General features: G+C 37.8%; 14 protein-coding genes across 42 annotated transcripts in view; 2 read left to right on the top strand and 12 right to left on the bottom strand.

Moving 5' to 3' along the window:
• LOC144633319 (uncharacterized) overlaps nucleotides 1-8589 on the top strand; it is a 12188-nt gene extending 3599 nt beyond the window's left edge. For 2 of the 6 annotated variants that reach the window (XM_078492197.1, XM_078492195.1), the window contains exons 2-5: nucleotides 5093-5145; nucleotides 5690-6023; nucleotides 6165-6267; nucleotides 7522-8589. In XM_078492197.1, coding sequence (XP_078348323.1) covers nucleotides 5119-5145; nucleotides 5690-6023; nucleotides 6165-6259 — 456 coding nt within the window. In that variant the 5' untranslated portion in view covers nucleotides 5093-5118 and the 3' untranslated portion in view covers nucleotides 6260-6267; nucleotides 7522-8589. Of the gene's footprint in view, nucleotides 1-16; nucleotides 64-4159; nucleotides 5146-5689; nucleotides 6024-6164; nucleotides 6268-7521 lie in introns of those variants that run through there. The other 4 variants (XM_078492199.1, XM_078492200.1, XM_078492201.1 and 1 more) reach the window with 4 other exon arrangements.
• LOC144633333 (small cysteine-rich protein 1-like) overlaps nucleotides 1-11453 on the bottom strand; it is a 20789-nt gene extending 9336 nt beyond the window's left edge. Inside the window, exons 1-2 of the mRNA XM_078492224.1 lie at nucleotides 11417-11453; nucleotides 10793-10925 (exon numbers count right to left, since the gene is read on the bottom strand). Of these exons, the coding sequence (XP_078348350.1) occupies nucleotides 10793-10910 (118 nt within the window). The 5' untranslated portion in view covers nucleotides 10911-10925; nucleotides 11417-11453. The remainder of the gene's footprint in view (nucleotides 1-10792; nucleotides 10926-11416) is intronic.
• A 6379-nt stretch (nucleotides 11454-17832) lies between these two features.
• Nucleotides 17833-20784, bottom strand: LOC144633323 (small cysteine-rich protein 5-like). The gene is made up of 5 exons (XM_078492208.1): nucleotides 20673-20784; nucleotides 20210-20289; nucleotides 19639-19785; nucleotides 18590-18719; nucleotides 17833-18040 (listed from the first exon to the last, which is right to left on the bottom strand). Exons 2-5 carry the CDS (start codon nucleotides 20280-20282, stop codon nucleotides 18031-18033), a joined length of 360 nt encoding a protein of 119 aa, XP_078348334.1. The 5' UTR covers nucleotides 20283-20289; nucleotides 20673-20784; the 3' UTR covers nucleotides 17833-18030.
• Nucleotides 20785-22649: 1865 nt separating this feature from the next.
• On the bottom strand, nucleotides 22650-24355 carry LOC144633337 (small cysteine-rich protein 2-like). 3 transcript variants are annotated; one of them, XM_078492227.1, is made up of 5 exons: nucleotides 24252-24355; nucleotides 23853-23920; nucleotides 23677-23760; nucleotides 23312-23441; nucleotides 22650-22852 (listed from the first exon to the last, which is right to left on the bottom strand). In XM_078492227.1, the coding sequence occupies exons 3-5, from the start codon at nucleotides 23747-23749 to the stop codon at nucleotides 22840-22842; spliced, it is 216 nt and encodes a 71-aa protein (XP_078348353.1). In that variant the 5' UTR covers nucleotides 23750-23760; nucleotides 23853-23920; nucleotides 24252-24355; the 3' UTR covers nucleotides 22650-22839. The 3 variants fall into 3 exon arrangements, with proteins under 3 accessions (XP_078348353.1, XP_078348352.1, XP_078348354.1); XM_078492226.1 differs by having other exon boundaries at nucleotides 23882-23920; XM_078492228.1 differs by having other exon boundaries at nucleotides 23312-23438; nucleotides 23882-23920.
• A 10783-nt stretch (nucleotides 24356-35138) lies between these two features.
• On the bottom strand, nucleotides 35139-36765 carry LOC144634088 (uncharacterized). Its single transcript, XM_078493040.1, has one exon. It carries the CDS (start codon nucleotides 36614-36616, stop codon nucleotides 35579-35581), a length of 1038 nt encoding a protein of 345 aa, XP_078349166.1. The 5' UTR covers nucleotides 36617-36765; the 3' UTR covers nucleotides 35139-35578.
• Nucleotides 36766-36893: 128 nt separating this feature from the next.
• On the bottom strand, nucleotides 36894-39719 carry LOC144634089 (uncharacterized). The gene has a single exon (XM_078493041.1). The coding sequence runs from the start codon at nucleotides 39578-39580 to the stop codon at nucleotides 38543-38545; it is 1038 nt and encodes a 345-aa protein (XP_078349167.1). The 5' UTR covers nucleotides 39581-39719; the 3' UTR covers nucleotides 36894-38542.
• Nucleotides 39720-41661: 1942 nt separating this feature from the next.
• LOC144633340 (small cysteine-rich protein 1-like) lies at nucleotides 41662-43464 on the bottom strand. Of its 2 annotated transcripts, none has more exons than XR_013567035.1 (3): nucleotides 43082-43455; nucleotides 42623-42755; nucleotides 41662-42025 (listed from the first exon to the last, which is right to left on the bottom strand). XR_013567035.1 is itself a non-coding variant. In XM_078492231.1 (3 exons), the coding sequence occupies exons 2-3, from the start codon at nucleotides 42738-42740 to the stop codon at nucleotides 42320-42322; spliced, it is 165 nt and encodes a 54-aa protein (XP_078348357.1). In that variant the 5' UTR covers nucleotides 42741-42755; nucleotides 43082-43464; the 3' UTR covers nucleotides 42064-42319. The 2 variants fall into 2 exon arrangements, 1 of the variants encoding a protein (XP_078348357.1); XM_078492231.1 differs by lacking the exon at nucleotides 41662-42025 and adding an exon at nucleotides 42064-42366 and having other exon boundaries at nucleotides 43082-43464.
• A 5488-nt stretch (nucleotides 43465-48952) lies between these two features.
• LOC144633321 (uncharacterized) lies at nucleotides 48953-68520 on the bottom strand. 6 transcript variants are annotated; one of them, XM_078492205.1, is made up of 4 exons: nucleotides 68433-68520; nucleotides 67809-67941; nucleotides 50435-50553; nucleotides 48953-49854 (listed from the first exon to the last, which is right to left on the bottom strand). In XM_078492205.1, exons 2-4 carry the CDS (start codon nucleotides 67924-67926, stop codon nucleotides 49726-49728), a joined length of 366 nt encoding a protein of 121 aa, XP_078348331.1. In that variant the 5' UTR covers nucleotides 67927-67941; nucleotides 68433-68520; the 3' UTR covers nucleotides 48953-49725. The 6 variants fall into 6 exon arrangements, 4 of the variants coding, with proteins under 4 accessions (XP_078348331.1, XP_078348330.1, XP_078348332.1 ...); XM_078492204.1 differs by lacking the exon at nucleotides 68433-68520 and adding an exon at nucleotides 68301-68359; XM_078492206.1 differs by lacking the exons at nucleotides 67809-67941; nucleotides 68433-68520 and adding exons at nucleotides 50883-51005; nucleotides 52933-53005 and having other exon boundaries at nucleotides 48954-49854.
• Nucleotides 56037-64804, top strand: LOC144633317 (uncharacterized). 4 transcript variants are annotated; one of them, XM_078492192.1, is made up of 5 exons: nucleotides 56037-56074; nucleotides 62146-62198; nucleotides 62744-63077; nucleotides 63219-63321; nucleotides 64546-64804. In XM_078492192.1, the coding sequence occupies exons 2-4, from the start codon at nucleotides 62172-62174 to the stop codon at nucleotides 63311-63313; spliced, it is 456 nt and encodes a 151-aa protein (XP_078348318.1). In that variant the 5' UTR covers nucleotides 56037-56074; nucleotides 62146-62171; the 3' UTR covers nucleotides 63314-63321; nucleotides 64546-64804. The 4 variants fall into 4 exon arrangements, with proteins under 4 accessions (XP_078348318.1, XP_078348317.1, XP_078348320.1 ...); XM_078492191.1 differs by lacking the exon at nucleotides 56037-56074 and adding an exon at nucleotides 56744-56781; XM_078492194.1 differs by lacking the exon at nucleotides 56037-56074 and adding an exon at nucleotides 56746-56781 and having other exon boundaries at nucleotides 62158-62198.
• Nucleotides 68521-73912: 5392 nt separating the features above from the next.
• On the bottom strand, nucleotides 73913-76942 carry LOC144633314 (uncharacterized). The gene is made up of 5 exons (XM_078492187.1): nucleotides 76710-76942; nucleotides 76247-76326; nucleotides 75677-75823; nucleotides 74670-74800; nucleotides 73913-74120 (listed from the first exon to the last, which is right to left on the bottom strand). Exons 1-5 carry the CDS (start codon nucleotides 76838-76840, stop codon nucleotides 74088-74090), a joined length of 522 nt encoding a protein of 173 aa, XP_078348313.1. The 5' UTR covers nucleotides 76841-76942; the 3' UTR covers nucleotides 73913-74087.
• Nucleotides 76943-77056: 114 nt separating this feature from the next.
• Nucleotides 77057-86298, bottom strand: LOC144633380 (uncharacterized). Its single transcript, XM_078492259.1, has 11 exons — nucleotides 86155-86298; nucleotides 85689-85765; nucleotides 85238-85384; nucleotides 84469-84598; nucleotides 83788-83811; nucleotides 81815-81867; nucleotides 79931-79969; nucleotides 79726-79809; nucleotides 79360-79490; nucleotides 78807-78898; nucleotides 77057-77090 (listed from the first exon to the last, which is right to left on the bottom strand). The coding sequence occupies exons 2-11, from the start codon at nucleotides 85756-85758 to the stop codon at nucleotides 77057-77059; spliced, it is 804 nt and encodes a 267-aa protein (XP_078348385.1). The 5' UTR covers nucleotides 85759-85765; nucleotides 86155-86298.
• A 102-nt stretch (nucleotides 86299-86400) lies between these two features.
• Nucleotides 86401-107558, bottom strand: LOC144633328 (small cysteine-rich protein 5-like). 12 transcript variants are annotated; one of them, XM_078492215.1, is made up of 6 exons: nucleotides 104954-107558; nucleotides 97951-98053; nucleotides 90795-90880; nucleotides 90060-90178; nucleotides 87185-87276; nucleotides 86401-86509 (listed from the first exon to the last, which is right to left on the bottom strand). In XM_078492215.1, the coding sequence occupies exons 3-6, from the start codon at nucleotides 90810-90812 to the stop codon at nucleotides 86427-86429; spliced, it is 312 nt and encodes a 103-aa protein (XP_078348341.1). In that variant the 5' UTR covers nucleotides 90813-90880; nucleotides 97951-98053; nucleotides 104954-107558; the 3' UTR covers nucleotides 86401-86426. The 12 variants fall into 12 exon arrangements, 5 of the variants coding, with proteins under 5 accessions (XP_078348341.1, XP_078348342.1, XP_078348345.1 ...); XR_013567027.1 differs by lacking the exons at nucleotides 86401-86509; nucleotides 87185-87276; nucleotides 90060-90178 and adding exons at nucleotides 89552-90002; nucleotides 98772-98985; nucleotides 100086-100165 and having other exon boundaries at nucleotides 107175-107558; XM_078492216.1 differs by lacking the exon at nucleotides 97951-98053 and having other exon boundaries at nucleotides 107175-107558.
• A 1412-nt stretch (nucleotides 107559-108970) lies between these two features.
• On the bottom strand, nucleotides 108971-122356 carry LOC144633326 (small cysteine-rich protein 5-like). Its single transcript, XM_078492213.1, has 6 exons — nucleotides 122352-122356; nucleotides 111318-111375; nucleotides 110888-110967; nucleotides 110486-110623; nucleotides 109558-109684; nucleotides 108971-109133 (listed from the first exon to the last, which is right to left on the bottom strand). Exons 3-6 carry the CDS (start codon nucleotides 110958-110960, stop codon nucleotides 109124-109126), a joined length of 348 nt encoding a protein of 115 aa, XP_078348339.1. The 5' UTR covers nucleotides 110961-110967; nucleotides 111318-111375; nucleotides 122352-122356; the 3' UTR covers nucleotides 108971-109123.
• Nucleotides 115845-136922, bottom strand: LOC144633324 (small cysteine-rich protein 2-like). 2 transcript variants are annotated; one of them, XM_078492211.1, is made up of 4 exons: nucleotides 136862-136922; nucleotides 124090-124181; nucleotides 121827-121962; nucleotides 115845-116207 (listed from the first exon to the last, which is right to left on the bottom strand). In XM_078492211.1, the coding sequence occupies exons 2-4, from the start codon at nucleotides 124172-124174 to the stop codon at nucleotides 116069-116071; spliced, it is 360 nt and encodes a 119-aa protein (XP_078348337.1). In that variant the 5' UTR covers nucleotides 124175-124181; nucleotides 136862-136922; the 3' UTR covers nucleotides 115845-116068. The 2 variants fall into 2 exon arrangements, with proteins under 2 accessions (XP_078348337.1, XP_078348335.1); XM_078492209.1 differs by lacking the exon at nucleotides 136862-136922 and adding an exon at nucleotides 135522-135636.
• Nucleotides 136923-141357: the final 4435 nt, after the last annotated feature.

The raw sequence follows: 141357 nt of genomic DNA, 5'->3' as shown, positions 1-141357 counted from the left end.
TTCATATCAACGCACACCTCCTTTCACCAGACATAAGCAAAGAAGTCGACCATCTCATTAAAGGTTAGCACAAAATATTATTACATAAATTATGTTTGATACCCTCTTTTAGGTTAACACGGTGCTTAACAACCTCCAATACATTTTATTTTCACAATAATCGTTTTGTAAAACTTACGTAAATATCATTTGGTTAGGTGTAACTTTACGTTGAATTCTAGTAACATTTGACCAAAACCAGTTCATCATCTAGGTAAAAAATCTCGAAAGCAAATCTCTGCTTTACGGTTGACAAAATAAAGTTACGGAGAAACGTAAGAAAGCGAAAGCAGTTGAGTTGGTCAAGCTAGGCTGTTTCACTGGTACGAAATTCCTGATCACCTTGAATATTGATCACCTCGATATTTTTTAACAAGAAAGATAATGTCATCAAAACCTTGTCTAAACAACAAATATATTAGCGTGTTTGCATAAAATCGGAAATATTTTGCTCGTTTTACCAAGTTGTAGTTGTCCAATGAAATCTTGTCGCTTATCATTTACGCAATAAGTAAGACTAATGGATTTTTCGAATATTCCTCCATTAAACGGGTTAATTTAAGAGCCAATCCACACCTTACACAATCTTCCAAGTTGCTAACGCTTATTAAGATTAGAATTCTAAATTGGAGCTTAATGCTGTCCAAACAAAAGACATTTTTTTCATCTCAGTGCACAACACCAATCTGGAGACATTCGCAGAGACCGCAGATGACGGTGACTATCTTTTTAAGATTAGCGCAAAATCATATGCAGTCATATAAACTTTGTTCGATACCCTCTTTTAGATTAACTCGGCATTTGACAGTCTCCACTACAAATTATTTTTTACAATAATCATTTAATAAAATTTCTCTGAATATCGTTTTGAGCCGTGTAACTTTACGTTAAATTATAATGACACTGGAGCATAACGCATCTGGTACACAAAATCACCGAACTAAATAATTGCGTGCTCACCATGGGTCTACGGTCGACATTACGGAGAAACTTTGAGATAAGAAAGCGAAAACAGTTGAGTTGGCCAAGCACGGCAGTTTCACTGACACGAGATTCCTGATCACCGTGAATATTGATCACCTAGTTTTTCTTTAACAAGAAGATAATATCCTAATCTTGTCTTATCAAAGAATATGTCGGTAATGTGCTTTGCATAAAATCGCAAAAATTATGCCTGTTTTAACCAAACTGTTGGTTGGTAGTTGCCCTGGTTGAGTTGACCAAATTGTAGTTTTTCGATGAAATCTTTTCTCGCTTATTGTTACCGCGCTAACGGTACCAGCAAAACTCATTGATGAATTTAAGTGCCAAATCTAAACTAATGGAGTTTTCGAGTTTTCTTCCATTAAGGTGGCTCCATAGGGTTTTGAGATATTACGGCGCGCGCACAAGTGATGTACCCATCAAGAGATCATTTTCGCGTTATTTTTTAAACTAGTTACATAAAAGCTGCCGAAATATTAAAAACAAGGACTAAAATAAGTTGTGCATTATTCTTTTTTAAAATAACGGCCTTTGTTTTTGAGCTACATCTTCATTCTCCCAACGGATTGAATCTGATGAGAAGTAATATTTAAAAACAGTAGGGGTTGTCCAGGTCGTTTTTGAGTTTTTGATTATTTTGTGTTTTTTTGACTAGGCAAAAAAACTGGCTTACAAATTTTTTTAAAAAAACGGTAAAAAGGGCAGTTAAAAAGGTATAACATCTATGCCAAATTTTAAGGAATTTCACCGAAGGAAACTCTAGTAAATACCAGGTGAAATTTTCTATTTTCGCCCGAATAACAATTACGTCATCAGAATAGAAATTGTCCAAGATCGCTATTTGAGCATGCGCGAACTTTCGAACCATACGAGTTGATGTGTAAAGACGAGCGTTCCCCGTTTTTGTCGGTTTTTGTGCGAATATCTGTTAACCCAAAGGTTAGTTAGAGACATGGCTTAATCCTTTATGTAGCAGAATCTCTGAAATTCTACTCGAAGTATCTCACAATCGCGGAGACTATTCTTTATTTTCTCTTTTGCTTTCGATCGTAAGAACTTTACAAAAGCGGCCAGAAGCACCGCGGACATTGGAAACACCTTTTTAAGGTGTTGTAAACTCTTTTATCTGCTCAACACAGGAAAGCACGGGTGTTGCTTCATTGGCAGGAAGCAAGTCTCGCGTTTTCTCGCCGAAAATTTCACGCTCGCGTGAAGCCGCCATGTTTGTTTTGATTTGCCGGCATTTCAAGCTCGCCCTTTCGTACCCATTCTTCGCGCGGTCAAGAAACCCTATGGAGCCACCTTAAGCTGTTTAATCTCAAGAGCATTTTTTGAAAGAGCCTATCTACTCCTAACAAAAACTTACCCAATTACCAACGCGTAATAAGGTTAGAATTCCAAATTAAGGTCTTTGTCTGCGAAAGCAAAATACATTTTAGATATCAGTGCACAACACAAATCAAGAGACGTTAGCAGAGAAGTCGACCATTTTATTAAGGCCCCGTCCACACTTATCCGGATAAATTTGAAAACGGAGTTTTTGCCACGAAAACGGGTAAGATGTTTTCGTTTTCAAAATGTTCACCGGCAACACTTACCCGGATAAATGTAAAAAAGGGAGGCAATATCGGCCCTACCTACTAGACTTGGTGGTTTTGCCTGTTAATGACAAAATGTTTTTAAAATAATTTTACAGACATTTTATATGGTTTTTCTGTCTTTTATTTAAAAGAAAGTTAGTAAAATGTTAGTAAATTTTAGCAACAAGGATTACACGTAAAGACTAAAAATTTACAGACTTCAAAAAATCTCACACAAATGTTTGTAAATCTAAATTTACAAAGATTTTACCGTGTATTTTCTCATAATATGTCTGTAAATGATAAGTTCTTAAGATAAGTAAGAAAATATATGTAAATTTACCAAATGAATTGGATCAAACAGAACGTCATAAAATCTCTGTAAAATTTTCACATCCTCAAGTCTCCAAACCAGTACTGAATGCAGAGCAAAAAAAGAGAGAGAGGGTGATAAAGAGGGAAAACATCACTAAGACCCAACTACTGCCGTTGGACCATATAATTGAAAGTCCGTTTAGTTCACGTCCTTGAAGCTATAGCTTGGATTGCAAGAACTAAGAACGTAGTGCTGATTTACCTGTAAGTGGGATGTCCCCCCCAAAAAAGATTGATTTTAAGAGTTATCCAGGGTGGTAGTGAAACTCTTACAGTGCACGTGTTCTTTAGAAAGCTTTAAACTAAGCCGGTTAATCAACATGTACTCTGACATTTGAAACACCTACCCAAATCGCGAAAGAAATTTTATGAACTACACACAATATAAAATGACACTGATGAGGCTTCCAAAAAACTCTGTAAAATGACACATACGGTGCTTCATAAAATGTCTATAAAATGTCCATAAATTGGCACTAACGGGCCTTCATAAATGTCCATAAAATCTCCATAAATTGGCCCGGGACTTCATAAAATCTCTATAAATTGACACAAACGGGGCTTCATAAAAATTCCATAAAATGTTTATAAATAAGCACAAACGGGGCTTCGTAGAAAAGGCATGGTTGTTTGCCGCGAGGATCAAATACAGAGTAGTGAAGCTTTAGTTCGAAGAAGAGTATTTCATTCACTTATTTATAACAACTTTATTGCAATAAAAGGAGGAAAAAAATAATAGTAATATTGCAAACGGATGTCGGCAGGGAGGAACCCAATCATCATATAAAGCCGACCCCCTAAAGAAAAAAACAAAAATAATAGTAACATATATTATAATATAAAATATTTATAAGAAACTCTAAGATAAAATCTATATACATCTATACAATGGGTTAAGAAATTAAAACTCTATTCCATGTTTTCTGGGGCTGTCAAACAGCATGTGTGAAATACAAACCTCTCACAGATGAACATGTTATAGAGCATTTTATTTGGAACAACTGTAGTCTAAGGGTATACCACGCAAGCTTTTAGCTTTTTGCCCCAGCAAGACGTAAACTACTGATCCGTCAGAGATTGCAATGCTGGAATTAAATGATTATTTTTATTTACAGGGTATTGCATTTTTATCCATCTTTGTCGCTATTGTATATGGTTTTATTACGTTCATTTAAGGTGTAGTAATGTAAGATTCTGAAGTATAAATATTTAAGTGGACGAGTCACAGGTTAGCCTAAACCAAAACTAGCCAACGGGTAAACTAGCCTTATATATAGTTAAAGGAAACCAGATAATATATAGTTAATGGAAACCCTAAGGGTGTGTCATGCATGCCAAGCTTTTAGCTTTTATAGTTTGAGGGTTTCATCTGCCAAGACATGGCAATGTTGGAGTTCAATAAATACTATCGTGTAAGGTTAGTCATTTCCATCCATTCCCGACGTTGATCTCGTATTGTCACATTCTAAAACGACTCCGAGGTAAAACAATGTTAAGATGTTGTACCATATTTTAAGATTTTTAGATCACATCACAATTAGTTTCTTTGGAAGGTCCAAAGGCAATCGAAAACTATGGTAATTAAGGAAAAAAATATATAGCTGCAAATCAAATTTTTGAACTTTTGACATTAGGGATAGCAACATGACGTGTGTCCGACTGACTGTTTTCTAAATGATTGCAACGGATATTTAACTGCGGAATAATAAGCCAGAGAACTGGTCAACTTTATTTGAGCCAGTTGCAACATTTGTGGAAAACATCAAATGGCACTTTTTGATTGCTTGCTTTTACATGTACACCCACCGGTACAGACTGGACCAGAAACCGTTTAACCTAATTCTTGAACTGTCAATCGTTTATGGCGGCCTTGATCGCGAGCGACTACCTTTTTCGTCCAAGACATAACCAGCCTAAGAACATGAAGAATTACCGGCTTTATGGACACTAAATTACAGTGCCATTGCTGAACAATTAAGTCAAACATTCGAAACCAAAAAAGAAATTAAAGAAACTATAAGACAATCTCATGTTGAAGTGTTAAAAAACGAGCCTTAACAGTGTGATTTTTTTTCATCTTCGCTTATATATGACGATAATCGCTTTATTCTCAGTATTTTCCACAGATTAAAGCGGTACAATGGCTCTGAAGGTTTCTTTGATCCTGGTAAGAAATACTTTTATTAGTACTAGTATTCGACAAATAGCCTATGGGCTTTGTTTGTTATTTGTCTAATTCATATAAAAATTCCTTTTTTTATAAAAAATGTGCTGATTTCTTATTTTAAATATGATAACTCTATTTTTCTCGCAGCTCCTTATGGCGGTCTTCAGTTATATGCAAACTCTGAAAATCAAAATCCAACTAATGATTGCCCCCTTTTTTGCTGCCGTCAATCATAATTATGGCGACAGCTAACGAACCATGAAAAACGGAAACAAACAAAATGGATCCAAATCCACCAATCACAACTGACAAACGTGAGCTTTTGACCAGGTTGAAGTGAACTTTTGTTTCCCGAGAGGTCCGCTGAGATGAGTAACGGCAGCGAAAAGCGTTAACCGTTGGTTGAGGATTGAAATTCAGAGTTCGCGTATCACTGAAATCCGCAATAACTACTGATTCCTCTCTCCTCATGCGATTTATTAAGTTCTCTTGACATGTTTTAATTTCTGATTCTTGAAATAATTCACCTTTGTTTACCTTTCAGGCTGTGTATTTTCTTTGTGGTTTTCTCGCCGTTATTCAACCAGCGTACAGCATCAGGTGCTACCGCAAGATAACTAAAAACAACGAGGTCATTAATAATGATGGGCAGGTCGATTGTAGAGGCGAAGGAGACGATGGATGCGGGACTATGACCTTCACATACACCGAACAAAGCTCCTCCTTCAACATTATGATTAAGAACTGCACGAGGTCGGCACTCGATTGCGACCAGAATGCGGTTTGTGAGCGGGCCAGAGCGTCTCTTGCAAAAGATGGCGCCACTATGTCGGATTGTTCGTTGAGTTGCTGTAACAGCGATTACTGTAATGCACCAGGTAAATATATAAAAAAAGTTGGAAACTGCCAATAGAAAACATTTGAAACCTTTTTTAAGATTCTTCCTCTTCTTTCCAGTCTTGTTTTATAACTGCAGAGAGGAAATTTCTCTTTCGTAATTTTCTTTTATCTATGTACAGCTACCACAAAAGATGAACCGGTGAAAAAGCATGGGATCAGAGGAGGTAACGACATCGAGGAGAAGCTGGTAAAACTGATTTCCAGTCGCTTCTAATATCACATGTGAGTAAAAAAAAAATCAAGTTTGCATCTGACAGCTTGAATCAAACTATTACTTTATTCATCAACTTGTAAATTCATTTACTCATTTTCCTTCTTCCATCTTTTACTCAAACATCTAGCCATGGCCACAACACACAACAATCAATTTAACAATTAACCGAGCAACTTAGCATTACATCCACCCATCCGTAAATCCATCGATCCTTACATGCATCCATTCATCCGTCCTTCCATTACATTAAACGGAAATTCGATCAATTGAAATAACATCAAATTGCAATTTTTAACCCTATCCAGACCGGGGGGGGGGGGGGGCGGAAAGTGCCCGCGCTGACTTTGAATGCTAGTAACTTTTTCAATATGCAACCAAACGCTGCCAAACTTTCTGACTTTATCTAAAATTTATCTGGGAATAATTTGGTATATAGGATCGGTTGCTGTGTCAGGAACTTGACGTCACCGTAGCAACGACATTTTGACAGGCATGTTTTCCCAAATTTAAAATTTTCGTGTTTCTATTAATGAAAAATAACTTTAATGCCATTATTTTCACCTTTTTACGGGTCAGTTAAGCACACTTTTATTGATTTTGAGTACTTTCCAGTAATTTTGGGCGGTTTTCTGACGTTTTGAAAAAATTTCAAAATCCAAGATGGCGGATCCAAGATGGCGGCTGTTTTGGCATTATGGTGTCATTGTCACGCGATGTGACGTCATCATCCCACGTGACGTATACCAAAAGTTAGATTTTTGGACATACTATATATCCTGTAAGTTTCATTGTGATTGCTTAAATATTCTGGAAGTTACGGAGGGGGGGGGGGGCGGAATCTCCCCCCCCCCCGGTCTGAAAAGATCCAAAAAAGCCCGGTCTGAATAGGGTTAAACAAAGTTGCCGTGGTTAAAATAAGTTTTTTATGTATGTATATATGTATTGATTGATTAATTGATTGAATGATTACTTTAGTTATCCATCCATCCAACCGTCAATCTCTCCAAACATTCAGTTAACCAACCAACTAACTATTGATCAGTAAATTAATCAATCGATCCATCATTCCAGCGATGGATCGATTGCAGAATCAGTTTTTGGATCAAGCGGTCATTTGGTCAATCAGTCAAGCGATCAATTAATGAAACGGGCCATAAGCAATTAATAAAGATATTTAATTTATTCTACAAAATATATGTTTTTAAGCCAGTAAATGGTGCCAGATGAGAAGTTAACGCTTTTGTTTTAAATTGCCTCATCAGATGCGGAATTAATTTATCTGGACAGATAAAATAAAAGAAGGGAAGACAAAATACCAAGTAGATTTAAGGAGGCGATAAACAAAAAGAAAGCATACTACACTCTAGCCTGAATTTCAAACATCCCTCTGTGCTCGCCTACTTGCCAGAAGGGACGTCTGAACACATCTGGCTCTAATGCCGTCCGGTGACGTCACTACACTTTGGTTTTAATTCATGCGGAAAAGCTTCTGTCAAAGCCATGAAATTGTGAAAGAAAAATAGCTTCAATAAAGGATTACAGGGTATAAAATTGTTTTAATAGTAAACTATTGAAAACTTGAGACAAATGAATGAGATTTTAATCGACTGCAGGCTATATTCTTTTACGGAACCGATTTAATCTGAACTGATTTGCTTTATCTAGCGATCAAAATATAATATGTTACGCAGCGGACAAATACAAAACACACTCGTGAGTACTTAAATGAATCAATTTAGACCGTTACAGAGGCATCAAGAAACGGAATTCAATACAAAAATATCCTACTTGACCGTTGGCACTAAGTTCAGAAATCACTGGCTCATCGAGGCTGCAGGACATAAGCGTCGAGCGGATTAATTGTTGACAAAACAAGAATACGTATAAATTTGGCAAAACACTGCATGTCGAAGCGACGAATGCCGCCAACTTAAAACCTACCGATTTCCATTACTATTCTTCGTCCGTAGGTAAACTAATAAACTCAAGGTAAATGTCTTATAAATTCATTTCTGGGAAGGTGAACTCTTTCCCAACGTTTTCAAATTACAATCCTCGCGCGGTAAAATTCAGTCATAATGTCACATAATTATGCAAATTATGTAAATAATTTTTAAAACAACCAATCAAAATCACTACCCGATTTTCGGGTAGTGACGTCACCGGACGGCATTAGAGCCAGATGTGTTCAGACGTCCCTTCTGGCAAGTAGGCGAGCACAGAGGGATGTCTGAAATACAGGCTAACCACATTCTCAATATGGGGAAAATGTACTCAGTAAAGAATATATCGTTGCTTGAATTTAAAGTAAAATAAAATGAAAATGTCCAGTAGCGCTATGTGCTGTGTGGTTATTATTTCTTTCTTTCTTCCATTCCTTTTCTGTTGTTGTTCGCGTTGCTGTTTGTTTGATTTCTCTCTGCACGTTTCCTTTTTCCCATCTAATGCCTATGTAGAAGTCGCGTAATGTGCATTTCCCGCGCCCTTATTGGCTACCAACCTTTCTTTGTTTTCCATTCTCTTTGATTGTTTTCATGTTTTCGTGGAATAAAGTTACATAAATTCCCAAGTATGATGTAAGTATGTTTTTCTCCTCATTGTGTACTGCAGTGCAGGAAATTAACAGAGGATAATACATGGTTGCAATTTTGGGCTTTCTTTTTGGAACTTCCCCTCCGCGATTTTTTCGAGCGGAGCGGAACGGATGTACACAGGCTAATATAAAGAAGTCAGTTCCCATAATTTCTCTTCCACCCCGCTGTGTGGACTCTAAAGACACTTACTTGTGGCTACAAATTCTTGAGAGTAAAGGAACCTTTAGCAATGTATCACGTGTACTTCACGAAACTCGTTAACTTTTTTTGTTTACCGTTATTTGTTTGCTATCATTCGCTTCAAACCCTATTTCTTTTTTATCGGACTTCCTTTCGCTAGAAACAGACGGAATTTCTTGTGTTGTTTCGAAAAATTAATTTCATAGCGAAAATTTACGACGAAAAGCATCATCAAGTAGCATCGGATAAGTTTTTTCGCTTGCGGGAACACAACGGGCGATCCCGAGCGGTCAAGATGGCTCCATCTTGACCGCTCGGGTAGCCAATCAGAGCACGAGATTCGCTTCATCTTGACCGCTCATGAAGCTAGATACTTTTTTAAGTTTTGAGTATCATGATTTCGGCTGGCAAAACCAAAATGGGCAAAATGGTGATTGGATGCGTAAGACAGCAAACGGATCTATTCTAATTTGCCTGTGACGACGACGCCAGAATTTTATCAGGCTGTGATCAGGCTGTTATCAGGCTGCTTTATCGCCAATTTTTGCTTGTTTCACATTGCTTTTGCTCCAAAAGTTGGATTTCAATGGAAAAAAGCACAATTTGAAGGGAATTATCCTTTTCAATTAACAGCCTCAAATACATTTTTTCACTATAATCGTTTAAGTGTATATGATAGATTTTTTTATTTGCCTGATAAAATCTACGTGGTATGCTGATGCGAACATCGAAAATAGAAAAGCCGAAGGAAACAGCGTGTGAAAATAAAGCCATCATATATCATATCAGCAAATATGCAGGTAAGTAAAATGAAAAGGTGGTTTTTAATCTTGACGTATTAGGCTCAAAACGAATTTAGAAGTAGTGCACGTGTTGTTGTGATTTTCGCGATTTTAAATCTATGCCGTCGCAGCTTTAAAATTCCATGCTCGGTTTGTTTGGTTATTGAGTGTATCACTGAGCGCATTCTTGTTTGACGTCACGGCGCACAGTGGGGAGCTGGGTCTAGATCGGTCATGACGTCAAAAGCAGAATAGACCCAGCTCCCCAATGTGCGCGGTTTTGGACCCAACCGGAAGTGAAATTTCACGATTTTAGAGCGCGAAAACGCGGTGAAAAAAAGAGATTTCGAATTTCTTTTTTCGATGTTCCCATCAGCATTCCACGTACATTCGATCAGGCAAATAAAAAAAAACTGTGTCATATACACTTTATAATTAAATAAAACGTCTCTGAATATCATTTTGAGTCCTGTAACTTTACGTTGAGTTATAGTAACATTGTAGCATGACCAGTCCGTCTTCTAGATATGGTACTTAAAATCTCAAAATCAACTCTTTGCGTCTCACTATGGCTCTACGTTTACAATCGTAGAAATTTTGTTCGTTTTACCAAGTTGTTGTTCTTCAATAAAGTCTCTTGTCACTTATCATTAAAGGGACTGTGTCACGGCCGAGTTAAGTCCATTTTATTAAGTTTTGCCAAATACTCGCTATGAAATTCAATGTTTGCAAATAAATTACTCCTATGGATCTAAAGGCCAAAACCATTGCTTCATTGCAACCAAATGAGTCTCCCGCTGATGAAATGTACAACAATTATTTTGTCGGTAGATTCTGTTTTCACTCGGACGAGTGACTCCGGGCGCGCCTCCAGTGAATCTTTAGGGTTGTCTCAAAGATCTTCCACACTTACTAAAATCATTTTGTCTCTTTCTTCTCCAACCGCTTAACTCCCCTTTACAACATGTAATTCTTACCTAGGCAATTTTTGCCGCGGTAGTCATTTATTGGGTTACCGAATCCATCCATCACAGCAGCTTGCGCCGTTACCCCAAGAGCAATCAGCAACAAGCACATACTAAATTTGACATCCATGGTTGTTCTTCGGTTCTACAACGGTAGAATGACATTGTTAAACTTTTTCTAATACTGTCTGGCCATAAATAGTGTGACCACAAATTACCAACTGTATCATACATTGCTTTATGTTTTTCAATATTTGGACATGTAATACGACTTCTTCAAACAGGTTTATACATCTTGCCAAATATGTTTTCTTAAGCAACCTCGATACAGAAATTGTAATTTTTAATGGCTTGGAGGATTAGATACCACTAATACAAAGAAGCATTTTAAAAGATGTAGAACCTCTCTTTTAACCAACCGCAGTACATTTGTTTCAACTGAGATTAAAAGCAAAAGGGAAGGCTCAGACAAAAGTGATGACTATAAAGAGAAAGAGAACGAACCTCAATAAGTTCCTTTTAAGGCTCGCTTGAAGACAGCGAAAGTAACTTGCAGCTCGGCGTTTTCTACAGACTAAAGAAAAACCTGTTGATAGCGGACTTTTATAGCTCACCACAAGGCTATGCAAGACCTACCTGTGATAAACTTATGACTACCGCACAAAGCTTTCGATTTGTCTACTCGTCTCTGATGATGAGCTTGTGACTTGACTGCACAGACTTGTTTTATTATAAGGAAAACGCTGAACAACTCGAGACTGTTGCCACAGGCGTGGAGGCTGAAATAACCAAACCGTAATAGGCCTTATTCGTATTCTCGGTATTGGACTGGAACTAGCTTGCAATGGAAGCTAATGCGGGTAATCTTTTCAAATGCAAATGACATGAAGCTGTTTTTAATGATATTCCCCCGCATGAGCCTCCATTGCAAGCTAGTTCCAGTCCATTATCGAGAATACGAATATGGCCTATTCCCCGAATTGTGCGGTAATCTATTAGAGTACCTTAACAATTGTTTTAGAAGTTCCAAAGTCCTCGACTAGAAGTGAAAAATTTCACAGAAGATTCCAAAGTAAATTTTATAATAATTGTTCACAATAACTTCAACCTCTTCGCTATCTTGTACACTTAATCTTAGTAATGCCAACTTCGTTTGTGATTAGTATATTGCTTTGAAAATTTCCCTGTTAATTCTATTAGCGCGTAGACCTTTCTGGTTATTCTTCTACCTAATCTTTTCTCATACTATTCGGCCACGCCAAGATAAGTTTCTTGCTCACATGACAAATCTATGGTACTCCACACCTCTTCGAAGAAAAGAAGTACCATGAATGTTGTTCACTGTTACATCTGCCTTGCTTCGTTCCCTGCAGAATCTCATGCAAATTTTTATAATTAAATCACCTAAGTCAATTTCCAAATATTTTGCATAAACTAACCCAAATTTCCTTGTCTCGTGAACACGTCATGGAAAGGGAAAAATCCCATTCAAGGGTGATTGAACTTTAATCGCGTGGCATCTTTCTCTTTGTTGTCATTTAAAGCTTAGCGAAAAAACAAAGCTTTTGATTTTTCTATTCATATCTGATGATTTGCTCGTGACGTGACTAAACAGTCTTCAGTTTTGTGAGAAGGACTGTTGATAAAGGCGTGGAAAATAGAATGACTCAAACCGTGATTTCCCGAATTGCCTTTTTAAATCCAAACTTCGCTTATTTCCTTTATATAGGAAAACATTTCTTTACCAGGAAAGTTCGGAAGTAGTTTAACAACTAAATGTATTGTTCACAATAACTTCAACCTCTTCGTTCTTTCATACATAATTTTTTTTGCACTGTTTATGTTTCTGACGACAACATCTTTTGCGATAGTGCTAAACAAAAATTAGTACACCATTCTGATTCATTTCTTTCAATCTTTTCTCAAAATATTTTGCGAAGGCGAGATTTGTTTCACAGATGTCACAGATCTGTGATATCCCTCACACCTCTTCGCAGAAAAGAGGAACTACTCAACCGTGGATGTCGTTCACTGTTGCAACACGCAGGTGATGTCTTGCTTAATATTCTCTGCAGTATTTCACGCAAATGTATATAACTAAATCGCCTGAGACAATTTCTCAATTTTCTGCATTTGATATGTTTTTGTCCTCTTCCGGGTATAGATTTATAAAAGGAAACTGACTCGTGGAGTGGAATACGTCATAGAAAGGGAAAAATCCCTGATTAAAGGTCACCGTTCAGTGTTGTTTCCAATAGAACACACGTTTGTTTTCTAAGAAATAATTAGCTTCAATTTTAATTTTAAATTAAAGCGAAACTCCTCCACGTTGAGACATCGACTGAAATTTCACGAAAAATGCCACTTCAACTGGATGGTTTTAAAAAAGCAGTTCGATATATGCTTATGACATATTTTATGACAGGGCAAATATTGGTTCCGAACTGTTGCACCTGAAGTACTGAGCTCACACGATCAGAGTGCGAAGCGCAAAACCGGAAACGAGAAGCGAACGACTTCAAGAAAGTCTAGTTTATACCACAGGCTTACCATCTTATGTTTGTGAGGACACGGCATGCCCATATGAATATTTAAATTTCTTCACTAATTGCTATTGTATATATTTAAGCTTTCTAAAATCGGCTTTTACGACTCGTATTTGTAATAAAATAAAGTAGAAAAATTTTCGAATTGTTTAGGTTTGTTCTTATGCCGTTTTCTTGGCGATTTGTAGCGCGCGAGAGCTGTTTTGGGAGTTTAAATTTTTGACTCGTGTACTGAATACAAATATTTACACAAGGCGTGCAACTTGGACATCGAATAATCCGGTACCGCCTCTGGAATGTAGCCGAAAAATCAAATTTCCTCGAATCGCTTTCATCGGAGATCCCGGTCCTCGAAAGAACAGTCTTTGAACTATAGTCTGGCCTAATTTAAGTGCGATCGGTGCGCCCCGTTGATCTTTTGAACTAGCTGGAATATCAAATTAGGTCGTAAATTTGCCGATTTACAATGATCTGTACCACCTACTTGGACAATTTATGCAATATTTGCTGAAATTGGTCAAAATTACTACCTATGCTCTCCCCAGAAAGCAGAACGTGTTTCACTGCAAACGTCGTCTGGGGTACCCCAAAGAAATACTGCTCAGAAATCACGACGGCGAAGCAGAAGACAACGTGAACTGGAAATGTAATTTGCACCTCGACTTCTTGTTTTTTAATTATATATATAAAAAAATTACACTCAAACTCGATAGTTTACTCAACAAAATTCACGTTATAGCGAGTACACATAAATTTTTCAGTTCGAACTGTCTTCGGCTTCGCCGTCGTGATTTCCGAGCAGTATTTCTTTGGGGTACCCCAGACGACGTTTGCAGTGAAACACGTTGTCTTTCAAGGAGAGGGGATATGTAATAATTTTGACCAATTTCAGCGAAAATTGCATAAATTGTTCAAGTAGGTGGTACAGATCATTGTAAATCGGCAAATTTACGTCCTAATTTGATATTCCAGCTAGTTCAAAAGAGCAACGGGGCGCACCGATCGCACTCAAATTAGGCCAGACTATAGTTCAAAGACTGTTCTTTCGAGGACCGGGATCTCCGATGAAAGCGAGTCGAGGAAATTTGATTTTTCGGCTACATTCCAGAGGTGGTACCGGATTCTTCGATGTCCAAGTTGCACGCCTTGTGTAAATATTTGTATTCAGTACACGAGTCAAAAACTTAAACTCCCAAAACGGCTCTCGCGCGCTACAAATCGCCAAGAAAACGGCATAAAAACAAACCGAAACAATTCGAAAATGTTTCTACTTTATTTTATTACAAATACGAGTCGTAAAAGCCGATTTTAGAAAGCTTAAATATTTACAATAGCAATTAGTGAAGAAATTTGAATATTCAAATGGACATGCCGTGTCCTCACAAACATAGGATGGTAAGCCTGTGTTTATACGAAAATAAATCAATTAGTTTTAAGGCGAGGAGGCAGAAGTATTCTTGGTTTTCTCGTGACGTCATCAAAATTCTAAAATCCACAATCGCAAGGCCCCTGAGTTTTTATTCTTCACTGGCTATTAGAAGTCCCTAATACATATCCTGTTGAAGGTTTTTAGCTCGATAGCATCCGCCGTCTTTAAGATAGAGCATTTTGAATTTCGGAGTTTCACGCCACACGACATCAAGATGGTCGCCAGAAGGCTGTCACGTATGCTTGAAAAAAATGCCTCATCCTGTTATTTTTAACAATCTGGACAGTTGAGGTTTTGCGAAAAGTGTTCATCTGAATGTTTACTTGTTCATGATGGTGATCTGACCGCTTTTTGTAGCAGAAGCGAATGCCAGTTGTTTTTGTTGATTTCCGGCTGACATGTAGGAGCCCAAGCAGTTGGGCTCCAACATGGCGTCTCCATACTGTGCTCGGTAAATTTGTGTGAAATACTTTGATGGATAACTCGAGTACGGAATACCGCACAGACCAGAGACTTGGACAAGTAGTTTATATAGTAGTTTTCTACAACCTGTATATTCTTGATTTTTTTGACTCAATAGTTTTGGATTTATTTTTTCGCGGCGTGACAGTGAAAACCACCTATACAAGATATTGTCAGTCTTTTAGAAGGACAGCGACCAAATTTAAGCAGACTTTACCCGCTGGGATAGACAGATACTATTGAGATAGAAGTATTGGAAGTTGGCCTGATCAGAACCAAATTTCCGCAAGCTTTTACAGTCCACTTAACCGAGGGTCTCAATGGGGTGGTGGCTTTTACGGTTAACGGTAAAAATTTTGGCTGTTTTAAGGCTAACGGTTTATTTTATTCCATTACGGTTAACAGAAGTTAAAAATTAAATTCCATGGTTTTTAAAAGTTAAAAATTAATTTCCATTATTGAAAAACATATTTTTGGTCTTAGGACCATTCTGGGACGATGAAGTGACCTAGTCTGTTTTATTTAAAATTACTGACCGATTTTTTACGGTTAACATATTTTACGGCTAACGGTTAAAACTTTCCAATTTTACGCCTAACGGCTAAATTTTTGGCCGTTTTACAGCTAACAGTTAACCCCATTGAGGCCCTCTTACCCTACTGCAATGATGTTTTGTCCCTTGCATCCTTCAGGCTCCAGGCAAATTAATCAGTGCAGATGCACAACGAATTGTATACCATGTATTCATCATTGCGATCTGAAATTCGTCTACTAGAAGGCTCCAACTCTATTACGATTAGGCCTTGTGGATGGTGTTTTGGAAATAATTTTTGGCGCAAAAGCTTTGCTTAAATTATTGTAAAAGCGCGTTTTCTTGCCTGTTTGGTAATATTTTTATCTGACCACAATAGTTTAATTGCATCCGATCTTTCTGGAAAGAGAGACATGCTCAGTAAAACATGAACCATGCTTTAAAAATAACAGCTGTGATCACGCAACGTTACTTAAAAAGTTTCCAATTCTACTATGTTTTCGATCTTAGGCCTTGCGGATAATGTTTCCTTATTTTTGGCGCAAAAGCTCTAAAAGCTCTAATTCTTGCAAAAGTGCATTGTCTTACCTGGTCTGCAACGAACTGTCTATCAGAACATGCAAATGATGCAATGTGTTATGATGGCAGAGTAACGGTTACTTAAGATAGTTAAAGTTTAAAAATAATGATGACACACTTTCATCACCTCTTAATGCAACTTTCGAAAAGCAATAAAATCATTTATTGCTTGTTTCATATAGAACATTCCCCAGGGGGTGGGGGGGGGGGTGGGGGTACTCCGGCTTGTAAATGACGGGGATGATCAAATGGAGGCAAAACTCAGGACCCAAAAAAATCCCTAAGTCTTCCGACATTACCCGACATTACCCAAAAATAACCCCCCAAAAAATCCCTTGTCAAATTACCCCTAAATTGCCAGGAGGGGGGGGGGGGGGGCAATAATATAACGCAAAGAACACCATACAAAACTTGAACGCTTGTGTTTGTTTAGTCATCTTACCATAAATACGCCAAGCTTAAGGCCGCGCCAAGGCACTTTAGTTCGTTTTTAATACCCCAAAAAAATCCCCTATTTAAATCAAGTCACCCAAAAAATACTTGCCAAATTTTCCAACCCAAAAAAATCCCGGATTCGAGAATTTCAAACCCAAAAAAATCCTTGGATCATCCCCGTCATTTACAAGCCGGAGTACCCCCCTGGGGAACTTTCCTTGTTCTGAGATAGCATTGTCACACCACAGCATTGCCGTGACAAAAGCAGCATCAACTACAACAACAGTACATGTAATTCCACGAACTTCCTAGAAAAGGCGCCAATCGAGGAGAAGTAGTTTATTTTGACCTCTGAGATTGAGACATGAATAGAATGTTTCACATACACCAGACCCCACGGGAATCGTACCACATTGTATTGGATTGAACCAGTTTCCAAAAGGGTAGGCGTTATTTGGCTTTGCCCGCAATATTTTGCCGTATGACCTTGTTAAATTAAAGTCCCGGGGGATGGGAATAGGAGAATGGCTTTTATGTGCACTGTAAATTTCAGTGATTACCGTTTGTTCCCAGACAGCGTTTTCACGTCGCATGTGTCGAACACTGTTGTTCTCGAAATGATCCTCTACCTTTTCCAGAAATCGACCACATGCCAAACAGAACTACTGTCTTTTTTTATTGATCCTCGTTTATTTGTTTTAATGGCAGTCCTATGAATCTGGCTGTAGATCAAGACAATATTTGTCAGTTGATGAATTCGTACATCAACTGCAACAGCTGTTTATAATTAATCGTGCAAAACATTCAGTGATGTCATAAAGAAGAAGCGGTCGAAAAGAAAGCCTGAGAGATAACTTTGCCCAGTGGAAGAATAAACCTGCTAAACGAAGGGCACTTTCTTTTTTCTTCCCGTAGAAAAGCTTTCGAGAAGTCCCCTCCCCAACTGTCCACAGCAATTTTCACCAAACGATGCGTTAACGTCAAGATACCTCCATAAAAATATTTGAAAAGGATTGATATTTCTTTTCGTGTTACAGATAAAAAAATACTCATGAGACAACAACCGAGGCTCTGCTGAAGTAGCTTTAATTCTACTGCTTCCATTGCGACTATATAGCCGTACAAGAAGTAATTAATTTGCTTTCAATTAACCGCTATATCCTTCTTCATTATGCCCTCGAAGCATCCTAAACTATGTCTTCAAATTATGTATTTTTCTTCGCTTTGTTCTGATGCAGCAGTGTTCAGTAACCATCGCTAACTGGCTTCATTGATTCCTATAAAATAAAATTAAAAATCATTTTGTATTTATGACTGATCAAATTTCCTACAAATTAACTATTCCTATCCAGCTATACTACAAAACACTGACAAACTGCCCCCGCAGCAACAAAGTAACTGCCTGTTTTGGGTTAATTGCAAACGCACTAGTTCAGTTCCAATTTTATTATTATTGGTTTTGTTGTTGTTGTTTCCTTCACGCAGCTTTCAGTTTTTGCTATAGGGGACTCTACTAGCTATGAATTTACGAACACAAGAAATACGTTCAGACTACTTAGAGACAAAATGACAAAGGGTTCTTGATGAAAAACGTTCAATTCATCTGTTCTAAAAATGCCCTTCAGTCTATCATGAACTATGTGATTTAAGAAAATGGTGACCTCAGACAGACTTACTTGTGTAAGAGGCTAATCAGAAGGACCAGAAGTGTTTCATAGCTGCTCAATTTCAAACAACGAACTGAATAAATTGATCTGCTCTCTACGACACAAATCACTTTTTATAAAGACATGTAGCTTCTAGCATATTGACAGCTAAATTCTTACCGGCAGCAGCATTTGTTTGTCGCAAGAGGACAGTAGTACTTATTTCGGCAGTCAATTGGAATGTCTGGTGGGCAGCCATCTCCAACGAACGTGCATACTCCATGTGGATAGTCACATCGTTCAGTGGGTTCTGTAAAGAGAAATTTGTTTGAAACATAAATAAAGAGAAAGGAGGAGAAGCATAAGTGTCGAAGTTGCGTTTGAAATTTCTAAGCCTAAAAGAAAAAAAAAACGGGATCTGAACCCATGACTACTTGCCATTTTCTTTGTTGTTGGTATTGCCGTATAACTTACAATTAACTATACTTACATTACACTACAGAGTTACATTTTTCTTAAAGTTAAAATACACAAAACTAATACAGTGTATAAAGTTACTATTCATGTATAACAACATACAGTTGAGTAATAAATTGCCTTCGATTAATTAAATAGCTGCTTCAAACGTGAGCTTAAGTAGCGATTTAGTAAAACACTTTACAATAAAAATTTGCCGTAAGAGTCATTTGCTAAAAACATTATAATTTTCCCGGGGGGCCCCCCCCCCGCAAACGCCTACTATTAAACTCCGTTTAGAAAATTTAAAAAGACGACAACGTTTCTACTTTGACTTAACGTCATTCTCAAGCAAAAAAAAATATGTGATAAAATGTATAAATACTAAAACTAGAAAATGGAGATTAATTAATACAAGTTTTGTAAGAGTTTAGCACGTATGGAGCCGCCTGCGTATTCAAATTTGGTCGCAGTTTCTTTATAAATAGCATCTCGTAAATGAAGCAGTCAAATGAGACAGTCAAATTTTCAAATTTTGTTTTTAGCGAATGTCTTATCGCAAATTTTTATTGGGAAATGGGTTCGAAAATTATTAATTAGAGAGGAGATAGCCTAACAAAGTCTTCCATTTGTCATAATGAGCGTGGATTTTGTTATTTTCTTTAGCAACTAAACATTCAGGATCAAAAACTGCTTTCTGAGATTTTGTAAAACTGATTGCTAGGAAGAGAGTTGGTAAGTTTACATCTACATTTTTGCTACAGGTTGCTTACCTGGAGGCGGCGGCGCCCCTCGGCAACAGCATTTGTTTGTCGCAAGTGGGCAGTTGTAGTCTCTGTGGCAGTCATGCGGTATATCTGGTGGGCATGTATCGTTATAATAGACGCACACTCCAGTTGGCCAGTCGCATCTTGGGAGATCTGTAAATCAAAGTAAATTTGAAGAGGAATTGTTCAACAATGAAACGAGCATAGGACAAAGAAAAAAAAGAAAAAAATTGAGTCCCTGACGGGAATCGAACCCATGGCCCCCAGATACCGATATTAACTGTAAATAAAGTGAGGTAACGAACACAATCGCCACAATCGTTTTTTGCGTTCGAAATTGCAAAGAAGTCTTGATTTCAGTAAAGGGGCCCAACGAAATTTGAACCAATGACACTGACTTACAAGGAAACATAAATATTGATATCTAACCAATTTGCAATGTACGTGAACTGACTTAATCATCCAATTGAAAGGTTTGAAAAAAACACAAAAAAACTCTAATGCTCCTGATAGTTGATACTGAATCGTTCCACTTTTAAAGTAACATAAATTTGTTCTTAATGATTCACTTCCTTACCTTCGTCTCCCTGAGCAAACGCAGTAATCCCCAATGCAACAAGCAGCAAGCAGATATAAATCTTCACACACATGATTGAACTGCAACACAAAAATGTATGAATGGTATAACTAAAATTGAAATTGAAATTGAGAGAGAAAATATGCATAGTTATGATGTGTGCGGTCAGTTGGAACTTTCATGGAGCAATGATCGACTACGGTACCTAATCTCCAACAGGAGTAAATCAGCCAGTATAAAAGTGAATTTGTAGATAAAATAGAGCGACAAGACCTGCGAGATAATCCTATACTAGTATCAATTAAGAAAAATATTACCATCAAGAAAACAATTATTTCCTCCCACTTAATTAAAACTTCTACTTAATAAGCTTGACTTAACAAGAATCGACAAAAGATCATGATGCACTGTTGCAAAATTTTCAAGCTTCATGTTCAGGTTAACCAATGCAACATACACTTACATGCGAAACTTGAAGCAGCGAAGGTTTGAAGAAGAACAGGGTCCGATGCTCGACGATTTCCAACTGAGGGGAAGAACTCCAAAAGGCCTTTTATAATCAACAGTGGGCTGTGCATATTTGCACGCGCCAAACTCGTGACTGTTATTTTTAGCTTGTGACCTACTAACGAGCACAGACTTGTTCTGTGTGAACAATAGTTTTGGTCAGGTCGTGACAACACGGGGAATCCTCGTAATTTCAGGCTTCGACGAAAAGAACTTCAAAAATAACTTGTTTCCGGAATTAGTTGGAATTAACTACAACCTATCTCCGAATGAGCACGTTTTTCGATCTAAGAAGCAGTTAACGCTCCTTCAGACCCTTTTCTGGAAAAAAATAAGATTTTTAATTTTTCATGTCACGGTCTTCTGCAACTCTGTACGTTTGTCGAATAATTATTCATCCAATGACATCTCGCAGAACTTATGTCAGAAAATGCGACATTCTTTCTTCAGTACTTTCTGCCACATTTTAAAAAGCCATTAAATTACTTCATCGCAGTTCCACATAGATATATAGAGTCAAATGTTCCGGTTATCTGGGATTTGTGTAACTTCCGTTTGTTCCCAGGTATCATTGTCACACTACTTCACACTAACAGTGATGCTTAGAAAAACAAAGCCTGGACGCTTTCTTAGAAGGGACATACAGGTCAAGTATAGTCATGTATTGGTCTCTAAGACTGGGACAAGCACAGTAACAGATCGAATGGAGTTTTATTATTCCTTGCTACATTTTCTTCCAACAAACAATTGAACAATTGAACTAGAAAGCTCAAATGGGACAGCTGTAGACAGTGCTGTTCGGTACAGGTGCCAGAGCCCATTTAAAAATATGCACACATAAAAACTCATTAGTTTTGTTAAACTTCGCCTAAGAGGATGACCAAATACTAACACCAGACTGGACATGGGGATTGTAGATAGATTGCATGTTTTCTAATGAGGAGAAGTAAATCGATTACAATTAGAAAGATAGCGTATATGACCTCATTCGCCTTGTCTAATTCGAATCATTTTCGTTGCTTCCCGGACAGCGCTGTCACGTCACTTAGTAAACTGTAACTTACAGTGGTTTCTAGGAAAACACGCGATCTTTCAACGAAAGACCGTGCAGAAGGTTTGGTTTCCAATTATTTAAGATAAAACGCAGCTTTATTTTGTAAATCACTTACAAAAAGAAGTTGAATATAACTTCAAAATATTGTTCATATTCTCATGTCACGGTGTTCTGCAACTCTGCACGTTTGACGAAATAATTAACCCCGCATTAGAAAAAAATAAAATTATTTATCCGATGACATCTCGCAGAACTCATGTCGGAAATGCGACATTCCTTTCATCAGTTCTTTTTGTCACTTTCAAAAATCCGTAAAAGTACTTTGCCGCAGTTCCAGATAATATAGAGTAAAATGTTCCGGTTATCTGAGCTTATCTGGGATTTGAGTAACTTCCGTTTGTTCCCAGTTATCATTGTCACACTACTTCACACTAACAGTGATGCCTAGAAAAACAAAGCTTGGACGATTTCTGAGAAAGGGCATACAGGTCATGTATAATCATGTATTTGTCTCTAAGATTGGGACAAGCAAACTGTATACAATTTATAACACAACCATTATGGAATGGAGTGTTTTATCCCTAGGTACAATTTCTCCCAATCTTACAATTTACTAGAAAGTTCAAATGGGACAAAGGCTTGCCAAATGGAAGAGTAAACTGTAGGGTACCTCGATTCGTTTTCTGAGAAAGCTCTTATCGAAAGATGTCGACAATACGGCCTTTTCACTGGAAAGCACTTTTTCGTCACGATGTCTTTTGACAAAATAGGGAGAAATAAATGTCAGTGTCATAAATGGAAAAGTCTGAGGTTATTCCTATCGAGGACGTTCCATTTGATGTGTTGACAGAGCAATAATGACTTGTGCCGAGTAACAACTGAAGCTTTGCTGAAATTGATTTTATTCCACTGCATTTCGTGGTACAAGTATATAGGTAAATGAGATTTAATTAACAAATGAATTTTTTTTTTTTTTTTTCAAAATAATACTTGACAGATTGACTCAACGAAAACAAATTCATCGTTAACAATTTTATTTTGGTCGCTTCAGTCGCCTCACCAATTCGCTTCATGGCGGTGTCCTACAAAATAAAGAACATATTGTCATTATTACCCAAAGTATATCATTGCCAAAATGGCAGCAAATTACGATTCGGGTTCACTTTGATAAGAGGAAGTCAATATGCTACAAGTATAGTTACAAGGTCTTACAACGGATAAAGATACAATTTCCTTCAAGACATAGACATTTTTATAGCTCATAAACTGCAGTCAATAACCGACCAATAAAGTCAATAGACAACCAATTTCCTTCTTGCATGGTACTGCTAGTAACATTCAATTTCACACATCGTTGAATTAATTATTTACAATAGGCAAAAAGTGTGTCAGACTGGAGATAAATTATGTGCAGACTGCATTAACAAGGTGTAGAAATGTGATTAGCGAAGTCCTTTGGCTTATATCATTTTCCTTACAGTTAGAACCAACTGACTTGATTGTTCTATCTACTAATAACACATATCGTACAACGTCCATACCGGCAGCAGCATACGTTTGCCCAAGGTGAACAGTAATACTTATATCGGCAGTCATACGGGATATCTGGTGGACATCCATCATCAAGACCTACGCACACACCAATTGGCCAGTCGCGATGTGGAAGTTCTGCTAAAGTTTTAAAATAAAATGGAGTAAAGACATGACTGCGTTCCAGTTGCATTTGCAACTGCTTAGCCTAAATAAAACCAGAATTTGAACCCGACTTGAAATAATTATAATGGCCACTTGCCATTTGTCATGTACAATCACAACTCAGATCTGGTCGCAATCATGCATGTATGGGACTAAAACCTTAGCTGAATGAACGCATTTAATCAGGTGCTCTTATGGTCCACTTTCTTACCTGGGTTCTCCTTGGCATATGCAGTAATCCCCAAAATGATCAGCAACAAGCACACATAAAACTTTACACCCATGCTTTTATTTACTGCAGTGAAAAATAATTAGTATAGTTTGTTCGTAACTAAAAGAGCAAAGAACATTTATTTAGACCAAAGGGGTAGATCTGATTGCCCGTACTATGGAGACGTCCGTATTGTATAACTCACATGAAGATTGTATGGTTTCTCTGTGACGAAGTGAGGTGTCTGCAAAAAAGTAGGGACACAATTTATATAATAAGAAACATAAAAGTAAAAATGGTCTAAAAAATATCTTAACTAATTCATACTTGTACACCGTGAAGCTGTTAACGTGGATGTGCTAGTAAGATTTGCCTCATCGAACAGCTCGAACAGCAGTATGCTCGAGAGTGCAGTCATTTCTCCCCGACTTAACCGAAGGTATGAAGCACGGTAAAAGGCAAAGCAAGAACAACTTAATATTTCTTCTTGAATTCTCTGATTTTACCAGAAATGATTCAAGTCCACGATTCATAATGAAACATTTCAAAGCTTCACTTTCAACTAGGCCACCTACTTCACTTCCTTGTGAAATTTGGCAGAGCAAAGGCTTGAAGATGAACAGGCTTTTGACGGAAATTGTCTAATGCTTGACTATTTCCAACTGAAAGAAAGAACAACAAAGAGCGTCTTTATTTTTTTGTTATTATTTATGATGGGCTGGCGTGTTCACTCTTGTCAAACTCGTGACTATTATGGCTAACTAGCACAGACTTGTTCTGTGCGAATAATAGTTGGTCAGTTCGCGGAAACAAAGAAAAAATACGCGTTGTGTCAGGCTTAAACGCACTTCTTGATCTTAACATTAATAAAAGTTCTTTCTAATTCTCTCCTGAAAAAAAGTTTGGTAATTTTTCTTTTTCGTCAACCTCTGCATGACTGTCGATTTAAATGTCAAATTAAATAACGTTGCCATACGATGTACGCCGTCTTCAAATCACTGAAATTCCAAATGAAAAAAGCTATTTAATAGGTTTAGCCAAGCCTGAAAGCGGAGCTCTAAAATTATTCATTTCTTGAGCGCAGTACTGACTTGTAAATAACGACAACAACTTGAAGATCTCGAATTATCGCGTATTGCAAGCAAGAAAATACTGGTAGTGAATGGTTATTTTCTAATTTAACTGTATATGTTTTCTTACACTTTACTCTATTCTACCCACTTTCTTATAATGTAAAGGGATCAGCTCAACAAGTGTTATTGGCAGTGAAATGAATGAATAACTTTATTAACGTGTTGAGAATGTTTAGCTGAGAGGAAAAGTCCCCTTGAAATGAGGTAGCTAGCATCACTTCTACCCTTTTTAAAAATTATCTCCGTTTATGTGCATTCTCTTTTAAGTTACTATTAAGATATTTTTAGAATAATTCATAATGAATTTATCCTTGCTATTTTGTATGTTCTTGTACTTGTCTTTTGTGCAGTCGAGCTCATGGCTCGACTGCACACGACCTCTTCTGTTTTAATATGGCATGACTATGCCTGACTCGTGACCATTGCTGGACAGAACTTAGAAAAGCAGATTTCACTTTTGATATTTCGGAATCCAGAGCGACGTTTAAGACAGTTTCAAAGATCGGAATTCGCGATGCAATATACCAGTCAAAAACCTACGATTCCAAGCGTAATTTGTCACCTATGATATTAAAATGTAATCAAACGGTATACCTCGTGAAATTAGGAAATAATTTCACTTGCATTTTGACAAAAGGCGCGTGAAATTATTTCCTAATTTCACTCGTCACCATTAGATTACCAATACTTATTTTGTATTTATTTCTAAAAAAAATGTATTCCTGGGAAGGAGGAACATTTGTCGTGTGTCGAGATCTTCTACTTCTTCTTAGTACAAGTTGGATATCTCGGAAACACCGATTTGTTATGACGGTCTGAAAACATCAGACATCAGAGGTCATATGAGTTTATTGCAGACGAATACGTTACCTCGAAAGAGTTTAGTATATAAGAGAGAGCATCTTTTATTGTTTAACTCGTGCGAAGTTGCTGTCGCAAAAAACGCAAAAGCGTAGACTAGAATAACTTAGCTGGGTAATCTAGTAAATAAATAAACCACCCAGTGGCGATGCATTCTTTTTAGACACGTATAGCAATGCCAAGTTTTCATTTCTGACAATCGAAAATTTACAAGAACTTGTGCTAAAAACACATTTATGGCACAAAAGCTCTATTGAGGTTATCGTTCAATTGCTTTTACTTACCTGTTTTGTAGCACGTCTATCTGAGCTAAGGAGGAAATTATTTCACCAGGGTAAATATCAGCTCGGCGCCATCTTGCAAAAGTCATGTCAGAAATGTAACACACTTTCCTCAGTTATTTCTGCGATTTTTTTAAGCAATTAAATTACTAATCACCACAGTTCTATATAATATAGAGTCACATTTTCCGGGTTATCTGTGATATGAGTAGCTTCCGTTTGTTCCCAGCTGGTGTTGTGACGATACCACTCTCTAACTACTCACTAAAAGCATTTTTTTCGAAAAACCATTAAGCCATCAAATCAGGACACTTTCTTGAAAATAGCCTGCAGGCCGTGCATATAGTCATTTATACCATACCATAGAAAATACAGCCAATCAGAATACAGGAAAGCCGTTGTATATTCGACGGTATTCAACCCAACCTTCCCATCGTGCGCTGCGATTGTATTCTCGACGAAATTTAGTAAGCGTCTTTTCTATGGCATGGAATAAAATAGTTATGCAACACTTTCTCGTGGTATACTATGGAATATACCACTTGTCACTTGTATTTTCTCGGTATACACACTCGCCTAAAGGCTCGTGTGTTTTAGTATACCACTCGAAAGCGTTGCATAACTAGTATTTATATTGGCCTCTAAGATTGGGACAAGCAGAGTTACAGATCTAACCAGCATACAATGTATCCCTCATTATAGTATATTTAGATTTAAACTCGATTCTTAACCTCTGACCATTTTCTCGTAAAACATTCATTCTAGATCTGTAGAGGGCTCAAGTGGAACGGTTGTATATAGTGGTTTTTGATACAGGGTGTTAAAGCCGAATGTTTGGCAACAAGAGCTACGAGAGAGCTGGACGTCATCGACTTTCGAGGTCACATTTGATTCTTTGATTCTTTCAACAATTTAAAATAATACATTACAATGTTTTTTTCTCGGTTTCACTACTCAACATTCCTTTGTTTCGATACACTCAGAATTGACAACCAGTCTTGCAATATCGTTACACGTCTCCCAAGGAACTAAATCGCCATTTACAAACACTAGATTCCAAAATGGGGATTGTGAATAGATCGCGGGTTTCCAAATAAGGAGGAGTAAATCGAACAGATAACCTACGTGTCAGCTCTCAAGTTCATTTGCCTTTTTTCTTGATTCGAATTATTTCCGTCGATTGGGAAGCGCTGCCATACAGCGGATCCTGATCGGTCTCTGGGAAAACACGCGACCTTTTCTGAAAGACCATGCAGAAGATTTTGTTTCTTATTATTTAAGCTTAATTATGTATGTCATTTACAAAACTGAAGTTGACTGATCTTCGAAATGAAATTGACCTATCGACAAAATTCCCAATCAGTCAGTCACTCATTATCCTTTTAGAAATATTCACGGCTGATTGGCATTTATTCATTTAACCCTATTCAGACCGGGCCCCCCCCCCCCCCCCCCCCCCCTATGTAACTTCCAGAATATTTAAGCAATCACCATGAAACTTATAGGATGTATTGTACGTCCGAAACTCTTTCTTTTGGTATACGTCACGTGGGATAGTGACGTCACATCACGTGACAATTACATCATGATGTCAAAACAGCCGCCATCTTGGATCCGCCATTTTGGATTTCACAATTACATCATGATGTCAAAACAGCCGCCATCTTGGATCCGCCATTTTGGATTTCAAAATTTTTCCAAAATGCCAGAAAACCACTGAAAATCACTGCAAAGTACTCAAAAGGAATAAAAATGTGCATCAAACCCGCAAAAATGTAAAAATAATCCCATTTAAGTTGATATTTATTAACAGAAACACGCACAATTACAAATTTGGGAAAACATGCCTGTCAAAATGCCGTTGCCATGGTGACGTAAAGTTCCTGACACATCATCCAACCCTACCAAATTGTTGCCAGATAAATTTTAGGAAAACTCAGAAAGTTTGGCAGCATTTGGTAAAATCTTAAAAAAGTTATAAAAGTTCAAAGTCAGCGCGGGCCTCAAACCCCCCCCCCCCCCCCGGTCTGAATAGGGTTAACACCAGTCTCTAGATGAAGAAAAAAATCCTTGGTTGATAATTTGTTTCATCCGTTAAACTAGCTGGCAATGTGCTGATATTAGTTGATAGCATTCTCTTAAATATACTCTAACGCAGAAGTTCTTTTGGCTCGTCACACAATATTTTCTCCATTCCCCATAAAACAGCAAAAATGAAATTGAAGTGAGCTCCAAAATGTTGCTCACTTAGCCACCAAATTTGTCACTAAGGTTTTGTTGACAGGCCCCTAGGTTAATAACATGTTTATAGACCACTAATAAAATCTTCGTTTATCTCTTGCTTCTTCAGGGAAACAAAATCATCGTCAGTTAAGTTCCAAAGTAGTTTCGTCCCTTTATCAGTCTGAGGCAGCAGTGTTAGCTGTTCCATCACAACTCGTTTCGTGGTGGATTCCTGCAAAATAAAGAACGTATTGCATGATTGTAACCCAGAGTACCTTATTCTTACTAATTTTCACGAGCACTTATTTTCGCGTTTTCAAAACAATCGCAATAGGCGCGAAAAAAAAACATTGCGCGAAATTTAAACACGCGAAAACTGATTCCATATTGGCTTATATCAAAACAATAATCTTCGCGTATTTTTATTCACGGCTTCAATGTCTTTTGAATGTCATGTCCGAATTAACGTGGTAAAAGGGGTACACGGGTCACATGGAAAATTATTAACAAAACACGACACTCTACCGTCCTGGGCCGGGTTGTTCGAAAGCCGATTAACACTAACCTATGATTAAGAGTTGATCGAGGATTCAATTTCTTTTGTATAAAAGTGTTTTTATTGCTTATGTTTTGTGGAGTTTGAGACTATTCGACGCCAAAACTGAAAGGCAGGAAATATAAACATAAAAACCTTAATGAATGTGGAAACACTGAAATCAAAATTCACGGTAATCCTGGATTAGCTTAATCACGCTTTGAACAACCTGGCCCTGTTGCCGACATATGGAATAATGCCATACATTTCTGACATTGTTTTGACAAAAAAGTCCAAAAATGTTATTTATAATAAGGTTTGTAGGATATAAAAGGCAATCGGGTCTTTTGTCAGTTTTCTGTAAAACCCACTTAGCTTCAAATGCCAGTTGTCAGTTAAATTAAAGACGATTTGTCAGTTGTCATTCAAAATTTCGGCCATTTGTCATCAGTTGTCTGTTTACCCTATCCAGACTCTCATAAAAGAGGTCACTCTAATTCGTCCTTTCTTTTTTCAAAACAAAATGGCTTAATTCTGCCATCTAACAGATCTAACAACACGAAACTTAGTACGACTTGTCAATACATTCTTAGCTAAATTCTTACCTGCCTCAGCACTTGTTTGTGTCAAGGGGACAGTAGTAATTGCATGATTGTAACCCAGAGTACCTTATTCTTACTAATTTCGCGAGTACTTATTTTCGCGTTTTCAAAATAATCGCAATACGCGCATAAACAAAAGAACATTGTGCTAAATTTCAACACGCAAAGATTGAAACATAAATAGAATGTTTCACATACACCAGACCCCACGGAAATCGTACCACATTGTATTGGATTGTATCAAAGTTTCCAAAATGATAGGCGTTATTTGACTTTGCTCGCAATATTTTGCCGTATGACCTTGTTAAATTAAAGTCAAGGGGATGGGAATTGGGGAATGGCTTTTATGTGCACTGTAAATTTCAGTGATTTCCGTTTGTTCCCGGACATCGTTTTCACGTCGCATGTGTCGAACGGAAATCCAGAAATCGACCAAATGTCCGAACTGAACTATTGTTTGTTTTTTTACTGATCCTCGTTTATTTGTTTTAATGGCAGTCCTATAAATCTGGCTTTAGATCAAGACAATATTTTTCAGTTAATGAATTCGTACATCAACTGCAACAGCTGTTTATAATTAATCGTGCAAAGCGTTCAGTGATGTCATAAAGAAGAAGCGGTCGAAAAAAAAGCCTAAGAAATTACTTTGCCCAGTTGAAGAAAAAGCCTGCTAAACCAAGGGCACTTTCTTTTTCCCTCCCGGTAGAAAAGCTTTCGAGAAATCCCCTCCCCAACTGTCCACAGCAATTTTCACCAAACGATGCGTTCACGTCAAGATACCTCCATAAAAATATTTGAAAATAATTGATATTTCTTTTCGTGTTACAGATAAAAAAATACTCATGAGGCTCTGCTGAAGTAGCTTTAATTCTACTGCTTCCATTGCGCTTAATTAACCACTATATCCTTCTTTATTATGCCCTCGAAGCATCCCAAACTGTCTTCAAATTATGTATTTTTCTTCGCTTTGTTCTGATGCAGCAGGTGTTCAGTAACAATCGCTAACCGGCTTCATTGATTCCTATAAAATAAAATTAAAAATCATTTTGTAATTATGTCTGATTAAATTTCCTGCAAATTAACTATACCTATCCAGCTAATTACTAAACACTGACAAACTGTCCCCATGGCAACAAAGTAACTGCCTGTTTTGGGTTAATTGCAAACGCACTAGTTCAGTTCCAATTTATTATTATTGGTTTTGTTGTTGTTGTTTCCTTCACGCAGCTTTCAGTTTTTCAATTAGAAACTTATAAATAGTGGTCCAGTTTTGTTATAAATTACTATGCCAGTGTACTGAAGCTATAAACAAGTGATCTCTACATCAAAAGTGGACGATTATTTGAGGCAGGTTATATTTTTTAAAATTATTAAAGGTATTAATTATTCGAAGAGGTCAATAATTGGAAGAAATACAACGATATTTTTTTCTCATATATTTTTTACTAGATTTTAGGGTTGCGCCTCGCATGGGATACTTTTCTCGTTCGCGCAACCTCATTTGATCCTTTTTTATACTACTTTTTACCTCCAATGCACTTATAGTCGACTTCCAGATACTTGTATATTCCAACGCATGGATCTCCAAATACTGAGTTGCTTGAAAACAGATTGCAGCTGGCCTGGTTGTCGCAGATGGCCTTCACAATGGAAAGGGAATTCCCAGCATCACAATTTGTAGTGAGAATCCTCGGATCTGGACACGTGTGATTGTCATGTCTGCCGTAGGATGCGTACTTCACGCTGATCACCTCTCCCTCTGGGCAGCTTATGGTGTCTTTGTCGTGCTCACAAATGGTAACGGAGGATGCGTTATCTAAATTAAAGATAAAGCACGCTATTTATGCGCTATTTCAGATCCCAAACATTCACTGTAATTTGTAACGATTAACCTCCGCTTGAGTCAACTGATCGTGAGAAATGCTCCATCAAATACTAAATTTCGCATTTTTTCATCCCAAACTTTGATCTACTGTAAGCCAGATAAATAAAGTTCACTTACCTTTCATCTTTTGTGTGATATTTTGTGTTTTTATGGCGTTTTGAGGCTATTAATTCTTTGATAGACGTCACCACCCCCGCACTCCCTTATTAGGGCTTAGCGAGGACGTGCGGCCCGATAGGATATGGTTTTCAGTCTTTTCTGTCTTGAAGGGGGTATATATTTCACCCCTTTTTGTCTTAAACGGGATATCTTTTTTTGCATGCACCAATGTCAAACAGGATAGGCTTATCTGTCTGCAGAGGTGAAACAAGCCGAATTCTCACAAATTGATACTTAGCTTTATTCACGATCACATCAAAGCCAGTGAGGTACTTGTTTATGTCTTAGACGGGCTATCAAAAATTGGCATTCTGTCTTAAAAAGGTAGGGAAATCAGAGGTTCGTGTCTTAAACAGGGTCAGGGTTTAGGAGGCCGGCCGCCCCTCCCTACCCGAAATTATGTCGAGCACCCCTGTAGCCCCTTATGTCGAGTACCCCTGTAGTCCCCTGTAGGGGGGGGGGGGGCTACAGGTTGCTTACCTCGGCAACAGCATTTGTTTCTCACACGTGGGCAGTAGTAGTCTCTGTGGCAGTCATACGGGATATCTGGTGGGCATGTATCGTTATAATAGACGCACGCTCCAGTTGGCCAGTCGCATCTTGGGAGATCTGTAAATTAAAGTAAATTTGAAGAGGAATTGTTCAACAATGAAACGAGCATAGGACAAAGAGTCCTGACGGGAATCGAACTCATGGCCCCCCAGATACCGATGTTAACTGTAAATAAAGTGAGGTAACGGACACAAGCGCCACAATCGCTTTTGCGTTTGAAGAAATTGCAAAGAAGTCTTGATTTCAGTAAAGGGGCTCATCGGAATTTGAACCGATGACACTGAGTGGTTATTTTAATATAATTTTTTTAACGGAATTAGAGCTGACCAACTTGCATTGTATCTGACTTAATCATCCAGCTGAATGCCTTGAAATAAAATCTAATGCTCCTGATAGCTGATAATCGTTTCTCTTCTTAAAGAACTCCCAGGTTCACTTCCTTACCTTCGTCTCCATGAACAAACGCAGTGATCCCCAATGCAACAAGCAACAAGCAAAGATGAAGCTTCACACACATGATTGCAGAGCTGCAACACAAAAATACAAGGAAATGGCATAATTGAAATTGAAAGAGAGAAAATATCCATAGCCATAGTGTGTGCGGTCAGTTGGAACTTTCCTGGGACAACAATCGACTTTGGTACCTAATCTTTAACAGGAGTAAATCAGCAAATGAAAGTGAATTTGTGGATAAATTAGAGCGACTGGACCTGCGAGATAATCCTAGTTTCAATTAAGAAAAATAGTGCCATTAAGAAAACAGTCATTTCCTGAGCGAATGGCAAATAAGGCAAAGTTCGATTAACATTTCTACTTAATTAGCTTGACTTTACAAAAATCGCCAAAAGATTATGATGCGCTGTGGCAAAATTTTCAAGCTTCACATTCAAATTAACCAACATACTTCACCTACTTTCGTCGTTACCGTGTGATGGCTTCAATTTAGCGTTAGTTTTCAAGTTTGAGCCAATCCGGTTTGAAATTCTATATAGTTTATCTCATTGTTCCAATTTCCTTGCTTGTTTGGATTAAAACCTGCGTGGTTTCCATGAGGTTTGATGTGCTTGTCATCGATATCACCTTTACAAGGGGGTGGTCAATTTCTTAGAAAACCCGCTTTCTCGGAAAACGCGCATTTTGCAACAAATCAACGAAACGCACAATTTGCCCTACATTTGGTGTTTTTATTTGAAAACAAGGAACTACCTTTTTAATCAAAAATGTAATCATGCATATTGAACGATTATCTTTGAAGTGGGGAGGTGATCACGTGAAGATACTGAAACTGCATGTATGAGTTTTGCTAACTAACCGCTATAAGCAAGCGAGTCGACGGGCTGGGGAGATTAAGTTGTTTACTTTGCCTCGATGGCCTTAAATTTGTTACTGAATAATTAACACTACGCAGGGCCTAAACTAATCCTTCGTTCGACTGAAAAGTTTGGTCAGAACTCTTAAAACCTCTCCTATGACGATAAGAAAGCATCTGTTCTTCGAGCCGACGGGGGATTAAGTTGTTTGCTTTGCGTCGATGGCCCTAAATTTTGAATAATTTACACTACGCAGGGCCTAAACTAATCTTTCGTTCGACTGGAAAGTTTGGTCCGAACTCTTAAAACCTCTCCTGTGACGACATGAAAGTCTCTACTTCGAAAAGCAGTAAAAAACTGACATAGCAGTACAGTAGTAATTAAGTTAAAATGGGTCAGTTCTATTGAAGATTGATCAACTGCAACTTAATTTTATCTATAATCATATACCTGACAAACTGTATGTATTCAGTTATATAGTAGACCCGCACAAACGTAGTCCCTACGAGTCTCTCCGCAGAAAACTGATGCAAGACTTACAAATTAATGTAGAAAGGATACGTAATATATTAACTTTATATTATCGTTTAAATTTTGTGATGGATCATGCTCACACCATTGTTGATTAATAAATATCACTGGACCTAGAATTTTCCTTCTCTCAACTGGAAAAGTTTACCCTAAATTAACGTTACCTGCGCGAGTAGGGGTTTAAACGATTCACTTGCGTGTAGAAGGATAAAAAAAAAAATAGAAACAGATCCAATAAGAACATTAGCAAAACTTGGTAAAATTTTGCCCGCTAACACGTAGCCGCCTTAGTCACCCATTAGCATATCTTAATCCAAGCAAGTCTTCTAGAATACTGTGTGTGTCTTCGATCTGTAGTCTTTCAGTAGTGCCACAGATAATCTCTTGTCTTCTGTCTATATCCCATTAAACTCACAAGTAACATACCTCTTTAACCCTCCGCATCAGTCAATGTTGCATATTTCCCTGCACTTCGATTCGCACCAGCCAGCTACAACCATGAAGTTAATCGCATTTTCGCCCCACTTACTTAGTCATCGTTTCCATATAACGATACCAAGCCAAGAATAAAAAATACGCAACCGTTGTTTTTGAAGTTATTGCACGAACATTTTAAGTTAGCGGCTTAGCTGTATATTTCAATAGTGGCCATATTAATGACAGGCAGTGACCTACATTGTTATGCAACGTGAGTTCAATTTCTCGGAAACTCGCTGCCTCTTCGTTGAAATTAATGCGCGATAAATATATTATATTTTTGGTATACAATCCTAGAACTACATCCTGGAATTCGCCAGGACTCGCCGGGTAATTCCAGCAGTCATTTATCATGCAAATAAAACTATTACTTTAGGCCGGGTATGGATAAGTTTTCTTGTGAACACAATTTGATGATTAGAATATTAAGGTCGCCACCTTAATTTCGGTGTCACACTTGGTGAGGCAAATGAAATGGTCAACTTTGTACTGTATAGAAGAAAGTGTTCTTAATACCAATCTATAAACGCGATCTTTTGGTGAATTAATATTAAGAGGGTGAAAGCTGTACGCGTTCTAATATGTTAAGCCAGTGGCATGGATGTACTGATGCAAAACGATGCAAACCGAAGATCCAAGAAGCGAGTCATTACCCGCGTATTCACCAAGTTCGCTTCGTCAGACTATAACTGCTATAAATAAAACCTCTCAGGGAATACGCATTTTTCGATGGCAAATCTACAATTCGTCGTTTTGTCGATGCCAAAATGTTGGGAACTTTCTATTTCACTGTGCTAGCATTCACCGAACGGGCAACTTGTGGAAATCATGAGGTGAAGCACTTTTGGCGTCCAGAGAATGACTATTAAACATAATATCTAACAATGCTTAGCTGTTCAAGACACAACAAGGCTTTTATTCGCCTTTTACATAGTAATTTTATTTCAATGTGTAGATATATATATATAATCTCTGTCTTCAATAGTTCGAAATAGTGTTTTTAACTTGTAGTTGGCAGATAAGCTCTGGCAACGCTTCCCCGACAAAGTTGTAAGGGAAACAGTTCTTCAACTATTGTACCACATTTAAGCGGTCTCAGTTATGTCCAAATGGTTTCTAATTTCTCGACTACTATATTCAAAATTTGTCGTAGTGATGCGTCCGTTCACAAAACATTTTATGTCCACTGTGTATTGATCAACACAAACCAGTGTCATTTCTGACCTGACTTATTCACATCGACAATTGGAGTACAACTCTAGTTCTACGCTACTACTAATTCTATTGCACAATTTGATCCTTAAAAAAACTTTTCCAGCATTAAAAGGTTATTCTCTAGTACATACAGAAAGGTTACTCCATCGTTTGTACCTGTTTCCACATAGATATCAACTCGTGGACACGTTTCAAAGACAGATAGCCCTTGAGGTTACCTTTGGAATCCATGATCTCTGCCGCTCTGTTGAGCATCTCCTCCGTTAACGGACTGGGATGAGCATCCAGATTTCTGCTATCCTGAAGTGACTTCATCGCATCTTCATAGTATTCATCCCAAGTCAACTTTTCTCTAATCTCGTCCCACTTTTTCCTTGATCTGTCTTTGTCTTCTTTTGGTTGAGGAAGTTTTTCCAAATCGCGCCGAATGTTCTTCATCTTGTAGTTTCTGCTTGCCATGAACGAATTTGGAAATATCACCTTGTACAACTTGTTTTGGAGTTGGCTGCAGAGTTCTCCCAAAGACAGCGAGGCATGCAACTCGCGATCGGCTATCTGCAAATGCCGCGGTAACGGAGGAGTAAGCATTTGTCGTCCTGCCCTTGGAATGGCGGCAGATGGCGGCGATATCTCTTTGTGTTGTGACTCACGTATCTCCTTTATTTCTTTCTTCAGGACTAGGTTTCTGCTCTCCATCTTACCCGTGGCTTTGTCGAAATTTTCTTGCAATTCCATGTTTTTCTCGTCCTGGGCCATCTTTGCTTCGGTCAGCTCTCTGATATCCTTCTCCATACGACAAACTTTGACTTTAACGGACTTCAGCTCGTCTTCTAAATCCTTCTTGTCGCTTTCGAGTCGACCGATTCTCGCTTTGAGAGCTTTGATCTCGTCGTTTCTCGACTTCAGTTCCACTTTTAGTTCTTGGTTTTGCTCCTCAAGTATTTCCACGGTTTTGGTTAATTCTCTGATTTCTTTATTCCTATCATCAATCTGCTTTTTAAGGGACTCGATGTCTTCAGTGTGCTGACTAACTACTGCTTCGTTCATTCTTGCGCGGTCTTGATACACTTCTCTTCTCAACGTGACATTCATCCCCAATAAAGCTGCCGCTGCCATTGGATCGACTGAGAGATCTTCACCGAACTGCCTTAATTGTTCTTCGTGGTCGGTAATCATGGCTGTAGCGAGGAAGTTTCCGGGATATTTTTGCTAAAACTACTTCTAAAAACCTACGTTTCTGTCCCTGTGTGATGAAACTGAACATCGGCGTGACGGCAAGCAGGTATTTCCCGACAATATGACGCGGCTGTTTCTTCAACCAATCACTGATCTTACAGCTAGCCCATGTGGCAGATTACTTTACATTGAAAATATAAATAGCCAAAATCCTTAGATTTATGTTTGCTTTCATTTTGAAACTAAAAAAAAGAACATTGCGAAACCAAAATATGCTACATGTTCCTCCTAACATTTTTAATGTTATTTTCTTTTTGTTTCAAATGAACTAAAAACATATGTTTTTTTCACAATTTACTCGCGCGGAGACATTCTGCCTTACAAGTGGTGACCAGAGGCTTTACTTAGTTACTCATGCGCAAATAAGAAGCGGATGTTTACAGAATCGATTTCTAGGAAATTTGTGCCCTTCTGTTTATATTCGTGGTGTTGTTTTTTATAGTTTATATTCCATCCAACAAGTGAACTAACGGGCTATATTGAATTTCTGCAAACTGTATACCCTTACAGTTTGCAATAAAACGTCGAAATAAAATGTTCACGCGAACTTATGGTGGACTACCTATAAGAAACATGACTCCAGCTCATCATTTCGCGCGCCTGACTAAGCATATCGCTCAACAAAACGTTTCTATACTATGCACATATTTGCGTCCTCCAATCACAGTCGTAACTACCACGTGATGTTTTTAACCCAAAAGTTACCACACACAGGTGTTATCAAATAAATATTCAAGTTTCTCGGAAATGGGTGACTGATTTTCTTCTCAGAAAACTAAACTGAGAAACATCATTTTCATTTTAAATATCAAATAAAAGCTTGGCGATTAGTAATGGTGCAGGGAGATGCTTATAAGAAATATCCCTAGTAAAAATCCAAAAATCTGTTTAAAAGAAAAGAGTCCTCTCAAATGCTTCTACACTGCACACAGATATTCGTCTATTAATGGCTTCATCTTTTTATCCTGTCCCGTCATACTCCCAGGACGTTTTCAAATTGAACAGGCTAAGACGCTTGTGAACCTCCGATTATTCGAAGAGAACACTCCAAAAGTTGAAAGGAGATGTTAATAAGTTGAAAATGCTCGTCTGTTAATAGAAAATAGATGGGAATGAAAACATCTTGGTGTTTTACCAGGCGAACCTTGCTTATGTTAAATCGCAGGATTTAGGCGTTAAAGATAGCCCTACAAAATAAACTGCTAAACCTTCTTATTAACTCTAAACTAAGCAAAAGCAAATTAATCGCCGGTATAAGTAGACAAGACCAGATTTTATTTTCGGTGCACTAGGTTGTAGGAAAACGTTCTTTATCACAGCGGACAAAGCTTGAAATGACGCCTTGACTCCACCGTTAAACACATGTAACTACATATCAGGAATTATCATGGTTGACTAAGACCTATGCTTCGATCGCGCTAATCATTCGCTTCTCCCTCCCATGTTATCGTTTATGGTTGAAAGTAAATACGTCTGTAATCGTCAATTTGCAATCCCTAGCAAAACAGAAAAACGAACGAGTTCTTCCAGTGATGATATCCAAGCGAAACCGTGTATTCGAGAAAATTCGACGTATGTGAAACGACTCGCGTTGAAATTTTAGTAGCTTCAGTTTGCCGAGATGATTAAGTGAAAAAACGTACATTTACTACGACTTAAAGAAGAAAAGCGTCTTTATACATCCTTGGGTATTGACTATACTCCACACGACCCACTATCTATTCTTTGCTCTTCGTAGGTGAAGCGAGGGCTAGGCAGAAAGCTTTAAACTAGTCTATTAAATACAAATAAGTAATAAAGTTTGCAAGTTTATCGTCATCTTTTCGCATCCCAGAAGGCCGCAATTTTAAGAAAAGATAGTAAGCGTTACGATAGATCAGTTTCCCACATATGCATCAGCTCGTTTAGAAGCTGCGAAGTAAACCAGCCGGCCTCACCGCTCGACTTATTAGCCTGATCTGTTATGCTTATGGCCAGTTGAAGGGATTCCTTTGATATTTCGGGATGGGCTTCGGCGTTTCTGGTTTCCCGAAGAAGATTTATTGCCTCTTCGTGATTTTCACTCCAGTGAAACTTCTCTTGGATCTTTACCCACTTCTTTTGAGCCTCTTCAGTATTTGAAAGCTTCTTATTCAAGTGACGGTGAATAGTTTCCACCTTGTAATTTATATTTTCCACAAATGAGTTTGGAAACACAGACTTGTACATCTTGATTTGCAGTTGGCGACACATTTCGCCCAGATGAAGCAATGCTTCCAGGCTTGTTTGGGGTATTTGTGGTAGAGGAGGCTTTATTGGCAAACCTTTGGCACCAAGCATCAGAGGAAGAAGCCCTTTATGTTGTGATTCTTTGAGGTCCTTCAGTTCCTTCTTCAGATCGTCGTTCTCCTTTTGTTTCTTTTCGAGATCTTCTTTCACCGCCTCTATATTTCTCACAACTCGCTCCAGATCTTGTTTAAGTTTTAAATATGTTTGGTCCTGGGTTGATTTTGCTTTTCCCAGCTTCTCGACTTCCCTTGTGAGTAGTCCAAGATCAGTCTCAACGGAACCCAACTTTCTCTGCAACTCTCGTTTGTCCTCTTCTAGTTCATCGATTCTCGATCTCAGTGTTTCGATCTCAACATCTTTTGACTTCAGCGCGCTATTAAGTTCATCGTTTTTCTCACGAAGTTCCTTCAAAGATTTCTGTAAGGCGACAATTTCGCCATCTTTCTTTTTTAACTCCTTATTAAGAGACTCGATTTTCTCGCCATGTTCAAGGACTGCAAGAGATTCGGCTATCCTTCCTTGATCAAGAATATTTGGACCTCCTTCTCGAACAATTGTTAACTCGGTTGCGGCGAATGGGAGCCCACGCTCCTGCACCATCTTTTTCAATTGATCCTCGGTTATACCAGTGCTCATTGTGCTTAAACTGCAACTGTATTGCGGTAGTTGGCGATAATATTGGATGTGGTAGAGCGGTACTGACAGCTTCTATCTGCTTTTATCTGACTTAACGTGGCGCGTTTCTTTTCCGCTTAACAAATGTAGTCCTGCGCATGTGCATAGAACAATGTAATTTCTGAGAAAACACGCTGAGGGGGGTCAAACAGGAAATAATATTCATTTCTCATAAAAAAAAAAAAAAACAACAATTTTATTTCTTTGTTATTTTGTCTCCAACATATACATATCTTAATAAGGATACTTCTAAAAAAATAAATAAGAGGACGAGGTCACAAAAAAACCAACACTTCTAAATTCTAATTCGATCGGGAATACACGGCCCCACAAGATAATAGCTTTAATCCTTACCGTGTCTAAATAAAGGTAATTTATTTTATATTTTTTTACTGGAAATTAAACACCTGTTTCCAAAAGGACGAAAAATATGCAAAATCTGATGACTTAAGAAACTTTCTTGGAATCAATAAATTATTGAAATACAATATCAGGAACGAAATGAACAAAATAAACTACTTCTTAAGCCTACGTTTCTGTCCCAGTCTGATAAAACTGAACATGAGCGTGACGGTAAGCAGGTATTTCCCGACAATATGACGCGGCTGTTCCTTCGACCAATCGATGATTTCGACCAAATCACGAATTTAAAGTGCATTTCAGTAAAATAAGTCAAAGAAAAAATTGAACTTTCATTTCGCGCGCTTGACTACGCCGATCGCCGGCTTAACAAGGCGTTTCTATGGCATCACGCAGTGACATCGACCAATCACATTCGTCACTACCATGTGGTTTTTTTTTTAATCCAAAACACTGCACGCAGTCAAGATTCTCGGAAACGGGTAAATTAATGTATCTGCAATCATTTCTCCGAAAGCTAGAAGGCTATTTTTATAATATGGAATATCAACTTGTCGATAATTCATGGTGTAGGATTTCGCTTGTAAGAAATCTTTCTACTGAAAGCCAAAATAAATGTATGTTAATTAGTGAAAAGGCGACGGACGTGCACCATTAATTAACCGTAACGAAGACCAATTCTTCGACAGCTTTTTATGCAACCTCATGAATCCCGCAGCACAACGCCTAGGTTAAGACGCTCGTGAGCTGAAAAAAAAAAAACATTCTAACTCTTGAAATATTTCAGGCTTTCCAAGTGATAATATCGCCAACCTTTAACTCTCATGTGATGAGGGTAATGGGAACATGTAAAATATAAAAAATACAGCAATAGTATTTCAGAAATAATTTCCAAATGTTTCGTCATATTTGCTTCTTTCCAAATGTGTTTATATCGACTCGATGATTTTTTAAAATAACGTCATGAGATTAATTTAACGCACGTTCTGTTGTCCATCATTCCTATGCCTGTTTATTCGGCTTTTAACCCATGCCATTTTTTTTTTCGGGCAACTAGGTCTCCGCCCACCCCCCCCCCCCCCTCCCCAGGTCCGAAGGTGCCCGTACGCCTATGCATGACATGTCCTACTGACTACCTCTATTTATATATTGACTCTATAATCAGATAATCACATCCAAAAAGAAAAAGTATCATACGTTATTTAAGTATGTGAAAATCAAATGGCCAAGCTAGCACGACTTCTCCCCTCTCGTCCCGTTACTTATGTCCGTTGACATCCTCTATTTACTTCCGGCTGTGGCGGCGTGGTTGAGCGGTTATAGCTACAGCGCTAGACTCGAAATCCGGAGGCCACGGGTTCTAATTCAGTTCTAACTACTACTTGGTGATGTTCTGGGTATCCCAGAAATCAAAGCCCCTGCTACGCTTGCAAAAATAGCTAACTATAATACCAGGGGCCTGCAATTTTCCAAAAGACGATTAAGGTTAAAAGTCAGCCGAGGTTTTATTCATCTTCTACAAAAGTGTTTATTTTTTTACTGATGATATTTTGAGGAGTTTGACTGCGATATTTTATTTTGTCAAAACCAGTACCGAAGGACAAAATATATTGATAATAAACCTAAATGAAAAGCTGCAAAATCAAAATTAAAATACGCGCTGATCCTGGATATCGATAAGGTTAATCACAAATTCGACCGTCAGTTTATGGTAATATTAAACTTGTCTTTCTCGTGTTAAAAATTGTCTCCTTATTTGAAATTTGCTTTTCGTTCGTCTCTCTCGCGCCTCTTTCGTCTCGTGGCCCTCTTTTGTCAGCATAGAGTATAGATAGTTAAGGGAAAAGACTCAAAATAACAACTAAGGTTTTATTGTAATAGCTTTTAAATTTCAGTACGTTTAGTGCACGTAGCAAAAAATATCATTTAGATTATTAAGAGTCTATCAACACTGAAGGGTACAAAATGATTGACAATAATTTCTTCGATGCTGTATCCCAACGCCTTTATAGTGTTAAGCGGACCATCAGAAGTTGCCTTCAATACCTAGGAAAATGCAGAAAATATAAAATTAATATTTTACAATTATTATTCAAGGCACATATTGGGACTATATATATACAAGGTTATAAAGGGCCATATGCATAAAACAGATACGATGTGTCATTTACATTATCAGTCTCAGGAACGATACTACTGTGCTGCTGCTGTTGACATTTAACACAAAAATGCAAACCTTAGGTTTACTACAAGTTAAATTCTTACCGGCAACAGCATCTGTTGGTCGCGAGTGGGCAGTAATAGTTTCCACAGGGGTTCATTCCTGGTGGACAGTTGTCTTTAATATACGTAAGTGCACACACCATGCGGCCAGTCACATCTCACCTCTGCAAGAGTTGTTCATTTGTTAGAAAATCGTTACCTCCAGGGCAGTTTAAAAAAGGATCACGACTTTTTTCCTACTTTTCTGAGTTACAAACGAGTGTCACAAAAAGCATGCCTTACAGTGCAAACGGCAAATACAAAATTCTATATTTTTAAAACACCCAATAGATTCGTAATTACGTTTAAATAATGTACAATAATTTCCTCTGTCTTTCTCTTGGCAACCGCTTAGCCCCCTTAACAACAAGTACTACTTACCTGGGCAATTTTTGCCGCGGTAGTCATTTATTGGGTTACCGAATCCATCCATAACAGCAGCTTGCGCCGTTACCCCAAGAACAATCAGCAATAAGCACATACTGAATTTGACATCCATGGTTGTTCTTTGGTTCTATAACAGTAAAACAACATTGTTAAACTTTTTCTAATACTGTCTGGCCATGATTAAAATGACCACGAATTACCAACTGTATCATACATTGCTGTCTGTTTTTCAATATTTTGACATGGAATTCGACCGTTCTTCAAACAGGTTTATACATCTTGCCAAATATGTAATTTCTAATGGCTTGCAGGATTAGATACCATGAAAGAAGCACTTAAAAAGATGTAGAACCTTCTCTCTTAAACAACTGTAGTGCACATTTGTTTCAACTGAAAGTAAAAACAAAAGCGAGGGCTCAGACAATAGTGATGACAAAGAGAAAGAGAACGTACGTCAATAAGTTCCTTGTAAGGCTCACTTGAAGACAGCGGAAGTAACTTGTAGCTCGACGTTTTCCACAGACTTAAGAAAAACCATTTGATAGCGGTCTTTTATAGCTCAACACAAGGCTATTCAAGGTCTACTTGTGAACAACCCATGACTTCTACACAATGCTTTCGATTTGTCCATTCTTCTTTGATGATTAGCTTGTGACTTGATTGCACAGACCTGTTCTATTACAAGTAAAGCGCTGAACAACTCGTGACTGTTGCCAAAGGCGTGAAGGTTGGAATAACCACAAACCGTAATTCCCCGAATTGTGCGGTAATCTGTTAAAAGTACCTAAACAATTGTTTTAGAAGTTTAAAGTCATCGACCAGGAAAGAAACTTTTCTCAGAAGATTCCAAAGTTCACTTATTTAAGAAAAGATTTAGTGAGTTAAATAATGTAATTTTATTGTACTCAATAACTTCAACCTCTTCGCTATTGTTTTTTTTTTGCACTCTTTATTTTAGTAATGCCAACGTCCTTTGTGATATATATTCATTTGCTTTAAAAATGTCCCTGTTTTATTCCGTTAGTGTATTTTTCTGGTAATTGTTTTACTTAATCTTTTCTCTTACTTTCGGCAAAGGCGAGACTAGTTTCTTTCACATGACAAATCTGTGGTATCTCCCACACCTCTTCGCAGAAGAGAAGGAGCTACAAAACGAACACGCCATAAAAAGGTAAAAAAATCCCAGTCAAGAGCGATAGTCGCATGACATCTTTCTCCTTGTTGTCAATTAACAAGCTCAAAATTTAATTTTAAGTCAAAGCGAAAGTCTTCCATGCCATGCAACTGATCGAAAATCACAAAAAAAATCTTCAATTTGGACTTTTCGACAGAAAACATTTCGACAAACGCATATATGGCATAATTTTAAGACAGGGCTACGACTTGTTTTGAATGTTACCAACGTTGCTGTTAGGTGTGAATTAGCATAGAGGAACTGGAAGTCAGTATGATTAGAACCAAACTTGCGCAAGATTTTACAATGCACTTACGCTACCCCGATGTTTTTTCCTGAAAAAAGTCATTTTCACTTGACAATATACTACAGGCGTAAAATTTTTCTTCTGCAGAATTACTCCTGTATTAAGGTAGTACATCTCATTTGTGTAAATATTGACACTGTGAGCTTTTATATAATAATATAGTAATTCACATTGGTTCTAATGAGCGTTTTGTGTGTATTTCACTTCACTTCTATTTGCATTTTTTTTTTTATAAATAAACGCTTGAATATCCGAAACGACTGCAGAACAATAAGTTTACAACTACTTTTGAATACAAAATATTTAATAAAAGTGCCTCCGATTCTTCTGGGAAGAGAAACATTCCGGCTTGTGTTGCTTATTGTCGTTGCAATGTAGTAAGATTATCTTCGAGGATTCCGGATATCTGTTTTATCTATAGTGTAAACGTGTATTGGGCATTTAACTTTTTATCAACTTATTATACTATTCGGTTATTATGCGTGGAAAAAAAAAATCGTCTAAAAATTAATGAAACCATTTTACCTGCGTTCCATATAATATAGAGTCAAACGAAACATTCGTTTGTCTTTGATTTTGACTTCCGTTTTCATTTCAGATTGCATTGTCACACCACAACATTCTAACAACAGAAAAATTCGCAAAACAATTGGAGAAATTTCGTAGAAAATGCTGGTTACAAGTTAAGTTTTAATAAAAATAAATATTGATTTAGTACATATCTTTGTCACTAACAGCAAATAATAATAAAAGAAAAGAGTAAAATTCATTCTTAACTGAACTTCAGCCTTGGGTATGTTCTTTGGATGCTCTTAAATTTTTGTTTTTAGTTGGTTGTAGTTGAATTATAACTATCTTCAGCAATGGCAAAGTTAAACAGTTACTTTACGAATTTAAGCCAGTATTCAATATTTATTATTCCGCTGCAAGTCATGTCGGATTTGATTGACCGCTCTATTCCGAGTGGACATTTTTGTGACACAGTGACTCGTGCATTACCTATCAAGCATGACTTCTTGGAATACTGATCAATTTCTCGGAATCTGTTCTATACTCCAAAAAAGGGCATGGCTATTTGTGTAGACGTGTCTCATTGGTAGACATTGTAGTAGGGAAAAACCCCGAAATCTGAAATTGTTTGTTGTGCGGCCTTTCCATCATGGCGAAGGGAAAATGTAGGCTTGTTTCAAGATGGATGATTGTTTCAACGCTGGTTTTGCTGATGTTGCTTCAGGGAGCTCTTCTAGATCAATATTTTTACAATCACGGCAAACATACCGGCTGGAAAGCGTTTTTGCTCGCTTACGTTCCCGCGATTGCCCTTTTGGTTTGTCAGCAAATAGTGGAAACTCTCGCCGGCGATCCATTGCATTCGACGGAACGAGAACTGTACGACGAAAACGTTAGCTCCACAACATTCAAAACGCTCAAACGCGTGATAGGAGGGTATCACAAAATGTTTACATGGTTACTCTACGTGTTACCGTCGATCTTTCAGTTCGTTTGGATCCTTAGCGAATTCGTGGAAGAGATTGAAACGTCGTCGTTGTTTGGCCCACGATTTCTTAAAATTATCCTGTGCTTTCCATCTGGAGTTTTCCTGTTATTAGACACAATCGAGTACGCCGTCAAACCCGAGCTCAATGTGGAGTGGTGGCGAGTCTTCGATCTCTTTGATATAGTCGAGTTATTACAAATTCTGCTTATGGAAAAAAATAATTCGTTGCCCATAAATAAAGCTACAAAAGTTGCCATGCTGTTCTTCGGGTCAATTAGTCTATTTCTCCCAGCATTTTCGCTGTGGGAATTACATGCTTGCCGAAAGACATCTTCTGCAGCTGGTCGTACATCTAGCAACAAAAGAACTCGACTGATCTCAAAAGTACGAATTGCTTCTAAACTATGTCAGCTGGTTTTCGTGAACCTTGCCTTCTTGGCGATAAGGCTTGTTTTATTTTTCGATTTCAAACTAGATGCTTCGGTGTTTGCAGCAAAGAACACTGTTGCCATTATAGTCGGTGGAATAGAAATCTTTTCTGCGTGCAGAACCAAAGAAGCAAAAGAACCTAAAGAGAGCGTTTATTCAAGGAATGCATTTCAGAATCCTATTTTTGAAAGTACGTTTGATGGGCTACACGACACTAGCTTGGCCAAGATCACGACATCTTGTTCAACACAGACAGTTGCTGCAGAGTGTCTAAACGACCAACACAAGATGAACAGACCAGAGGAACTTCCTCCAAATCTTCTTAGAAAGGCCCCTGCTCAAAACGGAGACTTAGCAAAAAGACCCTGTGACACACACGCCAAGGAAACGAAGTCGTACCCACCAATGCTGGATGGCTTATTGCTGGCCAATCGTACCAGTGAAGTGTCACAAAGCTTTTCAAATTTCGACAACAGTGCCACGTTTACCAAAATAACAGAGTCTCGATCAACACAGACAACGATAGAAGGGATTTCAAGCGATCAGCTACTTCGTCAGTGTTGTGATTCACATAGAATGCCCAGAATAGCGCGGGAACATCTTCAGGACCCTCAAATAGAAGATCCTGTTCTTTTCGGAGATTCAAGAGCTTGTTCATCCGGTAACCTAGGAGCCAAGGAATCAAGTCCACTTCATTCAGCCTTGCAGCAAACAACGATCAGGCAAGAGGAACGTTCTCAAATGCAAAATCCTCGAAGAAAATATGAGTCGAGGGTTTGTTCACCCTGGGATACAGGCGCCAATGAATCAAGCCCATTTTCTTCTTCGCAGCTAAAGACGACAAGACAAGATAAAGAACATTTGAATCAAATTCCTCAAAAAGAAAATCCCATTCTTGTCGATGATTCAAAGGTTCGATTGCCTCGCGACACCGGCGACAGCGAATCAAGTCCACTTCCTTCAGCTTCGCAGCTAAAGACGACTAGACAAGAGGAACGTTTTCGAGCTCAAAATCCTCAAAAAGAAAACCCTTTTCTTTTCGGAAATTCAAGAGTTCGATTACCCCGCGACTCAGGCACCAACGAATTAAGTGCACTTCCTTCAGCTTCGCAGCTAAAGACGACTAGACAAGAGAAACGTTTTCAAATGCAAAACCCTCGAAAAGAAAATCCTGTTCTTGTCGGTGATTCAAGAGTTAGATTACCCCGCGACTCAGGCACCAGCGAATGTAGTGCACTTCCTTCAGCTTTGCAGCGAAATACTACCAGGCCAGAAGAACGCTTTCAAATGCTAAACCCTCGAAAAGAAAATCCTGTTCTTGTCGGTGATTCAAGAGTTAGATTACCTCGCGACTCAGGCGCCAGCGAATTAAGTGCACATCCTTCAGCTTTGCAGCAAAAAACAACCGGACAAGAGGAACGTTTTCAAATGCAAAACCCTCGAAAACAAAATCCTGTTTATGTCGGTGATTCAAGATTTAGATTACCTCGCAACACAGGCGCCAGCGAATCAAGTGCACTTCCTTCAGCTTTGTTACAAAAAACGACCAGGCAAGAGGAACGTTCACAATTAAAAAACGATCGAAAAGAAAGTCCTTTTCTTGTCGGTGCTTCAAGAGTTCGATTACCTTGCGACACAGGCACCAGCGAATTAAATCCACTTCCTTCAGATTTGCACCAAAGAACGACCAGCCAAAAGGACCATTCTCAAATGCAAAATCTTCCAAGAAAGAAACCCGGTTTAGGCGGCGTTTCAAGATATGGTTTACCGCGCAACACACGTACCAAAGAATTCAATCCGCATTATTCACCTTCCCTTGACGACAAATTGGCCGGTAACGGGAAAGATGAAGTACACCTACGCTTCGCAGGGTTTGATAAACGCCCAACAAGACAGTTAGATAGACCTACACATGAATATACAGGTCAAAGGAAAGGACACGGAGTAAAGCCTAAACCTAGAGATCATTTTCCATAAGGTCGTCGCCCTGGGCGTGAAATGCGGACCTCAGCATCTACCGACTGGGGTACAAGAAACTAGAATTGCATTAAGCAGCAGAAACTTGATCTGAGTTAAGAGTTAGCGAGCGTTCAAGTGTGGTCAAGTGTCCTTCTCGTTTGACCTACTAGCTTGCTTGCGCTCTTATCGTTTTTCGTGTGTTTTATTGGTACTTTTCAAACTTACAATATTTGTTAAAGTTGCTTAAAAAGCGTAGTAGAATTCTATTAGTGCATTAACGCAAATGCGATAATCTTTATTGGTTAAGCTACTTCTATACTATCTGACGTTAGTATACGAGTTCGCGCGAACGTAGAATGTATGCAGATTAGTTATACTTTATAACTCTGAAGTAATTGAAAATCATTCAATTTGAAGTATTTTAGAGAAAATTTTACTAAAAAATAAGATTATTCGCTCCCTTTTTTATAAATGTAGATTCGTGTAGTTTTTTTTTCATAACCAAGTTATTACGGAAATAGTTTTGGAAAAATTACATGTTTTAGTATAGAAGAAGAAGATACCTGCATCCAGTCACGCCTTGCCCCCCCCCCCCCCCCCCCCCTGTTTTTATTGGTAAGGTGAATATTCTAAAGTATGAGTTTCATTTTATTCAACTATAAACTGGTCTCACTTATAAACAGGAAATGGAGGGTTGAGGATTAAGATTCGCTGACAGCTAAGGTTTTGTTGAAATAGCTTTTATTAATAACACTGAAGTTGTAAAATAACAATTGGGTTACAACATTACATCAACCACTGTATTGATGGTAGAAAATCTTTGACAATTATGTTTTCATTGAATTATTCGGAACCCTAAGGTGTTACGCGGGCCATCAACAGCTGCATTGTATCCTCTTCCCCAGGGCCACGCGTATTTTTTTAAATTACATGACGTAGTGGCCCTGGTAACGGTAAAAAATATGATTTTTTTGATTGGCTGATAAAAACTGCATGCGTAATTAGGTAAAAAAATGAAACGCTTCTACGCAATTTTCGTTATATTTCCGGTCATCGAAACAATTGAAGATGTAGCGGGCAAGTTTGAAAATGTTACCGGAAAAAGACCGAATAACACTGGGAGTTTGTTAGAATAACGTATTCACGAAGCAGACCTTTGTTTATGAACAAATGACAAGTACATCTTTTGTAAGGTGTAACTCGGTTGTACTTTTTATTGCATTAAAAATATTGCAAACATTTGCACTATCAACTTAGCTTATACAAGATATACACACTAAATGGAGTTCATGAATACATGAAGACTTTGAAATTCAATGTGATATTTCTTACCGCCGCTCAATAGAATGATACCTCATCGCTCATACGCTTTTTTAGCTCTGAATTTTCTACAATACCTCCGCATGACCATAAATAAATTTCACAGTATCAAATGATCAACCGTCGGAATGCTGGCTATCAGCTGATGATATCATCGACTCCGTGTTTAAACACTATGACTCCAATTCCTCTGGATTCTAACTTTTCTATCTGTCGTCTTCCTGTTCCATTCCTTGTTTCTTGATGTCCTCCGACAATTGTAGCAAGGATTGCTGTACAGCTCTTTCGAACGCCAAACTCAAATGTCGTATCTTCTTTTAAATTCGGTTTCTTCTCGTCTCAGTCAGCCCCAGCCTTCCCCTTTCTTTTACTGAGCAGGCGCAGACGAACATTTATGCAGTGGGCATGCGCTACCGGATGTCGTGGATTTTACGACATCCGGTAGTCAGTGTTACCAGAGCCCTTCGTTTCGCCGACCACGTGACCAAAAGAAACGGAAGGCTCTGGGAACGAGAATGGCTGCATTGTGGCTTCAATAACTAGAAAATAAAGAAAATAGTGCAATTACTATCCAAGATACACGTACTTTGCTGCCGGAAATCTAAAATAAGTAAAATGAGGCACATAGTAGTATTATAAACTGTCTTTGAAATTTTGGAATCATTTTATTTTTCTTTGAGACCACCTCCTATTAGCACAGTTATTATAGTAGTCAGCAAGACCTTTATAACCAGCAAAGCATGCATCTTTCTATCTTAATTACATGTTTATTTATTAGTTTGTCTTTTTTCAGTCTTGCATGTAGTGCTGGCTTTCTGGATGGCTATGGTTGGCTGCTAGGTTAACTGACTGACTGGTTCTCTTATTGACTGCCTCTCTCTTTTTCTTTCTTTGCGTGTATTTAACAAATAGAACTAGTCGTGTTTGATCCATCAATTTAGGATAGATACGTAAAATAATGGCATTGCACGTTCCTCAAAATAACGTAGTGCTATTTTCATGTATCTTTGATAACTTTAGTCGAAAGGGTACATTATTTAGCTGCAATTATCTGTTTAGAAATAGTGCTTTGGTGACATGCATAGTGAAAATTCAAAACTGTAAACTGTAAATTCCTACCGACAACAGCATCTGTTTGTCGCAACTGGGCAATAATAGTTTCCACAAGGGGTTCATTCCTGGTGGACACGGATCATAAATGTACGTGCACACACCGCGAGGCCAGTCACATCTCACCTCTGCAAACATTATTTATTGGTTAGCAAAATTGTTACGGCAGCTTAAAATAGCCTTCATTTTTTTATTTCTGATTTTTGCAGTGTACTAAGTTAAAAATTTATCATAAATCCGAAACATACCAGTTACGATACTTAAGCCAAAACCTCGTAATTAAATATTAATAGATAAATATAAGTATTGTTTCTAGTGTGTAAATAAGGAGAATTTCCGTGTCCCCGATCAATAATTTTATGGGATTCGAGAAAAGGCCATAACGCGTGATCATTATGTTATTGTATGCAACCCCGTATCCCCCCCACCAAGTTTTTTTAAAAATTGTAAATTTTACCTGAACAATCCTTGCCCCGGTAATTATTTATTGGATTACCATGGCCATCCATCACAGCAGCTTGAGTATCCCCAAAACAATCAGCAACAAGCATATACTCAACTTAAAATTCATGGTTTTGTTCTGCAACAGAACAGCAATAGTTAAACAGAGGTGAAATTTTTCTCAACCAACTTCCACTCAATACTTGTGACCACTCTAATGATTTCTTCTGAACAATGCTTTATTTATCGCTGCTTGTTTCTCAGTGTGATCTTGTTTTCTTTACGCGTACGGTTCTCGAGAATAATATAGTGAAGAAATTAAAATAGAAAATAGGCCAAAAATTGACTTCCGGCAAAGATTCAGTCTTCAACACAAACAGGCTTACACATCGTGCCAAAGGTCAGGTGAGGTAAGCAGTTTTCAGGTAATGCAAAATCGCAAAAAGTCACTCAAGATAGGTTTAGACGGTTATAAGCAATTCGAAAAAAAAGGAGTAACGTTCTCTCTTCGAGAATCATTTGAGATCATTTTATGAAATAAAAATAAAAAGCGAAAACACGGAGAAAAGTCATGCTTTTCTTAAATAACAGTAAAAGTGAGTCCGCTATGCGAACATGTGTGGACTTTCATTTGAATAAAAGTTAACATTATGAATTAATGAATAAGTTACTGTAGCAGTCAACAACTTCAAGTTTCGAATCGAGTAATTCGAGATACAAGGCGAAAAAACAAAGAACTTGTCAATCAATTTATTATTTACAAGACTGTTGGAAGAACAAAGTGTACTATTACTTGTCTTATGTACTACGCTTCAAGAAACAAACGTTACCATTGCCGCTTGGGATGTCACGCAATGTGAAGGAGCGTGGTGTGACCCTTTGTCACGTCGTTCACGACAAATGCCTTTTTTCATGCAAATAAAAACCTAGAATCCTACAAGAACAGCAGTTATTAGACCAAAAGCCTTTCCTTACCGCTAGCAAGATAGGATACTATTTTTATTAAAAAAAGAAATGTTGCGTGGAGCACGTGAACTGTCTCGCATCGCTTGTTTACACAACCCTTACTTTTTGTGTAAAACTTGTGTAAACAACTCATCGAAAAACTTATTTTCTTTCAATGAGTTCTTTTTTTACCTTTTTGGAATAAGAACTTTTCAATAAGCTTTCACAAATAATTTCTTAGTAGCTTGCGTAGAAAGGCGGAGAAATATATTTTTCTGTTTACGTAATATTCACTTGAAGTCGGTGTTTTGAGAAGCGGCGAAGGACGTTATTTGAACCGACAATTAAATTATTTTGTCGCACGGTTTGGATATATGCATATTCTACGGTTCGATGTTATTTTTATTCTTTTCATGACAATGTTTTAGTTCAGTTCTGAATTCGACATCGGTCTTTTGTTAAATATACTACTTGAGAGAAATGGAGCTGGTGAATTATATCCCGGAGTCCAAGACAAGTAAAACAACATGATCAGCGAACTTGTTTTGATACAACTCGTTGTGCATTCATTGTGTTTGGCAAAGCTGAAATAAATAAATAACCAGACATTTGATTCGTTTTAATATGCGAATCAAAAATGCTCAAGCCGCACAGAGAAACAAAAACTGTGGAAAGTGAGTCAAAAGTGTGAAAAACAAGAAACGTGACCTATGACCGCAGTTGTTCAGCTCATTAGATATGAAGATTTCAGCCGTCGTGATTGTTATTTCACTTTTCATCTACGCCACCGCTGCCTTTGAAGTTGTTCCTTGATGTATATTTTCCAGCCACCACACGTTCTTCGAAAGCTGTGTCAAAAAAGGCTTCTAGATTCAAGAATAAAGTGCGATTTACTCGATACTGATCGAATTTCTGGGTTTACTGCCTTGGCTGCCCATCTCACCGAAACTTCGGATCCTCCGATCACTGTCGAAAACTTCCGAAAGCACTAACCCGAGTTATCACGGAAAGTGACCCCCCAATCGGAAAAAACTGCATGACGACAATGTGTAGACTTTAAAGTCCACACAAAAAACTTAGATGCCAAATATTAATAAAGGAAAAAAAGTTTTAGTTTATACCTCACAAAGTTGCTTCTAGGCAGCAGGGTGTCACTTGAAGACAGCGAAAGCAATCTGCAGCTCGACGTTTTCTTCAGACTGAAGAAAAACCTAGAGAGAATACTCTTTTATAGTTCATCATAAGGCTTAGCAAGACCTGCTTGTGATAAACTCATGACTACCGCACAGCGCTTTTGATTTGTCTTCTTCGTTTCTGATGATGAGCTTGTGACTTTACTGCACAGGCTTGTTCTAAAATGACGTGAAACAGTGGCTAGCTCGTGACAATCGCTATAGGCGTGTATACTAAAATTATCCCTCTGCGAAGAGGGAATTTTCCCCTCACATGACAGATATGTGGCACCCGCACGCCTCTTCCCAGAAAACAGGAACTACGCATTGCTACACAATGCCGCGTTTAATTTGCATTTCCTTCATTTGGCGAAATATCACGCAAAGTAATATTATCCAAATCCCAAGACAATTTATCGTGTTTTCTTCGTTGGAATTATTAAATTCCTTGACCTTTTATTTATTATAAAAGGAATTATTCTCTAAAAGAGAATTTAACAAAGTTTCACACTCGCGATGACAAAATGAAAGAAGAATGCGTCATGAAAAGGGAAAACTCCCTTTCGAGTCGAACTTTAGTCGATCGTTATCCTTATTGCTTTCAACAAAGCAAGATATACCTTAACGTAATTTAACGTTGAGTTAAGTTTGTAATGAATTGTTATTAGACAATTTATTACGATCATTTGTTATTATTATAATAAATTGTTATACGATATCGCAATAAATTGTCTAGAATTTATTTAAAGAAAAAGCAGCATGCGTGGAGTCTATTTGGGGGGGGGATACCCTTTCGCGAGGGCATCAAATTGAAGAACATCTTTAGTTTAAATCAAAGCTTTGAAAGGTAAAGTGAAACTAGTGTCTCACATATATAATTCTAATTCTAAATTGATAAGATTTATTTTTGTAAGTACGGGTAAACTAATTTATTACATTGGATAAAAATGTTCAGTAAATCTGTAGAACATGCATGACCCACATAAATGGTCTACTTAACTTAGACTGTTTCCGATGTCACACCATACCAGGTCAATGATAAGAATTTCGCTTTCGTCTATAGAGCTATCGCATACATAACTTGAGAACCTGAGTAAACTAGCAAAGTAAACGTAAGGCTGAAATAAGAAAATAGAGCCAGCTTGATTGAGTTGGGAGCCTGAGAAGTGAAAAACATGCAGTCCACACAGTGTCCACACACATTACAATGATCAAAAGCTAGATGCTGGTAAATGCCGCAAACGCAGTTACGAAACATCTCTTACTAAGTACCTCCATTTATACATTGACTCTTTAATCACATCCAAAACAAAAGCTAAAGTATTTCACGTTATTTAAGTATGTGAAAATCAAATGGCCAAACTGGCACGACTTCTCCCCTCTCAACCGGTTACTTATTTCCGTTGGCATCCTCTTCTTGTTTCCAGCTGAGATAGCGTGGTTAAGCGGTTAGCTTACAGCGCTGGACTCGAAATTCGGAGGCCAAGGGTTCTAATCCAGTTCTAACTACTACTTGGTGATGTTCTGGGTACCCCAGAGCTCAACTCCTCTGCTACGCTTGTAAATATAGGGGTCTGTTTTTCCAAAGACGATTAGGGTTAAAAGTTAGGCGAGGTTTTATTTATCTTCTACAAAAGTGTTTTTCACTGGTAATGTTTTGAGGAGTTTGACTTTCGATATTTAGATTTGTCAAAACCGGTACAGAAGGACAGAAAATCATGACAGTAAACCTCAATGAAAAGTTGCAAAATTACGTGCTAGACCCGGATTAGGTCAATCACAAATTCGGCCCGAGCTAGTAATGTTCGGCTATTTTTTGAGTCCGATAGAGCTACTAACGGATACTATGGGGATATGATGCTGTTGACGGTGATTAATTTGTTTCATTTCAGTTTGTGGGTAATAACGGTTGTCTTTGTCCATATTGAGAATTGTCTCTTTATTAAATGTTGTCCATTGCTTTTCGTTCGTCTCTCTCTCTCCGTTTCTTCTCTTGGCCTCTATTGTCAGCATAGATTATACATAATTAAGGGAAAAGACAAAAAAATAACAACTTAGGTTTTATTGAAATAGCTTTTATTTCAATACGTTTACTGCACATAGTAGAAAAATAATTCGGATTAATAGCACTGGAGGGTACACAATCATTGACGATGATTTCTTCGTTGCTTTATTCCAACTCCTGTAGTGTTCAGCGGACCATCAGCAACTGCCTTCCATACCTACGAAAATGCAAAAAAAAAAATATACATTAATATTGCACAGTTATTACTCAAGGCTCTTGCTAGGACTTACATGACATGGATATGATGAGTCATTTGAATTACCAGTCTGAGGAACAATACCACTGTGCTGCTACTACTCTTAAAATGCAATCCTGGTTTACTACAAGTTCGATTCTTAGCGGCAACAGCATCTGTTGGTAGCAACTGGGCAGTAATAGTTTCCACAAGGGAACAATCCAGGTGGACAGTTGTCTTTTATGTACGTGCACACACCACGGGGCCAGTCACATCTCACCTCTGCAAGAAGTTTTCATTTGTTAGAAAAGTGTTACATCCATGGCAGCTTAAATAGAGTGAACCAAATGTTACTTATATTAACACATGCCTTACCATAGTTTGGACAAACGGCGAACAGAAAATTAGAATTTTTTCACCGGGCGTTATTATATAAAGTTACAAGCAAAACAGATTAACTTTGAAAACTGTTCAGCCCAACAATGCTTCAAAAACCCCTATCGCAATCCGTTTCAGTCTTCGTCACTTTTGCCATCCGTACCTTCTTTTGTATTTGCTGTGTTATTGAAATGTTCTTTTACTGTTTTAGGAGGTTATTTTTTTATTTCACTAAATTTGATGGTCATTTCCCATGCCTCAATTTGGCTAAGCTCCGTGACACGGTCCCGTTAACACACTGTCCTAACAGTACCAGCAAAATTCACTAACGATTCCTAAAAATGTCAGACTATGTCAGAAATGTTAGAATTCCAAATTAAGGCTTGTTACTGTGAAAGCAAAGGACATTTTTCATATCAACGCACACCTCCATTTACCAGACATAAGCAAAGAAGTCGACCATCTTATACAAGGTTAGCACAAAATATTATTACATAAATTATATTTGATACCCTCTTTTAGGCTAACACGGCACTTAAAAGAATCCAATACATTTTGTTTTCACAACCATCGTTTTGTTAAACTGCTCTAAATATCATTGGTTGGGTGTAACTTTACGTGGAATTATAGTAACATTGGAGCAAAACCAGTCTATTATCTTGATATGGTACTCAAAATCTCGAAAGCAAATCCCTGCTTTACGGTTGACAAAATAAAGTTAAGGAGAAACGTAGGAAAGCGAAAGCAGTTGAGTTGGTCAAGCTTGAATATTGATCACCTCGTTTACTTATTCTTTAACAAGAAAGATAATGTCATAAAAAAACTTGTCTAAACAGCAAATATGTTAGCGTGTTTGCATAAAATCGCAAATATTTTGCTCGTTTTACCAAGTTAGACTTGTTCATTGGAGTCTTTTGTGGCTCATCGTGAACGCATTAACGGTACCAGCAAAACTCAGTAATGAACTCTGAAATTGTCAGACTAATAGACTTTTCGGGTATTGTTCCATTCAACCGTCTAATCTCAAGAGAATTGTTCAAAAGAGCCTATCAACTCCTCACACAGAATTAAATCAGAATTCCAAATTAAGGCTGTATACTGTGAAAGCAAAAGGGTATTTTTCATATCAGCACACAACACCAATCAGCAGACAAGCAGAGAAGTCGACCATCGTATTAAGGTTAGAACAAAATGTTATTATAATTATAGAGTATGTTGGATACCTTAATTTGGTAAACACGGCATTCAACAGCCTCAAATACATTTTTTTCACTAACATCGTTATATAAAACGTCTCTGAATATCATTTTGAGTCCTGTAACTTGACGTTGAATTATACCTTATTCTTACTAATTTTCGCGCGTACTTATTTTCGCGAAAGTCCGAAAGCCGAATTTCGCGAGTATTTATTTTCGCGATTGCAAGAAAAATTACAGAAAAAGTGTATTAAATTTCGCGATTTTGTCAGTGTTTTATAAAGCAGTCGTCAGACAAAAGACTAGGAACAACAGGTTGCAAACGGAAACTTTGGTGACTATACTAAGGAGGTTTTGGCCGATTTACAACGACAAAACAGCAATCCAAAGACGGGTTTTAGTCAAAAACAAGACGGAAAGATATTTTTTAAAATTTTTGTTCTTTTGATATATAATATGGTATTAATTTTCGCGTGTTTAAATTTCGCGCAATGTTTTCTTCGCGCGTACTAAATTTCGCGATTATTTTGAAATCGCGAAAATAAGTACTCGCAAAAATTAGTAAGAATAAGGTAGTAACATTGTAGCATGACCAGTCCGTCTTCTAGATATGGTACTTAAAATCTTAAAATCAACTCTTTGCGTCTCACTATGGCTCTACGTTTACAATCGTAGAAATTTTGTTCGTTTTACCAAGTTGTTGTTCTTCAATAAAGTCTCTTGTCGCTTATTATTAAAGGGACTGTGTCACGGCTGAGTTAAGTTAATTTTATTAAGTTTTGCCAAATACTGGCTATGAAATTCAATGTTTGTAAAGAAATTACTCCTATGGATCTAAATGCCAAAACCATTGCTTCATTGCAACCAAATGTGTCTCCCCGGCGTTATAATATAAAGTTACAAGCAAAAAAGATTAACTTTGAAAACTGTTCAGCCCAACAATGCTTCAAAAACCCCTATCGCAATCCGTTTCAGTCTTCGTCACTTTTGCCATCAGTAACTTCTTTTGTATTTGCTGTGTTATTGAAATGTTCTTTCACTGTTTCAAGAGGTTATTTTTTTTATTTCACTAAATTTGGTGGTCATTTCCCATGCCTCAATTTGGCTAAGCTCCGTGACACGGTCCCGTTGACACACTGTCCTAACAGTACCAGCAAAATTCACTAACGATTCCTAAAAATGTCAGACTAATGGATTTTTCGAGTATTTTTCCATTAAACTATTTAATCTCAAGTGCATTGTTTAAAAGAGCCAATCCACTCCTTACACAGTATAAGATTAGAATTCCAAATTAAGGCTTGTTACTGTGAAAGCAGACATAAGCAAAGAAGTCGACCATCTCATTAAAGGTTAGCACAAAATATTATTACATAAATTATGTTTGATACCCTCTTTTAGGTTAACACGGTGCTTAACAACCTCCAATACATTTTATTTTCACAATAATCGTTTTGTAAAACTTACGTAAATATCATTTGGTTAGGTGTAACTTTACGTTAAATCTAGTAACATTTGACCAAAACAAGTTCATCATCTAGGTAAAAAATCTCGAAAGCAAATCTCTGCTTTACGGTTGACAAAATAAAGTTACGGAGAAACGTAAGAAAGCGAAAGCAGTTGAGTTGGTCAAGCTAGGCTGTTTCACTGGTACGAAATTCCTGATCACCTTGAATATTGATCACCTCGATATTCTTTAACAAGAAAGATAATGTCATCAAAACCTTGTCTAAACAACAAATATATTAGCGTGTTTGCATAAAATCGGAAATATTTTGCTCGTTTTACCAAGTTGTAGTTGTCCAATGAAATCTTGTCGCTTATCATTTACGCAATAAGTAAGACTAATGGATTTTTCGAATATTCCTCCATTAAACGGGTTAATTTAAGAGCCAATCCACACAATCTTCCAAGTTGCTAACGCTTATTAAGATTAGAATTCTAAATTGGAGCTTAATGCTGTCCAAACAAAAGACATTTTTTTCACCTCAGTGCACAACACCAATCTGGAGACATTCGCAGAGACCGCAGATAACGGTGACTATCTTTTTAAGGTTAGCGCAAAATCATATGCAGTCATATAAACTTTGTTCGATACCCTCTTTTAGATTAACTCGGCATTTGACAGTCTCCACTACAAATTATATTTTACAATAATCATTTAATAAAATTTCTCTGAATATCGTTTTGAGCCGTGTAACTTTACGTTAAATTATAATGACACTGGAGCATAACGCATCTGGTACACAAAACCACCGAACTAAATAATTGCGTGCTCACCATGGGTCTACGGTTGACATTACGGAGAAACTTTGAGATAAGAAAGCGAAAACAGTTGAGTTGGCCAAGCACGGCAGTTTCACTGACACGAGATTCCTGATCACCGTGAATATTGATCACCTAGTTTTTCTTTAACAAGAAAGATAATATCCTAATCTTGTCTTATCAAAGAATATGTCGGTAATGTTGCTTTGCATAAAATCGCAAAAATTATGCCTGTTTTAACCAAACTGTTGGTTGGTAGTTGCCCTGGTTGAGTTGACCAAATTGTAGTTTTTCGATGAAATCTTTTCTCGCTTATTGTTACCGCGCTAACGGTACCAGCAAAACTCATTTATGAATTTAAGTGCCAAATCTAAACTAATGGAGTTTTCGAGTTTTCTTCCATTAAGCTGTTTAATCTCAAGAGCATTTTTTGAAAGAGCCTATCTACTCCTAACAAAAACTTACCCAATTACCAACGCGTAATAAGGTTAGAATTCCAAATTAAGGTCTTTGACTGCGAAAGCAAAATACATTTTAGCAAGAGACGTTAGCAGAGAAGTCGACCATTTTATTAAGGCCCCGTCCACACTTATCCGGATAAATTTGAAAACGGAGTTTTTGTCACGAAAACGGGTAAGATGTTTTCGTTTTCAAAATGTTCGCCGGCAACACTTACCCGGATAAATGTAAAAAAGGGAGGCAATATCGGCCCTACCTACTAGACTTGGTGGTTTTGCCTGTTAATGACAAAATGTTTTTAAAATAATTTTACAGACATTTTATATGGTTTTTCTGTCTTTTATTTAAAAGAAAGTTAGTAAAATGTTAGTAAATTTTAGCAACAAGGATTACACGTAAAGACTAAAAATTTACAGACTTCAAAAAATCTCACACAAATGTTTGTAAATCTAAATTTACAAAGATTTTACCGTGTATTTTCTCATAATATGTCTGTAAATGATAAGTTCTTAAGATAAGTAAGAAAATATATGTAAATTTACCAAATGAATTGGATCAAACAGAACGTCATAAAATCTCTGTAAAATTTTCACATCCTCAAGTCTCCAAACCAGTACTGAATGCAGAGCAAAAAAAAGAGAGAGAGGGTGATAAAGAGGGAAAACATCACTAAGACCCAACTACTGCCGTTGGACCATATAATTGAAAGTCCGTTTAGTGCACGTCCTTGAAGCTATAGCTTGGGTTGCAAGAACTAAGAACGTAGTGCTGATTTACCTGTAAGTGGGATGTCCCCCCAAAAAAAGATTGGTTTTAAGAGTTATCCAGGGTGGTAGTGAAACTCTTACAGTGCACGTGTTCTTTAGAAAGCTTTAAACTAAGCCGGTTAATCAACATGTACTCTGACATTTGAAACACCTTCCCAAATCGCGAAAGAAATTTTATGAACTACACACAATATAAAATGACACTGATGAGGCTTCCAAAAAACTCTGTAAAATGACACATACGGTGCTTCATAAAATGTCTATAAAATGTCCATAAATTGGCACTAACGGGCCTTCATAAATGTCCATAAAATCTCCATAAATTGGCCCGGGACTTCATAAAATCTCTATAAATTGACACAAACGGGGCTTCGTAGAAAAGGCATGGTTGTTTGCCGCGAGGATCAAATACAGAGTAGTGAAGCTTTAGTTCGAAGAAGAGTATTTCATTCACTTATTTATAACAACTTTATTGCAATAAAAGGAGGGAAAAAATAATAGTAATATTGCAAACGGATGTCGGCAGGGAGGAACCCAATCATCATATAAAGCCGACCCCCTAAAGAAAAAACAAAAATAATAGTAACATATATTATAATATAAAATATTTATAAGAAACTCTAAGATAAAATCTATATACATCTATACAATGGGTTAAGAAATTAAAACTCTATTCCATGTTTTCTGGGGCTGTCAAACAGCATGTATGAAATACAAACCTCTCACAGATGAACATGTTATAGAGCATTTTATTTGGAACAACTGTAGTCTAAGGGTATACCACGCAAGCTTTTAGCTTTATTGCCCCAGCAAGACGTAAACTACTGATCCGTCAGAGATTGCAATGCTGGAATTAAATGATTATTTTTATTTACAGGGTATTGCATTTTTATCCATCTTTGTCGCTATTGTATATGGTTTTATTACGTTCATTTAAGGTGTAGTAATGTAAGATTCTGAAGTATAAATATTTAAGTGGACGAGTCACAGGTTAGCCTAAACCAAAACTAGCCTTATATATAGTTAAAGGAAACCAGATAATATATAGTTAATGGAAACCCTAAGGGTGTGTCATGCATGCCAAGCTTTTAGCTTTTATAGTTTGAGGGTTTCATCTGCCAAGACATGGCAATGTTGGAGTTCAATAAATACTATCGTGTAAGGTTAGTCATTTCCATCCATTCCCGACGTTGATCTCGTATTGTCACATTCTAAAACGACTCCGAGGTAAAACAATGTTAAGATGTTGTACCATATTTTAAGATTTTTAGATCACATCACAATTAGTTTCTTTGGAAGGTCCAAAGGCAATCGAAAACTATGGTAATTAAGGAAAAAAATATATAGCTGCAAATCAAATTTTTGAACTTTTGACATCAGGGGTAGCAACATGACGTGTGTCCGACTGACTGTTTTCTAAATGATTGCAACGGATATTTAACTGCGGAATAATAAGCCAGAGAACTGGTCAACTTTATTTGAGCCAGTTGCAACATTTGTGGAAAACATCAAATGGCACTTTTTGATTGCTTGCTTTTACATGTACACCCACCGGTACAGACTGGACCAGAAACCGTTTAACCTAATTCTTGAACTGTCAATCGTTTATGGCGGCCTTGATCGCGAGCGACTACCTTTTTCGTCCAAGACATAACCAGCCTAAGAACATGAAGAATTACCGGCTTTATGGACACTAAATTACAGTGCCATTGCTGAACAATTAAGTCAAACATTCGAAACCAAAAAAGAAATTAAAGAAACTATAAGTCAATCTCATGTTGAAGTGTTAAAAAACGAGCCTTAACAGTGTGATTTTTTTTCATCTTCGTTTATATATGACGATAATCGCTTTATTCTCAGTATTTTCCACAGATTAAAGCGGTACAATGGCTCTGAAGGTTTCTTTGATCCTGGTAAGAAATACTTTTATTAGTACTCGTATTCGACAAATAGCCTATGGGCTTTGTTTGTTATTTGTCCAATTCATATAAAAATTCCTTTTTTATATAAAAAATGTGCTGATTTCTTATTTTAAATATGATAACTCTATTTTTCTCGCAGCTCCTTATGGCGGTCTTCAGTTATATGCGAACTCTGAAAATCAAAATCCAACTAATGATTGCCCCCTTTTTTGCTGCCGTCAATCATAATTATGGCGACAGCTAACGAACCATGAAAAACGGAAACAAACAAAATGGATCCAAATCCACCAATCACAACTGACAAACGTGGGCTTTTGACCAGGTTGAAGTGAACTTTTGTTTCCCGAGAGGTCCGCTGAGATGAGTAACGGCAGCGAAAAGCGTTAACCGTTGGTTGAGGATTGAAATTCAGAGTTCGCGTATCACTGAAATCCGCAATAACTACTGATTCCTCTCTCCTCATGCGATTTATTAAGTTCTCTTGACATGTTTTAATTTCTGATTCTTGAAATAGTTCACCTTTGTTTACCTTTCAGGCTGTGTATTTTCTTTGTGGTTTTCTCGCCGTTATTCAACCAGCGTACAGCATCAGGTGCTACCGCAAGATAACTAAAAACAACGAGGTCATTAATAATGATGGGCAGGTCGATTGTAGAGGCGAAGGAGACGATGGATGCGGGACTATGACCTTCACATACACCGAACAAAGCTCCTCCTTCAACATTATGATTAAGAACTGCACGAGGTCGGCACTCGATTGCGACCAGAATGCGGTTTGTGAGCGGGCCAGAGCGTCTCTTGCAAAAGATGGCGCCACTATGTCGGATTGTTCGTTGAGTTGCTGTAACAGCGATTACTGTAATGCACCAGGTAAATATATAAAAAAAGTTGGAAACTGCCAATAGAAAACATTTGAAACCTTTTTTAAGCTTCTTCCTCTTCTTTCCAGTCTTGTTTTATAACTGCAGAGAGCAAATTTCTCTTTTGTAATTTACTTTTATCTATGTACAGCTACCACAAAAGATGAACCGGTGAAAAAGCATGGGACCAGAGGAGGTAACGACATCGAGGAGAAGCTGGTAAAACTGATTTCCAGTCGCTTCTAATATTACATGTGAGTAAATAAAAATATCAAGTTCGCATCTGACAGCTTGAATCAAACTATTACTTTATTCATCAACTTGTAAATTCATGTACTCATTTTCCTTCTTCCATCTTTTACTCAAACATCTAGCCACAACACACAACAATCAATTTAACAATTAACCGAGCAACTTAGCATTACATTCACCCATCCGTTAATCCATCGATCCTTACATGCATCCATTCATCCGTCCTTCCATTACATTAAACGGAAATTCGATCAATTGAAATAACATCAAATTGCAATTTTTAACCCTATCCAGACCGGGGGGGCGGAAAGTGCCCGCGCTGACTTTGAACGCTAATAACTTTTTCAATATGCAACCAAACGCTGCCAAACTTTCTGACTTTATCTAAAATTTATCTGGGAATAATTTGGTATATAGGATCGGTTGCTGTGTCAGGAACTTGACGTCACCGTAGCAACGACATTTTGACAGGCATGTTTTCCCAAATTTAAAATTTTCGTGTTTCTATTAATGAAAAATAACTTTAATGCCATTATTTTCACCTTTTTACGGGTCAGTTAAGCACACTTTTATTGATTTTGAGTACTTTCCAGTAACTTTGGGCGGTTTTCTGACGTTTTGAAAAAATTTCAAAATCCAAGATGGCGGCTGTTTTGGCATTATGGTGTCATTGTCACGCGATGTGACGTCATCATCCCACGTGACGTATACTAAAAGTTAGATTTTTGGACATACTATATATCCTGTAAGTTTCATTGTGATTGCTTAAATATTCTGGAAGTTACGGAGGGGGGGGGGGGGGCGGAATCCCCCCCCGGTCTGAAAAGATCCAAAAAAGCCCGGTCTGAATAGGGTTAAACAAAGTTGCCGTGGTTAAAATAAGTTTTTTATGTATGTATATATGTATTGATTGATTAATTGATTGAATGATTACTTTAGTTATCCATCCATCCAACCGTCAATCTCTCCAAACATTCAGTCAACCAACCAACTAACTATTGATCAGTAAATTAATCAATCGATCCATCATTCCAGCGATGGATCGATTGCAGAATCAGTTTTTGGATCAAGCGGTCATTTGGTCAATCAGTCAAGCGATCAATTAATGAAACGGGCCATAAGCAATTAATAAAGATATTTAATTTATTCTACAAAATATATGTTTTTAAGCCAGTAAATGGTGCCAGATGAGAAGTTAACGCTTTTGTTTTAAATTGCCTCATCAGATGCGGAATTAATTTATCTGGACAGATAAAATAAAAGAAGGGAAGACAAAATACCAAGTAGATTTAAGGAGGCGATAAACAAAAAGAAAGCATACTACACTCTAGCCTGAATTTCAAACATCCCTCTGTGCTCGCCTACTTGCCAGAAGGGACGTCTGAACACATCTGGCTCTAATGCCGTCCGGTGACGTCACTACACTTTGGTTTTAATTCATGCGGAAAAGCTTCTGTCAAAGCCATGAAATTGTGAAAGAAAAATAGCTTCACTAAAGGATTACAGGGTATAAAATTGTTTTAATAGTAAACTATTGAAAACTTGAGACAAATGAATGAGATTTTAATCGACTGCAGGCTATATTCTTTTACGGAACCGATTTAATCTGAACTGACTTGCTTTATCTAGCGATCAAAATATAATATGTTACGCAGTGGACAAATACAAAACACACTCGTGAGTACTTAAATGAATCAATTTAGACCGTTACAGAGGCATCAAGAAACGGAATTCAATACAAAAATATCCTACTTGACCGTTGGCACTAAGTTCAGAAATCACTGGCTCGTCGAGGCTGCAGGACATAAGCGTCGAGCGGATTAATTTGTGACAAAACAAGAATACGTATAAATTTGGCAAAACACTGCATGTCGAAGCGACGAATGCCGCCAACTTAAAACCTACCGATTTCCATTACTATTCTTCGTCCGTAGGTAAACTAATAAACTCAAGGTAATTGTCTAATAAATTCATTTCTGGGAAGGTGAACTCTTTCCCAACGTTATCAAATTACAATCCTCGCGCGGTAAAATTCAGTCATAATGTCACATAATTATGCAAATTATGTAAATAATTTTAAAAACAACCAATCAAAATCACTACCCGATTTTCGGGTAGTGACGTCACCGGACGGCATTAGAGCCAGATGTGTTCAGACGTCCTTTCTGGCAAGTAGGCGAGCACAGAGGGATGTCTGAAATACAGGCTAACTACATTCTCAATATGGGGAAAATGTACTCAGTAAAGAATATATCGTTTCTTGAATTTAAAGTAAAATAAAATGAAAATGTCCAGTAGCGCTATGTGCTGTGTGGTTATTATTTCTTTCTTTCTTCCATTCCTTTTCTGTTGTTGTTCGCGTTGTTGTTTGTTTGATTTCTCTCTGCACGTTTCCTTTTTCCCATCTAATACTTCTATGTAGAAGTCGCATAATGTGCATTTCCCGCGCCCTTATTGGCTACCAACCTTTCTTTGTTTTCCATTCTCTTTGATTGTTTTCATGTTTTCGTGGAATAAAGTTACATAAATTCCCAAGTATGATGTAAGTATGTTTTTCTCCTCATTGTGTACTGCAGTGCAGGAAATTAACAGAGGATAATACATGGTTGCAATTTTGGGCTTTCTTTTTGGAACTTCCCCTCCGCGATTTTTTCGAGCGGAGCGGAACGGATGTACACAAGCTAATATAAAGAAGTCAGTTCCCATAATTTCTCTTCCACGCCGCTGTGTGGACTCTAAAGACACTTACTTGTGGCTACAAATTCTTGAGAGTAAAGAAACCTTTAGCAATGTATCACGTGTACTTCACGAAACTCGTTAACTTTTTTTGTTTACCGTTATTTGTTTGCTATCATCCGCTTCAAACCCTATTTCTTTTTTATCGGACTTCCTTTCGCTAGAAACAGACGGAATTTCTTGTGTTGTTTCGAAAAAATAATTTCATAGCGAAAATTTACGACGAAAAGCATCATCAAGTAGCATCGGATAAGTTTTTTCCCTTGCGGGAAGACAACGGGCGATCCCGAGCGGTCAAGATGGCTCCATCTTGACCGCTCGGGTAGCCAATCAGAGCACGAGATTCGCTTCATCTTGACCGCTCATGAAGCTAGATACTTTTTTAAGTTTTGAGTATCATGATTTCGGCTGGCAAAACCAAAATGGGCAAAATGGTGATTGGATGCGTAAGACATCAAACGGATCTATTCTAATTTGTCTGTGACGACGACGCCAGAATTTTATCAGGCTGTGATCAGGCTGTTATCAGGCTGCTTTATCGCCAATTTTTGCTTGTTTCACATTGCTTATGCTCCAAAAGTTGGATTTCAATGGAAAAATGCACAATTTGAAGGGAATTATCCTTTTCAATTAACAGCCTCAAATACATTTTTTCACTATAATCGTTTAAGTGTATATGATAGATTTTTTTATTTGCCTGATAAAATCTACGTGGTATGCTGATGCGAACATCGAAAATAGAAAAGCCGAAGGAAACAGCGTGTGAAAATAAAGCCATCATATATCATATCAGCAAATATGCAGGTAAGTAAAATGAAATGGTTTTTAATCTTGACGTATTAGGCTCAAAACGAATTTAGAAGTAGTGCACGTGTTGTTGTGATTTTCGCGGTTTTAAATCTATGCCGTCGCAGCTTTAAAATTCCATGCTCGGTTTGTTTGGTTATTGAGTGTATCACTGAGCGCATTCTTGTTTGACGTCACGGCGCACAGTGGGGAGCTGGGTCTAGATCGGTCATGACGTCAAAAGCAGAATAGACCCAGCTCCCCAATGTGCGCGGTTTTGGACCCAACCGGAAGTGAAATTTCACGATTTTAGAGCGCGAAAACGCGGTGAAAAAAAGAGATTTCGAATTTCTTTTTTCGATGTTCCCATCAGCATTCCACGTACATTCGATCAGGCAAATAAAAAAAACTGTGTCATATACACTTTAAATAAAACGTCTCTGAATATCATTTTGAGTCCTGTAACTTTACGTTGAGTTATAGTAACATTGTAGCATGACCAGTCCGTCTTCTAGATATGGTACTTAAAATCTCAAAATCAACTCTTTGCGTCTCACTATGGCTCTACGTTTACAATCGTAGAAATTTTGTTCGTTTTACCAAGTTGTTGTTCTTCAATAAAGTCTCTTGTCACTTATCATTAAAGGGACTGTGTCACGGCCGTGTTAAGTCCATTTTATTAAGTTTTGCCAAATACTCGCTATGAAATTCAATGTTTGCAAATAAATTACTCCTATGGATCTAAATGCCAAAACCATTGCTTCATTGCAACCAAATGAGTCTCCCGCTGATGAAATGTACAACAATTATTTTGTCGGTAGATTCTGTTTTCACTCGGACGAGTGACTCCGGGCGCGCCTCCAGTGAATCTTTAGGGTTGACTCAAAGATCTTCCACACTTACTAAAATCATTTTGTCTCTTTCTTCTCCAACCGCCTAACTCCCCTTTACAACATGTAATTCTTACCTAGGCAATTTTTGCCGCGGTAGTCATTTATTGGGTTACCGAATCCATCCATCACAGCAGCTTGCGCCGTTACCCCAAGAGCAATCAGCAACAAGCACATACTAAATTTGACATCCATGGTTGTTCTTCGGTTCTACAACGGTAGAATGACATTGTTAAACTTTTTCTAATACTGTCTGGCCATAAATAGTGTGACCACAAATTACCAACTGTATCATACATTGCTTTATGTTTTTCAATATTTGGACATGTAATACGACTTCTTCAAACAGGTTTATACATCTTGCCAAATATGTTTTCTTAAGCAACCTCGATACAGAAATTGTAATTTTTAATGGCTTGGAGGATTAGATACCACTAATACAAAGAAGCATTTTAAAAGATGTAGAACCTCTCTTTTAAACAACCGCAGTACATTTGTTTCAACTGAGATTAAAAGCAAAAGGGAAGGCTCAGACAAAAGTGATGACTATAAAGAGAAAGAGAACGAACCTCAATAAGTTCCTTTTAAGGCTCGCTTGAAGACAGCGAAAGTAACTTGCAGCTCGGCGTTTTCTACAGACTAAAGAAAAACCTGTTGATAGCGGACTTTTATAGCTCACCACAAGGCTATGCAAGACCTACCTGTGATAAACTTATGACTACCGCACAAAGCTTTCGATTTGTCTACTCGTCTCTGATGATGAGCTTGTGACTTGACTGCACAGACTTGTTTTATTATAAGGAAAACGCTGAACAACTCGAGACTGTTGCCACAGGCGTGGAGGCTGAAATAACCAAACCGTAATAGGCCTTATTCGTATTCTCGGTATTGGACTGGAACTAGCTTGCAATGGAAGCTAATGCGGGTAATCTTTTCAAATGCAAATGACATGAAGCTGTTTTTAATGATATTCCCCCGCATGAGCCTCCATTGCAAGCTAGTTCCAGTCCATTACCGAGAATACGAATATGGCCTATTCCCCGAATTGTGCGGTAATCTATTAGAGTACCTTAACAATTGTTTTAGAAGTTCCAAAGTCCTCGACTAGAAGTGAAAAATTTCACAGAAGATTCCAAAGTAAATTTTATAATAATTGTTCACAATAACTTCAACCTCTTCGCTATCTTGTACACTTAATCTTAGTAATGCCAACTTCGTTTGTGATTAGTATATTGCTTTGAAAATTTCCCTGTTAATTCTATTAGCGCGTAGACCTTTCTGGTTATTCTTCTACCTAATCTTTTCTCATACTATTCGGCCACGCCAAGATAAGTTTCTCGCTCACATGACAAATCTATGGTACTCCACACCTCTTCGAAGAAAAGAAGTACCATGAATGTTGTTCACTGTTACATCTGCCTTGCTTCGTTCCCTGCAGAATCTCATGCAAATTTTTATAATTAAATCACCTAAGTCAATTTCCAAATATTTTGCATAAACTAACCCAAATTTCCTTGTCTCGTGAACACGTCATGGAAAGGGAAAAATCCCATTCAAGGGTGATTGAACTTTAATCGCGTGGCATCTTTCTCTTTGTTGTCATTTAAAGCTTAGCGAAAAAACAAAGCTTTTGATTTTTCTATTCATATCTGATGATTTGCTCGTGACGTGACTAAACAGTCTTCAGTTTTGTGAGAAGGACTGTTGATAAAGGCGTGGAAAATAGAATGACTCAAACCGTGATTTCCCGAATTGCCTTTTTAAATCCAAACTTCGCTAATTTCCTTTATATAGGAAAACATTTCTTTACCAGGAAAGTTCGGAAGTAGTTTAACAACTAAATGTATTGTTCACAATAACTTCAACCTCTTCGTTCTTTCATACATAATTTTTTTTGCACTGTTTATGTTTCTGACGACAACATCTTTTGCGATAGTGCTAAAAAAAAATTAGTACACCATTCTGATTCATTTCTTTCAATCTTTTCTCAAAATATTTTGCGAAGGCGAGATTTGTTTCACAGATGTCACAGATCTGTGATATCCCTCACACCTCTTCGCAGAAAAGAGGAACTACTCAACCGTGGATGTCGTTCACTGTTGCAACACGCAGGTGATGTCTTGCTTAATATTCTCTGCAGTATTTCACGCAAATGTATATAACTAAATCGCCTGAGACAATTTCTCAATTTTCTGCATTTGATATGTTTTTGTCCTCTTCCGGGTATAGATTTATAAAAGGAAACTGACTCGTGGAGTGGAATACGTCATAGAAAGGGAAAAATCCCTGATTAAAGGTCACCGTTCAGTGTTGTTTCCAATAGAACACACGTTTGTTTTCTAAGAAATAATTAGCTTCAATTTTAATTTTAAATTAAAGCGAAACTCCTCCACGTTGAGACATCGACTGAAATTTCACGAAAAATGCCACTTCAACTGGATGGTTTTAAAAAAGCAGTTCGATATATGCTTATGACATATTTTATGACAGGGCAAATATTGGTTCCGAACTGTTGCACCTGAAGTACTGAGCTCACACGATCAGAGTGCGAAGCGCAAAACCGGAAACGAGAAGCGAACGACTTCAAGAAAGTCTAGTTTATACCACAGGCTTACCATCTTATGTTTGTGAGGACACGGCATGCCCATATGAATATTTAAATTTCTTCACTAATTGCTATTGTATATATTTAAGCTTTCTAAAATCGGCTTTTACGACTCGTATTTGTAATAAAATAAAGTAGAAAAATTTTCGAATTGTTTAGGTTTGTTCTTATGCCGTTTTCTTGGCGATTTGTAGCGCGCGAGAGCTGTTTTGGGAGTTTAAATTTTCGACTCGTGTACTGAATACAAATATTTACACAAGGCGTGCAACTTGGACATCGAATAATCCGGTACCGCCTCTGGAATGTAGCCGAAAAATCAAATTTCCTCGAATCGCTTTCATCGGAGATCCCGGTCCTCGAAAGAACAGTCTTTGAACTATAGTCTGGCCTAATTTAAGTGCGATCGGTGCGCCCCGTTGATCTTTTGAACTAGCTGGAATATCAAATTAGGTCGTAAATTTGCCGATTTACAATGATCTGTACCACCTACTTGGACAATTTAATTAGTTTTAAGGCGAGGAGGCAGAAGTATTCTTGGTTTTCTCGTGACGTCATCAAAATTCTAAAATCCACAATCGCAAGGCCCCTGAGTTTTTATTCTTCACTGGCTATTAGAAGTCCCTAATACATATCCTGTTGAAGGTTTTTAGCTCGATAGCATCCGCCGTCTTTAAGATACAGCATTTTGAATTTCGGAGTTTCACGCCACACGACATCAAGATGGTCGCCAGAAGGCTGTCACGTATGCTTGAAAAAAATGCCTCATCCTGTTATTTTTAACAATCTGGACAGTTGAGGTTTTGCGAAAAGTGTTCATCTGAATGTTTACTTGTTCATGATGGTGATCTGACCGCTTTTTGTAGCAGAAGCGAATGCCAGATGTTTTTGTTGATTTCCGGCCGACATGTTGGAGCCCAAGCAGTTGGGCTCCAACATGGCGTCTCCATACTGTGCTCGGTAAATTTGTGTGAAATACTTTGATGGATAACTCGAGTACGGAATACCGCAGAGACCAGAGACTTGGACAAGTAGTTTATATAGTAGTTTTCTACAACCTGTATATTCTTGATTTTTTTGACTCAATAGTTTTGGATTTATTTTTTCGCGGCGTGACAGTGAAAACCACCTATACAAGATATTGTCAGTCTTTTAGAAGGACAGCGACCAAATTTAAGCAGACTTTACCCGCTGGGATAGACAGATACTATTGAGATAGAAGTATTGGAAGTTGGCCTGATCAGAACCAAATTTCCGCAAGCTTTTACAGTCCACTTAACCGAGGGTCTCAATGGGGTGGTGGCTTTTACGGTTAACGGTAAAAATTTGGGCTGTTTTAAGGCTAACGGTTAATTTTATTCCATTACGGTTAACAGAAGTTAAAAATTAAATTCCATTGTTTTTAAAAGTTAAAAATTAATTTCCATTATTGAAAAACATATTTTTGGTCTTAGGACCATTCGGGGACGATAAAGTGACCTAGTCTGTTTTATTTAAAATTACTGACCGATTTTTTACGGTTAACATATTTTACGGCTAACGGTTAAAACTTTCCAATTTTACGCCTAACGGCTAAATTTTTGGCCGTTTTACAGCTAACGGTTAACCCCATTGAGGCCCTCTTACCCTACTGCAATGATTTTTTGTCCCTTGCATCCTTCAGGCTCCAGGCAAATTAATCAATGCAGATGCACAACGAATTGTATACCATGTATTCATCATTGCGATCTGAAATTCGTCTACTACGGAATGGCTCCAACTCTATTACGATTAGGCCTTGTGGATGGTGTTTCGGAAATAATTTATGGCGCAAAAGCTTTGCTTAAATTATTGTAAAAGCGCGTTTTCTTGCCTGTTTGATAATATTTTTATCTGACCACAATAGTTTAAGTGCATCCGATCTTTCTGGAAAGAGAGACATGCTCAGTAAAACATGAACCATGCTTTAAAAATAACAGCTGTGATCACGCAACGTTACTTAAAAAGTTTCCAATTCTACTATGTTTTCGATCTTAGGCCTTGCGGATAATGTCTCCTTATTTTTGGCGCAAAAGCTCTAAAAGCTCTAATTCTTGCAAAAGTGCATTGTCTTACCTGGTCTGCAACGAACTGTCTATCGGAACATGCAAATGATGCAATGTGTTATGATGGCAGAGTAACGGTTACTTAAGATAGTTAAAGTTAAAAAATAATGATGACACACTTTCATCACCTCTTAATGCAACTTTCGAAAAGCAATAAAATCATTTATTGCTTGTTTCATATAGAACATTCCCCAGGGGTGGGGGTACTCCGGCTTGTAAATGACGGGGATGATCAAATGGAGGCAAAACTCAGGACCCAAAAAAATCCCTAAGTCTTTCGACATTACCCGACATTACCCAAAAATAACCCCCCAAAAAATCCCTTGTCAAATTACCCCTAAATTGCCAGGAGGGGGGGGGGGGGGCAATAATATAACGCAAAGAACACCATACAAAACTTGAACGCTTGTGTTTGTTTAGTCATCTTACCATAAATACGCCAAGCTTAAGGCCGCGCCAAGGCACTTTAGTTCGTTTTTAATACCCCAAAAAAATCCCCTATTTAAATCAAGTCACCCAAAAAATACTTGCCAAATTTTCCAACCCAAAAAAATCCCGGATTCGAGAATTTCAAACCCAAAAAAATCCTTGGATCATCCCCGTCATTTACAAGCCGGAGTACCCCCCTGGGGAACTTTCCTTGTTCTGAGATAGCATTAATTGTCACACCACAGCATTGCCGTGACAAAAGCAGCATCAACTACAACAACAGTACATGTAATTCCACGAACTTCCTAGAAAAGGCGCCAATCGAGGAGAAGTTGTTTATTTTGACCTCTGAGATTGAGACATGAATAGAATGTTTCACATACACCAGACCCCACGGGAATCGTACCACATTGTATTGGATTGAACCAGTTTCCAAAAGGGTAGGCGTTATTTGGCTTTGCCCGCAATATTTTGCCGTATGACCTTGTTAAATTAAAGTCCCGGGGGATGGGAATAGGAGAATGGCTTTTATGTGCACTGTAAATTTCAGTGATTACCGTTTGTTCCCAGACAGCGTTTTCACGTCGCATGTGTCGAACACTGTTGTTCTCGAAATAATCCTCTACCTTTTCCAGAAATCGACCAAATGCCAAACAGAACTACTGTCTTTTTTTATTGAGCCTCGTTTATTTGTTTTAATGGCAGTCCTATGAATCTGGCTGTAGATCAAGACAATATTTGTCAGTTGATGAATTCGTACATCAACTGCAACAGCTGTTTATAATTAATCGTGCAAAACATTCAGTGATGTCATAAAGAAGAAGCGGTCGAAAAGAAAGCCTGAGAGATAACTTTGCCCAGTGGAAGAATAAGCCTGCTAAACGAAGGGCACTTTCTTTTTTCTTCCCGTAGAAAAGCTTTCGAGAAGTCTCCTCCCCAACTGTCCACAGCAATTTTCACCAAACGATGCGTTAACGTCAAGATACCTCCATAAAAATATTTGAAAAGGATTGATATTTCTTTTCGTGTTACAGATAAAAAAATACTCATGAGACAACAACCGAGGCTCTGCTGAAGTAGCTTTAATTCTACTGCTTCCATTGCGACTATATAGCCGTACAAGAAGTAATTAATTTGCTTTCAATTAACCGCTATATCCCTTTTCATTATGCCCTCGAAGCATCCTAAACTATGTCTTCAAATTATGTATTTTTCTTCGCTTTGTTCTGATGCAGCAGTGTTCAGTAACCATGGCTAACTGGCTTCATTGATTCCTATAAAATAAAATTAAAAATCATTTTGTATTTATGACTGATCAAATTTCCTACAAATTAACTATTCCTATCCAGCTATACTACAAAACACTGACAAACTGCCCCCGTGGCAACAAAGTAACTGCCTGTTTTGGGTTAATTGCAAACGCACTAGTTCAGTTCCAATTTTATTATTATTGGTTTTGTTGTTGTTGTTTCCTTCGCACAGCTTTCAGTTTTTGCTATAGGGGACTCTACTAGCTATGAATTTACGAACACAAGAAATACGTTCAGACTACTTAGAGACAAAATGACAAAGGGTTCTTGATGAAAAACGTTCAATTCATCTGTTCTAAAAATGCCCTTCAGTCTATCATGAACTATGTGATTTAAGAAAATGGTGACCTCAGACAGACTTACTTGTGTAAGAGGCTAATCAGAAGGACCAGAAGTGTTTCATAGCTGCTCAATTTCAAACAGAGAACTGAATAAATTGATCGGCTCTCTACGACACAAATCACCTTTTATAAAGACATGTAGCTTCTAGCATATTGACAGCTAAATTCTTACCCGGCAGCAGCATTTGTTTGTGGCAAGTGGACAGTAGTACTTATTTCGGCAGTCAATTGGTATGTCTGGTGGGCAGCCATCTCCAACGAACGTGCATACTCCATGTGGATAGTCACATCGTTCAGTGGGTTCTGTAAAGAGAAATTTGTTTGAAACATAAATAAAGAGAAGGGAGGAGAAGCATAAGTGTCGAAGTTGCGTTTGAAATTTCTAAGCCTAAAAGAAAAAAAACCGGATCTGAACCCATGACTACTTGCCATTTTCTTTGTTGTTGGTATTGCCGTATAACTTACAATTAACTATACTTACATTACACTACAGAGTTACATTTTTCTTAAAGTTAAAATACACAAAACTAATACAGTGTATAAAGTTACTATTCATGTATAACAACATACAGTTGAGTAATAAATTGCCTTCGATTAATTAAATAGCTGCTTCAAACGTGAGCTTAAGTAGCGATTTGGTAAAACACTTTACAATAAAAATTTGCCGTAAGAGTCATTTGCTAAAAACATTATAAACTCCGTTTAGAAAATTTAAAAAGACGACAACGTTTCTACTTTGACTTAACGTCATTCTCAAGCAAAAAAAAATATGTGATAAAATATATAAATACTAAAACTAGAAAATGGAGATTAATTAATACAAGTTTTGTAAGAGTTTAGCACGTATGGAGCCGCCTGCGTATTCAAATTTGGTCGCAGTTTCTTTATAAATAGCATCTCGTAAATGAAACAGTCAAATGAGACAGTCAAATTTTCAAATTTTGTTTTTAGCGAATGTCTTATCGCAAATTTTTATTGGGAAATGGGTTCGAAAATTATTAATTAGAGAGGAGATAGCCTAACAAAGTCTTCCATTTGTCATAATGAGCGTGGATTTTGTTATTTTCTTTAGCAACTAAACATTCAGGATCAAAAACTGCTTTCTGAGATTTTGTAAAACCGATTGCTAGGAAGAGAGTTGGTAAGTTTACATCTACATTTTTTCTACAGGTTGCTTACCTGGAGGCGGCGGCGCCCCTCGGCAACAGCATTTGTTTGTCGCAAGTGGGCAGTTGTAGTCTCTGTGGCAGTCATACGGTATATCTGGTGGGCATGTATCGTTATAATAGACGCACACTCCAGTTGGCCAGTCGCATCTTGGGAGATCTGTAAATCAAAGTAAATTTGAAGAGGAATTGTTCAACAATGAAACGAGCATAGGACAAAGAAAAAAAAGAAAAAAATTGAGTCCCTGACGGGAATCGAACCCATGGCCCCCAGATACCGATGTTAACTGTAAATAAAGTGAGGTAACGAACACAATCGCCACAATCGTTTTTTGCGTTCGAAATTGCAAAGAAGTCTTGATTTCAGTAAAGGGGCCCAACGAAATTTGAACCAATGACACTGACTTACAAGGAAACATAAATATTGATATCTAACCAATTTGCAATGTACGTGAACTGACTTAATCATCCAATTGAAAGGTTTGAAAAAAACACAAAAAACTCTAATGCTAATGATAGCTGATACTGAATCGTTCCACTTTTAAAGTAACATAAATTTGTTCTTAATGATTCACTTCCTTACCTTCGTCTCCCTGAGCAAACGCAGTAATCCCCAATGCAACAAGCAGCAAGCAGATATAAATCTTCACACACATGATTGAACTGCAACACAAAAATGTATGAATGGTATAACTGAAATTGAAATTGAAATTGAGAGAGAAAATATGCATAGTTATGGTGTGTGCGGTCAGTTGGAACTTTCATGGAGCAATGATCGACTACGGTACCTAATCTCCAACAGGAGTAAATCAGCCAGTATAAAAGTGAATTTGTAGATAAAATAGAGCGACAGGACCTGCGAGATAATCCTATACTAGTATCAATTAAGAAAAATATTACCATCAAAAAAACAATTATTTCCTCCCACTTAATTAAAACTTCTACTTAATAAGCTTGACTTAACAAGAATCGACAAAAGATCATGATGCACTGTTGCAAAATTTTTAAGCTTCATGTTCAGGTTAACCAATGCAACATACACTTACATGCGAAAGTTGAAGCAGCGAAGGTTTGAAGAAGAACAGGGTCCAAGGCGGAAATGGTCCGATGCTCGACGATTTCCAACTGAGGGGAAGAACTCCAAAAGGCCTTTTATAATCAACAGTGGGCTGTGCATTTTTGCACGCGCCAAACTCGTGACTGTTATTTTTGGCTTGTGACCTACTAACGAGCACAGACTTGTTCTGTGTGAACAATAGTTTTGGTCAGGTCGTGACAACACGGGGAATCCTCGTAATTTCAGGCTTCGACGAAAAGAACTTCAAAAATAACTTGTTTCCGGAATTAGCTGGAATTAACTACAACGTATCTCCGAATGAGCACGTTTTTCGATCTAAGAAGCAGTTAACGCTCCTTCAGACCCTTTCCTGGAAAAAAAATAAGATTTTTAATTTTTCATGTCACGGTCTTCTGCAACTCTGTACGTTTGTCGAATAATTATTCATCCAATGACATCTCGCAGAACTTATGTCAGAAAATGCGACATTCTTTCTTCAGTACTTTCTGCCACATTTTAAAAAGCCATTAAATTACTTCATCGCAGTTCCACATAGATATATAGAGTCAAATGTTCCGGTTATCTGGGATTTGTGTAACTTCCGTTGTCCGTTTCCATTGTCACAGTACTTCACACTAACAGTGATGCCTAGAAAAACAAAGCCTGGACGCTTTCTTAGAAGGGACATACAGGTCAAGTATAGTCATGTATTGGTCTCTAAGACTGGGACAAGCACAGTAACAGATCGAATGGAGTTTTATTATTCCTTGCTACATTTTCTTCCAACAAACAATTGAACAATTGAACTAGAAAGCTCAAATGGGTCAGCTGTAGACAGTGCTGTTCGGTACAGGTGCCAGAGCCCATTTAAAAATATGCACACATAAAAACTCATTAGTTTTGTTAAACTTCGCCTAAGAGGATGACCAAATACTAACACCAGACTGGACATGGGGATTGTAGATAGATTGCATGTTTTCTAATGAGGAGAAGTAAATCGATTACAATTAGAAAGATAGCGTATATGACCTCATTCGCCTTGTCTAATTCGAATCATTTTCGTTGCTTCCCGGACAGCGCTGTCACGTCACTTAGTAAACTGTAACTTACAGTGGTTTCTAGGAAAACACGCGATCTTTCAACTAAAGACCGTGCAGAAGGTTTGGCTTCCAATTATTTAAGATAAAACGCAGCTTTATTTTGTAAATCACTTACAAAAAGAAGTTGAATATAACTCCAAAATATTGTTCATATTCTCATGTCACGGTGTTCTGCAACTCTGCACGTTTGACGAAATAATTAAACTCGCATTAGAAAAAATTAAAATTATTTATCCGATGACATCTCGCAAAACTCATGTCGGAAATGCGACATTCCTTTCATCAGTTCTTTTTGTCACTTTCAAAAATCCGTAAAAGTACTTTACCGCAGTTCGAGATAATATAGAGTAAAATGTTCCGGTTATCTGAGCTTATCTGGGATTTGAGTAACTTCCGTTTGTTCCCAGTTATCATTGTCACACTACTTCACACTAACAGTGATGCTTAGAAAAACAAAGCTTTCTGAGAAAGGGCATACAGGTCATGTATAATCATGTATTTGTCTCTAAGATTGGGACAAGCAAACTGTATACAATTTATAACACAACCATTATGGAATGGAGTGTTTTATCCCTAGGTACAATTTCTCCCAATCTTACAATTTACTAGAAAGTTCAAATGGGACAAAGGCTTGCCAAATGGAAGAGTAAACTGTAGGGTACCTCGATTCGTTTTCTGAGAAAGCTCTTATCGAAAGATGTCGACAATACGGCCTTTTCACTGGAAAGCACTTTTTTGTCACGATGTCGTTTGACAAAATAGGGAGAAATAAATGTCAGTGTCATAAATGGAAAAGTCTGAGGTTATTCCTATCGAGGACAATCCATTTGATGTGTTGACAGAGCAATAATGACTTGTGCCGAGTAACAACTGAAGCTTTGCTGAAATTGCTTTTATTCCACTGCATTTCGTTGTACAAGTATATCAGTAGGTAAATGAGATTTAATTAACAAATGAATTTTATTTTATTATTTTCAAAATAATACTTGACAGATTGACTCAACGAAAACAAATTCATCGTTAACAATTTTATTTTGGTCGCTTCAGTCGCCTCACCAATTCGCTTCTTGGCGGTGTCCTACAAAATAAAGAACATATTGTCATTATTACCCAAAGTATATCATTGCCAAAATGGCAGCAAATTACGATTCGGGTTCACTTTGACAAGAGGAAGTCAATACACTACAAGTATAGTTACAAGGTCTTACAACGGATAAAGGTACAATTTCCTTCAAGACATAGACATTTTTATAGTTCATAAACTGCAGTCAATAACCGACCAATGAAGTCAATAAAAAACCAATTTCCTTCTTGCATTGTACTGCAAGTAACATTCAATTTTCACACATCGTTTAATTTATTATTTACATTAGGCAAAAAGTGTGTCAGACTGGAGATAAATTATGTGGCAGACTGCATTAACAAGGTGTAGAAATATGATTAGCGAAGTCCTTTGGCTTATATCATTTTCCTTACAGTTAGAACCAACTGACTTGATTGTTCTATCTACTAATAACACATATCGGACAACGTCCATACCGGCAGCAGCATACGTTTGCCCAACAGTGAACAGTTATACTTATATCGGCAGTCATACGGGATATCTGGTGGACATCCATCATCAAGACCTACGCACACACCAATTGGCCAGTCGCAATGTGGAAGTTCTGCTAAAGTTTTAAAATAAAATGGAGTAAAGACATGACTGCGTTCCAGTTGCATTTGCAACTGCTTAGCCTAAATAAAACCAGAATTTGAACCCGACTTGAAATAATTATAATGGCCACTTGCCATTTGTCATGTACAATCACAACTCAGATCTGGTCGCAATCATGCATGTATGGGACTAAAACCTTAGCTGAATGAACGCATTTAATCAGGCGCTCTTATGGTCTACTTTCTTACCTGGGTTCTCCTTGGCATATGCAGTAATCCCCAAAATGATCAGCAACAAGCACACGTAAAACTTTACACCCATGCTTTTATTTACTGCAGTGAAAAATAATTAGTATAGTTTGTTCGTAACTAAAAGAGCAAAGAACATTTATTTAGACCAAAGGGGTAGATCTGATTGCCCGTACTATGGAGACGTCCGTATTGTATAACTCACATGAAGATTGTATGGTTTCTCTGTGACGAAGTGAGGTGTCTGCAAAAAAGTAGGGACACAATTTATATAATAAGAAACATAAAAGTAAAAATGGTCTAAAAAATATCTTAACTAATTCATACTTGTACACCGTAAAGCTGTTAACGTGGATGTACTAGTAAGATTTGCCTCATCGAACAGCTCGAACAGCAGTATGCTCGAGAGTGCAGTCATTTCTCCCCGACTTAACCGAAGGTATAAAGCACGGTAAAAGGCAAAGCAAGAACAACTTAAGATTTCTTCTTGAATTCTCTGATTTTACCAGAAATGATTCAAGTCCACGATTCATAATGAAACATTTCAAAGCTTCACTTTCAACTAGGCCACCTACTTTACTTCCTTGTGAAATTTGGCAGAGCAAAGGCTTGAAGATGAACAGGCTTTTGACGGAAATGGTCTAATGCTCGACTATTTCCAACTGAAAGAAAGAACAACAAAGAGCGTCTTTATTTTTTTGTTATTATTTGTGATGGGCTGGCGTGTTCACTCTTGTCAAACTCGTGACTATTATTTTAAGCTCGTGGCTAACTAGCACAGACTTGTTCTGTGCGAATAATAGTTGGTCAGTTCGCGGAAACAAAGAAAAAATACGCGTTGTGTCAGGCTTAAACGCACTTCTTGATCTTAACATTAATAAAAGTTCTTTCTAATTCTCTCCTGAAAAAAAGTTTGGTAATTTTTCTTTTTCGTCAACCTCTGCATGACTGTCGATTTAAATGTCAAATTAAATAACGTTGCCATACGATGTACGCCGTCTTCAAATCACTGAAATTCCAAATTAAAAAAGCTATTTAATAGGTTTAGCCAAGCCTGAAAGCGGAGCTCTAAAATTATTCATTTCTTGAGCGCAGTACCGACTTGTAAATAACGACAACAACTTGAAGATCTCGAATTATCCCGTATTGCAAGCAAGAAAATACTGGTAGTGAATGGTTATTTTCTAATTTAACTGTATATGTTTCCTTACACTTTACTCTATTCTACCCACTTTCTTATAATTTAAAGGGATCAGCTCAACAAGTGTTATTGGCAGTGAAATGAATGAATAACTTTAACTTATTAAAGTGTTGAGAATGTTTAGCTGAGAGGAAAAGTCCCCTTGAAATGAGGTAGCTAGCATCACTTCTACCCTTTTTAAAAATTATCTCCGTTTATGTGCATTCTCTTTTAAGTTACTATTAAGATATTTTTAGAATAATTCATAATGAACTTATCCTTGCTATTTTGTATGTTCTTGCACTTGTCTTTTGTGCAGTCGAGCTCATGGCTCGACTGCACACGACCTCTTCTGTTTTAATATGGCATGACTACATGTATGCCTGACTCGTGACCATTGCTGGACAGAACTTAGAAAAGCAGATTTCACTTTTGATATTTCGGAATCCAGAGCGACGTTTAAAACAGTTTCAAAGATCGGAACTCGCGATGCAATATACCAGTCAAAAACCTACGATTCCAAGCGTAATTTGTCACCTATGATATTAAAATGTAATCAAACGGTATACCTCGTGAAATTAGGAAATAATTTCACTTGCATTTTGACAAAAGGCGCGTGAAATTATTTCCTAATTTCACTCGTCACCATTAGATTACCAATACTTATTTTGTATTTATTTCTAAAAAAAATGTATTCCTGGGAAGGAGGAACGTTTGTCGTGTGTCGAGATCTTCTACTTCTTCTTAGTACAAGTTGGATATCTCGGAAACACCGATTTGTTATGACGGTCTGCAAACATCAGACATCAGAGGTCATATGAGTTTATTGCAGACGAATACGTTACCTCGAAAGAGTTTAGTATATAAGAGAGAGCATCTTTTGGGTAATCTAGTAAATAAATAAACCACCCAGCGGCGATGCATTCTTTTTACACACGTATAGCAATGTCAAGTTTCCATTTCTGACAATCGAAAATTTACAAGAACTTGTGCTAAAAACACTTTTATGGCACAAAAGCTCTATTGAGGTTTTCGTTCAATTGCTTTTACTTACCTGTTTTGTAGCACGTCTATCTGAGCTTGTTTTGTACGTTTTCTAGTTTCTTCAGTAAGAGAAACTCGCATCAGGAAAGGAGGAAACTATTTCACCAGGGTAAACATCAGCTCGGCGCCATCTCGCAAAAGTCATGTCAGAAATGTAACACACTTTCCTCAGTTATTTCTGCGATTTTTTTAAGCATTAAATTACTAATCACCACAGTTCTATATAATATAGAGTCACATTTTCCGGGTTATCTGTGATATGAGTAGCTTCCGTTTGTTCCCAGCTGGTGTTGTGACGATACCACTCTCTAACTACTCACTAAAAGCATTTTTTCGAAAAACCATTAAGCCATCTAATCAGGACACTTTCTTGAAAATAGCCTGCAGGCCGTGCATATAGTCATTTATACCATACCATAGAAAATACAGCCAATCAGAATACAGGAAAGCCGTTGTATATTCGACGGTATTCAACCCAACCTTCCCATCGTGCGCTGCGATTGTATTCTCGACGAAATTTAGTAAGCGTATTTTCTATGGCATGGTATAAAATAGTTATGCAACACTTTCTCGTGGTATACTATGGAATATACCACTTGTCACTTGTATTTTCTCGGTATACACACTCGCCTAAAGGCTCGTGTGTATACCGAGAAAATACAAGTGACTCGTGGAATATTCCATAGTATACCACTCGAAAGCGTTGCATAACTAGTATTTATATTGGCCTCTAAGATTGGGACAAGCAGAGTTACAGATCTAACCAGCATACAATGTATCCCTCATTATAGTATATTTAGATTTAAACTCGATTCTTAACCTCTGACCATTTTCTTGTAAAACATTCATTCTAGATCTGTAGAGGGCTCAAGTGGAACAGTTGTATACAGTGGTTTTTGATACAGGGTGTTAAAGCCGAATGTTTGGCAACAAGAGCTACGAGAGAGCTGGACTTCATCGACTTTCGAGGTCACATTTGATTCCTTTATTCTTTAAACAATTTAAAATAATACATTACAATGTTTTTTCTCGGTTTCACTACTCAACATTCCTTTGTTTCGATACACTCAGAATTGACAACCAGTCTTGCAATATCGTTACACGTCTCCCAAGGAACTAAATCGCCATTTACGAACACTAGATTCCAAAATGGGGATTGTGAATAGATCGCGGGTTTCCAAATAAGGAGAAGTAAATCGAACAGATAACCTACGTGTCAGCTCTCAAGTTCATTTGCCTTTTTTCTTGATTCGAATTATTTCCGTCGATTGGGAGGCGCTGCCATACAGCGGATCCTGATAGGTCTCCGGAAAACACCGGGAAAACACGCGACCTTTTCTGAAAGACCATGCAGAAGATTTTGTTTCTTATTATTTAAGCTTAATTCTGTATGTCATTTAAAAAATTGAAGTTGACTTGATCTTCGAAATGAAATTGACCTATCGACAAAATTCCCAATCAGTCAGTCACTCATTGTTTATAATTTTTTAATTCTTTCTCTGAGCGCCACCCAAACAACGGATAACAGATGAATGTCACGTCAATGGTATATTTAATAACGTTTGCCTTTTGTCTCTTGCTAAAAGGTAATGACTCATTAAAATAACAACTGAATCATTGCTGAAAGAGCTTTTATTTCACTGCCTTGACGAGTTTACATTGATTTCAGCCATACAGACAGGCCCGTAGATTAAAAACTTTTTTTTCTCGACCACTAATGAAATCTTCGTTTATCTCTTGCTACTTCAGGGAAACAAAATCATCGTTAAAACCGTTCCACGTCACAGTAGTTTTGTCGCTTTATCAGTCTGAGGCAGCCGTGGTAGGTGTGCCTTCACAACTCGTTTCGCGCCGGTGGATTCCTACAAAATAAAGAACGTATTGCATGATTGTAACCCAGAGTACCTTATTCTTACTAATTTTCGCGAGCACTTATTTTCGCGTTTTCAAAACAATCGCAATAGGCGCGAAAAAAAGAAAACATTGCGCGAAATTGAAACACGCGAAAATTGATTCCATATTGGCTTATATCAAAACAATAATTTTTACGTATTTTTATTCACGGCTTCAATGTCTTTTGAATGTCATGTCCGAATTAACGTGGTAAAAGGGGTACACGGGTCATATGGAAAAATATTAACAAAACACGACAATCTACCGTCCTGTTGCCGAGATTTGGAATAATGCCATACATTTCTGACATTGTTTTGACGAAAAAAGTTCAAAAATGTTATTTACAATAAGGTTTTTAGGATATAAAGGGCAATCGGGTCTTTTGTCAGTTTTCAGTAAAACCCACTTCAAATGCCAGTTGTCAGTTAGATTAAAGACGATTTGTCAGTTGTCATTTAAAATTTTGGCCATTTGTCATCAGTTGTCCGTTAACCCTATCCAGACTCTCATAAAAGAGGTCACTCTAATTCGTCCTTTCTTTTTTCAAAACAAAATGGCTTAATTCTCCTATCTAACAACACGAAACTTAGTGCGACTTGTCAATACATTCTTAGCCTAATTCGTACCTGCAGCAGCACTTGTTTGTGCTAAGTGGACAGTAGTAATTTTTTCGGCAGTCGTACGGTATGTCTGGTGGGCAACCATCGCCAGTGTACGTGCATACTCCATGTGGCCAGTCGCACCGTTCTGAGGGTTCTAAAAGAGTAATTTGTTAGCGACGTGAAAACATTTGAAACGAAGACTTGCACGACGAGTGTTGCAGTTGCGTTTGCAAATTTCTGCTGAGCTAATAAGAAAAAAATGATAAGACTTAACGGAATTGAACTCATGATCATTTGTCATTTCAATTGCTTTTTCTTCCATTTTAGCCACGCCAACAAAGAAATAGGTAACAATGGCGATATTGTGAGTGTAACCTATAAAAGTACCATACAAGCCCTGATCGAAGAAAATACATATTGCATATGCAGGATTGCATCATGTATTTACGTATAAAATTAAATTCTTCTGCAGCTGAAAAGTAAGCTAAAAGGACCCTAGTCAGCCACGCCTTTATTTATGTTTACATACGATAATTCCGGTATAATAGTTTTCGCGGAACGTATCTAAAGTAAAGTGATCAATGTGAAACTGCCGAAAATAACTGAAAAGATTTCAAGTGCAATAAGATTTCGCTTCGCCATACAGTTTCCATAATTTAAATTGCTGCTGCTTTAATGGTAAAATAACTAGTCAAAGATAAGCACGGATACTTTTAAAATAATTTGTGGCAGTTTAAGACTTGAGTAATGCAAACGCACGTTGATGCACAATGGCGTGCTACAGGTTGCTTACCTGGAGGCGGCGTCGGGTCGCGGCAACAGCATTTGTTTGTGTCAAGAGGACAGTGGTACTTTATTCGGCAGTCAGTTGGTATATCTGGTGGGCAGCCATCATGAATGTACGTGCACACTCCATGTGGCCAGTCGCATCTTGGCAAATCTGGAAGTTAAAGTGAATTTGTTATTAACTTTAAATAAACAAAGGTAATAACAATCGTTTTTTCATTATAGAAGCAATTGCAAAGAAGAAGTCTTGTTCTCAGTAGTGTAGGGGCTCGACGAAATTTGAACCGATGACACTGACTTGCACGGAAACATATGAACTAGGAGCTGACCAACTTGCAATGTATGTGACTTTAACATCCAGCTGAATGTCTTGAAATGAGATCTAATGTTCCAGATAGCTGATAATCGTTCCTGTTTTAAAATAACTTTCATTTGCTCTTAATGATTCACTTCCTTACCTTCCCCCTGAGCAAACGCAGTGAACCCCAGTGCAACAAGCAACAAGCAGAGATGAAGCTTCACACACATGGCTGACCTGAAACACAAAAAAATGCAAGGATATGTATAGTTGTTTTGGAATTGAAAGAGAGAAAATATCGATAGCAAGAGCCGTTGTGCGGTCAGTTGGAAGTTCCATGAAGCAAAGATCGGCTATGGTACCTAAACTCCACTAATCTCCAACAGGATTAAGTCAACATATGAAAGTCTCCTTGTACAGAAAGGAGAGCAACAAGAACCGCGAGGAACTCTTAGTCTCGATTAATTTTACCATTAAGAAAACAATCATTTCCTCCTACTTCGCAAAAGGTGAAAAAGGCTCACATATAGCTTGACTTTAAAAGAATCGCCATAAGATTATGATGCTTTGTGGCAAAATTTTCAAGCTTCACATTCAAGTTAACCAATACAATATACTTCACTTACTTGCGAAACTTGCGGCAGCGAAGGCTTCAAGATGAACAGGTTCCAAGACGGAAATGATCTGATGCTCGACGATTTCCAACTGAGGGGAAGAACTCCTAAAGGCCTTTTATAATCAACAGTGGGCTGTGCATATTTGCACGCGTTAAACTTGACACTGTTATTTTTGGCTCGTGACCGACTGACGAGCACAGACTTGTTCTGTGCGAACAATTGTTTGGGTCAGCCGATCGTGACTACTAAGAAAATCCACTTTATGTCAGGCTTCCACGACATTAGCTGGAATTAATCACCCCATATTTCTGAATGACGGTCGTTCCTCGATCAAAGTAGTAGTTAACGTTCCATCCGCTCTTCCCTGGAAAAATGTGAAAAAAAATTATATATTATTTTACTGTCACGGTCCTCTACAGCTCTGCACGACTGTCGACTTTAAATAAACATGAAATTGATTTTATTGTCATTCAAAAGACCCTACCTTTAGATAACAAAATTAAATTAGAGATAGTAAAAATACTGTAGTAAAATTTAACTTATAAAATAGGATACAGTGGAACCCCGATATAACGATCTTCGATATAACGATATTCCCGATATAACGATAAATATGTTATGTCCCGGCAAAAGTAAAATGTATGGGACGGAACCCTGATATAACGATTCCTCGATATAACGATATAATTTTACTGCCCCCTTGGCATATCGTTATATCGGGGTTCCACTGTAGTTTGTTCCACATACGTTTGAACTAGCTTATCATTAGTAAACGAAGGCCCATCGAGTGTAGAGTGGTCAAATGAAAATCAGATGAGCTAGCTAGTTGGCACTTTTGTGTAACCTGTCCTCAAAATTATCTTTGTACACCCTCCTTTAATTTAATTGATATTTATTGAAGAATTTGTGTTTTATTATTCCTCTGTTCTACACTATTTTTTCAAGACTATTTACTCGACTCACACCTATGTGCGATTTTTTGAGATTAAATGCTTTCATATTCCGGAATTGAGAACTGTCTAAAACTATAATTCTGTACCTATTTCTAAAGAAAATTCACATTTCTGGGAAGGAGGAGCATTTGTCTTGTGTCGAGAACTTCTGCTTCTTCTTAGCGTGCGACAGATTTCTCTAAAAATGCGGAAAGACTAATGGTTATTTGTTATTATATTATATATTTGTTATTTCCAGTATTTCTGAAAGGGTAAAAGTCATTTGACTTTCATGGAAACTCAGCCGGAGATAAGCTTCCATAAAACTACAAACAATCTATTGTCTTTAGAATATGACCTTAAACAACTATCCCTGGAACGGGAACTTGTGCACAATGTTTCTTGGACATTTTGTGGCGCAATATCGCTACTGAGATTATTGTTCAATTGCCTTTACCAATCTGGCTTGCCACAAGACTTCAGTTCCGAGCTTGTAATATTTTACTACTTTCGTCTCAGAGTAACTCACATCAGTATCGAAGAAAATGATTTATCAGAAGTAAATGTCTCTGGCAAAATAAAAGCAGAAAAGTGACACACTTTCGTCAGTTCAAAGTGAAAACGTTGCATTTTTATTTCCATTCTTGTCAATAAAGAGTCAAATGTTTCGTTTTTTCCCACGTATTTTTCCCACGTCATTTCCGTTGGTTCCCGGACAGCAATGTCACGTCACATCAGCATCACTATACACCATATTCGGCAGTTTCTCGGAAAACAAGCGACATTTCTCGGAAACACCATGTGTAAGTTTTGGTTTCCCATGATATAAGGTTAAACACAGCGTCAATTTGTAAATCAATTACAACAATAATGAAAATTTGATCTCCAATGTTGTAATTTTAACCTTATTAGACAAAAATTGCACTTAAAACCTCTCCAGTCTCAAGCTGAAAAATATTTATCTGTTTATAAAAATACTACTGAAAATTTGTTTGTTCATCAAGACTATGTTTCATGCAGTTAATGATTTTCTACGTCAGTTTCATAACCTGTAAAAGCAGGAAATAATCATTACCTAAGAGACTTTAGGATGCCTTCCCAGTTACATTTCAACTATTTAACTTTAAAATTAAAGCTCTAATCGGTGTCGACAGTAGGGCCATGCAAATATGTCACCTGAAAAGAACTTTCACGTCACAATGTCTCCATATAAGAACATGAGTTTATTGCTGGCGAATATTTACCACGGAAAAGCTTGGTATAAGAGAAGACATTTTTCACTGCCAGCAATATTTCATGCGAAGTAGCGAATTACATCAACGTAGACTAGAACAACAAGTCTGGGTAATCTAGTCAATAACTATTAAACTAACCAGCGACGATTTTCTTTTTTTTTAATAGGAGGCAAAATCCAGTTTCAATTTTAGTCACAATATAGAGTTTGAGAACTTTTTGCATCATATACACTTCGCCCGACGGGCCAAACAATCAGTAACCAACACCAAAATCCAAGTGGGGAATGTAAATCGGCAATTTCCAAATGAGGAGTAAATCGATTACAATTGAACAGATAAAGAATGTGACCTTCTAAAGTTTATCCGTCTTATTTCATGACTGTGGACGGGGACAGGGGGCGAGAGGTTGGAAATAATAATAGGGGGCCAAGGGATATACGGGAGGCGGGAGAAGCTAACAAGGTAGCGGGATCTCCAAGGCGGCTAAAAAGAGGTTGGAACCACTAAGGAAAATGCGGGACCGGGGAGAAAAAGGTATGGTAAGCGAGTGCATGGTTCAGATCCCCCTGCGCCACCGCAAATTTCCCTTTCGTAAACGGTCGTTGCCATTTGAAACGGTCGATGCCATTTCTCAGAACGGCCATTTATACTTTAGACCAAATCGCATGAAAGAATCTTTCAAACTTCTTGAGAGTATCAGATGTTTGTTTAGAAATGTCAAGCGATTCCAAAAATTATTTTGGTTTTCTAGTTGACGAAATATCCGAGCTTCGGTATACCATAAGATCGCTATGTTCTCGATTTGGCTCAGCCCGGAAGTAAGAAATATTGAAACAGAAAACTGCAGAAAACCTCACGCAAACGAATGAATGGATGAGTATCTCCATTTACTTTAGTAATCTAATAAGAATATTCTATGCCTGTTTAGAAATGCCAAGCGCTTCTTAAAATTATTTTGGTTTCGAAGTGGACGAATTCAGGGCGAATTCTTCGAGCTTGTGCATACCGGCATGCCGAATGTCGAGAACGTAGCGATTTAATAGTATGCACAAGCTCGAAGAATTCGTCCACTTCGAAACCAAAATAAGTTTAAGAACCGCTTGGCTGGTAATAGTTTTGTTTTACTAATCGCTATTTATACATTTTAACACCAGTTCTGAGAATTTTTTTGAACAAAACAACATCCCTAAGTTGATAACTTTTTTATATCAATTTCATCCGACGAGACCTGTTTCCTGATATCGCAAAAACAAATTATTTCGAAAGAGAATAAGGTCTTTGCAGTAAAATAGATAGCCTTGCCCGATAAAAGAGTAAGCAAGGATACCTTGATTCTTTGTCTGAGAAAGGTCTTATCGAAAGATGTTCAAACTATGGCACTGTCACCGGAAAGCGCTGTTACGTCAATATGTCTGTTACCATGATAATTTTAAATTTTAACTTTGATCTTTTTGATGTGTTACGTAAAAAGTGACTCGTGTAATAACAACTAAGGCTTTGTTGATATAGCTTTCATTCTACTGCGTGCCTGCATAACATATAATTATTTAATATCACTTAAGTCATTGACTTCTTCAGGTTAACTATAATTGCATTTTCGTCGTTTTATTCTTAGCAAGAGAATGTGCATATTCTCTTGTTCTTAGGCAGCAGTATTGGATGATCCATCATGAACTGGCTTTACCCACTTCTACAAAAAATAAAAACATCTTGTTATTTTCTAGAATCCAAAAATATTAATACTAACCGAAATTTAAATTCGTGCCTACTTTGATAAAGATTGTGAGCCTCCACAATAAAGTGTGCTGGAGAAAGGAAGACATTTTTCGAACACATACAACTGTGGCCAGTCACATTTTGGGAGTTCTGTATAAGAGATTTTGTTAGTAACGTGACAGAATATGATGTAAAGCAAAAAGCTGTGCAGTAAATCACGAATCATGTATGATTTTTAGACCATTTCACGAATCACGTATTTAAATCTGCAATATTGAAGAAAATAAGCTTTGACTGATTAATTCATTTGCCCAGAAATTTATCTTCCAATAGCTTAATAGCAAGACTTGACCTTTCAGGCGAGCTTACACTGCGATACCTAATATAAACCGCGCGTCGAAGGACTTTGAGAAAGTCTAACAGTGCGAGACAAGCCCTAAAACCCATTGTTGCTCAAATCACGCGTCACGCATTAACCCCCCCCCCCCCCCCCCCCCCCCCACCACCACCACCACCACCGTGTTCGGAACTGGTCAGCCTAAAACAATTCAAGCATTTTAACTTTTGGCCACTAGTCATACAAATAATGGCCACTAGTCATTCTATGACTTTTATCCCTGACACAGGAACAAGAAATCAAAACACACTGAACTGTTAATAACAGCTAAGCTAAAAGCCTTGAAATGCACGCATTAAATCAAATGCTCGTGGTAGCTGATAATTTTCCCGCTTAGCGAGCTTGGTTTCAATGGTTTATGTTTCTTACCTGGGTTCTCCTGAGCATATGCAGTGATCCCCAACACAATCAGCAACAAACACAGATGAAACTTTACACCCATGATTCAACTGCAACTAAAAAGTAATAAATGTATGTAGTTAATTTTAAGTGTTCCTACTAATCAGTTATTCCATGCAGCAACAATCTACTAGCTACTAAGACGCGCCTCATTGAACATAACTTTGTTCGCACGTCAAATTTTCATGTACAGGTTATCGCCCTGGAAAAAAATATTTTCTCGAATGAGAGAACTTTTACTTCAAAATGCAGTCATTTCTCCACGTAGCGCAAGGTAAATGGGGCTAAAAGTTAAGACGAAAACAAATTAATTTTTCTATTTGATAAGCTTGATTTTCCAAAAATTGCCACGAGAATACTATTTATTCTTGGTTTTCATGTTACGTCATAAAATTCTGAAATCAAAATTCACTAGGCCTGCTAAATTTTCGTTGTCATTAGGCAAAAGATAAACTAAAAATATATATTTTTGCAAATTTTCAGATCGATAGTGTCATTCGTTTTTAAAACAGAGCATTTTGAATATTTGAGTTCACCGTCGTATGTGACATCAAGCTGAGTGCCGTGACAAAGCTGTTTTGTTTAAAAAAAGGCCTTTCCTTTCCGATTTGTGCAGATTGAACATTTCAGATATAATAAGTGGTGTTTATGTGAAAGTGTACTAGCTCTTAAGCCAAGGATAGCCGCTGTTGTAAACAGAATTGAGTTCCAGATGGTTTCTCTGACATCACGGCGGCCATTACTGTGTCCCTCAGCAGGACACAGTTATGGCCGCTCCATACAAATCTTTATAAATTTGCGTGGAAAGGTTCGGAAAATAACTCGCGAACGGTACACCGCACAGACCCGAAACTTGGAGAAATTGTTTATCTATTTATCATCTCTAATATTTGAAATTCATAGCTTCTGTAGTTGAGTGGTTTCGAATTTAGTTTTTGATTGCGTGACAGTGAAAACCAGCAATTATGACAAAAATGAAACAACATACTTCACTCCTTTGTGGAAAGTAACGCAGCTATGGCTTGAAGTTGAACCGGCTTGAAGAAGGAAATGACGACGAAATGGGAATTATCAAGGTAGGAACAGCTTTTGCCTGCACATCTTACTGCAAACTAATATCTAATTTGCAAGCGCGTTCTCTCTGCAGTACTGTGCATTAAAAGCTACTGCATGAAAGTCGGACAAACTTTCCGTTCTTAACATGCACGAATTTGCTTGCCCAATTTGAAGCAAGGAAGGTCATTTTATTCAGGATTTGTTTCTTCAGGTTAAAAAAAAAGATCTTTCTCTCACTGTAATGGAGCAGTTTTTAATTCCGCAATTCAACTGCATTGTTTAATTTGAAAGCTCTTGTTTGCTTTCCCACTGAGTTCCGAATTTAAATTTAACCCTCGGACGTACAAGGGGGGGGGGGGGGTGGATGCCACCCCCCCCCCCCGTAAGGTTTTTTCCCAATTTTGAAAAAAGCATTAACCCTACAATGCTGAAACTTTCGGTAGCTGTTCATTCATTCTTTGCGGAAATTTTGATATGTCAACCATGTGTCCATGGTATATGACGTTGCCATGGCAACGTCATAAATACAAGCAGGTCTTGCCAAAAATCGTCATTTTTAACATTTTTCTTGATTTTTTCCAGTTTTTTCAAGCAGAAGTGTAAGATTTGTTTATTTTTACATTCCATAAGCATTCTAGCTTGATTTTGCATCAATTTCCGTTATTTTGTGACTTTCTAAGAAAATGTTGAAATCCAAGATGGCGGATCCAAGATGGCGGCTCTTATAACGTCACGTGACGTCATATGACGTCACAGCCAATAAAAATTATGTCATCTTGTAGAGTAAGCTAAGGGCTTTCTTCTCAGAGCAAAATAATTTCGCTACGCCTTAATATAACGAAAACTCCGGGGAGGGGTTCCATCCACCCCCCCCCCCCCCTTGTACGATGATGGGGGTATGAGGGTTAACAAACACCATGAACATTTAGCTACATAACCAAAAAGGCTAGGAAGAAGGATTAATATCAAATATATAATGTGCCTTCACTTGGGAAGAAAAGCAAAAATTGAGTGTCTTTTACGTGGACAGCAAGAGAGAGAGTTGTTTTGGTATACAAAATCGACAACATTAATTTATGCATCCTTGGACGAGGATTAAAAACTGTACTTTCCAAATCACCGCTTATTATATTAGTCAGGTACCCAGGAGTCCAAAATGTGACACCCACGGGCATTTTTGTCTGATTTTTGGCAACATAGCTATTTTTATTAAATCGAGTACGCTGATTTCGAAAATCAATGTTGCCAAGCTTAATTCTTGCGTTTTGATGCATTTAATTATGACGTCATGGTCCAAATAAGGAATTTTCTTTCTTTTAGCTATTTTAAGCATAATTTATCCAGAAATTTGTTCAAAACATTAAAAGTATACTGTAAAATGATTTTAAGAATTTTCTGATAGTTTTTATACCGTTTCTATGAATATCAAGCCGTCCAGTAAGAATTGACCACGCCCTCTCATAAAAATTCACTTTATCACCGGTATAGTGTTAACATTTTGTTTAAAAATGAATGTGATTTTTGTATTAATAGAAAGTTGTAATTGAATTGCTCCACAAACATCAGCGATGTTTGACATACACCATAACGACTGCTTTTATCCACAAAGAGAGTGGCAAGGAGAGACAGAAGCAAGATAATGAAGCTGAGAATTCTCTACATTCCACACAACAAAATCCGGGTTGTTCTTGTCACGGATAAGATAAGATAAGATAAGATAAGATAAGATTTTATTTACCTCTCCAAAAATGGTTTTTCAGGGCAAATTACAATAAAATGTTAAAAATGTACAGCTACAAATGAGACATTGCAAAACAAATGAGACATTGCAAAAAATTGCCAAGAAAGATATCGTGACTCTAGAAATAAGATCTTTCGATTGGACAGACTCAGCTTGAACGATTCGTGGAATGGAGGCTACTATCTTCAGACAGAGAGGAAGGACGGGAACGGGAAGAAGGGATGGAAGACAAACTTTCGTGACCCTGTTCGCAAGAATAATCCACCTCTATTTGCCAGCCTTTATAAAGTTAAAAGTGCTGCAACTAGCCGGTGTATGAAGGCAGGCGCGAGATAAACATGCAAGCCATGTTGTAGCATCTGAGGTATAATGCCGGTGCCACTGTTTCTCGCAGAAATAAACCCCACAAGTGTGAAACAAGTCAATTTTAGAAGACGTTCTCAGAAGAAAAGGTCAAGTGCCTAGAGTCAGTTTGTTCTTCGATGGCTTCGCCCTGGTGGCAGAATACTAATTATGGTGGCAGCTATTGGGAAACCAAAAAATGCAAATGCTTTCGGTGGGTTTGCGGAATGTTACGTGAACACTGTTTTACGGGAAGGTCCTGGATACCAGAGGATTGATGTGTTACTCGATGGGAGGCACTCCATAAAAGCAACGACAAGAAGTCGACGCTCCGAGAACACGGCGCGGCCTGTGAGCAGAGTCATTGAAGTACGTAAGAGAGGTTCAGTTGCGGCCGATGAAGTGGCGAGCATTTTGGCACTAGGAGACAACAAAGCGGACTTTGCACGGATTCTCTCAGATGAAATTATCTCGCAGGCACTGACTCTGCAATCGTAGTATATCTGGTGGTTTTTCATACGAAGTGGATTCTGCTCAGATCCTGGCCTAGATGTAGCCTCTTTGAGATCCAACCAAGAGGAAGCCGATACGAAGTTTGTTCGTTATGCAGTCAGTCATAGCGGGCATGTCAACAAGATAATAGTTTCCACTCGAGGCACAGACTTGCTGTTACTTTTCCTTGCACATCGATCGCGCTAAGCTCTCATCAACAGTGTGGATATGGGCAGGAACTTCAGAGAATCCAACGTAAATAACTTTAGAGGATGTCTCAGCAAATCTTTTTAATAATTCGTCCAGTTCCGTTGTTACCATCTCACACCATCACCGGCTGTAACAGCACCTCTTCGATCTGTGGAGAGTTTTCACAGAACACTTTGTTCTTCTCTTCCCGGTCGGCGAAGATGTCCTCGAAGCTGACACCACTACCTCCGCAGAAAACGTTTGTTTGTTGAATGTATGAAATCCGATCTGACCACTGGCTTTATATGTGCCTCTTCGCTATGAATTTAGAAAAACGCATGCCATGTTCACTGGGCTGTGTGGATGCACCAAGACCGACGCTAATTGCTATATCAACCTGCGCTAAAGTGCTCTAAAGAAACTTGTTTAAAAAGAAATATTAGTTCAGTATTATAGACAGATTTAAACCTGAAAGCAAGGAGCAATGTTATGATCATTTTGAATTCGTTAATTTAACATGCGTTCAACCAAAGTCTTTATCATGAGCCTATAACAGACAAAGTGCATTGTGAAATAAGTTAGATTCAGCAATATACAAGACAATCAATAAAGTTTTATCTCTAACTATAACAACGATGATATATTACGACATTAACTATGATGTTATTTCCATTTATTTTACCACAAAACTTAAACGAAGTGCTGAAACAAGGGAAACTCGATATATGAAAATTGTAATGGCGTCGTTCTTGATGCTCGCTAGCTCGTAGCTTCAGCGTGGCACGACGACAATATTTTTCTTTCTCATTGCAACTATAGCGATTTGTTAATACAAAAATCGCATTTGTTCTTTGACAAAATAACAAACTACACCCGTGATAAGGTTCCCGCGATAGGGTGAATTTTGTTTAAGAGGGCGTGGTCAATTGTCACTGAAGGGCTTGATTTTCACAGAAACAGCGTAAAACCTCTCAGAAAATTCTTTAAATCATTGTTACAGCACACTAACAATGCTTTAAATGAATTTCTAGATGTATTATGCTTAAAATAGCTAAAGGAAAAAAATTCCTTATTTGGACCATGACGTCATAATCAAATGCATCAAAACATCATCTTAACGCGAGAATTAAGCTTGGCAACATTGATTTTCGAAATCAGCGTACTCGATTAAATAAAAATAGCTATGTTGCCAAAAATCAGACAAAAATGCCCGTGGGTGTCACATTTTGGACTCCTGGGTACCTGACTATATTGTTTAAGACCAAGCAACAAATCATAAATCTAACGTTTCATTTATTGTGTTACATTTTCTTAACAAATACAGCCGTGGGATTTATACATTTATAACAATTCAAAGGACATTATTTTAAGGCGCCATTTTTTTCATTTAAAATTATGATAATTTATGTCCGGCGTTGTCGTTTTTCCGGATGGTTAAATCTCAACACGCGAGGGGAGAGTTGCTGATTGGGTTTGGAACTTCAAATATGGCGTGATCAGATTTTAAACGAAATATTTGCAAGTTGCAAACCACAGTATTTTGTAACGTTTTCTTAACTTACGAGAACAATCAGTTCTAACTTGAAAACAACTTTTCTCCACATGGTAGCGACGCTCTGTGGAGAGACACCCAACGAGCTGACCGGAGAGACGATTTCCACCTGAAAGTTAGCACGTTCTAAAGACCTTTTATAATTATAAATGGTCCCTGCATTCTTTTTCAGAAATTACTTGCTTCGATCTATAGCTAAGTAAACGTTTCTTCTAATTATTTCCTGGAAAGATTGGGAAATGTAGTTAACTGCTGTCCAAGTATTAGTATAACCTTGTGATTCTATCGGTTTCTGCCTCATAAGCACATTTACACAGAGTTATGCAATGTGTACTTCAAAGATGAACCATAGTTCAACTATAATCTCAAAGAAAATTAACCTTTCCGACACTGGCATTCATTTTTGCACAACGTTTAAATTTTGCAGAACATCTTTCGTTTTCTAATGTTTTTTACCTTGCATTCAAGCATTTCAGATAAGTATGTCTGTGCCTATAACATCACTATTACCTGCATAAAGTCTGTGCCTATAACATCACTATTACCTGCATAAAGTCTGTCACTGTTTATTTATCAATTATTTAAAATGACCACACAGATAAATATTTCGCTTTTCAAATCTCCTTCAAACTCCTTAGAGCCCCTGAGCACGACTGCCGATTTGCATGTCGATTTGGTAAATTCAAACGCCTGAAACTCAAAATAAAAACCTCTCATTAATGTTCGACATTTTAGTAAGTCTTCATACATTTAGTTCCCTAGACGTCCAGCGCCCCATAGCGAGGACTCTTGGACACTGATCACGATATATAGGCACACGTCGAACAATAGGATGACAATTATAAGCTAGTATTAGCGGCCGTTACTACTTTATTTTTATTTTATTTTTATTTTTTTACTGATGACGAATGGCTATGGTCGATCAACTTGTAATGGTTGCAAAACGTCATGTGTGACAAGGATAAGACACAAAGAATGTCAAAACCCTGTTAGGAGTTTCACTGAACTATCCTCTCTATATTATGCCCCTTTTCCATGGTAGCATTGCATTGCAAATGACAACGTTGCGATTTGCTTCTCGTGTCACATCACGTAGGTAAACTACAAAGAGTGGTTTCTTGGAAAACATGCGACCTTTCAAGGAAAGACTGTACAGAAAACACAGCTTTTTAAAATTTTGTAAACCAGTTACTAAATATAACCCTAATCCATTAAATGTCACTTAGTAGCTTTTCAGACTAAAAGAAATATTTATTCTTTTTACTGATTGGCATTATTCATTTTAAAACCAATGTTGAGAATTGTCTCTAGATGAGGAAAAGATCCCTTAGTTGATGATTTGCTACATCCGTTTCATAGTACTTGGCCTGTTTGCTGACAATTGCTGATATTGCAAGGACGAATTATTACGAAAATCAAAGAGAATGGAATCTTGGCAGTTGACATATTTCAGCTTTTAAAGTGGTTGTAAGATAGCCTTGCGAATGCCAAAGGGAAGAGTAAGCAAGGGCACCTCGATTCTTTTTCTGAGAAAGCTCTAAGTCGAAAGGTGTCCATACAGTACGGCCTTGTCACCGGAAAGCACAGTTGTGACAAGATGATTGTATACCATAATATTACCTTTTCACGTTTAATCTTTTTGATGTGTTACAGAAAAGTTATGACCCGTGAAAGAACAGCTAAGGATTTGCTGAAATTAATAGCTTTTATTCCACTGCCTGCATAACATTTAATTATTTAGCTTAATTATTAACCACTGATTTTTCTTCCTTCGTTGACTTCTTCTATGGTATTTTCGTCGGTTTATTCTTAGGCAGCGTTCAGGGATGATCCGTAATCAACTGGCTTCAACCACTCCTACAAGAATAAAACACATTTTGTCATTTCCTACAATCCTAGAATAATTTCACTGACCAAAACTAAAATTCGTGTCTATACTTTGATAATGATTGCTAGAGAAATGTAATAAAGGTTAGTTTTTTCGTTGATGTTTTAATTTTCCATTATTCTGTTTACTAAATCGGTTTAACAGTGCTTCATGGTTACCAAAAACTTTATCCTGAAATGAAAACAACTTAAGCTCAACGGTAGCGGCATTGCTTACACTGAAGTGTACTGAAATATATTTTTATTGTATAAAACAAATAGATTCCATTCTGCCGTGGGCCTGTTCAGCTATAGGTCCCAAAAGACGTCAAAATGTGGTATAAAAAAATCAGAGCTAGGGTCTCAATGGGGTGGTGGATTTTATGGTTAACGGTTAAAATTTGGCTTTTTTACGGCTAACGATTAACAGAAGTTTAAAGTTAATTTTCATTGTTTTAAAAAGTTAAAAATTAATTTTTATCATTGGAAAACATATTTTAATTTAGGTGTCAGGGCCATTCTGGGACGATGAAGTGAACTAGTTTGGTTTATTTATAATTACTGACCGATTTTTTACGGTTAACATATTTTACGCCTAACGGCTAAATTTTGGCCGTTTTAACTGAGGCTAACGGTTAACCTCATTGAGACACTCACATCAGTGACCCACTCACCTAGCGGCTCGTGGGCCACTTTTTTTTGTTCTTACCACATTTTGAAGTCATCTGTGATCTACAACTGAACAGACGCGCGGCAAAATGGAATCTATTTGTTAAATTGTCAGTTAAAATCATACGGCGGGCAGCAGCATCTGTTTGTTGAAAGTGGACAGTAGTACTCTTCCCGGCAGTCATTCCATTCTGGTGGGCATGGATCATCTATGTAAGCGCACAGGTTAGGCGGCCAGTTACATGGTGGGAGTTCTGTATAAGAGAATTTGTTAAATAAAAACGTGACATAATATGAAGTAAAGTGTTAAGCAACATTAGTACTGTTCGGACACGGTGGTAAAGGGGGGATTCCCAATCCCTCAAATCGCGAATCACGTTTGATTTTTAGACCATTTCACGAATCACGTATTTAAATCTGCAATTTTGAAGAAAATAAGCTTTGACTGATGAGTTCATTTTTTCCAGAATTTACCTTCCAACAGCTTAGTTTATTTGCTCAGAATTTACCTTCCCATAGCTTAGTACAGCGTAACCTCGATATAACGAACCTCTATGTAACGAAGTCCTCGATATAACGAACGATATTTCTCGTCCCAGTAATAGCAAAATATATGGAAAAGAACCTCGATATAACGAAACCTCGATATAGCGAGCACATTTTGCCAGTCCCTTGGCCCTTCGTTATATCGAGGTTCCACCGTAGCAAGACGTGATCTTTCAGGCGAGCTTACAGTGCGAGACAAGTCCTAAAACCCATAAATCGACCCACAGTTAAGAAGTGAACCCTCAACTAACCGATGGTCAAGCCGAAAGAACGCGTCCTACATACAAGGTCAATCTTTGGCTTCATGATTCGTGCCGTTTGTCATTTTTTGGTTTAATACCGTAAAACGATTTAAGATAAGTTAATTTCATTTTCGGTTTTCACGGACGATCTTTGCCGGAATCACGGATCACGGTCTTCAAAAAAGCAGATCACGCGTTATACTGGACTGGTAATTCACACATCACTGATTCATTTGAGCTGTTTTCATGTATCCCTCTATTTGTTGCTCAAATCACGCGTCACGTCACCGTGTTCGGAACTGGTTAGCCTAAAACAATCCAAGCAATTGAACTTTTGGCCACTTGTCATAAAAATAATGGTCACTTGTCATTTTACGACTTCTATCCCTGACACAGGGACACGAAATCACAACACACTGAACTGTTCGCTTTCTGTGTCGGACTTTTTAGCAGCTAAGCTAAAAGCCTTGAATGCACGCATTAAAACTGTAATGAATCAAATGCTCGTGGTAGCTGATAATTTTTCCGCTTAAGGAGCTTGGTTCTCTATGGTTTATGTTTCTTACCTGGGTTCTCCAGAGCATATGCAGTGATTCCCAAAACAATCAGCGACAAGCACAGATGAAACTTTACACCCATGACTGAACTGCAACCAAAAAGCAATAAATGTATGTAGTTAATTTTAAGTGTTCCTACTAATCAGTTATTCCATGCAGCAACAATCTACTAGCTTCTAAGACGCGCCTCATTGAACAGAATTTTGTTCGCATGTCAAATTTTCATGTACAGGAAACCGCCCCTGGAAAAACTATTTTCTCGAATGACAGAACTTTTACTTCAAAATGCAGTCATTTCTCCACGTAGCGCAAGGTAAATGGGGCTAAAAGTTAAGACGAAAACAAATTAAGTTTTCTATTTGATAAGCTTGATTTTCCAAAAATTGCCACGAGAATACTATTTATTTTGACAAAAATGAAACAACATACTTCACTCCTTTGTGGAAAGTAACGCAGCTATGCCTTGAAGTTGAACCGGCTTGAAGAAGGAAATGATCTGAAGACTTGCACGCCCGACGATTTCCACCTGAAAGTCAGGCGGTGTTGGACACGACTCGCAAAGCATGCCGGAAGAAATTTTCAATTGCACTTATTATCGTCTGCTTTCCGATCTGCAAACATCTCCTCGCGGTGCGAAGATATTCCAATGCTGAAAGAAATATCGGAGGAAATCCATATCGAATCTTTCGCGAGCATAGTAGCACCTATAGATGATCATAGATGCGTATTGCTGGATTCATAAAGGCGACATTTAACGGCGGAACAACTTATATTTAGATTCGAAACATCGCGGTTCGTCGACTATTGGAAATGAATATTCGATTCTGGCACGTCTGTGATCGAAGTAAACGGGCTAAAATTGAACTTATCTTTGGCGCTTTCTTTTTCAGAAATGTCGAGTTATGTATGAAGTACGTCAACGTACTGCAAGCCAACGCAGTTCGCCCTATCGTGGTTTTTGATGGATTTTCGCTGGGTTGTTTTACTTGGAGGGCCCAACGGCCGTTTTGATATATACGCCGAGTATCGGCCAAACAAAATGATGATATAAACACTTAATATTCGTTTTCTTGAACAGACAGTTGGAACGCATGCATATTTCTCGTTCTTCGAGGGTGTTGCGCGAAGGATGAGTGGAACACAAGGCACGTATTTATTTATCGTACTTAAAGCGTGCTGCGCGAATATTTTTCATTGTTAAAGCATGTTGCGCGAAGAATAAGTGGAATACATGTATATTTCTCGTTCTTAAAGCGGGTGCGCGAAGTATAAGTGGAATACATGTAAATTTTTCGTTCTTAAAGCGTGTTGCGCTAAGGATAAGTGTAATTAATGCATGTGTATTTCTCGTTCATAAAGCATGTTGAGCGAAGGATGATTATTCGTCGACGGACTGCGGGAGCATTATAGTTTAACTGCCTGTGGCTGGGCAATCGCTCAGAAATGCCGAATATCGGCCAAACAAACGGATGATATAAACACTACAAAACCAAAAATGGCAAGTAAACATTAAAATATAAATACAACCAACGGAAGTACCAATTTAAGCCCTTGTCCTGTTAGAACATCGACAGAAATCACACCATCAACTCCCGCGAAATGGAAGAGAATGTAGCCGCTAACCAAAACAGCGAACACTACACAGTCACAACAATTTATTTTACGTCCCGATAGATACTTGCTGAACAGGTAAAACAAACGTCCCGTACCAGCGCGTTAGTTCTAGGAAGGAAATTAAATTACAAAATAGTGAGGGAAGGTAAAAAACGAAACGACGGAGGAACACGAATGACGGAGGAACACAAACTAACCTTATCGGTGACACTTCGTTATAGGAAAAGAAACATAGCAATGCGACGAAACTTGAAAGCGAAGCGTACGACCATACGACGTTAAACAGCAAGCTTACACTGAACGAAAACGAAAATTACAACCACTAAACGGAATACTAATTACGAAACGACAACGTGCCACGAAAATAGAAAAACGCAAGGGAATACAAAAACAAAGGGAAATATGCATAGCGCGGTAACAGAGAACTGAGGAAAAAGGAAAAACCCCCAACTTCAAGTCCAAATTTGACCGTTAAAACGGCGGGGCCCGCCCGGGCCCACCTTACTTTTCTTAAAGTTCGACTATCGAACTTACGTTCTGTGCAAAAATAATCTACAGTACTGATCCTTGTTTGTCAAGAAATGAGCAAATGTTCATCGACGTCGAACGCTTGCGCCAAACAACCCTTTACCATATAGCATGATTTTAATCGCCTAGTTTTGAGAGAAAAATCGCTTCCCTTAATTCAGAACTTGACAGATGACTGGCCTAGGTATTATTCTTCCAGCTCCAATAAAACAGTCCGTAAAAACCGTTAAAGTTTTGCCGGAATCGCACGAAGAAGATGAGACATTCTTAAAATCCCGCGACAAAATTGTCCGCCATTGCTTCCACCAAGGTGACAAATGATTGGTCGAAAAATGTCACGTGAACCGTGTCCAACACCGCCTGCCTGAAAGTTAGCACGTTCTAAAGACCTTTTATAATTATTAATGGTCCCTGCTTGTTTACTTATGTCAAACTCATGACTCTTTTTTTAGCTCGTGACTGACAAGCACGGACTTGTTGTGAAGCGAACAATGGTTTTGGTCAACTCATGACCACTTTTGAAAAAAATCTTGTCATGTTTTCTAAGATGCCCATAACTTTAAATCATCCTTTTTCAGAAATTATTTGCTTCGATCTATAGCTAAGTAAACGTTTCTTCTAATTATTTCCTGGAAAGATTGGGAAATGTAGTTAACTGTGTCCAAATATTAGTATAACCTTTTGATTCTATTGTTTCTACCTCATAGGCACATTTACACACAGTTATATGCAATGTGTACTTCAAAAATAAATCATAGTTCAACTCTGATCTCAAACAAAAATTGTTTTTGATATTGGTATTCATGGAAATACAAGAACAATCTGTAAGACCGATTTTGAGCTATCTTTAAAATGGGCAAAATATCACATTTTCATATTTTGCGAAAAATCAGTCTTACAGATTTTTTTGCAGGAATATTTAACCCTCGGACGTACAAGCAAACTCACACCCCCACCATCGTACAAGGGGGGGGGGGTGGATGGAACCCCTCCCCGGAGTTTTCGTTATATTAAGGCGTAGCGAAATTATTTTGAGCTGAGAAGAAAGCCCTTAGCTTACTCTACAAGATTACGTAATTTTTTATTGGCTGTGACGTCATATGACGTCACGTGACGTCATTAGAGCCGCCATCTTGGATCCGCCATCTTGGATTTCAACATTTTCTTAGAAAGTCAGAAAATAACGGAAATTGATGCAAAATCAAGCCAGAATGCTTACAGAACGTAAAAATATACACATCTTGCCCTTATGTTTTAAAAAACTGGAAAAAATTAAGAAAAATGGTAAAAATGACGATTTTTGGCAAGACCTGCTTGTATTTATGATGTTGCCATGGCAACATCAAATACCATGGACACATGGTTGACATATCAAAATTTCCGCAGAGGATGAATGAACAGCTACTGAAAGTTTCAGCATTGTAGAGTAAATCGTTTTTTCAAAATTTGGAAAAAACCTTATGGGGGGGTGGCATCCACCCCCCCTTGTACGTCCGAGGGTTAATCAAAGCCAATTTGTAATTTCTGAAATTCCGAGGTGGGGTCATACGAGTAGATTTCGAGAAAAACGCCATTGAAACCTCTAGTGCCAAAGCCCCTCTTAAGCACTCGTACGTCATTTTGGCTGTTTATAAGCATATTGTTAAGCGTTTTAATTGTTCAAATGTCGCATATGATGGTTGTATGTTATATTAAACAGTAATAAGAAAAAATAAAACATTTCTGAAAGTTTTTGTTAAAGATTTAAAAGTTGGGCTCATTTACCCGCTCAAAACTGTAGTAAGCCACCTTGAAAATAAGCTGGCTATAATTATTCTCTACAGTGATCGCCACCTAACCAACGGAAAACATTATCACATCAAGATGTGTCTTCACTGCAAAATTAAATGATATATTAACTTTGATCTGAGATAGAGAAAAATAATGAGTCTTAAGGTATCAGTGTACCCCAAATGACCATCATGCGTTGGAGCTGCCTTGCCGTCTGGTAATTAACGCAAACCCCAGCAAAGTATATATTTTCTGAAAGCTTAGGAATCGTAGATTACGAAGATATATTTATTTTAATTAAAAATATTAATGTTATCCAAAAAGAGCGTGTTATTTCCAAAAGTACCGAGGCTCATAAATCGGGTTCGTTTCCGGACAAATTTGAGTGGGAAAAAGCGATTAGCATCGCTATGTGTTCTTCACACATTTCTCTAAGAAACTGTGTCGGGGAATATTGATTACTTGTCTGGTTTGTTTTTGACACGCAGTTAAACTTTAAGAGTGTAAGGAACAACTATTCTCTGCGTTAAAACAGCCATAACTTTTGAAAGAAGAAAAAAGTTAAAATTCGCCGACACAGTTTTGTTGTTCAATTATCGGGCAACATTCTTGCCAAATTTCAGCGAAAATTGCGAACTTAAAATGTGCGCCTCTCTCTTCGAAAATTTGTTTATGAGATACAAAAGAAAATGTATTTTGGGGCGAGCTTCCGCTTTAATGAGATTAATTACACAAGACGTGTGAAAATGATCACGCGTTGAGCGATAGAATGAAGGTTCGAATTCATTTTACTTTAACAATAGAACTTGTTCAAAGCGGTGTTAAATGTTGCTTTTGGTCGGAAACAGTCTGTTGCATAAAACGTAATTGAGTTTTCTACTTGATAGGCTTGATTTTTTGCCATGAGAATATACTACTCATTAATTTTGACAATAATTTAAAAATCTAAAAAAAGGCCAACATACTTCACTCCTCTGTGGAAAGTAACTCGGCAATTCCTTAAGCTTAAACAAACCTGAAGACGGAAATGGTCTGAAGACTCCAACCCCAACGATTGCCAAATGAAAGTAAGCACGTTCTAAAGGTCTTTTATAATCAGTTAAAGAAATGAGTATGTTTACTTATGTCAAACTTGTGACTCTGTTTTTAACTTGTGACTGGGATCGTGTTGTAACTCTGTAACTCTGGGATCGTGTTGTAACTCTGATATGCTAGACTCTATAGAAAGACTACATTGTAGGGCGGCAAGAATAATTTTCAACTTGCCCAAGGACATGCCGTCAAATGATGTGCTCAAATATGATCAGTGGTCTACCTTTTCCCTGTATTATAAGCTCGATATCCTTAGGCTATTTTATAAGGCAAACAACGGCAGCCTGCCCGAGCCCCTGACGAAATCGATACTAGACAACTCCAGTCATGGCTATTCGCTCCGAGGAAAACAACTATCTTCGATACCAAGATTCAACTCGCGATTCATAAAGGATTCACTCAGATACAAGGGATCTGTTCTTTGGAACATTGTTAAATACCACAATCAACAGAAGAGTTTTTCAAGTTTTTTAGAGCTAAGAAAGCATGTTGTAAATAGAGCATATTTTAAAGATTTTAATTTTAACGCGCTGTCGGCTTCAACAACCCGCCACAGACACAGTGATTTTATATATAATTAGTTTTTAGTTAGTTTATTGTAATCATTTAGTATACATAGCAACAGTCTAGTTAGTATTTAATTAAATAATTAATTTTACTGTAAATATAAGAATTGTAATTTTAATCTTAGCATAGTTAATTTAAATACACGACCCCACAAGCTTTTAGCTTTTATTATTATCGTGTCAAAATAAAGTTTTACCTTACCTTACCTTACTGACAAGCGCAAACCTGTTGTGTCGTGAATAATGGTTTTGGTCAATTCCTGACCACTTTGGAAAAATCTTGTCATGTCGAGCTCAGACACAAATAACTTTAAATCATTCTTTTTCAGGAAATATTTCCTTTGATCTATAGCTAAGTAAACGTTTCTTTCAACCCTTTCCAGGAAATAATGGAGAATGTAGTTAACTGTGTTTCTTTTGTCCAAATATTAGTATAACCTTGTGATTCTACTGATTCTATTGTTTCTACCACATAAGCACATTTACACACAGTTATGCAATCTGTAGTTCAAAGTTAAACTATAGTTTAACTATAATCTTTTCCAACACAGTCATTCTTTTTTTGCACAGCATTTGCATTTTGCAGAACACTTTCTGTTTTTTTTTTTTTTTTTTTATGTTATGTACCTTGTATTCAAGCATTTCAGAAACGTATGTCTGGGCCTTTAACGTCACTGGCATGATGTCGACCATCAACGTATGTCACACTGTTTATTTGAGATATCAATTATTTGAAATGATCTCACGGGTTAATATTACGCTTTCCATATCCCCTTCAAACTCCTGAACCTCTGAGCACGACTGCCGATTTGCACGTCGATTTGGTAAATTCAGATCTCTGAAACTCGAATTAAAATAAAAAGCCCTCATCCATTTACACATTTTAGTAAGTCTAGGTCCGACTGAAGTCGAGAAACTTCCGTTTGTAATATAATTTATGATGCTTTAATGTCCAAAGCGGTCTAGAGCAATTAGCTTGTAGTTACATACTAAACATGCTCGATGATAAAAAAAAACAATCATCTTATCTTTCTTGAAAGAGGTCAAAAGAGGCGACACATTCCTTGTGTCGAAATCTTCCAAGGTTTTTTATTATTGATTCAAGTGCATATTTTAGTTGTAAGTTAAGATAAAGTCCAGAACGACTTTCAATTTTTATGTCAGAATAAAGATTAATAGTCTATTAAACATGTAAATTAACTAAAAAGCTTTTTTACAGTTAAAGCAGTTGAAGTGTATGTAGTTTTATGCGCTCCTTGTAATCAGTAATTCCATGCAGCAACGATCTACTAGCTTTTAAGACACGCCCCTTGATCACATGTCAAAATTTCCATGTACAGAAAGCGGCCTCTGGAAAACTATTACTTCAAAATGCAGTCATTTCCCCACGTAGCGAAAGGTAAAAAGGAGAGAAAATTAAAGTAAAGTCAAAAACAAATTAAGTTTTCTATCTGATAACTTTGCTTTTCAAAAATTGCCACGAGAATACCATTTATTTTGACAAAAATGAAACAACGAAACAACATACTTTACTCCTTTGTGGAAAGTAACGCAGCTATGCCTTGAAGATGAGCAAACTTGAAGACGGAAATGATCTGAAGACTCTGAAGCTCGACGATTTCCACCTGAAAAAGCACGTTTTAGAGGCCTTTTAAAATTATTAATGGTCCCTGCATGTTTACTTATGTCAAACTCATGACTCTGTTTTTATCTCGTGACTGACAAGCGCAGACTTGTTGGGAAGCGAACAATAGTTTTGGTCAATTGATAGCCACTTTTGAGAAAATCTTGTCATGTTAGGCTTAGACGCACATTACTTTAAATCATTCTTTTTTAGAAATTATATGCTTCGATCTATAGCTAAGTAAACGTTTCTTCTAATTCTTTCCTGGAAAGATTGGGAAATGTAGTTAACTGTGTTTATTTTGTCCAAATATTAGTATAACCTTGTGATTCTATTGTTGCTACCTCATAAGCACATTTAGATCTAGAGGTCCATTTACACACAGTTGTGCAATGTTTACTTCAAAGATAAACCATAATTCAAACTTAAATCTCAAAGACAAATTAACCTTTCCGACACTGGCATTCATTTTTTGCAGAACATTCGCACTTTGCAGAACATCTACTGTTTTCTAATGCTTTTGCCTTGCATTCAAGCATTTCAGATATTTATATGTCTGAGCCTATTTTGTCATTGGCATGAAGTCTACCACCCGACTCAGGTCACTACTGTTTATTTGAGAGATCAATTATTTGAAATGATCTCAAGGATTAACATTACGCTTTTCAAATCCTCTGCAAACCCCTAAGCCCCTTAGCACGGCTGCCGATTTGCTCGTCAATTTGGTAAATTCAGATCTCTGAAACTCAAAATAAAAAGCTTTCATCTATTTTGGACATTTTAGTAAGTCTTCATACATTTAGCTCCGTAGCGACACTCTTGGACACTGACCACGATATAGTGGCACGCGTCGAACAATAGGACGACAATTATAAAGTTAATATTCGCCGTCGTTACCACTTTATTTTTATTTTGTTTATTTTAATATATTTTTTACTGATGAAGAATGGCCATTGTCGATCAACTTGTAATGGTTGCGTCATGTGTGACAGGGTAAGACACAACGAATGTCAAAACCCTGTTAGGAGTTTCACTGATCTATCCTTTCTATATTATGCTCCTTTTCCAAAGGTAGCACGATTCTAGCATTGCATAGCAAATGACATCGTTGCAATTCAACAGAATTTCGCGTCAAGTCAGAGTTACTCACGAGTGATAAACGGAATTATGATACATCAGGAGTCGAATGGTCAGCTCAAGGCGAACTCACTGAATAAATTCACGCCAGAATTTCAACACTTCATTAGTCCTTCATTGCTATACTTTCAATGGCAATTTTACATTTCATTAAAAAATTGAGAGTACTAAGATGTTCCGTTCCGTGGGGTCAGTTGAATAACTTCCGTTTGTTCCCAGGTAACATCACTACACAATGACAGTGATGTCCCAAACAACATCAACATTTTCTTAGAAGGCCACAAAGGCTAAAGTCGCTGATTTTAGACTCTAGGATTTCGCTTCGTACAATACTACTTTTGATAACAATGAAAAAAATATAAAACGGGTATTAGTGGAGTGTTTTATTCAATTAGAAACCGCTGAACGCTTTTTTAGTGGTTAAAACTACTTCCGGTCGATCCTGATGGCGTTGTCTCGTCACAACTATCAATGACAATGTCGTAGAAAAACTCGTGAAATTGCTTTTATTCATGGCTTCTGCTTCGACGAGTTTCTATTGACTCAAGACATGCAGACAAGCATACAGGTTAATAACATTTTATTGACCACTAATCAAATCTTTGTTTATTCTGTTGCTACATTAGAGAAACAAAATCGTTGATTAAGTTCCAAAGTAGTTTCATCGCTTTATCAGTCTAAGCCAGTAGTGTTGGGTGTGCCATCACCAGCTCGTTTCATGGACTCCTACAAAATTAAATAAAGAATGTTACCTTGAGTTATAAACCAGAGTATATCTAAGATCAAAATGGCAGCAGATTAATTAAGCGATAGTTTATTTTTTTTGGAGAAAGTAAGAAATAAGGTCATACTAAAGACAAAATTTGAACAAAATGGCGCAAAGACTGTACAAAATGTAAGTATTCAAATGAGTAAAAATGTTCTTTGTCCATTTAATGAGAAAGATGAAATATATTTTACGCTTTGTAACTTTCCTAGAGAATTAAGCTCAACTTTATATTTCACGAACTGTCATGTTACGAAAGGAATTGCGTCATTAAGACATGAAAAAAGGTCACTTAGATGCATCATCTTTCACAACAAACTGATTTAATTCTCTATTTAAAAACAAAAATCGCATGCGACAACACATTCTCAGCTTAATTCTTACCGGCAGCAGCATTTGTTTGTCGAAACTGGGCAGTCGTAACGATCTTGGCATGGGTACGGTATATCTGGAGGGCAGGGATCTTTATAATAAACGCACACTCCATGTGGCCAGTCGCATTTTGGGAGACCTGTAAAAGTGAATATGTAAGTAAAATGGAAAATGTGAAGTGAAGGCATAAGCGTTGCAGTTGCGTTTGCAATTAAACTAAATGTAATTGCAATTTAATTAGAGCGATTTTCAATTGAGTGTCGGAAAACCAAAACCAAAGTAATCACTCAAGCCAATCACAAAAAACACAGACAATCCAGTAAACCAATCGAATTTTGAAGCAAATACATCTAGCCGGCACAACGCCCGGGAAAACGTGCGCGAGCGAGTCATGATTGGTTTTGGTTTTACTTCTGATTGGCTGAGAAAGTGGAGCGAGCGTTTTAAACCAATCACAGAGCGTAGTAATGCAAAACCAATTCAAATGCTAATTACTTTCGACACTCAAGTAAAAACCACTCTAAATTTACAATTAATTAGTTAAATTAAATAAAATTTATAAATTTAATTGCAAATTTATTAAATTTAAAAATGTAAAAAATGGAAGAGGGTACGTGGTCTGTATGGGGTTTTAGAGCTTATTGATCATGCTTTTAACTGTCTGCTGAGAAATGACACGTTTTTCAACGAATAGTTGAGATGTGAGGTTTGCAAAATCAACTGAGAGCTGAGAAAATGAATGGGCTGAAATTTTAACTGATAGCAATAAGCTGGAAATCGTATCGCCGAAAATTTAACTGAAAACCGAGATTACAGCACTCCCATCCAGACCCTCGAGCTCACTCATGGCCTCAACAGGAATTGAATCGATAGCATCTTTTTTCGTAGCTGAGAACTGTTCTTGATCTTTGTTCTTATTAGTTTTTTACTCATTCTTTACCTGGGGGCCTACGGCAGCAACATTTGTTTGTCCCGAGTGGACAGTCGTAACGATTTCGGCATTCATACGGTATATCTGGTGGGCATTGATCTTTATAGTAGACGCACACCCCATTTGGCCAGTCGCATTTTGGGAGATCTGAGAATAAAAATAAATTCATTAATAACTTAAAAGAAAGTGAGGTGAAGTACCGTGCATGGGTTCAACGATTTGAACACCCGCTTGTTATTCTATTCCTTACACGGAAACATATGAACTCGCAGCTTACTTAACTGCAATATTTTGACTTAATTACTCAGCTGAATGTCTTAAAATAACGCAAAACCCTATACTCCTGATAGCTGATAATCGCTCCTCGTTTAAATATCTTTAATTTGTTCAGTTAACGGTTCACTTCCTTACCTGGGCTCCCCTGAGCATACGCAGTGATCCCCAAAATAGTTAGCAACAAGCACAAATGAATCTTCATACCCATGATCGAACTGCAACAGAAGAGAGAAGAAATATTTATAGTCAACGGTTTGTGCAATCAAGTTTAAGTTCCATGGAGCAACGATTCACTGCTAAATCTCGAACAGCATGTCAAAATTATCAAAGCAGCTGACGACTGGCCCTATGAGGAAATTCCGAGAAATTCTAGTCTCAATTAATAATTATATTGCCATTAAGAATACAATCATTTCCTCTTACTTCGCGAAAATAAAAAATTAGGCAACAAAGTACGATTTTTACTTAATTAGCCTGAATTTAAGAATTGCCAAAAGATTGTGATGTATTGTGACAAAACTTCTGAGGTTAACATTCAAGTAAGCCCGCAACGTACTTCACTTACTTGCGGAAATTGACTGGGGCAGCGAAGGCTTGAAGATGAACGACTTGAAGACGGAAATTGCCTGATGCTCGACGATTTCCAACTGAGGGAAGAACTTCTACAGACGCCCTTTTATAATCAACAGTTAGCTCTGCATGTTTACTCGTGCCAAACTCGTGACTCTATTTTTAGTTTGTGACTGGTAACTAGCACAGACTTGTTCTTTGCAAACGTGACTGCTTACAAAATTCTCGTTCATGTCAGGCTTTTATGCAAAGAACTTTAAATAACATGACTTCCGGAATTATTTACTAAATTTCTTCTCCGAATGAGCACGTTTCTTGATCTATGAAGCAAATGTTCTTTCCAACTCTTTCCTGGAAAAACGTGCTTTATTTTTTTAAACGTGTTTATTTTTTCATGTCACAAGCTCAGCTCTGCGCAACTGTCAACCCAAATGTCAAAAAATATTTATTTTCATTCAATACGCGCTTCCTTCAGAATTCAAAGCCTTCAAAAATCCTTTAAAATTTATCTTTAAAAATCTATTAGTTAGCATTAATTTTAGTTCCATACACGTTGATTTGAAATCGACGGACCGCTGAACACAATGATAGACATAGAACGATTCGATTTCTTTAAAAAAATCAAAATAAATTAGGTGATTAAAAGAGTTATCTTTCGGTTGAAACAAATTTACCTTGGTTGAAAATAGATTTAACTTGAGGACAAATTTGAACTACAACCTATACCCCGTTTACTAAAATGGCAAACTGGTAGTGTAAGCAGTTTGTCAAATGAAAATCAAATGAGTTAGCCTGGGCTGTTGACACTGTCTACCATATCTCCCATAGAGCTTGGGGTACCTGTGATTAAATGCATGTATTAATATTCCAGAATCCAGAACGGTCAAAGACAATGATATATTTTGCTATCTGTTTCTAAGGAAATTCACATTTCTGGGAAGGTGGAACACTTTTCTTGAGCCGAGATCCTGTTCTTTTTCTAAGGGCCGAATCGCACTAGCGGACAAATGTTTTAACAATTGGTAGATTTCATCATTAACGTGTCACTTGTTGCAGAAAACAAGTGCGAGTGCGTTTTTTGAGACCTAGAACTTGTCCAACATTTCAGGAAAACAAAGAAGCAGTTGTCTTATGATTGGTCCGCGTTTCATTTTGTCAAACAATTGCAAAAGTGCGAACGACTTGTTGGAAAAGGGCAAATTTTGTCAAAAAGGATAAATCATCAAAGGGGCCGTTATCCTGCCTCAAGGCAGGACAATTCATGACAAGTCGCATTCCCATGCCCCTCGTATTGCCAGATAACAATACGTTGTTGATTGTCCATTGTGTTTGGCCCAAATTGCATCGAAAAAACAACACGCACGCAAAAATTGTTGGGAAAGTATGCACCGTTATGTGGCTCTCACTCATAATCCAGTCCCAAAATCTTTTTGCGAGAGGCAAAGCATATTTATAAGTGAAGTGTTTCGGCCAAATGTAAGAATGAGAAAAGAAAAAGTTATCATGAGACGACTCATTATTCCACTGCATGAGAACACGCGTACTTTAAATGCGAATTGTTTGTGAATTTTTTTACCGCGTGGTACTAGTGCATATTTGATGTTTGCCCAAGACGGCTGTGCTGAGAAATGTAGAGGGATGCCAGAAGCACGTGCAAAGCTATTCTACACCTTTTGTCTTCTTCAAAATGTCTCTGACTTGTCGCAACAATTTTTTTTTGTCAAAAATGTTATGACATTTAAAATTTGTCCGCTAGTGCGATTCGGCCCTTAGTTAGATATCTCCAAATATTCCGGAAAGACTATTTTATTATGTCTACAAATTAAAGGTAAAGGTCATTGAACTTTCATGCTAATTCAAAGATAAACTTTCCATGAATTTCAATTTAAACATGAACTTCACTTAAAGCGTCAACGCAGATCACGTGAATTTACTACAGGGGACTATTTTACCACAGAATAGTTCAGCATAAGAATGGATATTTCTTTTTTATTTATCTATTTGTTTCAATCCATGTGACATTGAACCTGACCCGAATTATTCAAACATAGACTAGAACAATACTTGAAGGTTGGATAACCTAGTAATTAACTAAAACACCCAAAAGCAATTTTTCAAGATGGAAAAATCCATTCTCCACTTCCTTTACTGTCCAGAGCTTAAGAACTTGTAAAAAATTGTTTCTAGGAAACTTTTGTAACGCAAAAACTCTAATGAGATTACTGATTGCTCAATTGTTTTACTCACTTGTTTTGCAGCACGTCTATCTGTGCTTCTAATGGGAATTATCTGGGAATATTTCGGTAGGATAGGATGTTGTGTCAGGAAATTAACATCACCATGGCAACGGCATTTTGATAGGCATGTTTTCCCAAATTTGTAATTTTCGTGTTTCTTTTCACGAGAATTTACTACAATGCTTAATTTTTACCTTTTTACGGTTTTTAAGCACAATTCTATTGATTTTGTGTATTTTGCAGTAATTTTGGGTGGTTTTCTGACATTTTGGAAAAATTTTGAAATCCAAGATGGCGGATCCAAGATGGCGGCTGTTTTGACATCATGATGTCATTGTCACGTGGTGTGACGTCATCACCTCACTTGACGTATATCAAAAGAAAGATGTTCGGACATACTATATATCCTTTTGACGTACACACAATTATAGGTTTACCGTCATACAACGTAAAACGACAGTATTTTTATTTGATTCTTATCCACTGATCATTGTATCTATTTTTCATTTAGGGCTCAATGTTCATCAACTATATAGTGTTGTTGGTGCTAGAGCCATTTCGAAAAACTACAAGAACATTATATGAAGTCTTAACTGGGAAATTACTAATATCAAACGCTAAGAATCTCTGACTCGCATAGGCTGCGGGAGGCTCTAGCCCCCCCCCCCCCCCCCAAAGTTTTGGTGTCGAAAATATCGCGAGTACAGCATAAAATTGTTTTGTCAAGATATTCCGTCTTGTGAGTGAGTTCAAAGTCTTCAGGAAACTTCGTTTATTTTCGGAAAAGTTTAAAAAATGATCGAAAACGTAGCACCACCCCCCCCCCCCCCCCCAACCAACCCACCCCTCACACGTTCCAAAAAGCTCCACTGCCTCTGGACTCGGTACAAGAAGTAGAAATGAAAGTAGGAAAGAGCCACGCGCGAAAGAATTTGAATGGTAGTCTTGCCCTTGTGTAGAGGTTGTAAAGAAGGAGGAGGTAAACAATAAATTGTGGTGGTGGCGGTCGTCGTTGAAGAGGAGAAGATAGAATATTACAAACGCTTTTGCTTAGGACTTATTTTTAAAGCACTTTTTTATCACTGAGTAAACTCTAGCGTATTGAGTGTAAAACCATGTCGGCTGTATTTAGTTTATGCGAAAACAGGCTTTTATAATAGAACATGACAAACACCGTTAACTGGTTTCACCGTTAATTCATGAGGCTATTACGTCACCTAGTTAAGGACGGTGCCTACTAATAACGAAGTAATTTTGCCTGGCCGAAGAATGTGCAAGACTGTAGATGTTACTAAGGGCTATTAAAATCCAAAAAGAAAATTGGGGGTAGCCACGCAAATTTTCGAGATAATAAGGTTTGAAAACTGGAAAAAAGTGCTGACGTGGCATTTTAAAGAAAACGTAAAATAAAATAAAATTTCTTGCAAATTCCATTCGAAATTGGTTTTTCATGAACAAAATCAACATTAAATATAACAATCTTTAAAATAACTAACAAATAATGTCTTTGAAACTGCGTGATCTACGATTTTATTAACAAAATAATTGTGTTTGAGCAGTTTTTGACTCTAACAGCTCTCTCGTCCACGGCCAGAAAATCAGCCTAATTTTTTTTTCACTTAATGACAAACTAAACATGTGCTCTATAGACTTACCACTTCCATTTTATAAAATAAAAAGTAGGGGTCACCGCGCGTTTTTAAAAGTTATACGAGTTCTTTTCAAGCTCTATCGAATCGTTTTTGGGGTCTGTTACATTTTTCCTTTCCCCTCCCTAGCGAGTTAAATATTTGCATCTCTCGCGCGCGCGCCATATGTAGTTAGCAGTTTGCGAGTTACGTTTAAGCGCTTAGCGATTTGTTTTAAACTATTAATGTGAGCCATTTTATGAGGTCAATGGTAACTAAAATGTTGCTTTTCCGCTGTACCTGGCTTAGTATATGCCCATAAACTGGATTTCGTCGCACCAGAAATCTTTCTTTTTTTTAGTCGCGCGCTTGGTCGCGTAGTTGAACTCGTCATTTTGCGCGAGCAAATTAATCAAAAGCACGCGCGTCCAGTGTGTTCGATGCATTGCGTGATGCGCAGAACAAGTGCGCAGTAACAATAGGAGGCACCGTCCTTAATTTATTGCTCCAAACGTTAATGAAATTCCTCCCTCAAAAAACGGAATAAAACATTCCTTCTATACTACCGATCTTTTTTATAATCATGTCCCTCTTTTTGGAAAAAAATTAAATATTTATGCTATGTTGAAGACAGATAATTACACATGAAAACACAACTTTACTTTTGCTTAGATGGCTTTTATTGTAACTTCCACTGTGCAGACAGAAATAAACCATAAGATTTAAAACGTTTTCGTTTATAACCATGAATACATAAACGACTTAACCCTCGTGCATTACGTTATTTTATAGATGCAAGAAACGTACTATTTTATTTGAATTTTATATGTGCTGTGTTAGGCAAGCCATCATACTAGTTTTCCTCTGCTAGTCGCTGGTAATTACGGTGTGTAAGTACTAGTAATAGTATTTACAGTACTTGTGCTAGCACTTACAGTACTTGCACTAGTACTTACAGTACTAATACTAGCACTTACAGTACTAGTACTAGTACTTACAGTACAAGTACTGAAGCAGATCCTGCAAAATGAATGAAATATTGCAATTAGCACTTACCACTTAGCAATTATGTATCAGTCAATTCCAAAAGAGTTTGTGGACTTCTATAATAAAAGCTTTTTCGGGAAGGCTATTTTATTAGCGACACAACCGACAATTATATGGTAAAGAAAGTTGGCTATATTGAAGAGGTCTACTGAACACTCATGACCAGTTAAGAAAAACATAGTGCATACTTAAAATAGCAAAACGCGCGAGTGACGTCACGACTGAGACAAGACCCAGACAAACAAACCGAAATGGCGAACGATTTTCCTAAAACACTTTCTAAAAGAGCCGGTTTTCCTAAAAAAAACTCTCATAAAACGAAAACTTCGCCTAGATTTTCTCTATTTCTCTCAGAACACGATGAAGTTTTCTGAGCCTCGTGGGGGTTATATTCATTTGTATTCTATTTCTAGACCTCGCGCGCTTCGCTATTTGTTGCATTTCTATCTACCTTCATTCTCATTTGTCTTCGCAGTTTTATTTTATTAGCTGGTAATACCACAGATACCAGTGACAAAAAGTTGAAAAGGATAAATGTACAGTTGAAGTAATCGAAATGAAATTCAAATGACCTTTTTTGTTGGTCGCAACGAAGGAAATTTAGCCGCCTTAAAATCATTTGAATAATAATTTTTACACTGTCGTGTAATGCAAGAGATCAAGACACGGAAATTGAGTGTGACATGTTTCATCTTTTCAGAGGTGTATCCCCTGCAATTTTTTCCAGAAAAAGGCTAAAGTCTAAGAACTAAGAACACATCGTGAAAATCCCTGCTTCAAGTAGAGGAAAACAATCCGGACTGATTGATGTTACGTGACGTCACGATACACGTGACCATACAAACCAAAAGCTAAGTGAACTTTATTTGGCTTGAAGTAATTCACAATTTTCGGTCAACAATGCGACATTTTGTATTTTATGGGACATTTCGCGCGATCGGTTGAAGCAAGCCGAGTTCGGCCATAACAAATTACAGTACACGTATGAGATCAAATGGCGTATCGTGACGTCACGCAACCTCGAACAGTCCGTATTGCCTGCCTGTGCTTAGAGTAGCAAATGAAAACTTAAATTTATACCTGCAGCAGCATCTTTCCCCCGCCGGACAGGTGTACTTTCCTGAGCAGTCATGCGGATGGCTCGCTGGACAATCATCATTTTCATCCCAGCATGTCCTACTTAAAGTTGACCCGCACTCTTTTTTACCGCCTCCAGCTGTACTAGGACTTACAGTACTAGTACTGAAGCTGAACCTGCAAAATGAATGTAATATTGCAATTAGCACCTACCACTTAACAATTAATACCCTTCTAATGTTGCAATTGATTAGTACCGTGGAACACTGTCTCAGTTGCAATTGGTACCGTAAATTCACATTTTTTTAAGAGTTTGTGGACTTTTATAAGAAGGCGTTTGAGAGAAGGCTATATATATTTTATTAGCGACAAAACCGACATTTAAATGGTAAAGGAAGTTGGTTATATTGAAGAGGTCTATTGAACACTCATGATCAGTTAAGAAAAACATAGTGCATACTTAAAATAGCGAAGCGCGCGAGTGACGTCACGACTCAGACAAGACTCAGACAAACAAACCGAAATGGCGGACGATTTTCCTAAACACCTTCTCAAAGAGCCGGTGTTCCTAAAAAACTTACATAAAACGGAAAACTTCACCTAGATTCCCTCTATTTCTCTCAGAACACGCTGATGTTTTCTGAGCCTCGTGGGGTTATATTTATTTGCATTCTATTTTTAGACCTCGCGCGCTTCGCTATTTGTTGCATTTCTATCTACCTTCATTCTCATTTGTCTTCGCAGTTTTATTTTATTAGCTGATAATACCACAGATAACAGTGACAAAAAGTTGAAAAACATAAATGTAAAGTTGGAGTAATCGAAATGAAATTCACATGAGCTTTTTTTGTTGGTCGCAACGAAGGAAATTTAGCCGCCTTAAAATCATTTGAATACTTTTAACACTGTCGTGTAATGCACGAGATTAAGACACGGAAACTGAGTGTGACAGCTGCCATCTTTTCAGTGGTGTATCTCCAGCCATTTTCCCAGAAAAAAGCTTTATTCTATTGTCTAAGAAGTAAGAACACATCGCGAAAATCCCTGCCTGTGCTTAGAGTAGCACATTAAAACTTAAATTTATACCTGCAGCAGCATCTTTCCCCCGCCGGACAGGTGTACTTTCCTGAGCAGTCATGCGGATGGCTCGCTGGACAATCATCATTTTCATCCCAGCATGTCCTACTTAAAGTTGACCCGCACTCTTTTTTACCGCCTCCAGCTGTACTAGGACTTACAGTACTAGTACTGAAGCTGAACCTGCAAAATGAATAAAATATTGCAATTAGCACCTACCACTTAGCGTGGAACACTTTCTCAGTTGGTACCGTAAATTCACATTTTTTTAAGAGTTTGCGGACTTTTATAAGAAGGCGTTTGAGAGAAGGCTATATATATTTTATTAGCTACAAAACCGACATTTAAATGGTAAAGGAAGTTGGTTATATTGAAGAGGTCTATTGAACACTCATGATCAGTTAAGAAAAACATAGTGCATACTTAAAATAGCGAAGCGCGCGAGTGACGTCACGACTCAGACAAGACTCAGACAAACAAACCGAAATGGCGGACGATTTTCCTAAACACCTTCTCAAAGAGCCGGTGTTCCTAAAAAACTTACATAAAACGGAAAACTTCACCTAGATTCCCTCTATTTCTCTCAGAACACGCTGATGTTTTCTGAGCCTCGTGGGGTTATATTTATTTGCATTCTATTTTTAGACCTCGCGCGCTTCGCTATTTGTTGCATTTCTATCTACCTTCATTCTCATTTGTCTTCGCAGTTTTATTTTATTAGCTGATAATACCACAGATAACAGTGACAAAAAGTTGAAAAACATAAATGTAAAGTTGGAGTAATCGAAATGAAATTCACATGAGCTTTTTTTGTTGGTCGCAACGAAGGAAATTTAGCCGCCTTAAAATCATTTGAATACTTTTAACACTGTCGTGTAATGCACGAGATTAAGACACGGTAACTGAGTGTGACAGCTGCCATCTTTTCAGTGGTGTATCTCCAGCCATTTTCCCAGAAAAAAGCTTTATTCTATTGTCTAAGAAGTAAGAACACATCGCGAAAATCCCTGCCTGTGCTTAGAGTAGCACATTAAAACTTAAATTTATACCTGCAGCAGCATCTTTCCCCCGCCGGACAGGTGTACTTTCCTGAGCAGTCATGCGGATGGCTCGCTGGACAATCATCATTTTCATCCCAGCATGTCCTACTTAAAGTTGACCCGCACTCTTTTTTACCGCCTCCAGCTGTACTAGGACTTACAGTACTAGTACTGAAGCTGAACCTGCAAAATGAATAAAATATTGCAATTAGCACCTACCACTTAGCGTGGAACACTTTCTCAGTTGGTACCGTAAATTCACATTTTTTTAAGAGTTTGCGGACTTTTATAAGAAGGCGTTTGAGAGAAGGCTATATATATTTTATTAGCGACAAAACCGACATTTAAATGGTAAAGGAAGTTGGTTATATTGAAGAGGTCTATTGGACACTCATGATCAGTTAAGAAAAACATATTGCATACTTAAAATAGCGAAGCGCGCGAGTGACGTCACGACTCAGACAAGACTACAACTGAACAAACCGAAATGGCGGACGATTTTCCTAAACACTTTCTCAAAGAGCCGGTGTTCCTAAAAAACTTACATAAAACGGAAAACTTCACCTAGATTCCCTCTATTTCTCTCAGAACATGCTGAAGTTTTCTGAGCCTCGTGGGGGTTATATTTATTTGCATTCTATTTTTAGACCTCGCGCGCTTCGCTATTTGTTGCATTTCTATCTACCTTCATTCTCATTTGTCTTCGCAGTTTTATTTTATTAGCTGATAATACCACAGATAACAGTGACAAAGAGTTGAAAAGCATAAACGTACAGTTCGTAATCGAAATGAAATTCACATGAGCATTTTTTGTTGGTCGCAACGAAGGAAATTTAGCCGCCTTAAAATCATTTGAATCATACTTTTAAAACTGTCGTGTAATGCAAGAGATTAAGACACGGAAACTGAGTGTGACAGCTGCCATCTTTTCAGTGGTGTATCTCCTGCCATTTTCCCAGAAAAAAACTTTATTCTATTGTCTAAGAAGTAAGAACACATCGCGAAAATCCCTGCCTGTGCTTAGAGTAGCACATTAAAACTTAAATTTATACCTGCAGCAGCATCTTTCCCCCGCCGGACAGGTGTACTTTCCTGAGCAGTCATGCGGATGGCTCGCTGGACAATCATCATTTTCATCCTAGCATGTCCTACTTAAAGTTGACCCGCACTCTTTTTTACCACCTCCAGCTGTACTAGGACTTACAGTACTAGTACTGAAGCTGAACCTGCAAAATGAATAAAATATTGCAATTAGCACCTACCACTTAGTAATTAATACCCTCTTAATGTTGCAATTGATTAGTACCGTGGAACACTGTCTCAGTTGCAATTGGTACCGTAAATTCACATTTTTTTAAGAGTTTGTGGACTTTTATAAGAAGGCGTTTGAGAGAAGGCTATATTTATTTTATTAGCGACAAAACCGACATTTAAATGGTAAAGGAAGTTGGCTATATTGAAGAGGTCTACTGAACACTCATGACCAGTTAAGAAAAACATAGTGCATACTTAAAATAGCAAAACGCGCGAGTGACGTCACGACTGAGACAAGACCCAGACAAACAAACCGAAATGGCGGACGATTTTCCTAAAACACTTTCTAAAAGAGCCGGTTTTCCTAAAAAAAACTCTCATAAAACGAAAACTTCGCCTAGATTTTCTCTATTTCTTTCAGAACACGATGAAGTTTTCTGAGCCTCGTGGGGGTTATATTTATTTGCATTCTATTTTTAGACCTCGCGCGCTTCGCTATTTGTTGCATTTATATCTTCCTTCATTCTCATTTTTCTGCGCAGTTTTATTTAATATGCTGGTAATACTACAGATACCAGCGACAAAAAGTTAAAAATCATAAATGTACAGTTGGAGTAATCGAACTGAAATTCATATGAGCTTTTTTGTTGGTCACAACGAAGGAAATTTAGCCGCCTTAAAATCATTTGAATACTTTTTACACTGTCGTGTAATGCACGAGATTAAGACACGGAAACTGAGTGTGACAGCTGTCATCTTTTCAGAGGTGTATCTTCTGCCATTTTTCCAGAAAAAAAGCTTTATTCTATTGTCTAATAAGTAAGAACACATCGCGAAAATTCCTGCTTCAAGCACAGGAAAACAATCCGTACTGGTTGAAGTTGCGTGACGTCACGATACACGAAACCACACAAACCAAAAGGTAATTGAAATTTATTTGGCTTGAAGTAAATCACAATTTTGGGTCAAACAATGCGACATTTTGTATTTTATGGAGCTTTTCGCGCGATTAGTTGAATCAAGCAAAATTCGACAGTTATACATATTACGGTAAACGTATAGCGTATTGTGACGTCACGCAACCTCAAACAGTCCGTATTGCCTGCCTGTGCTTTGAGTAGCACATTAAAACTTAAATTTATACCTGCAGCAGCATCTATCCCCCTCCGGACAGGTGTACTTCCCTGAGCAGTCATGCGGATGGCTCGCTGGACAATGATCATTTTCATTCCAGCATGTCCTACTTAAAGTTGACCCGCACTCTTTTTTACTGCCTCCAGCTGTAGTAACATAATTATAAGAAAAAATCTGTTTAAATAAGTTGTTTTCGACATTTTAAAGAGATTTTAATTCATGGCCGCTAATTACAAAAATAATGAATACTTGCTATTTTTTTTTACAAAAAATTAGTTAAGATCAACAGTTCATCGTTAAAAAACCATCGAAAAGTATCCTTTGCTTGTTGTAGTTTTTATATCTTCTTAGTATTCCTAGCTCCTCAGTTCACGCACTGCCTTAATATTTTTGCCTTGTCTGTAGCTTTGCTCACATCATGGGTGCTTCCACCTAAAATGTTCCGCAATTGGTATAGGATTTAATGGAGCTAATACAATATAGACAGTGGAATTGGACGCATTTTAGGGATCCTTCTGATAAACATTATCTTCATGGTCTGTCACTTTAGAATAGGTCTTATGCATGGTAACATCATATGCTCGAAATTCGCCACCAAGCCTCGTTTGCACCAATTATTCTGGACCCTTTGCCACCTTCATGCAGTTTTCACGTGGCAATTTTTAGTGTAGTGTTTGTACACTACACTTATGGAGTTAGTTTAGTGGGAAAGCGAACGCTACGCCAGACGTAAACTTTTAATTGCGCGGTCAAGTGGAACAAGCACGTAGACATGCATATGCAAATTAGACGGGAACAGGCTTGTTATTGTTCTGAAGCAATGGGTTAAAAATTCGCGACAAGGCTCGAACGCGCTCTGGGCAATTAATTGAGGGAAAAAAGGTACTCGCAACATGAGATAAATGTACTGCACCAAAATAAACTGATAAAAAAACTTACAGCCAGTGTACAACTCCGTGAGATGGTAACAGCTTCACGCGAGTAATAGCGTAAACAAAATACTTGATGCAAGACTTCTAAGTGGATTCCGGAGATACCGGCAGTAAAATGAGAGGACATTTAAAACTTAGAAAGGATAAACGTCATGCAAGCTAGCAGTAAGAGATTAAAATTGAGCTCTGGGCAGTTAATTGAGGGGAAAAAGGTCATCGCAACGTAAGATAAATGTAGTGCACCAAAATAAACTGATATAAAAAAAACTTATAGCCAGTGCCCAACTCAGTGAGATGGCAACAGATTCACGCGAGTAATCGTGCAAACAGAATGGATTCCGGAGATACCGGAAGTAAAATGAGAGGACATTTAAAACTTATAAAGGATAAACGTCACGCTAGCTAGCAGTGAGTGATTAAAATTTGAGCTTGCTGTGACGTCAGCCAGGTAGCAAGTTCATACGGACATCATTATTGAAGAAAGTCACAAGGCTGACTTGAATTATTTTCTGTGCAAAAGCTACCTTCTTTAGTCACTGAGGTGATGTGCTTAATTTTTTTTTAAACAAAATTGATAGTTTGCTAAGTGATGCCATTTAACTAGCTACCTCCCTTAGTCACTGCAAGATCTGAAAAACCGTTGTCAATGTGTTGGGGGAAATTCTTCTTTAGATAGATCACGTTATCAAAGAACGTGGCAGGATGACTCGAATTATTTTAAGTAAGTAAGCTACCTTCTTTAGTCACTGAGGTGATGTGCTTAATTTTTTTTTTTTTTTTTAACAAAATCAATAGTTTGGTAAGTGATGCCGTTAACTACCTCCCTTAGTTACTGCAAGATATGAGAAACCGCTGTCAACGAGTTGGGTGAAATTCTTCTTTAGACAGATCACGTTCTCAAAGAACGTAACAGACGGGTCTCGTCAAACAATTGCCAGACTGGTGACGAGTCACGTGACAACTTTCTCAAACACTACACTGTCCGTACGGACCGTTCGTTTTTCATCTGTGCTGCTTTGGGAATTCATTCATGATACAATTTACATGTCTGCACTTCAGAAGCGAGGCTTGGTGGTGAAACTAGCCAGTCTGACGTAAACATGCATGAGGGCTATTTGTTTGTAATGGATTGCGACACATTAATTAAAATAATTATTATACGCTTTCTATACACCGAATTCGTTGTTTCTGGATTGTTTACGGCATTTCTTGATCGCACCATCCGCAACACCAATACACGTAAACCGCTGGTGAAATTAATCTTGTATTTGACATATGTATTTCGATTTAAACGTTTTGTTTGTATTGGTTTGTGACACATTAAAAACGTGCTTTACTTACACCACCACCATCCGGCTATGCTTTCGACATGCACAAAGATCCCCAACGTAATCAGCAACAGGCAGACATGAAACTTCACACCCATGATTAAACTGCGATAAAAGAGCGATCAGTATAATCTTGTTACTAGATAATAAAGACAGTAAAGAATGTGCATTCATGGTTTACAGAAAATGTAATCATCACTGCAGTCACAATGCACTAATACGTCACAAGCCTCCATGTACGTATTGTTCTTATGAAAGTTCGGTATTGTCATGTAAAACATTAATTTTTGCGTGAGCAAAAAAACCACAATGTTTTATTAAGAAGACAATTTATTCTGCGTGACGCCAAGCAGTGAGCACATATCACGGTAGTAAATTATTCAGTCTCCATTCAAATCACATGAAAAAATCAGTCTACTATAAATAACTATATATCGGTTACTTTACTACAAACCCTTAAACCTAATGGGGTCAATTCAATAAAACTTTTGCATGGACCGCATATATTTTAGTGTTAAAATAAACTTGTTCCTGTTGTCTCAAAAAGTTATTCTCTTTGTGTACATCGCGTTTATTTCCATCATTTTGAATATATCCCTCTCTTCCTTGTCAATTTCCTAACAAGGAATACGTTCCTGGATTGTTCTTTTATAACTAGCTGGAATATCAAATAAGTTCGTAAGTTTGCCGATTTACTATGTTCTGTACTACCCTCTTGGACAATTTCTGCATTTTTCGCTGGAATTGGTCAAGATAACTGCCTATGATCTTCTCTAGAAAAGAAACGTGTTCCACCACAAAACGTCCTTTGGAGTACCCCGAAATAAATACTGTTTAATAAGCCTGTGGTTATGGTATATTGATACCAATATCGACCGTGATATTTGCACTGATTTAGCTTAATGTACTGAACTCAAAAGCAATTAAGCGAAAGCACTTTGAATAAAAAAAAATCCAATCTTTAAATATGCTGCGGCGTTTTCCTAAGTTGTTGGCATGGTCAAAATAGAAGATTCGAATAACAATTTTCCAAGGAATGAAACAAAGACTGTAGAAATGAATATTCAGAAATGAATATTCAGAAATCGAATATTCTTTTTAAAGACTGTTCAGTAGTATACTATAGGCATGGTAACAACAGATTTAAAAGATAAAATTAATTATTGAACCTCGCAATGTACTCATCAACTTAAATTATAGCTACCTGCCGAAAATGAGAAGAAGAAGTTCGGCTACCTGCCGAATTCGAAGTCCTGATATGTTTGTGACAATTAGACGAATGAGAGATTACTGAAAACTTATTGTTTCTTTATTTACGAGTATGACTTTATTGGAAATTTGCCTACGTACACAACGAAGACAGCTGAGAGTGGCAGTGGTTAAAGTTAGCCAATCAGATTGCATTAGTGCCGTCCAATATTCTATCCAAATATTGAACTGGCTTAAATTTGTGGGAGGCGCGGTGGCCTAATGGTAAGTGCGCCGGACTCCGGATCGAGCGGTCCGGGTTCGAGACAGGGCCGGGGTTACTGTGTTGTGTTCTTGGGAAAGACACTTTACTCCCATAGTGCCTCTCTCCACTCGGGTGTATAATTGGGTACCGGTGACATTATGCTGGGGGGGAGGGGTACCCTGCGATGGACTAGCATCCCATTCAGGGAGGAGTAGAAATATTCCTAGCCGCTTAATGCTACCGAAACCGGGATAAGCTCTGGCAGTATAGGCCGCATGGCTGGAGGCTTCCCTTTTTTCCAAAAAAAAAAAATTATATAGCTCTCTTTCTACTCTTAACAACGAAAACATTTTCCCAATAAAAATGATGTTTTAGAAGTTTAGGTTCAACGATTTGCTTCGAAGTTTCCGTTGCGGGTCAATGACAGCTAAGAGTTACATGTATCAATGCAATGCCGAATTCTATAACATTTTGCCAAGTACATCACGTAGATATGACTTGGAGTGGAAAATGTCGCAAACAAAAAATACCACATTTGTTCACTAAAAACAACATTCCATTTTGCGTGACGTCAAGCATTGTGCAAATATAGCAACAGTAAAGTGATCCAAGCAAATTGTCGTCCAATATAACGTTCAAATATTGGACCGGCTACAGTTTCTACAGATTTTTTTCATGAGTAAGTCGTATTATAAATTAATAAATCTCTTTAATTTGCTCGGGATCGTTCTGTGGTATTTCAGCCCGCATACTTTTTTGTGCGAAGCACACCGCGCTCGATTCGTACCTACTGTTTAAACTTAACACAATTTAGTAGTATATGGTACAATACCGAACACGTGCCTGTTAACATTGTTTCAAAGAGAATTCAATAGATGGGTAGGTATTTGTCATGTTAATCACACTTCAACAATAACATCACGTAGGATATCGCTAGCAAAAAAGTACCTCATTTTTTTACTTAGGGGAACATTCAATACTGCGAGCCGTCAAGCAGTGACCAAATAACATGGCTACAGATAAAATAATTCCAGTAGAATGATTCATCCGATCTGAGATTATTAAACACTAAATTTTCGGTGGCCTCTGTCCACCTTCATCAGAGTATTGAAAATGAGTTCGTTATAATATTAGCGCGCGCTAGTCATGTTTGAATACGCCATCCAATCTTTAATTCCTTAACAATGACACACATGTATGATGAGGGTTTTGGCGCAAATGGCAACAAATAGCTCGGCTCGCTAGCTCGCCTCGCTCTTTGTTGCTATTTGCCACCAAAACCCTCATCATACATGTGTGTAAGCGCGAGCGGCACGCAAAAAATCGCGAGCTGCATTTGTGCGCCAGAATTATTTTTCAATTGAACAAATATTTTTCTTTGGTATATACAACAGATGGCTGCAGCAAGATATTCGTCAGAAGTTTTGCAAGCTATGATGGAGGAAAACCTTCGTGAATTTCAAAGAAACCCCCAAAGAAACAATATGTTTTTTGTTGCAAGAACTAATTTTGATGATTGGCTCCGTGTATGGAAAATGAACATACCTGAATCTGACAGAAATAACAAAGATCTTTTCACTTTTGCAAGAAAAAACAAAAAAAAGTTTTATGATCTTTTATTAAGTGAAATTAATGACTTAAAAACCTTAAAAACGAGCTTTGGGTTGGAAGTTAAATTTTATAAACAAAAAAACGGTATAACAGAATATATGTGGCATTATTTTAAAGAAAAACAACCGCACGTTTTTAATGAACATAATAAACAACAGATAAAACAAGAGTTCGATAAATTTATTGAAAGAGCAAAGGGAGAAATCGAGTCTTGGTCAGAGAGAGGCTCAGGCTGGGTTATTGAAAGAATAACAGAAGCGTACGTTAATGTTGCACGCTATCAGCCATTGCGGGGAGGAACATATTTACCTCTTCCAGCTAATTTGGCAAAAAAGAAAGCGATTGTTAACGTAAGAAACAGGGATAACGAATGTTTTAAGTGGGCTCTGAGAGCTGCTTTATATCCACCTGCAAACGGCAAAGACCCCCAAAGAACAAGCAAATATCCTGTTAACGATGGAATTAACTATGAAGGAATTGTTTTCCCAACGCCGGTAACACAGATTGACAAACTTCAGAGGCAAAACCCTAACTAAGCAATAAATGTGTTTGGCTGGAAAGACAATAGTGTGATTGTGCACAGAATGAGCGAAAAAGAAAACACCATTCCTCGCATTTGCCTTATTTTGATTGAGTCAGGATTAATACAACACTACTGTTTTGTAAAAAGAGTGAGTGCTCTTCTTTTTAATCAGAGCAAAAATAAGAACGCAAAACACTTTTGCATGATGTGCTTAACAGGTTTCACAAGACCTGACTTGCTTGAGAACCATAAAAAATATTGCAATGGTGTGAATGGCAGGCCAACAAGGATAGAAATGCCAAATGATGGAGAAAACACCCTTTCTTTTCAAAACTATCACAAGCAAATGAAAGTGCCATATGTGATATATGCTGACTTTGAGGCATTGGTAAGAAAGATGCAACGATGTGAACGCGAAACGCTCAAGGACCGCCAGAAGAGAAAAGATCTTGGTGAAGAACTGGAAGACTTGGAGCAAAAAAGCTACACTGAAAAGACAGAACAGCACGAGGCATGTGGTTTTTCTTACACTGTAGTAAGGAGCGATGGCATAAACAAACCTCCAGTGACCTACAGAGGTAAAAACGCAGTTGAAGTGTTTTTGAAATGCCTTTTAAGTGAAGAGAAAAAAATAAGATTTGCTTTGTCAACACCAAAGCCACTTGTGATGACGGCAAAGGATTGGGAAGAATACAGAAACGCAACAAGTTGCCACATTTGCAACGAAAGTTTGATAAGAGATTCCTTTTTTTGACTCAATGCCTGTTTGGTGCCACGACTCAGGCCGTTATTGTGGTCAAAGCCACAAATGTTGTTATTACGCGGCACTTAAAGAAATAGAATTTGTAGGCCCAAAAATAGAAAGAAAAGCAAAAAATAAAACAGATCAATGGATTGCAAAAACCCAGGAAGAATGTTTGTTTTGCTCAGAACCTTTTATGAAGAAAGATTATAAGGACTCTGTAAAAGATCATTGCCACATAACAGGCAAGTTTCGAGGAGCTGCGCACAACGCATGTAACTTGAAATTGAGAATAAAACCAAAAACAGACCAAATACCAGTTGTTTTTCACAACTTAAAAGGCTACGACGCACACCATTTAATGCAGGCTATGACTAAGCTAAAGCTTCCAACAAAGGAAGAGAAAAAATGTGGTGCAGACAACATGGATGTAAAATGTGTTGCCAACAACATGGAGAAATACATTACATTTTCATTTGGAGGGCTAAAATTTATTGACAGCTTAAGTTTTCTTTTAACGAGCCTTGAAAAGTGTGTAGAAAGCACTCCAAAACAAGCTTTAAAAATAACAAAAAAACTTTTCTTTGAAAAAAGTGGACTGTTGTTGGACGATGGAACATATCCATACGAATACATTGAACAGTGGGAAATGTTTAAGGAAAATGATTTGAGCCAAAGTTTTTTTGAAAAACTGTTACAACCAGAAGAAAAAGAAAATATTATAAGCCGACTTGGGATTTTTACTAACGAAAAATTAAAAACCATTTTTATTGAACAATACGAAAAAGCAAAAACCATTTTTCTTGAAAACTTTGAACTGTTAACAAAAAAAGGAATTTATCCATACGAATACATAGACTCATGGGATAGATTTATAGAAACAATTTTACCAAAAAAAGAAAATTTTTACAGCAAGCTTAATGATGAGCACATAACAGATGAAGAGTATAAGCATGCACAAAACGTGTGGAAAACCTTTGGTTGCCAGACGTTGGGTGACTACCACGATTTGTACGTACAAACTGACGTTACTCTTTTGGCAGATGTTTTTGAAAACTTCCGAAAAATATGTCTTGAGAAGTACGGGTTGGATCCTGCAAATTATTACACATCTCCAGGCCTTTCTTGGGACGCACTATTGAAAAAGACAGGAGTACAGCTTGAGCTACTGACAGACTACGACATGCATCTTTTTGTGGAAAGAGGAATAAGAGGAGGAATATCAATGGTCAGCAAGAGATACGCAAAGGCAAACAATCCTTATGTTGAGGGGTATGACGAAAAAAACCCAAAAAAATACTTAATGTACCTTGACGCTAACAACCTTTACGGGTGGGCAATGAGCAAGCCGCTGCCAAAAAGTGGTTTTAGATGGAAAAGAGTTATGCCGACAGAAAAAGAAATTATGAAGAAAAAGGAGTCTGCAAAAGCTGGGTGGATATTGGAGGTTGATCTTGAATATCCCTCTGAACTGCACGATGCCCACAACAGCTACCCGTTGGCACCAGAAAAAAATAAAATAAATAAAGACTTATTTTCGCCTTACCAAAAGAAATTAATAGAAGAGCTTAAATTTAATCAGCCTGACTATGAGAAGCTTGTGTTGACACTTGAAGACAAAACTAATTATGTTGTACATTATCAAAACTTGCAGTTTTATCTGAAACAAGGAATGAAACTGAAAAAAGTTCACAGGGTGTTAGAGTTCGAACAAGAATGTTGGATGGAGCCTTACATCAGTATGAACACAGAATTCAGGAAAAAAGCGAAAAACGACTTTGAAAAGAACTTTTACAAGCTCATGAATAACTCAGTTTTTGGAAAAACAATGGAAAATCTGCGTAATCGTGTTGACATAAAAATAGTTCGAAGCAATAAAACAAACAAAATAAGAAAATTGATTGCAAGTCCACTGTACTCAAGGCATGTAATATTTTCTAACGATCTAGTTGGAATTGAAATGAGAAAACCCCATCTTCTTCTTAACAAGCCTGTCTACACTGGCATGACTATCCTTGACAACAGCAAGATACTGATGTATGATTTCTTTTACAACCATCTGAAAAAGATATACGGCTCGCGTTGCGAGCTATTGTATACAGACACAGACAGCCTTTTGGTAGAGATAGAAACAGAAGATATTTACACAGACATCGAATGTAACAAAACTCTGTATGATACAAGCGACTATCCGAAAGAGCATCCACTCCATTCTGTCGAAAACAAAAAGGTCTTGGGAAAAATGAAAGACGAATGCGCAGGAACCCCTATAAAAGAGTGTGTTTGTCTCAGACCGAAAATGTACTCGATAATGACTGAGGGAGAAAGTAAAAAGGTTTTGAAAAAAATAAACGACGCATTTCCGGGAACATACATATCAGAGTGTGTTTGTACGGAAACGAAAGTGTTATCGATAAAGACTGATGACGAAGATGAAAAGGTTTTAAACAAAATAAAAGACGAATTTCCCGGAACATACATATCAGAGTGTGATTGTAGGGGGCCAAAAAAATTATCGATAAAGGCGGACGAAAAAAATATCAAAAAAGCGAAGGGTGTAAAAAAGAGCGTTGTAAAGAAGCAAATTGTACATGAACAGTATAAGGAAACGCTTTTTGGCAATAAGCAGTTATGGCATGGAATGAACATACTTAGAAGCGAGGGTCATGAGATTTACGGAATGCATCTCAACAAGGTCTCGCTGTCACCTTTTGACTCAAAGCGATGGATAGCGGATGATGGGATACATACAAATGCTTACGGGTATAAGCCGACATAAACAGAACTTTTATAGCTTTTCTGGTGGTAACTGTGTATTTGGAGGAATAACAAGCAATTCTTCACGCACGAAGCCGCGCTTTGGACCATCGTGCAAGTAATAAAGCACTGGCTGATCAGGTTTAGTAACAGACCTTTCGATGCTGTAGACTTTTAATGACCAAATCGGATCTGTTGCCCTTTTTACGCCGCCTTCCAGCTCACCAGGTTGGTAGAGATAGCGCACATTAACGAGAGAGGGGAGTTTTTTTCTTTCTTGCCAACAGGTCTTGTATATTTTGAGGACAGTTTTGACGAAACAGCCTTTTCTTTGATTGCAGCAGCAGGTTTCTTGCCAGTAAGACTGGTTACTTCGTTGTTCAGAGCGGTAACAACTTCGGGAAGCCTTTTTACCCACGCTGTCGACCGCTGGCCAGATGGCAGGTTCATCTCGACACCGTACTGATAACCAAACAGGCGCCCTGCCAGTGTTTGATTAAAACGTTCAACAATAGCTTGATCTCTGTGGATATTAACACGCCCGCGTCTAATATAGGTTTTGTGATTTTCCATTTCTTTAGTAACAGCTCCCATGAATTCGCGACCAGGGTCAACTTGAAGCATCTGTGGCCATTTTAGTGCACTTCGCCTGTAAATTGTCTGAAAACCTTTTGCAACCTCAGTTGAATCTTTGGAGGTCAAAGGCTCGGCCTCTTTGAATCGGCTGGCAACGTCAACAACAGTCAGAGCGTATTTGTAAACTTTTCGCCCTCGCGGCAGTTTGTCGTGTGGCAGAAAAAGAAGGTCCGCCTGGTGGACCGCGTTAGGAGAAGAAACATCAAATTTTGGGCGAGGAACGTATCGTGGTGCCGGAAGGTAGATCTGCCAAAGGGCCTGCTTAACTAGCCACTTTTTTGCGGCATCTTCGGAAACCTTGGCAGCCTCGGCTAATTTTTTTATCGCTGCAATTCCCTTCCAGTAGCCCTGGGGGCTATAGTAGACTTTCGAGATCTTTGCATCCATGTGCGTATACAAGAAAAAAATAAAAGTTTAAAGAAACCGAAAGGCAGCGTACCCAATTGCAAGCGCGCCAGCGCCAACGAACATAAGTTCACCTTGTTTCTGCTGCTCACTTGGCTGATAGAAATCAGAGAACTTGGGTTCTTTCGGAGGAATCATTTGTTTGTCAGGATGTGCCTGGTTGTAGAGTTTGAAAGCGTAGTCTGTGTTCGTAAAGTTTTGTTTCGCTTGCTGTTTGATCTCATTGTTGGTTTCGATCCAGTCGAGAAGCTTCGTGCGGTCGCGAGAGTACTTCGCGTAAGCTGCCTGGTAAGCCTCGAGAGCTTTGTCGTGTCTTTCTTTTTCTTTCAAAGCGGCGTCATCTCCGCCACCCAAAGCTCGAGCAAGATAGTTGCCGCCAATGAAGACAGTGCTTCAAATATTCCGTCTGTACCAGCCAATTGATGGACTTAAATCACTTGTAGCAAAATACTTGAAAAACATTAAAATATGAATATCTTCTGCTCAACCCTGAAAATACAAAGCTTATGATCTTTGGAAGCCGCCCGATGATCCGTAGACTATCTGATTTCAAGCTTTCGCTGCTAAACTTTTTATTACAGAATAGTAAAGCTATGGAACTCTGACGTCAATTCTGCGTGACGTCAGAGCAGTAAGCGACAGTAAAATGTTCCAAACAAATCACATAAAAAATGTTTAACACAAGCGGACACAAGGAACGACTGGTTATCGGTTTCTTTACACAAGATCGATAGAAGAAACACTTGCTATCAGTACTTTTAGTGAAGCTCTTACGGTTAATAAAAATGGCCGTGGGCGAAATCCTTTGTCATTGTCAATGATCATCTGGAAGGTTAGGTTCAGTGATTTGCTTCCAAGTTTCCGTTGCAGGACAACGAAAGCTAAGAGTTACATGTAGCAAAGGAAAGCCAAAATTTATAACATTACCCCCTTAAAAGATTAGCGCAAGCTTACCATCTTTTCTGAGGTCACACGATCCCCTTTTCTTACTAATCGCTATTGTAAATATTTAAGCTTCATAAAATCGAAGAAGAAATATTTTCGCAATGTTCAATTTGTCTTTTTTGCAGATAGTTGGGAGATTTGCGGCGTACAAAAACTGTTCTATGAGTTTAAGTTTTCGACTCGTGTATCGAATACAAATATTTACACAAGAATTCGAGCTATATAGGTCGGCCTAATTTGAATCCGATCAGTTCGCAGATTGTTCTTATATAACTAGCTGGAATTTCAAATTAGGTCGTTAATTTGCCGATTTACTATGCTCTGTACCACTCGCTTGAACAATTTATACATTTTTTGTTGGAATTGATCAAAATTACTGCCTATGCTCTCCGCTAGAAAGCAAACGTGTTCCACTACAAAACGTCCTCTGGGGTACCCCAAAGAAATACAGTTCTTTAAGCCTGTGGTTATGTTATATCGATGCCAATATCAACAATGATTTAACTTAATGTACTGAACTCAAAAACAAGGAAGCGAAAACACTTTGTACAAAAATTCTAATTGATAAGCAACCTACAAATGTGCTGCAGCATTTTTCCTTAGTTGTTGGCATGGTAGAAGTTGAAGATTTGAAAAACAATTTTCCAAGGAATAAAATAAGGACTGTAGAAATCGAATATTCTTTTAGAAGACTGTTCAAGACTATACTATAGGCATGGTAACAATAGATATAAAAGATAAAACTAATTATTGAACTTTACAATGTACTCATCAACTAAAATTATTGCTACCTGCAGAGGTTCAGAAGTGCAGAAGTCCTGATATGTTTGTGACAATCAGACGAATGACAGATTATTGAAAAATTAGTTTCTTTATTACAAGTTATACCACTTCATTTGTCATTTGCTTACGTACACAAGAAAGACAGCTGGGAGTGGCAGTTAGCCAATCAGATTGCTTTATTGCCGTCCATTATTCCAAATATTGGACTGGCTAATACTTCTACAGCTCTCTTTCGGCTCTTTTGAACCAAACCCTTTTCCCAATGTAAGTGATGTTTTAGAAGTTTGGGTTCAATGATTTGCTTTAAAATTTCCCCTGCGGTTCAATAAAAGCTAAGAGCTAAATGTAGCAAAGCAAAGCCAAGCAGTCTATAACATTGCTCAGTCTTTTAAAATAAGTAGACAGCAAAGCAACATGTAATACATACATGAGTAGGATCACTCGGGAAGTAGTTATGGTACATTGATAACAATATCAACGAGGATAAATCTTTCTTAGCTTAATGTAAGAACACAACCTTTTAATTAACACAACTTGTATGTGTACGTCTACTTTTTCTTTCAAAAAAATTCCATACAAAGTTTGGTATTGTCATGTAAATCAATGTTTTTGCCAAGTACATCACGTAGAGATGACTCGGGAAGGAAATATTGCGAGCCAAACAAATACCACATTACTTCGTATTAAAAAAACCCTCTATTCTATGTGATGTCAAGCAGTGAGCAAATATGGCAGCTGAAAAATGAGACCGGTTCAATCGGTTTGAATCAAAGTGAAAAATGTTTAGGACAAGCGGACACAATGAGTAACTACTTCCCGGTTTCTTTACGCAAACGCCTTCAATATCAGTAAGTACGTACAAACACTTGCTGTCCGTAATTTTACTAAAGCGCTTTCTGTTAACACGAGTGGCTGTGGGCGAGAACCTTTTTAATTTACCAATATAAATGATGATCTACAAGTTAAGTGATTTGCTTTGAAGTTTTCTTTGCGGGTCAATAAAAGCTAAGAGTTACAAGTAGCGAAGCAAAGCCGAATTCTATAACATTGCTCTTATTTAAGATAAGTAGACAGCAAAGCACTAAAACATGCATGACTAGTATCGCTCAGGGGGTAGTTATGGTATATGAAGAGCAATATTGACGATAATATTTTTACTGACTTCGCTTAATGTATTGGACTCCAAAACAAGGAAGTGAAAGCATTTTAATTTATAGATAAAAACCCCTGATTGAAAGGCATCCTGGAACTGTGCTGCGGCCTTTCTGCCCAAGTCATCATTGGCATGGTCGAAGCCCGACAAGTTCAACTAAGACAGTACTTCAACATATTCTGCTTGTGCAAATAAATAAAAATAAATAAATACTGTATTTATTAAGCGCCTATCCAGTCCTGCTTTAGGCGCTTTATAATTACGTGTAAACCAATTGACCGACTTCTATCACTTGTAGCAAAATCACTTAATTAATAAACACTCAAATATATCAATTATTTTTATCCAATTGCTTACTGAGATTTTTCAACACTGCATTTAAATGCGCTGCGATCAACTTTTCTCACTATGTACCTATCAACTAAAACGTTTCCTACCTGCAGAAACTCACAAGTCCAGATGCGTTTGCGGCAATCAGGATGAAAGAGAGATGCTTAAAATATTGTTTTCTTGATTCACGAGTAAAACCACCTCATTTGCCTACCTACACGACGAGACAGCTGCGAGTGGCGGTATTGCTTTATTGCCGTGCAATTGCCGTCCCCATATTGGACAGGATAGAGATTCTACAGCTCGTTTCCAATCATTACGTCATTTGATAAATCTAGTATTTACCAAGCTTGCTCAGGAATGTATGCGGATATCGGTCCGCGATATTTTCTGTACAAACAACACTGATTGATTCGTACGTATCAGTGTCAATAATTTCTCTTCCTTCCTATTCTTTATTTTACAACACCAGGAAGTATGTGTTACATAACCTGCAATTTGTGTAATAAAACAACTTTTTAACTTACACAATTTGTATGTATACGTCTACTTTCTGTTTCAAAGAAAAATTTCATTGAAAGTTCGTTATTGTCATGTAAAACAAAGTGTTGTCAAGCACATCACGTAGAGATGACTTTGGAAATATCACGAGCAAAAAATACCACATTTGCTTTTTTTTAAAAAAAGAAGACTCTATTCCATGTGACGGCAATCAGTGAGCAAATATGGCAACTGGAAAATCATACAAACAGATTAAATGAAAAATGTTTAGTACAATCGGACACAATGAGCAACTACTTCCCGGTTGCTTTACTCAAACGCCTTCAATATCACTAAGTACGTACAAACAATTGCTATCCGTACTTAAGCGCTTTCTGTTAACATGATTGGCTGTGGGCGAGAATCTTTTAATTTACCAAAATAAATTATGATCTACAAGATAAGCTAAGGGTTACATGTAGCACAGAAGAGCCGAATTCTAAAACATTGTTCTATTTTGCGGTTCGTACACAGCAGGGCACAAATACATGCATGACTATAGTATCGCTCTGGAGGTAGTTGTGGTAAATGAAGGACAATATTGTGGGTGATATTTCTACTGACTTTGCTTAAAGTATTGGACTCCAAAACAAGGAAGCGAAAACACTTAAATTTATGAAAAAAAATCCTTATTGAAAAGCATCCTGGAAGTGTGCTGCGGCGTTTCTTCCCAAGTTATTGGCATGGTCGAGGTCCGACAAACACCGCTTAACTTAGACAGTGCTTCGATATTCCGTCTGTGTCAACCAATTGATGGACTTTAATCACTAGTAGCTAAATACTTCATAAACATTAAGGATGTTTACTCTATTTATCAAGTTCCTTATTGAAATGAATTAACACCACCTTCAAATGCACTGCAATCAATGTTTTTCACCACCTACTCTTCAACTAAAACTATTCCTACCTGCAGAAGTTCAGAAGTTGCTCAAGTTTGCGCCCACTAACACGTCAAAGACAGCCGAGATTTGCGGCAGGTAACATAACGTCAGCCGTCAGCCAATCAGATAACTTTATTGCCGTCCAATATTCCGTCCAAATATTGGACTGGGTAAAGTTTCTACAGTTCTTTTTCAATCATTAAATCAGTAAATAAATCTCTTATTAAGCAAGCTTGCTCATGACTGTACTGCCGAATATCGGCCCACGCGAGATCTGTGCAGTCAACAACACGCTCGGGATTTGCACGTAACTTCAAGAAGTAGAGTTAATATTTTCACTCCCTTCCTTTTCTTTAGTTTACAGTACAAGAAAGTATATGTTACAGCACGTATATGCAAACATCTTCCTATAGTTTCAAAGATAATTCCATAGAAAGTTCGGCATTGTCATGTAAATCAAATTGTTTACCACGAACATCACGAAGAGATGACTCGGCAAATATCGTGAGCAAAAAAATACCACATTTGTTTCATAAAAAGAACATTCTGCTCTACGTGAAGTCAGGCAGTGAGTAACTTAATGGCGATTGAAAAGTGATTCAATCAAATCACATGAAGTATGTCTAGTACAAGTGGAAACTAAGAGTAATGGCAATGATGGCGGGATGAGGGCATGCATCTGCCGCAGGAGTATTTCAATTTAGCTTTAAAGTACAGAACCTAAATAAGTCAAATTTGCATTTTACTTTCCCATGATGAAGGATGAAGTGTCAGCCGAAACGTTGGGACGTTTAATCTTTTAAACAAAATTTGTTACAACATATTAAACCGGGGTAACGTTTTTATTTCTCATCTTGAAGAATAACTAGTAATCGGTTTCCTTATTAAAACGCCTTCAAGATCAACAGTACAAACACTAACTGTCACTATTATGTTTTCTGAAGTGCTTACGGTTAGCATGAGTGGCAGTTGAGAAAACCTTTTGTCAATATTAATATTTTTCTAAATTTAGGTTCAGTGATTTGCCTCGAAATTGCCGTTGCGGGTCAACGAAAGCTAAGAGTTTCATGTAGCAAATAAGAACAAAGCCGAATTCTATAACGTTACTAGATTACAGCAGAGCACCAAATTACGGGCGCGTGTGGCTAGGATCGCTCTGGGGCCTGGAGGTGGTTTTCCTTTGCTATAGGTTAGAGACCGTTGTGAGTGTTTTGTTTGCGCGCAATGAACGAGACATTTTCAATACTACACGAGGCGTACCCGAGTGCTGTATTAAAATTTCTCTTTTGCTACTTCTACTTCTATACTACAACTACAACCACTACCACTACCACTACCACTACCACTACTCCTACCACTACCACTACCACTACCACTACCCCTACCACTACCACTACCACTACCACTACCACTACCACTACCCCTACCACTACCCCTACCCCTACCACTACCACTACCACTACCACTACTACTACTACTACTACTACTACTACTACTACTACTACTACTACTACTACTACTACTACTACTACTACTACTACTACTACTACTACTACTACTACTACTACTACTACTACTACTACATACTACCACTACCACTACCACTACCACTACCACTACCACTACCGACATCCGAAAAAGCTAAAAATAAACACAATGCGCTGATTAAGAACGAACTCCTGCCCATTTTCCGTAAATGAGTGAACAGAAAACGAGCAGAAACCAAGTTAAACTCAACAATAATGCGCAACGTGAAACAAAAAGCAAAACACATCTGGGCATTTAGGAAGGACTAATACAAAGTATAAACGAAAAAAAAAAACAAATTGTATTTGATGTGTTCTTACAATATTTGAAAACAAGACAGGTTTGACCTTGCTTAAGAGTAACGTAGGTGAACAACAACAAAGGGTAGTCTAATAATTTTAAATAAGAAAAAAAGATATCTTACAGCAAATTACAGCAAATCTATTGAGAAAAAAGTACGTATTATTTGCATTTTGTGACACCATAACTATCACTGACATTAATTTGATTTTCAACAGATCCTCACCGTGATACGATACGACCCAGACAGTGGACCCTTTTTATGTGTCCATAAATGCGCCTAAATTTTGTATTTGCCTAGCGGTATATGTCATTTTTTCCAAACAAAACTTCATTCTGTCATTTAAAAACATACATTGCGAAAAATGCATGTAGTTAATAGAACATAATATAACCTAAATTCGTACCTGCAGCAGCATCTCCTCTTTTTGTCTTTTCACTAGTGGTTATGTGAGCAGTTATACGGTATTTCAACTGGACAGCTATAGTTCCGATTAATGCAACCGTCATTTGGGCATACTGTGTGGTTTGCAACAACTGTGGCAACAAAACGAAACATATAAAGAGAGCCTATTTGTAGATATCGAGAATGCCGTTACAGGGCTGAAAATTTCCAATTATCTTTTATCTCATTAAAAAACCCCTTTGTTAGACTGTTTTTAAAAGTAGTACGTTATTTGCGCGCGCAGCATCCGCAACGCCAATAAACTGCTAGAAATGTCTTATATTTGACGTGTATTCTCGATTAACGAGCTTTGTTTGTATTGGTTTTCGACATATTCCTTACGTACGTAAAAAAATGTACTTATCGTTAAAAATGTTGTGGTTAATCATCGTGGTAGAGTACAATAATAATAAAGTAGTTTTCGTTTGTCTCACTACGTAGTGTCACTTGTGATGTAGATCGCGACGTTTCGACCGCACACTGCTAGTCTTCATCAGGCGATAAGGTCGACTGGTTGTGCGTGAACTTATAAAGCACGCTGCTGCGCTGTGATTGGTTGGTTTTCAACAGCTGTGATTGGCGCATTTCGATCCTCGCTGTTTCTGTGTCCTGCTGTTCCCTCAGCGGTCCGCTGTCGCACAGTTCTCTTGTTGTTGTGTGTTTTGATCGTGGGCATCCACGCCTCAGGAATTTCAATTCCATTATCCCTGTTGATATTATTAGGGTGAAGTCTTATGTGAATTGCCTCTTTGACCCTGCGTTTGTACCAGTGTGGGTCGCGATCAATAAACTTTACCTCATTCCAAAGCGGGTATTGTCCGGTTTTGTTGGTGTGTTCTGCAACGGCGGAGGTCTAGGTACGGGCGAGTCGGATGTGCCGGTCGTGCTCTTTGATCCTGTCTTGCATAGGTCTTCCCGTCTCACCGATGTAAACTTTGCCACATTCACAGGGAATCCTGTAAACAACGTCATCTTGCTTAGTGGAATCAACAGCGTCTTTCGGCCGTACTAGGTGTGATCGTAGTGTGGTTTCCGACTTGAAAACAGCCCGCACGCCTTGTTGTTGTAGGCAGCGGCGAAGTTGATCGGAAAGACCTTTGACGTAGGGTAAAACCGCAGTAGATTTAAACTCGGTCGTAGGCACAGCACTGGTGCTCGGCTTTCTGGTCTTGGTGATCTTCTGCAAGAAAGAAAAAGTATAACCATTAGAAACAAGAACAGATGACAGATGTTTTTTCTCCTTGGATATAACAGATGGTTTTGTTACGAGGCGTTTAGCACGATCGTAAAGGCAGTTCTCCATGTAGAGATTAGCAACAACAGCGGAAGCCGGACTTCCCATGGCTGCGCCTTCCCGTTGTTCGTTAATTGATCCGTTATACTGGAAGTATGTCGATGTCAATACGAAATTCAGGAGGTCAGCGATCTGAGCAGGTGTTAGCGTTGTGCGATCGGCAATGCTGGGATCGTTCTCTAGTTTCCGTAGCGCGGCTTGTACAGCGCCGTCGATAGGAACGTTTGTAAACTGCGACTCCACGTTAAAAGACACCATGATCTCATTTTCTAGGATCGTCTCACTGCTGATGGTGGATACGAAGTGGGCTGAATTGGTCACTGCGAAATCCGAGTTACCTGTTAAAGGAGACAAGATGTTAGCTCGGTAGGTGGACAAATCATACGCGAAGGTGTTAACGCATGATACAATAGGTCTTAAAGGTACGTCAGCCTTGTGGATTTTAGGTAAACCGTAGATTCTTGGTGGCTGTCTGTGTCGAGGTCTGATCTTGTTGTAAACAGCCTCTGATAGATCTCCGCTTCGTTTTAGGGTTAGCAGCTTTCTGGTCAGACGGTCTGTCGGGTCTTTGTTCAGGAGCTGGTACGGTCCGTCCTCGATCAAGGTAGACATCTTAGTGCGGTAGGTATCAGTGTCCAGGACTACGCTAGCACGCCCTTTGTCAGCTGGGAGAATCATGATGGAATCATCCTCCTTTAGGCTTTTAAGCCCGTCTCGCATTTCTTTCGTGATGTTAGGCTCTAGTGGTTCTGCCTGTTGAAGAATGCTGTTGACGGCTCTTCTGACAAGGTCTGCTTGCTCGGTGTTGAATTGTCTGACAGCTGATTCGACACTGGCGATAATCTCCTTGGTAGGGATGTTCGTAGGAGTTACGGCGAAGTTCAGTCCTTTCTGCAACAGAGCTATCTCGGCGGCGCTGAGGGACCTAGAAGATAAATTAATAACCCAGTTAATTA

This window comes from Oculina patagonica, chromosome 12 (assembly GCF_052425735.1).
Source record: "Oculina patagonica isolate OP01 chromosome 12, crgOcupat, whole genome shotgun sequence".
NCBI classification, from domain to species: Eukaryota; Metazoa; Cnidaria; class Anthozoa; order Scleractinia; family Oculinidae; genus Oculina; species Oculina patagonica.
Note: the sequence above shows the minus strand (reverse complement) of the source record. Positions and strands in the feature narration are given on the sequence as shown.

Coding starts and splice junctions, on each gene's coding strand:
- LOC144633323 (XM_078492208.1), bottom strand. CDS start 20,282: ATGTGTGTGAAGATTTATATCTGCTTGCTGCTTGTTGCATTGGGGATT. Junction 19,786..20,209: donor GTTTGCTCAGGGAGACGAAG/GTAAGGAAGTGA, acceptor TTTGATTTACAG/ATCTCCCAAGATGCGACTGG. Junction 18,720..19,638: donor AGGGGCGCCGCCGCCTCCAG/GTAAGCAACCTG, acceptor TTCTCTTTACAG/AACCCACTGAACGATGTGAC.
- LOC144633337 (XM_078492227.1), bottom strand. CDS start 23,749: ATGGGTGTAAAGTTTTATGTGTGCTTGTTGCTGATCATTTTGGGGATT. Junction 23,442..23,676: donor ATATGCCAAGGAGAACCCAG/GTAAGAAAGTGG, acceptor TTAAAACTTTAG/CAGAACTTCCACATCGCGAC.
- LOC144634088 (XM_078493040.1), bottom strand. CDS start 36,616: ATGATTACCGACCACGAAGAACAATTAAGGCAGTTCGGTGAAGATCTC.
- LOC144634089 (XM_078493041.1), bottom strand. CDS start 39,580: ATGAGCACTGGTATAACCGAGGATCAATTGAAAAAGATGGTGCAGGAG.
- LOC144633340 (XM_078492231.1), bottom strand. CDS start 42,740: ATGGATGTCAAATTCAGTATGTGCTTATTGCTGATTGTTCTTGGGGTA. Junction 42,367..42,622: donor CCGCGGCAAAAATTGCCCAG/GTAAGTAGTACT, acceptor CAACTCTTGCAG/AGGTGAGATGTGACTGGCCG.
- LOC144633317 (XM_078492192.1), top strand. CDS start 62,172: ATGGCTCTGAAGGTTTCTTTGATCCTG. Junction 62,199..62,743: donor TGAAGGTTTCTTTGATCCTG/GTAAGAAATACT, acceptor TTTACCTTTCAG/GCTGTGTATTTTCTTTGTGG. Junction 63,078..63,218: donor CGATTACTGTAATGCACCAG/GTAAATATATAA, acceptor ATCTATGTACAG/CTACCACAAAAGATGAACCG.
- LOC144633321 (XM_078492205.1), bottom strand. CDS start 67,926: ATGGATGTCAAATTTAGTATGTGCTTGTTGCTGATTGCTCTTGGGGTA. Junction 50,554..67,808: donor CCGCGGCAAAAATTGCCTAG/GTAAGAATTACA, acceptor TAATGTTTGCAG/AGGTGAGATGTGACTGGCCT. Junction 49,855..50,434: donor ACAAACAGATGCTGTTGTCG/GTAGGAATTTAC, acceptor TTTATTTTCTAG/TTATTGAAGCCACAATGCAG.
- LOC144633314 (XM_078492187.1), bottom strand. CDS start 76,840: ATGCACAGCCCACTGTTGATTATAAAAGGCCTTTTGGAGTTCTTCCCC. Junction 76,327..76,709: donor CGCTGCTTCAACTTTCGCAT/GTAAGTGTATGT, acceptor TTTGTGTTGCAG/TTCAATCATGTGTGTGAAGA. Junction 74,801..75,676: donor AGGGGCGCCGCCGCCTCCAG/GTAAGCAACCTG, acceptor TTCTCTTTACAG/AACCCACTGAACGATGTGAC.
- LOC144633380 (XM_078492259.1), bottom strand. CDS start 85,758: ATGTGTGTGAAGCTTCATCTCTGCTTGTTGCTTGTTGCACTGGGGTTC. Junction 85,385..85,688: donor TGCGTTTGCTCAGGGGGAAG/GTAAGGAAGTGA, acceptor TTTAACTTCCAG/ATTTGCCAAGATGCGACTGG. Junction 78,899..79,359: donor GCAAACGTATGCTGCTGCCG/GTATGGACGTTG, acceptor TTTATTTTGTAG/GACACCGCCAAGAAGCGAAT.
- LOC144633328 (XM_078492215.1), bottom strand. Junction 87,277..90,059: donor AGGCACGAATTTAAATTTCG/GTTAGTATTAAT, acceptor CCGCATTTTTAG/AGAAATCTGTCGCACGCTAA. Junction 86,510..87,184: donor TGAATTTTCTTTAGAAATAG/GTACAGAATTAT, acceptor ACATTTTTCCAG/GGAAGAGCGGATGGAACGTT.
- LOC144633326 (XM_078492213.1), bottom strand. CDS start 110,960: ATGGGTATGAAGATTCATTTGTGCTTGTTGCTAACTATTTTGGGGATC. Junction 110,624..110,887: donor GTATGCTCAGGGGAGCCCAG/GTAAGGAAGTGA, acceptor TTTTATTCTCAG/ATCTCCCAAAATGCGACTGG. Junction 109,685..110,485: donor TTGCTGCCGTAGGCCCCCAG/GTAAAGAATGAG, acceptor TCACTTTTACAG/GTCTCCCAAAATGCGACTGG.
- LOC144633324 (XM_078492211.1), bottom strand. CDS start 124,174: ATGGGTGTGAAGTTTCATGTCTGCCTGTTGCTGATTACGTTGGGGATC. Junction 121,963..124,089: donor CATAGCCGGATGGTGGTGGT/GTAAGTAAAGCA, acceptor ATGTTACTACAG/CTGGAGGCAGTAAAAAAGAG. Junction 116,208..121,826: donor GGGGATAGATGCTGCTGCAG/GTATAAATTTAA, acceptor TTCATTTTGCAG/GATCTGCTTCAGTACTTGTA.